The sequence below is a fragment of the Nilaparvata lugens genome, chromosome 8, assembly GCF_014356525.2.
Source record: "Nilaparvata lugens isolate BPH chromosome 8, ASM1435652v1, whole genome shotgun sequence".
Taxonomy (NCBI): Eukaryota; Metazoa; Arthropoda; class Insecta; order Hemiptera; family Delphacidae; genus Nilaparvata; species Nilaparvata lugens.
The window spans coordinates 16,233,775-16,377,953 of record NC_052511.1 but is presented as its reverse complement, the minus strand read 5'-3'; the positions used below and the strand labels follow the sequence as shown (position 1 = coordinate 16,377,953).

General features: G+C 34.9%; 1 protein-coding gene across 1 annotated transcript; it reads left to right on the top strand.

Moving 5' to 3' along the window:
- The first annotated feature begins 42,587 nt into the window (after positions 1-42,587).
- Positions 42,588-132,153, top strand: LOC111044646 (homeotic protein proboscipedia). The gene is made up of 4 exons (XM_039434110.1): positions 42,588-42,960; positions 53,782-54,888; positions 125,288-125,430; positions 128,550-132,153. The coding sequence occupies exons 2-4, from the start codon at positions 54,450-54,452 to the stop codon at positions 130,125-130,127; spliced, it is 2,160 nt and encodes a 719-aa protein (XP_039290044.1). The 5' UTR covers positions 42,588-42,960; positions 53,782-54,449; the 3' UTR covers positions 130,128-132,153.
- Positions 132,154-144,179: the final 12,026 nt, after the last annotated feature.

The window sequence follows — 144,179 nt, the reverse complement described above, 5'->3', positions numbered from 1 at the left end:
CTATTTTCCACATTTCAACTTGAAAATGACTTAAGTTATGGTCGAAACTAGTCGTTGTAATATTTTTAAGTTTTTAATAATTAAGGGTAATTCAAGTTTTCATATTGTTTTTATTAATTTGTGAAATGGAATGTATTGCGTACGTTTTATAACAATATAATAGAGCAATTGAAATACCCACCCGTTGGGCAATCGGAGTAAAGGTATATCTGACTGTTCTACCTGCAGGCACAGTATACATACAGTATGGAAACTCGGCTAGTACCCCGGCGCAAAAATCCGTCATCTTCTTAGGAAGTTCCGCATCACTTCACTGATTCGGATCCATTGATTTCGTTCACTGCCGCGAGCCAATCAGAAGACCAGGGATGGAACTTCCTAAGGTCACGTGACGTGTCTAGTATTTGTGCCATGTAAAACGCATTGTATTGTATTTGGTAATTCATATTCATATTCATTGGTTAGATACGCGTTTGATTGACAGTTTCCATTCTGTACCTATTCTGTGCTGCAGGGTTCCAGAATAAGAGAATTATATTATTATATTATTATATGGCGGTAAAGAGAATAAGCGTAGAATTGTTTTCCCGTTGAGACTGTATTCACAACTACTGTAGTATTGACAGGAAGAATCGAAGTACCTCAACGGTAGTTATAAAATAAAATAACTCATCTTCCCTGCCTGTTTGATAAGCCTTTGTTGCTGGCCTCCTCACACCACTTGAAAAATATCCGAGTTGTGGATTCAGTATTCTTTCACAATAATGGGGCGAGTGACAAATACGGAGTCTTAGTTCACTAGAGATTGATAATGGTAACAACCAAAACTAGTATCTCAATTTTTTTAAATAAATTAGTTGTTTCAACAATACCAAATCGTTTTTATCCAATATGCATATCTACCATAACATCGGCTCCACAATAACACATGAAAAATTATGGATGTATACACATGTATTTACTGCAGGGTGGGTTGCCAAAAAGGTCCATTATCTCCGATGACTATTTAAAGGATTCCAGCTAGATTTCTTCCACAGAAATCCTTTCAGAAACACGCTGACTGTTTTCAGTTTTACTCTAGCCTTGAGATCACAAACCCTAAAAGCGTACTGCTTTTAAGAACCTGGAAAACAAAGAGTTCATCTTCCTACTGTTTTATTCATACTCCCATACATAATAGCCATGTATTATGGGTTTTGCCTTGAATCATTCTCAGCAAAGGAAGAACAAAGCTGCACCTTTGTACAGTACAACACTTTTAACACGCCTATTGTCTTCATAATGCCTCAGACCCTGAAGAAACAATCAAAAGGTGAGAAAGAATGCTCTCAAATTGAAGGGGGCAATTATTCTTAATCATTCATGGACTATACATTATGTGGGCCTCCCGCTATTCCCTGCACGCTAGAATAGAATAATCAGTTACAGTTCGGGAAAGAGTTTCTGACTCTATTATGGTACAACGGTCTCCTTCTCAAATAATCCTATTTGATACAAAGTAAACAGATCATATACTACTGTAGCACGAAAATTCAGAGTACACTAGAGTCCCGATTAACCGAGTTAATCGGGACCGCTACAACCTCGGATAGTCAAATACTCGGTTAACACGGAAGGCCTAATCTAAATAAGGGGTTAAGGAAATCAAATAAAAATACGTACCATGTGATGTACACCAACATGAACTATATTCAAAACCACACAACTAGATAATAGTAGTACATACTTTAAAGTATTAAAAAGTTACAAAGGTTTGAAAAAATCTTTGACAGTTCTTTGTGTAATCGAACTGCTTCGCTTCTTAGCTGCCAAACTGACCTTGACCTTGGCCGATCCGAGGCTCGGTTAACACGGAACCTCGGTTGACCGAGACTCGGTTAATCGAGACTCTAGTGTACCATTCGCGATTTTTTGAATGTGTATCACTCTTAAGACAATGTTCGAGAATAATGTCCTCACATAAGAAATTACATGTAAAAAATTTCAATTTGTATTATCTAAATGGATTATGAACAACAAATAATGCTGAATAAACGGTCCCTTGTTGGTTTCTACTACTGTATGTGCTTTCGAAACCGTACTTTAACATTAATAAATACAAATGATTGTTGCAAGCGCTAGTAAACTATGAAAAACAATCAACAATCACCCATTGATTGAATTTAAAATGATAATCTTATAGAAAATGTAAAGTGGTAGATTGTAAATCCTTTATAGAGGATGCGATGTTCTTGATATTTTAAGAGCAGTTGCTAAAGTCCCTATTTTGCGAATAAATTCACAAATAGTTAAGGCCGTCCTGCTCGCAAAATTTCTGGGTTCAAACCGCAGCTCTAGCTCAGTGGTAGATACATGAATTTTCCAAATATATTTAATCACCACAGGGTTCAATGACTGGTGATTAATAATTCTTACCGCTGCCTCTGTGAAGTTCTTGAAGGATACCAATAAGGAAATCAAAAAGATAGTTGATGACTGATTATCAGTAACCATGTATACAATAGAGAATAATGAAGACCAACTATGGTTTTTTCTAGTTGATCCTTAAAACGCTTGTCATGAATACAGGTGTTCACCAATTTATCCTTCTGAAATTCATTAGAACTTACAACGCCAGTTCTTGAAGCTCTCTGGATTCTTATATGAAATAACTGGATCCTTTTTAATATAGTTATCAATATGTTTTTTCTGGCAGACTAGTATGACTATCATCAACGGATGATAAGTACTGAATGCTCTTAATAAGATCGATATTAATTAATTCAATAATTTTATATGCTGCTGAATATTTTTTCTTGGTACCAAGACAGCTCAAACTGTATATCACAAGATGAATCAGGATAAAATAAACTTCTATGATTTTGTATGCTGACATAAAACACAAAATATATTCCCATAAAACAATATATATAGAATTTTCTTAAATCTATAATTTTCTTTAAATAAATTCTTCAAATAGTTAAACCTTTATTACAGGGTTTACTAGCATTCACAGTTGTGAGCTTTAAAGATTATAAATATATTATATTTAATACTGATACTTGGACTTCAAGTCAATTCATAATTCTACAATTTAAAACCTGTTCAGTCTGTAGATTTAATAAGACATGCTTTGATCAATTAGCGAATACTAACTATTAAATTAATATTCAAAAAATAAAATCTCAGGGTTTTATGCGTTCATGCTGTGCATGGAAGTAAGCTTCCTACATAAATCAAATAAATTTCATAAAATGTTCTTATAGAATATATGATAGTATTCAACACGTTGCGAATTTCATAAATTTGAATTAATTTGTATAGCGCTTTTATCAATTCCCCAACTCTTATTAAAAAGGCCTTTATAAAACGAGCTCGTTAGAACTAACACTCACATTAATGATGGTCTCGGATGTCTTGTAGACATAAATTAATTATTTCCAATAATTAATTATGCAGGTCCTTTCGTCTCGGCTGGGTTCGCGCGTGGTCCAGATTTCTTAATGGATTTCTTTCAGTACATTTCTTTCGATACATTTATGGGAATTGATTACAATTACGAACTCTTCAACAACACTGAGTTCACAGATAAATGGACATTAATTACAAATAGTTCACATTTAAAAAAGGAATTGGCTTGATAATTTTTACAATTTAAAAGGAAGAAAGAACCCTAATTTCCATGTGCATCCTTTCAGAATGAGATCACAAGCCAGAAGAAGATGGTTTACAGAAAAATTTTATCTCTTCCTTGAACGATTTGTAAGCTTCTTTCTGATTGGCTTTTAATTTAACAAACTCAATACAATTGGTTGCTTCAGATTCAGGGTTTCTTCAACTTTATAATGGAAAAAATAAATAAAAGTTTTTATATAAATATATGGAGTGATTGTCTTAAACTATTCTGATAAATAAATCACGATATACGATGCTATCATGTAACATATATTTAATTTTTTATACGAGTTTTGTATACTCTTGATTTTTGTACTTTTTTAGATTGTAATAAATATTTGTGCAGCAATAATAGTTGTCCCTATTTATTTACATAAATCTTCCTCAGTATATATAATACATCTTTTGTGAGTAAACTTTATAATTCAACTTGTACTGGTTGATCAAACAATCAGCTGATTCGTTAGGTATTGATTCAAATAACTATCGATTTATCCTATATCGATTGATTCATTTAAAAGTGTAAACAAATAATTCTCACCTCAAATGTACATGCAGACTTTTATTTTTTATGATCTGCCAATAATAAATAAGCCGCTTTATAATTTTTAATTCCGCCAATGGATCCTCATTATTGTTGAATCACAATTATGCATGTTTTTTCTTATCATTTTAGATAATATGATTACTCTTTTACCACTAACAACATTCGATTTTACTTGAGTGGTTCTTTGACTAGGTTATCTTTCTTTTCCATTTTATAATTCTATTAAAGTTCAATAGTTCATTTCAAAAATATTTTGTGGTGCTAAAATACCACGTGACAAAAAATGATACAACTATTATCTATTATTGATATTGTGTATGAAATATCATAAAAGGACATGGAAAACATATTGTATACATTTGTTGAAATTTATATTTCTACCTCTAGCTCAATTTTGTCAGGAAGGAAATTATTCATAATGGTCCACTTATGAACAATAAATAGATAATATTCGCACATCTAAATCTTTGACATCTTTTCACAAACTAAAATTATCAAATATAATTAAAAAATAATTGAGGATTTGCCTTCAATGAGAAATATCCTCTAGTCTAGAGATTCATGACTTTTGGAAAATGATAAGTAGGAACAGACTCATGAAAGATACCTGATATTTCGCAGCAGTATTTCCTGCCAACATCTCATCCTCGTAGTGTATATTGTACTGTGGGATTCAGTTCAGTTTCATTAAGAGGAAATATCTTGAAAGAAAAGAAAAAAGGGGAAAATATTATTTCCTCTGTGAAACACTGTAACACTGCACAGTATACATCTACAGTTATAACATTAGGATTCTCCAGTAAGGTATAGGGTAAACCAGCCCACGTTGGGACACTTCAAGTTGTGGGAAATTAGTGAGTGTTGGGTTGGCAACAACTGCTATGTTTTCAGCTGTTTATAGCCTTAAGTACAGACATAATAATTTCAGATGTAGCTCCAGCCGTTATTAAGAAAAAATTGAAAAAATGTTTTTGTAACCTCAAAGTTTTTTTTGAGAGAAGGAATTTTAATTTTCACTTTAAACATTTAGCATTTGAAGTCTCTCCGCTAATATGCATTATGTGTTTTTATATTGATATTTTGACATATAGACATTATTGAACTCTTATTTTTAATCTAGTTATTCTGTCTGAAACAAAGCCATGACCATCTGCCCACCTTGGGACAGCCCACATTGAGACACATAATTCTATGCTCATATTATAAGGATGAGCATTGCTTCTGCATCTTATTCTACTCAATGTAGGCTATAGCCTGTAATGTAGCTTCAGAGGTAGCCATTTCAAACACACTTTGTGCAAATGACTTCTGGCCATAGTTTTTACTAAAAAAAATTAAAAAAAATGTATTTATACTATCAGTGATTATAATTAAATGTTATAAATTAACAAAAATAATGAATTGCTCATTTTTAATCCAATATCCCAACCTGGGCAAGAGATGTCCCATCGTGGGCCGATCTTAAGCCCACGTCGGTACACTCCCCAAAAAATTGTTTTTGCAATAAAAAAATCAATTGATAATCAATGCAGTTGCCATCCTCGAGGATAATAGTGTAAGCAAATACAATAAATATAAAAATGAAAAATGTAGATTTTTTCCATTTTTGTCCAAGTTATAGCTGTTTGAATTTTGGTGTCCCAACATGGGCTGGTTTACCTGTACAGTGAGATCCAGTACAGTTTCATGGAGTGGAAATATCTTAAATGGAAAGAAAAAAATGGAAATAATGTTTTTTTTCTCTGTGATACACTGTAGCACAGTATACATCTACAGTTTTAACAGAAGGGTTCTCTAGTAACATTCACTTACATTTACCCGCACATCATTGCTCACCATATTACTGTGTGAACGTGCTTGTAATGAAACATTCGCGTATCTCTATTATCACTTGTCACCAGCGGTCGCTACTCATCTTGTCGCCTACTTTTCCGGCGGAGAAAATGCGAGACTTGAGGGAGATTGAGGATGAGGAGGAGGAGGAGTAGGAGGAGAAGGAGGAGGAGAAGGAGTAGGAATAGGAGGAGGTGGAGGAGTAAGAGTAGGAGGAGGAGGAGGAGCAGCTGGAGGAGGAGTAGGAGGAGGATGTGGAGGAAGTGATGGAGGAGGTTGAGGGGAAGTAGCGTGGAAAGCAAAGCAACGTGATACGGGAAAGACTCGTTTACACGGTGCGATTCCGTTCCGTTCCGTTCCGTTATCGCCGCTGTGGAGGAGCCGACTCTTTTAGCCCTTGCTGATAAGGATTCCTTCTGTTTCCGCTATCAGTAGGGTTTCCTGGCCCGCGGTCCTACAAAGGGCTTGCCTTTCTTTGGTTGTGCTGCGCTCCCTTCTGGAGACCTTCGCCAGCATTGGATCCCACAACACCTCCGTCACGACACCAACAACACACAATTGTCAACTTCTTCAAATCTAATTCATCCTTTCTCTCAGTTTCCCACACAACTCATCACTTTGTCTCTCTCCACAAACATTTTTCTCAATTTCTCCCAATCCACATACATAACAGTGAGGCGCACCTTCTTCATCTTTCTCTTACCATTCCCTTTTCCACTCCTCTTATACTCCATCGCATTTCTCTCTCTCTCTCTCTCTCTCTCTCTTCAAAAGTCTACCTTGAACAAAGAAAGCGTATACAGAGACAAGCTGAGATTGTTTACTCTATTCCTTAAAGTATAGACTTCTCAATTTCATTTTCCACTCATGCCTTGAAGATATACTTCTCCTCAATTCCATCTTCCACTCATACCTTTTTCTCGGTCGCTCTCCCTTTCAAACACACCTCAACTCCATCTTTCCTCTTTCTTATAACCCTATATTACTTTCCTCTTCTTTCCTCCAGCGCATCACATCCAGTATCACTTGGTTTTGCGTTGCGTCGACTGTCTGACTTGACGCTATCTCCAAACAACTTTTCCCCTCTCAACAGAAAAATATTCACTACTATCTTGTCTCTTGCCACACAATTGTCACTGTATTTGAAAGCAGCATTTTTATCGACAGAATGGGAAAGATGTCAAAAACTATGCATGTTTGATTCCTTCGATACGGCTTCTCTTGGGAGGTAGAAAGGGATTTGGAGGTTTGGACTCAGGAGTAAAGAGGGAAAATAGAGAATATAACTGACGGAATAATATTCTCAGCGTAGAATAAGGATAGTTTTATAGGAGACCCCGGAGATCAACAGTACGAGGTCAATCATTCTTTAATTTGGATGATCTATTGTCAAATATTGTAAATACCGTATTATGATAGTAACAATATATTCCCGAAACAATATTTTATAGATATGGCCTATGATATTTAATGGATAAATTGGAAAATTTTTAAATAAATGAGAAAAAATTGAAATTTTGTAATTTCCACAATAAATGTACGTACTTTACCAATTATATAGTAACAAAGTAAAGAGAGTAACAAAGTTCATGCAGTGGATTTTTTCAACATTCATGAAGAAACTCTTGATCAGGATCACATAACAATTAGGTCTGATGGTAGATGGTTTTTTCATATACCTTGTAAAATATCGGAATTTGGGTAGATAAAAATCCCTAACCGAAATATTAATAGGTCTGAAATAAAGTAACTGGCTAATATCGCCAAATAGATAACAATTAAGATTAGATAGCATCAGCTTGTTCTGGCTAAACGGTACAAAAAACCTAAAAAGGATTTGAAAGAATTTGTTGCTAATAAATATATTATTATATAAAATATTTTGAAGATTGAGGTTAGGTATATGCATTCAGGGATCGGCGACCTAAAGATGGATCAAATCGAGCAACGTAGAATCTGACCAAAACCCCTTGGCAGAGCTCTATTGCAACAAAACAGTATGCAATGTGAAAGAACACATGATCACGTGGCTAACTATTAGGTGGCATGAAACAAATATTAGTATATAGAATATTAGCTAGCATGTAGAGAGCATAAGTAAAATACCAAATAAAAATAATTAAGTGTATTCAGGAAATAGGAGGTACCAGGCGCATGAATACGGAATCAAATTTGCATGCACCAATAGCACAATAGCAGTTAATAGGCGGCAATTGTAGGCCAATTCAAAAATATTTATATATATTCCTATAAATGTTCGGAATCTATGTTAAATTGTTGTATAGTCTATGTTATAGATATGGCCCGAAGGCAAAGAAATTATTAAACGCACAACCTAAGTAATAATTTGATATTTTTTGTACGATCTATTTGAACCTAAATGGCGGAGGACTAAGATATTCAAATTTTATGTTAATTTGAAAGTCGGAAATAAGATTTGTAAAATTGAGAAAGGAGAATCCAACACTCGCCAGCCAAATGCCACCATGAGAGGACCCTAAATATTTTAGAGCGTAATACCTTGCTAATAAATTGTAAAAGTTAAAGTTAGATCAAATTATTAAATTTCTTAAAAGACTTTGTGATGCTCTTGTAAAGCAGAAGTCATTTTCAATTTCAAATATTTTTGTAACCCCTTGGAAGAGACGATTCCGGCTAACATATTCCAGGACCACCAGGAGTTGGATCAACATCGGCGGCTTATAAGAAGATTTCGACACGTGAGTGATAAATATTGATTTAGTGATGGGCGCCCTAGTGCTTCGAATCTATCTAATGATCAAAGCTAGCTCGTCGAAAGGGTTTTTATTATAACTTGAGAATTTAGTAAGAGAAGTACTTGCGCGAGTAAAATTAGTATTAGAGGTATTTTATTGAAGGAAAAAATGAACCAATACATTTCAGAAAATTCTATTGAACCAAAGAAGTATAAAATCTAGGCTATTAAAACATATTCATATGATCTTTAATTTTTGCAATATAATTTGCGATAGTTTGTTATAGCTCTAATTCACTAGATGAATTGCTCTACCTATTCCATCAGGTGCCGAATCTTGCACCCTGAGATAAAATATATATTCAATACAAAGAAATCTACTAAGTACTAGAGAATTTAATATATATATATTTGGATTATTAGTTGCCAATTTATCAAGTTGATCTTAAAGAACCTATTTTTAATTGAATTGTCCAAGTCGACAAGTATTGGCAAGCGCATATCGCAACCACATGCAAAAGGATGCATATGATTTTAAGATAAAGGCACATGGTAATGATTCGTGCCATAAATCTAGAGTATAAAGTTTAGCCTGTGATATTTTTACTGATTTCAATTATTGCTCTATTTTTTTTATTTATATTATATTTTTATCGCTCTTTATATATTTTTGCCTCGATCTATTTTTTGCATTATTTGTTTAATATATGTATCAAATTGTTTATGGTGTGCAATTTATTTTAATTCCTCAACACTATAGTATAAGTATCATATTTATATATATTTATTTTTCAATGAATTACAAGAGTTATAGGGGAAGCTCATATCTGGGCCTATAAAGATTTCATGAGACTGAATCCTATTAAAAAAAACCACGACCTAATTATATAATTATATCAAATATTTCATGCTCTACCGACTGATGCCAAGCAGGAGGCTAATCGTTATTTAAATAAAGAATAACGTCACAACCTTTGCAGAAATCAGAATTCAACATTGATCTTCTGCACTTACGTTCCGTCTTCCATTCCCTATTTTGGCGGTAGACATACATTTCACTAGGTTATCACTACGGGCACTATCATTACTACCCCAGGGGCCTGTTTCATAGAAGTTACAAGTCCTGTAATACAGGAGAATCACCATTCCAATTACATGCTCAATATAGCCGATAAAATCAGCTGGTCCTGTATTACAGGACATGTAAGTTTTTATGAAACAGGGGCCAGATTGATTGATACTATAATACTGTTCAACTAAGCTTTCACAGTTCGTAACATACTTTGAGAATAGATAAAGGAAATCAAAATGAGCCCACTGGCATACACTAACATTTTCTGTTGACTTTTGTGTACTTAAGAATGTTCAAGAAAGAATGTTCACAGTAAGTGGGCTTTTAATTGTTTATTATAGCTTCCAAACTACATCAAAAATAGGTGAAGAGAATTGAATTGTGGTGTAATACCATTGTTATTATAATTGTGTTGTGGTGCAGCTGTGCTGTGGTGTTTGCTCATGGATCCATTGTTGTGTAATAGTGTGATATTGAGTGGGTATTATTGTAGTTGTTTTTGTGTATCTTATTTTATTTTTCAGGTTTTTGAACTGAAATGAACTTTGATTCTAACTGTATGTTGAACCCTGCGTTTTTAGTGTGAGAATTGACTCTGTCTTGTTTGAATTTGATAACTTGTTGCTTAGTTGTCAAAATTAAAGCAATTTTCGTGCATTTTCCAAGTGCAGTTTCAATTTCATGTCGAAAAAGCCACTGTATTTGAAAATTGTACGAGCATTGACCTTTTTGCAGATTTGGCTTTTCCACTGGAAGCTGTGCTCAACGCTCGTGGAGGGGGAATAATTTTCAGTGAAAAGGCCACAGTTGGAATTGAGACGTAACTGGGAAAACATGTAACGGTGTGCGAGCCTCGGTCCTCTGATTGGGCCCATTTCCCTGTCAAAGGGACAAATTGTTAAGTTCCCAGCTATCAGTAATTTTTACCTAGATGAATAGGAAACCAAATTTTATATAGTTAGTAGGAGTAGAATCAGAAAATTATTTGTGCGTGTGAGTTCAAGTATAGTGAGTTTTATTAAAGCGTATGTGAGTGTTTCTGAAGAGTCCAAGTTTGAATATTGTTAAAATGGTGAGTGCCGAACTTTTGTTGTTTTTGTTATTCAGCTCAAAATTTAGTTTCATAGAATGACCGAGGCCCAAATTCAAATGCAGCAAGTTAGCAGGTTCCCAAAATGTGTAGATTGAAATTGAATATTCCTTCTTTTTCTGAGTAACTCTGTTTGAAAATTTGACATGATTTCTATTGATTCGTTAATGAGTTCAATAAACCTGAGGTTAAATTTTAAAAGTATTTCTCATTGAAGTTCCTGGCTCGTAGTTACTATAGTTGCTAGAATAGGTTACAATGATGATAATCTGTGCATTTGAATGAACGAGTCCACTAAGAGCTCCCAACCAATCAAGGATTCAAATACCGGTAGATGATTTGATAGCAGTAAACTTTAGCATAATATTGGTAAATATTATAGAGAAGAAGAAACACCTCCCCTCCGTTTACATTGGTGCGCAGCGGTGGTATAGTCTGCAAGAATGACTATCGAATCACATGTATTCTTATATATTTTATGTTTTGGAAGATTAATCAAATAGAGAAAAAGATATCTCAGGTTACAGAAATGATGTCAGGTGTGGTGTAGGGTTAAAAATACCTCCACCGGTTACAGCTGTTTAAGTAATGTGTGGATTGTAGTGTGTAGTATAAGTTTTATCTGTGATAGTTGAGTTCTTCAACTCGTATTTTCATGTTTTTATTAATAGCGACGATTGTCTCAACATATTGTATGTTTTATGGCAATAAACGATGATTTGATTTGATCTGATTTGAAATGCTATACATTGGAATGGAATGATAATTTTATTTATAATATTGTATAATTGCTCAATACCTGAACTTTCTCGGATTCTTGAACATTCAACAGTTTCCCACAAAGCAACACAATCGCCGGTCAACAGTTGGAAGACAATATTGTTTGGAAAAATGCAGTGTGAGTTGGCGTGATCCATCGTGGAAAGTGGAAAAGTGGTATCTGAACATGGCACGTATTAAGATGTACTGGATATGTGGAGAAATCCCCAGTTGACAAAGCACCATGATGTCTTCAGGGATTGAATAGGGGGCTGTTAAGGGAAAGTAAGCGTGGGGTTGTGAAATTTAGATAGTGGCTGGAGGGGTATATATTAATTCGGCTATAAACTAAAAAGCCTGCGTGATGGTATAAGCTGTAGGATGGTTGGTGAGGGACGGTTGGGTGGGGTGAAGTGAGTTTTGTCGCGGGGGGGGGGGTTAGAAAACAGAACGACTCAACTGACAAAACAAGCAGATTCTCTTTTTTCCTCCTTTTCAGGCCGGGAAAAAGAATAATGAGACCAGATTTTTTAAAACCGCGATTCTTTTTTCCCTCCACTATTGCTTCCATCTAGAACCTCTTCCTTTCCTTTTCTCCACCACCACGAAGACGACATGGCAATAAAATTATTCACTTACTTTATCCCGTCCCATGGAGCATTAGCCCGGCCTGCTAATAATCCATGCAAGTCGACTCCACTTCTATTCCACAAAACTAAGTCGACGTGTTTCTGCAATCTTCATCCACTTCCGCTCAAAAATCTTTCCCTTTTCGCTTCTCTCTTATCTAGCGAAGCGTTCGCTGTATTTTTCACCTTCATCTGACTACTTCAAGCGTGGAAAGTATGAACGTTATTCATTTATCAAGAAAGATACTGAGACATTCAGAGTTAGAAGAAGGAGGATGTCAAGTCTATTATACAGACATAAAATGGTTTGAAAATTCACTGCCTCACTCACACACATTATACTGTTTGATTATACCTATTCCTACTACCAAAGATGAAGATGTATCTTAATTCCATAGACTTTCGCCATGAATGATGCATTCTAATATAATAAATCCAATATCAACTTATTATAAATGGGAAATTGTACCCTCACATCATCAACTATGCTTGACAATAAATGGACTTCTCTCTACAGCCTATGTATAAACATAATCCATCATCATGGGTTTAGTTTCTAAACATCAAGGATCTTTGGTATCACAAACTGGGTCCGAAGCACTATGAGGAAAAGTCCATGAATGTTGTGTTTTGAGAAATCTTGATAGTTACTAATCAATTATAGTTTGATAATCTCCCATTATTTATATTATGAAGATCATGATAGATGAAAGTATAAATAGTCATTGAATCTATGAAATTGTCCATCAGCATCGTGATACATGGAGAAAGATCTGCAAGAATTACCGTACTCGGTATTCCAAAAAAATTTGTTTGATATCCAAGATTTGTGCAAAAATAAATTGTTTTCATTCGAGTGTAGACGTAAAATTTTGTTCGTACATTTAAAACCTTTCAATTCTTTTTCGAATTTGATTGGTAATGGCGGGTAATGACTGTATTGTAATGACTATAATTTGACTATTTGACTAATTTGACTACTAATTTGATTGGTAATGACTATACCTCCTTTCTTTCCACTTGACTTATCCATGAAAATTTTCGATTGATCAGATTGGCATACTTCTGATCGAGGTAAAACGTAACCTACTAAACTTGCAGCCTATCAACATTTCTATAACATTATTTAAACTGTTCCAAGTCAACAATTTCATTGAGCTCGATTGATCCTCAATGACTTGGTTCTGATTTTATTTAAAAATCCAGCTGTCCCCAACTTCCTTTATGCTGCTCTTTCCCAATTCAAACAGCCACACATTATTACAGGCAAGTACATCTTTCATGTGTGACGCTCTCTCTCTCACTGCTTGTCTACAATGAAGTTTGTGAAGAGTGCGTGTTGATAATTAGCAGTTGAAATGTAATAATTTGACAGGCGCTAGGCACGGCAATAACAATCCACCTGACAAGGAAGTCTGCAGGTTTAGAGAGTCTCTCTTTCTTGATAGGAGATGATGGAGGTGGAAGTAGGGTTACTCTATTCGGTAACGGTAATTAGTCTTCATCGTGCATTGTTATTATATTATTGGGCTAATTAGGTCAAGGTCTTGACAGAAATGCATCACTGTCTCGACTGCCATATGTTATCTGGATAATAGTCGACGCTGGACCAGAGAGCTCCTCATTTTAGTAACGTAAGTTCAATTCAGGAAGAATTGAATGAGCTTCGAATGTTTATCTTGTTGAGAATTTTTTTCATTATGGTAATAATTTCTATACAAATGTAAATTCGAATCATACAGACTACTTTACAACTACATAGGATACTAAGAAATTCTCAAAGATCGAATGAATCAAGTTCATTTGCTATTTGCTTGTACAGTAGAACTCCAATTATCCGAATTGATGGGGACCGGGACTTATTCGGATAATCGGAGTTTTTTTTTTAATTACCATTGGAGAGAAAAAAGCTACGTTTTGATATTGCACTATTTTCTTATTGGATTAAATGAAAGAAACATGATATTTTCACATGTTTTATATATAAATAAAATGTACTTATGTACAAGGGAAGGACAATAGTGAGCGAACGCGCAAAAACTGGCATCGCAGGGGGAAGAATTATAGCTCACTTGGACTTTTTTTGGACATTTTTTTTTCTGAAAGTGATTCGGATAGTCGGCGATTCGGATAGTCGGAGTTCGGATAATTGGAGTTCGGATAATTGGAGTTCGGATAATTGGAGTTGGGATAATTGGAGTTCTACTGTAGTTGCATAATAAGATGTTGAATAATAACTTTGTTATTTTTATGCTCTTCATCATGCATTGTGAGATCAACAATATGCTATGAAATCAACACTCTTCATTTGGATAATCTATATAAATAAAAATCGAGCCTCAAATTTTGATATTCAATAACTTTTTATGTGTGCATCGAATATGATGATTTTTTTAGTTGTGTTCGTTATGTTCAGGACCAGGTTTATGGACTATCAAATTCATTATCCGACTTCAGAACTCTTTCCTATAGTCCTTGAAAGTTTACATGTTGTAATCCTTATGGGAGAAGCCCATACACAGAAATAAAAATCAGCTGTTATAATCATTGCGTCATCCAACAGCCATCGGTAGATAGTAGACAAGAGTGTGTGCTGCTTCATAACCACCCATGTATTTTTTCTAAACGACCCGATTAAAAACAAAATGACTATCCTGTGTGTACCATCCAGCAGTGCGGTCGCAGGTTAAAGACTTACATGCGCTAAAGACATTGCTTTGTTTCGAATAATTGTGATGGCTTCGGTGTTTAGAATTAATTGATTTTTAGTAAATTATTTATTTTGCAGTTGGAAAATTATCATATAAATAAAGTCAATTGAAATTGATAACTGGAATAATATGAATAATAGCATCTGATTATTCAAAGCCAATAAGCAAGAAGTACCTGGATGCAAAATGCCGCATCGCGCCTCCTCAGGTGTGCATCCAGCTAAAGAAGTTTGTCATGAGATGCATTAACTATTTGGCGGAACGAAGTTTGCAGGACCAGCTAGTTCACAATATATTTTCTGAACGAGGGAAGTCCGATGGGATCAGTTGTTATAGAAATTCATCAATAAAACCACAGCAAGCAGCAACAGCAACAACTGCTGGATTGAAACCTATCTGAACGACACACAGGTGTATAGTCTTTATAGGGATGTTCCATACATTTCTATTACAATTATTGTAATTGTATTTATTATTGTATGAACGCATTTTTTGGAATATTTATTGTATTATCAGACTTAAAATAGAATTACAATGGATAAATTGTATTATAAATCATGTTATGTAATTGATAAACGAGTATTATTTTGTGATTGATACAAATAATGATGATAAGAATGTTTCCTCTGGAACTGGAAGTAGAATATCAGAGGATCTAATTTTTAATAGGTCTGAACAGTTTAAGGAAAAATCAATCAATCAGCATTTAGGCCCACCTACAACGAAATTGAACTAGTGTGAGACAAAGTTCTCCAGACAATAATTATTCTAGTTCATTCATCTCTGTTGTATGATGAAGAGGCGACTCTTGAGAAAAAAGTTCGCAATCAGTCACTGCACAAGATGAATGAATTTCGGCTCAATAAATTATTTTCGAGCAACGCCCTCGTAAGTTTTCGTTTTTTATGTAGAGTCAAGGCCTGGCTAGGGTTCTCTGAGGGCGGAGAGTTTTGAAGTTTTGTATTACTCAGTCCCAGATGAATCTACTGTCTTACTTCAGTCTACTCAAGTGGGATTGCTCTTGAAAAAAGTTTAACTTGATCTTTATTCTCTGAAAAAAAACTTGAGTCGAGTAATTCAAGGTATTATTTGTATGATTTTGGATTCTACAATCTACATCAGAAGAGGGTTCAATCAGATTCACAACTCTGACTCCATGTGAAAGAAGTGCAACATACCAGTTAGTTATTATTTCTTGTCTAAGACTTAACAAGCTTAATACTCAAAAGTATCTTCTGCAGCTTTCACCAGTGTTTCTCATTCAGTGCTTTTGACTGGATGAAATGTGATGATCATGCATTTTCACCAAAACAAAATAAAAAATACTGCATGTCATTCAAGTTCCAGAATGAGGAAAATATAAATAATTTTGAAATGGAGAGTGGAAACTGAGGAAAAAATTAAAAATCAATAATCAATATAATATTATTGAATTCATTCATCTATTCTTATAATATGTTTAATATTATTTATATCAATGTTCAATAGCTATCTATACATATAGTACTTGTTCATTGCTCTGTTATTGATTTGCAAGCCATTTATTGAGAAAGCATTTGATATTCTCTATCATAAAAATAAGTGAGTGTTATAAATTATTATTATTTTGTTATTTGGAACATAGCGAATTTGGATTCAAAAGAATGATTTGTATGGATATTTTTGGACTGAAAATATTGTGGAAATCTAGAAGACATAACCTCATTTCGGACTTTTCAATGTTACCTAAATTTGGGAGGGAAATTTTTTTTTTTTTTTTTTTTTTTTTTGTTATTTATATTAAAACTAGTCTGGGAGGGAAATAGTACAAGGTATTCTTAGTTTTTCTCTCCCGATCTGTGCTTCATTGTGAAAAAGAATAAATAGAAGTAAATAAATGGATATATATGATAATAATCAACACTTTTTCCCAAAACTTCAGTAATGTGAAAGACAATGAATGAATAAAGATTTTTTTTTTAATTCAGTTCAAAAGAAACATAAATGAGCAAAGCATATTTTTCCTCTCAAGGGCTATTTCTGAATATGAATAAAAATATAAATCTGAGTACCCTTTTCAAATTATTTCGTCAGGATATAATAGCCGAAACATGTCGTGACGAAATAATTCAAAAATGGTACTCAGATTTATATTTTTATTTATGAACAAAGAATTTATTTAGGATGCATTTTCATGATAAATTAAAACTTCTTCAAAAACATCAGTGATATCAAAGACAATGAATAATCTATGAATCTTGACAGAATTATTAGAAATCATTGTTTTTCTTCATAATGAAACCTTGAAAATCGGAAGTAGGGTGAGGAAAGAATATTTATCAGAATGTGTGAACCACACACGCTACCAAGAATTCAGCAACCCTTTGTTGTCCAGGAAACAAGTGTAAGATATTGCGAAAGGGTTTGAAATTGAAAAAGAAAGAACAAAGGGTCAGCTTTGTCTGTATCACATGTAGTTGTACAGGGTTCGTTTCCATTTATCTTGGTTTGCCAAGACCTTTCAGCACTTGCTTGTGGCCTACCGAGAAAAACTAATTGCTGATGCTAAGGATGCTAAATGACCCTTCTGTATTGTCTGTGCTCCCTCTTACTTGACTTGCGATAGCCCTTGCTTCATCCTTCCCCTGTGAGGAAATTGCGATTAGAAAAACCTTTTTGCAATATCTGTAATGATAAGCGAAATCAAAATTTTATTATAACGCTGAGGGAGAAGAGATGCTTTTAAGCTAATCAATAAAAATAACTCTTATAAGAATAAGACAATGAGAGTTGATATATTTACCAGTTATTATAGCTCAGTCATCAATATAATTAATAATTATGAATATCGATTTTTAGATTTGCGTAGAACATTAATTCAAAGAGAACCTATTACACTAATGAGATCACAAAGTTGGAACAAGCCTAAACCTGAGAAAAAGAAGATGACTGGTTCAAAGAAGATTTTACGAAAAAAATGGAGACTAATAAGATTTGAACTTTGTCAAAAATTTAGATCAAATTAAAACCACTAACATAGAATGACAATGATATAAATAAAAATATGAATCTGAGTACCCTCAGAATTATCCGAGCTCCGACTATCCGAATCACTTTCAGAAAAAAATTTGTCCAAAAAAGTCAAAGTGCGCTATTCATTCTTCACCGCGCGAAGCCGGTGTTTGCGAGCTCGTTCACTATTCTCCTTTCCTCCGCGAAGTCAGTGTAGTAAAACATGTGAAAATATCATGTTTTTTTCATTTAATTCAATAAAAAAATAGTGCAATATCAAAACATAGTTTTTTCTCTCCAATGGCAATTTAAAAAAAAAACTCCGAATATTTGATTATCCGAATGGGTCCCGGTCTCCATCAACTCGGATAATTGGAGTTCTACTGTATTTTATCACACCATGTTTCGGACATTAATGCCATTTTCGAGGACTTGATCAAGACGGAAATTCTCCAATTTAATATTCCCTCTATACCGGAAAACAATTTGTAAAAAACAGTCTCAGTAGCATTAAAAATATCCTTGTCATTGTCTTTTTTCTTTAGGGCTACTTTTTATATGAAAAAATACAATGACAAGGATATTTTCATGCTACTGTGGCTGTTTTTTCCACCTTTTTCTTCGGTATAGAGGAAATATTAAATTGAAGAATCTCCGTCTTGATCATTTTGTGTGATTTTAACATTTCAATCTCTATTCTCATGTAATTGTTCAGTACTGCAAAGCAATAATGTCATAACAAAACCATGCATTGGAATGACAGACTAATCTTAAGAGAAGTGAAATCGACATCGAAGTGAATTTTCAAAATGACTAGGACTTTATACTGAATATAGTATACTGAGTTTATGATTAAACAATATTCGGAACGTCATGCAAGCAATCTGATTCCCGGGATATTCAAAAAAAGAATAGATGAGAATAATATATATTGTTTTCTGAAATAATTATAAATAATATTGATGGAAATTACTGAGATATTGCAATCATTCAAATGCTAATTAATTAATAATTATTTTCAAATAGAAATAAAAATCAAATATTATAATTCACCCAGCAGAAGTTTTCGAGGTGAACTACCGTATTTAATTTGGATTTTCGTTCAATAATAATTATAAATGAATAATATTATATTATCTATGCTCCTCTATTGAATGAGACAACTCTACAGTAGATCGTACCCCACCACAGATAACAATATCAATCATATCGATCTGACTGGGAGAATTATTAGTGATGGGAACGGCTGTTGAGAGAAGATCGCAGGGGAAGAGAGAGAAAGAGAGAGCAAGACATCAGGGTCGAATCTACTCGTATTATTGGAAGGATTTAATCCCTGATTCTGGGGCAACAAATAGCCGCCGCCAACTCGGTTCATTCGGTTGAGATTGCCCGGCCTTATTACACAGATAGATCGCAGCCCGAATAATAAGGGTAAGTTATATAAGCTTGTCTTGGGGGTGGATTTTAATTAAGCATTTCTCGGGCAGGAAGTTGCCTTTAAGCTCTGGTTTGGGGCTTCTTCATACTTCATCTCGACCAGATGCTAGCTCAACTTCTTTGGAAGTCATTAGCATACTAAATTAGGCCGTGGGGTCCGTTTTACACATCCCCCCCCCCACCAGTCTCCCACCAACAAACCAAGATACAACACTGTCCTATTCTCCCCCCCCCTCACAGTCAACAACATCATCACTGTCCCTCTCATCCATCCACCAGAATCCATGCCACAATGTTTCGGCTAATAATATTCTATTCATTCAAATTAATTCAATGGTCCACTCCGGCCTCCAGTATTTTTTCGAACTTTAGCCTAGTTTATGATGGCAGCACAAGAAGTACTTGAATTTTGATATAATGTGGTCGAGTAGTCGAAGCCCACGCTGATTTTGCGAATGTTTTAAACATAATTTCTTGGAAGAAAGCCTAATTTTATATTATGGAGAACATGATTTTTAAAAAGAAGGAATAATAATTTTAAGAATACCCCCACAGAGAAGCTATAATTCAGCCGTAATTTTGTGTCTACAACCTGAGCCCAGAAAGAGTGCACTATCTCATATAATTCCAGGCACACCTGATAATAATGCTCCTTGTATTTTGAAAAACACCTAATTTTCAACTTCAACCATCATCACCAACTTCACTGTCCTCACATTGAGATTTCGCACAATGATATAAGTTCATAAGATCATGTTATGTGAGAATAACCCGTTAGATGCACTATATTTCGGTATTTCCTAATAGAGAGGCGCACATACAGACACCTCAAGGATCAAAATTTCAAACACTTATAACTCTTGACACAATGAAAAGATCTCCTTTTACTACAGCTTTTTCTTTTCGGCTCGTCAAGGCGGTCCTATAAAGACCAAGTTCGTTCAAGGCCCTATGATTAAGGAAAAGTTATTAAGGTTGACTTAATTCCAAAAATTGTCAACCTTCCTTCACAAATCTATATTCAGCATGTGGATGAAAATAATATTAGTACAGATAGAGTTTTAGATGTGAAAGGGTTGTTGAAGCATGGAAGCATGCAGCACTTGCAACATAGTGCTGCGGTTATTAGGAAGTCGGCTAACAAAGACATTGAACATTAAATGGGATTTTTGTGGGGCAAGGTGTTAGCTGCTGATGTGGTTTGGCAATTAGCTATGTTTACTTGGCCACAGGGTGCTTGTCGACCGCAACGCGCATGCACCAGCGACATGTGAATATTCACTGCAACCATGTGCCACCCTCAACATTCTAGTTTTGTTGCTCTTTATTACACTTTGGAATGAGGCATGCTGTTAGTATCTGAATTTGGAGATAATCGTGAATTTCTTTTAAAATTGATGAGAAATTCTTCACATGTTGTAAATAATATTGTTAACGGATGAAATTGCAAATAAATAATTTGAATTTGAGTTGTTCCATCAATTTACTATCTACTGTGCACAATTTTGTGTACATGCAATATTATTGTTTTCTGATCCTTGAAATCTGAAATAAAAAAATATTTTCTATTATAAAAATTGTATTTTTTGAATTTTAATTGAAAATTTTCTATTGAAGACTTTTAATCCTGAACTTCTTATGAAAATAATGAGTTGTTACTTCAATATTCAACATTTTTCTATTCACTGTACATTGAATTGGATCATTGCCATTAAGAATCTTCTCATAAAAAATTATCGTTTTTCAATGAACTGAATTTTGCCATTTGCATTTTTTTTCAATACCAAACATGAAAATAGAAATACTCTCAAATGTTTTTCTTTTGCTAGTCAATGGTAAGAATAAAATTCAAGTAAAGTGAAGCAGAACCTACAGAACTAGTTCACTGATTTTTGTACTCTTAGAATAAACAGATTTTTGTGTACATGCAATTATTGATTTCTGATTCTTGAAATCGTATATGAAAAAATATTTCATATTATGAACATTGTTGAACATTGTCTTTTTTTAATGCCCATCAATGTTGATTATTTGATTGAGAGCTGTTATAGATTGAAGAAATGACTTATATACTGTACAGTATATACTCTATGAGCTGTACATTCTCTGTATATGGAGATTTATTTATTGATTAATAATTGATTTATTTATTCATTAATTTACAGGAATGGTATCAGAGAATGAGTTCAGACATTCTTCGAAAAAATGGTAATTATGGCTTCGAGAAGAGATTGAGGAGTAAGTTTTCTTCATTGTTACCATAATTTCAATTACTGTATATGAATTAAATATTTACGTGATTGATAATATTTTCCCCCATTCATAACGGAGGCTGATATTTACAATCACAGCATCAAAAATGTTTTTGAAAGCAACATTTTTGGGATTTGAAACCAAATATCCCACCAAACATAACTATTCTTATTTCTGCTCAATTCTACTCAATTTCCACTCTATCTCCAAGACTCAACTATTTCGAAGTTAAGACCTCACAGCTGAAACAACCATCCTCGTCACAATACCTCCAAGCTCTGTGCACTTGTCTCAAATGCAATAAATTCGTGGATCTTCCGTTACAAATAAAGTGTTGAGGCGAAGGGCGCCGACATGATGCTATGATAATCGCAATAATAAGTTGTGAGAAGGAGTGCCAACTATAGCGCTGCTATTAAAAATTGGGGGAAACTTGGGGCAAACTTGCTTCAACAGTAACCGGTGAAATGCATACAGGAACTGAGAGTGGAGCAAAAATGAGATCTGTCAGTATTTCTCGAATATAATACCGATGCTCCCCTTTCAACCAAATGCTGACAGTTTATGTGAATCTTAGGGTAGACCACAGTAGCACCGTTGTTTATGACTGGCCGTAAAAGAACGCGAGGGCTGTTGTAAGCCTTCAGACTACCCCTGAGCCCACACTCCGACCCCTGCAATTGTTATTTTATAGTTTTCAAGGCTGCTTGCTATGCACTGTGTACACTCTTGTTTAACAAGGTCAACAACAGCAGTGAAAACAATACAGCACGAGTGTGAACTGGCTGGAAATTCGATGAAAATTTCATGACTTTAAAAACAAGATTTTACTCCATAAATTTAGTGGGCCTACTTTGCGGTGGTGCTGGATGAGCTGTTTGAAATTCAATGAAGAGGATTATGAATGGTTTTTCTCGGCTAAAAGTGAATATTTCAAAAATCGATGTTCTTTTCTATTTTAAAACTTCTTCCTTTTGAAGTTTCTTCCTATATTAAAAATTATTAAATTATAATTCAATTGAGCTCTCAATTCCATAACATTTACAGATTCTCCTAATTACATAACTCCCTTATTATATTACATGCATTATATTTCATATCGAAAAATCAATGTTCCCTCCCATTTCAAAACACTATTCTTCCCATAGTAATTAATATATTCCAATTCAATTGAGCTCTCAATTGGATTACATTCACAGATTCTCCTAAACAACTCTCTTATTATACATGCACCTGAATCAGCATGAAAAAATAGAAAACTTTCTTCGAAAAAAATAATTGAAAATGGAAACTATGACAGAATATTAGCCAAAATATGATATTAATACATTTTACAATGATGAATAGTGTAATCCAGGAATAAAGCACAGATTATCATAACGAACAGCCGAAGAAATACGAAATTGATTAAAATTGGAAGTAAAAAAAGGACATAACTTCGTTCAGCTTAGTTCAACAATCTAAACCCCAAAGGTCTGTTGTCGGCACCTTTTTTCAACAATATAATATTAACTACCCTTGGATCTCCCCACCATTCAAAGCCATACGCTAATAATAATAATAATTCAACAATATTCATAACCATTTTCAATTGATTAAAATTGAAGCATGTATTCAGTCCATAGAAATATAGATATAATTCACCTAGATACAATCACACCCTCAAGCTCAATATTCTAGATATACTAATTCATGAAGAAAATATGTAGGAATCTACAATAACCTATTATTCATCACAGCTTTTCCTGGTGATAATAATATTGTATTAATTTCAATAAAATAATAAGCACAATAGCATATAAGAGAGTAATTAAAAGCTATGTAGAAAGCGTACTGTATGAATAGAATTTATGTTTTCCTTATTGGAATTGATGAATTCTTATTCGTGAATAAAATTAATTTAGTCCATATTGTAAGATTATTTAATTTTCAAAACGGTACAACATTCTTACGACCAAAACTGTTTTTTTTTCAATATTGATTTGATACAACGGAAATGAAACTTGATGAAACTTGAAATGAAACTTATATATTAATATTATATATTCCTCAAGCAATAAAGAGTAATGTACGAGTGTACGACATTAAACTGTTATCATTTTATTTATCCTATTTGCGAACCTAAATGGTGAGCTATGATAAAAATACTGTACTATACTGTGTCATTGAAAATGTAAATAAAACGTATACTCGATGTGGCTTGATTAGACTTGAAAACCGGATTCTTGAAATGCAATAGTCTCCATCGATAAAAATGTCAATAAATAAATTTTGTAGCATAATATGAGTATATTCTTGATGTTGTTAGGCCAGTTTCACACGGCAGAATCCTGCCTCCTGAAGATCATATGATATACTATCGTGAATCATTACATCATTTCTTTTTTCATTGAATTTTCCACATAACACGAAGATAACAAATTAAGGAGAGAGATTGTGAGACATAAACTTGAGAGTTAGTAGTAAATTGGTGTGGAAGAACATGGGGTTTGGCTTTGGGTTGCTTGGAACATTAATATGTGGTCGAAGGGTCAGCTGTGAAGCGGTTGGACTTAACTGCACTTGCTTACGACAATTAAACCCTTCTCGAGTGACCCTTACCATTCTGAGACCCTTTTCGACCCACTCGTGCACTCAACTTTACTCAAATCACTTTTTGGTTATGATCTATACGAGCTAACGGTTTTTTGTGCAGTCTTGTCCCTGGCTCACAGGGTGCTGTGCTGGTTCGCTTGTTTCCAGTCAACAGACTTGAGTCATCCACTTGTGACTACATTAAATCAATATTCTATCAAACAATTACACTCTCACATGATCTTCTCAATTGTATTAGAGTGATAGTGTAGAAAGCACATTCGAGTTATTCACCTTCTACTTCATTTATCACTTGGGGGACATTTCTCCAAAGTTGGTTCAACTATTAAACCCATTTAATGAATGTGATTGCAGTTATTAAAATGAGATTATTTGATTATTTTTATGAGATACCTAGATGAATTGATTCTAGATTATTGTAAATTTATTTGCATCTTTCGGAGAATAATCGAGATATAGGAACCTCCGGGTTACTATTATGATGATTCCCATTTAATTTACTTGGGTTGACTGATCTCAAGGAAACTCTTCTCTTTGACTTTTTGTGTAGTTGAGAAGTTGATATTGTGGTAATTATTACCCACTGTGGTAATTCAAGGGGTAGGAGTGGATTAAAGGTACCATTTTTTGGTTTCTCGCTTATCTATGTATCTTAAGGACTTGACTGACATATAACAAATTACATAGTCTTTTAGTTTTATGTGAGAAACCAAAAAAAATGGTACTTCTAAACCAACCCCACCCCCTTAGCACAGGTGTTAGGGGTGGGGACTTTTGATATGTTTACCTCCTTACTACTCTAAATAGAACTGTGAAGTCAAAAATCGTCTTCCCAACTTTTCCCTCTATAACCTTTCCTTGACTGGACTAATAATGTTATTCTTTCACGGTTTAAAACTGAAACCTCAGAATAAAATTGAAGAATGTGCATGATGCGATCATGCAATAAACAAATGAACAAGATTCAATGAATGTATGTAGCTTCGTGAGAAAATATGGCAAACGCTTCATTCTGAAAGAAATTTGTTACAAAAAAATGTTGATTGATGATCTTCTTCAAGCGTTTTTTCACTTATTCATCGACACATGATCTTATAATGAATTGGAATGAAATCGATTTGATAGGATTATCGCAATTTCTGATGTAATACATCCTGTTACAGCTTGGTCACTTCAACAATCTGATCCAGAGATTGCCAAACTGGAGAGAGTTCAATCACTCATATTCTTCATTTTTTGCTGAGAGTGATGTGTTAACTACTTGAGCTCTAGGCTCCTGCGTGTTTAATGAGAAATGAGTGTTTTCCCTTTTTTTCGTAGTTGAGGAGTTGATAAAATGGTAATTATTCATATTGAATGAAAAAGACTGAGAAATTGTCAAAAAACCACCGATTTATTGATAATTAGAAGAACCGGTTTCGGTTATTACACCATTGTCAATCTTTATAAAGCCGAAACCGGTTTTTCTAATTATCAATAAATCGGTGGTTTTTTGACAATTTCTCAGTATTTTTCATTCAAAGAAATGAGTGTACCTACTAGCATAGATGAAGGATAAGCGTAAGCCTATATTTCTTGTCTCTGCTACTAGGTTATGGTGAGCTTCGAACCGTACACCGAATACCGATCAATGTGAATTGATCGGTATTTCGAATATTTCTGAATTGATCGGTATAATTCCTAATAGCCATCATCTACATCATTCCTTAGTGTCTCAAAGGATTCGTAGTTCTGATTCTGACCTAGCCAACTAAATTCAAATTACTTTAGGTTTGGAACTCGCTTAGTGAGTTTAGCTATAATCAGTGGCATAGGAAAGGGGGGTTTCCAAGTTATATTCATTCCCCCCCCCCACCATGGGCTCATTGGATGAATCAAAGATTCAAGATGCACGATGTGAAATGCCCATTCCAATATTCTGGCTACGCCACCGGCCAAAGTTATAGTATTTACAGAAATCTATTGAAACCCACTCCAACAAACCTGATCCGATTGGAAAACTCAATCACAGAAACACAGGTCTCGGATAACAGACTTGCCATTATTGCTGCTGCGAGTGACCGGTGCAGTGTGAACCGGGCCGTGACTGCGCGTTGCGATCCGGGAGACAAAGGCGCAAATCCAGCAGTTAGGGGAGACAGCGTCACTTGTCTTGATTAATCGCTGTTCTGCCGAATAGAATGCCTTGTTTGACCAAACATTGGCTGGCACTTGTTAGTCATTTCAGCATTCGTACTCCGCCGCCGACACCGCAATAACAGTCCATTTCAAGTTCCCCCCATTCGGCGGCCAGTCACTCATAAAGATGGGTGAGACATGGGCGACTTGTTGAGTTTGGGAGTCGCTCATAATTCAGATGTTCTGTCTACAGAGAATTAATAAATGGTTTATTTAATTGGGTAATAATAAATGTGGGGATGTGATAATCAAGCAAGATCTCTTCATTTATGGCATTTGACTGTACGTGATACACTGGGTTTGTCTCATTGATCCAAAATCTCCTTTTTACTACCATTTCTTTGTCACTATTATCATAATTACTACTAAACTTATTATTAGCAACTTTCGTATGTATATTATAAAAATTATGTATATGTTTTGTCAATAAACTCCTCTGGTTGCAATTCATTGGCAATCAGATAAATTATTATTTGTGATACCAGAGCATAAGTAGTTCAATTGGAGTTCAAGAGGATAGAACAACTTCAAGAGGGTATAATTCCACCTTTTAGTTCAATCTGCTAAAACTATAGAGAAACAAATACTAGTACTAGTTGATAGTATAGTACTAGTTGATCTCTGGTGATGCCTGAATAGTACATATATAGTATTATTACGTATAGTATGTATTTATCTAATTTCTAATAATTCTTCACTCTTTTCTGTCTTTGCGCCGTAGTCTCCATCGAACTTCCTGTCAACATGAGTTTTATCTTTTCTTATTTGTTGTGATTTGATTTTTTTCTAGTTCAAAGGCGATAATGGGTATAATATAAGCAAATGCATGCAGAAAAATTCAATTACTCACATGCAAAACATTACACAAATGACAGATTACTATTTATCCAAAACATTTTTTTAAGTGTTTGTCTCCAGCACATTCTCCACCTAAATTCCTGCTAAGCGTTCTTCATCCAATCATTCACTCGATAATAGAAACATTGCGGACTTTCTATTGCCCTATTTTTCATTTTTCTTCATGTCACTCTGCAGAAAGTAACTTTCCACTGGAAACTACTAAAACATTGAAATTATTAGAGTAACTGAGTTCAGGAGATGTCAAGATAACACTACTGAACTCTTGAAACTTCAGAGTGTCAGCCAGCATTCTGGGTTTTTTCCCTTATTTAAAAGTTGAGCAAAATTTTTGATTTGTTTTCAATTTTTCAAATTGAAGCACATCTAGTTATCGCTACAATCAAGATTCAAGATTCAAGAAAATTAAGATTCACATTATCTGTGTACAGTAACATTCAAAACAGCTAATCTTTCTCAATGAGTATTTGCTTAGGGCTTATCTGCTCCAATCAATGATCAAGAAATCCATGAAAACGTGTTGTCGGCTGTGGAGCATCACATCTCCACCATTCGCCCACTAAACACTGAATTAAACGAAGGTGCTCCTGTATTGTATGGGGTTATTTATACAAGGATCTGTGAAATATGGCTTCCAGTGCCAATCTCTTGGCAAGTCCTCATGTTGAATAATATCTGTCTGAGTTATTCACCATGCCCTTCTTCATGCAATGTTCGACACCCTTCCATCCATCCTGAGCCCTGAGCCCTTTCTTATGGAAATCTCACCCTCTAGTGCAGCGATATCCAACGGGGCCCTATCCTCTTCTGGCTTACAACTTACCCGCTCCCTTGAGTTATTCTCTCTTCTGATCCGCCGTCATCCAACAGTTTTCTTCTTCGTCTTCTTCTATCACTTCCTATTCTTCTTCTCTATTCCAAGTCTCTATCCTACGACTTATCGCGCATCGATACCAGACTTTATTTATACTCTTCTCTCCATCCTCAATATATCCATCCGAGAGAGGCCAACAAAATCCTACGATGAAGGGAACATATGGCGTGAAATTGAACTATTCGTATGAAAGAGTTTGTAAAGTTTCTCAATTTTTTGCATTGAATTTTTGCAAAACCCATTTGTAAGCTTCATCATAATTTCATACTTCAGATATTCATAAATGTTTCAATTTTTTGACACAATTTCACATTTTCAATAATCTGATGATTTTTTCCACATACGAATTTCATCCAATAAGATTAAAGTTCTTCTCTAATAACAATCGTTGTAAATTATCTGACTCCCCTTAACAACTGTAGATAAAGAGGATGTGGGCCAATGGATGCGATTGCTAGTGATTAATGAATCATTGAATGATGTCCTCATTTCAAAAAATTGATAATATGTTTTAAGGAGTTATCTATCAATTGTAACTGAGAATACGTTTGAGATTGAGAATGAACTCAATTCAAGTAATATCTTGAAACTAAGATGGATGGTATCAATCACAATGCATTCATGCAGAAATGCAAGATACAATGCGGAGAAAAAAAATGATATGTATCATAGATAGAAAATAGAACTTATTCTCAAGATGTGGTATGTGATTATAATCTACGTAGGAGGCTAATTAGATCCACCTCATATACTCCAGAACATTCTTTAATCAATATTAGTCCAGGCGCTGGCTTACATTGAGCATACATGAGAGAGGCAGAGAATTTGACTTCGGATTATTGTTAGGGGGTCTTTAGTATATATGAAACTCGATGTCGTCACGTCCCAGGGTGGTCGACAGCTTGGGGGGGAGGGGGGTAAGTTGTAAAAAACGCGCGTTTATAAAATCGCATGTCCTGCAGTTACTATTCATAGTACAGCTTTTTATTTTTTCTCAATATTATGTACACATAACTGGCTTTCAATGTGGTTCTATACATTTTTGCGATAAACCGCATAGTTTTTCCGTAAAAAAATAAAATATCTCGAAAAATGTATTTTTTTATTATGGACTTTTTGTTATTTCTCGAATATTCAAGTAATTAGCCGACTTAGAGGAAAAGGCTCCCAATAAACGTTGTAGGTTGTTTCTTGCTGAATCCAATGATATATATAGTTTGGAGGTTACGATCATAGATGCGTGGTGGGAGGGGGATAAGTAGCACTGTTACGCTGCGGCGCGGTCCTCCCCCATGATTAATGCGCGAAATGGCCTGTCTATCGCATCGCTCCTACTAGTCTATGCATTCAAATTATGTATTTCAGGAGCGCTATCTTAAGTATTTTTGGTCGCTGAACACGATTTTTCAACTCTCAAGCCTTAATAATTGATAATTCTCATCATAATATACTAATTATGGTCAAAATTACAAACTTCATCTCATTCTGCAAGGAAACTAAGAAATGACTGTTTGAAATAAACGAAACTCGGGTTTCAAGAAATATATCAGAAATATATCTTATAGAATAAAGATAATATTTATATATGTTTATGTTCTATTGTTTTATCTCAAATTTATTTATTGTGATGCGCTGCAGGCTAAATTATATTATTAATTGCACACTGGCCACGCTTACTTGATATAGTGGTCAGTTAATTTCCAAGAAATATTTGTGCAATTTCTTAGTTCTTCATGGTGGAAATGGAATTCATCATTCATTCATTATCATAATGATTATGTTTAGTATGAAAATGTTAATCTTTCGTGAATCTTCAGTTTGTGAACTTTTGAGAAATTATATCCAATATAATAATAGATATGTGTCAAATCAAAATGAAATTAAAATTTAAACATTCATTCATATTATTTCTAACAGTATTATTATTATGATATTTTACTAACTTTTGATTGATTCATCCATTATGGTATTCCCGTTCAGACTGTTTTGAAATGGTAATAAGTTATTCAGTATCAAAATTTGGGATTCGAATAGTTTTGGGCCATGCCTGTTATTCTTTCCCAAACCTATTTATATGATTGTAATTTTATCCACAAATGAATGAATGAATGAATGTATGTATTCCTGCACGTAGCTAACGTATGGATTATTCCTTTATAGATTCTTGCATGTCACATTAATAAATCTCTGCCACAGATTTATAAATCAAGTCTCGATGGTTTGGAGAGCATATTATTGGAGTGATTCTTTTACTCTGCTGCTTCTAATATGTTCACTACCTTTGTTTGATTTTAGACCATAGACATGAAAAATCCATCTGTATCACTCCATCTTTATTGAGAATTTTCATAACTCTTCTCATCACAAAGTTTCCATAATCTTGCAGCGTATTGAAGTTTTGAAAAGTGAAGTAGGAGTTGAATTCAGGAGAGCCATGTCATCATTATGCGAATTTGTCAACGATATTTAGGGATTGAGTCAAATCCACAACTAGTTTCACTTACAATTTCATGGGCCAAGTGAGATTAAGAGTTTTTTTTTCAAATATTCATCAGATGTTAACAGAGATTGCGGTTATTGTAGAAATGCATACTGCACTAAAACTTCAATGCTGAATTATCTTTAAACAGCTACCTAGTAAAAATACAGAGATAAGATCTTTTTGTTCTAGAATTAACTAAGACTAGGATTTTTGTTTGATTGCATCGTGGAGAATGAAAGAACTCTGTTTCATTTTATAAGTGAGAATACACTTTTACAATTTGCCACAACTATGTTCATATAAAAATCGTTGGAGACCGAATAACTATTTCTTTCTATACGTTCAATAGAGAATCACACACTTCTTCACTTGCTTCCAGACCATTGATAACATCATGCAGATTCTGTTGTCCATCAGAGTCTTGAAGAAAAATGTTATGTTCTCTTGAGAAGATTATGCTTCTGGAAATCATTCTCATCTCTCATTATTCTTGTTTTACTTCATTAGATGACTTTCTTCACAATCTCCAGTGATATCCATAATGATGTCAACATACTTGAACAGAATATCTTTGATGGAGTTTTGGATGATCGAATGAGGGTTTGCTCCAAAGCATGATCGGTTGTCATATTTATTACATTTTCAAGGTTTCATTTGACAGAGAGTCAATGTATTGACTGCATGGAGTTAATTTTTCCTTATTGGTAATTATTTTCTACTTCTATGGGTATTTTTTATATTTTCTAGATATAACACAGACTTTATAACATAGTTTGTGTGATTGAATGAAAAAAGTATGGTATCTTTTCTCGTACAGTTTCTATGTGCAATACCAGAGTCCTTCCTTATGAGCATGAATAAAATTTAAGATAATTTAAACTATGTTACAATAATCAGTCATAAATTTCAAGTAGTCATTGATTTTGCATTGAGATTCTAAAAAAACTCCACAAATAGCTCCTGACTTCTTTCAAATATACTTCGACAATCTCTCATATTTGAACCGTTCATGAGTCCTTGTAGTTGTTCCATTGAATTGATTGCTCGCTCTCACACCTTAATTATACTGATCTCCCCTCAATAGATTTCCAACAGTATTCTCTCCAAATATTTCAAATTCAACAAAGATATCTCTCATTCCACTTCCATTCAAGTACCACCCCAAGACAATCAGTCAAACTCAGCCAGATGATATCTATTCGTAGATATAAGTTACAGAAATCTGTTGATAAAGCTGCGTTTACTGCGTTTACAAAATGTTAATAACTTAATCTTTATAGATTCTATTGGATTGAACGGAACTTGGCAAACACATATGTCCATCATATGTATGATAAGTTATGTTCAATCTAATAGAATCTATAAAGATTAAGTTATATTAACATCTCCTTGATAACTGTTGTGTAAACGCAGCTTTAGAGTTGTATTTCCTTTGTAATCAAATATTTAGTCATATCACACGGGAGTAATTGGCATTATTTGTGCTTCAACTGTAAATTTATATTAAGAAAATATTTTACTTCTGTTACACGGTGCTCTTTAAGGGGTAGCCTATATTATTTGTTTAACTTACTCCATTACTTGACTTTCGAGATTCCAAAGTGATCATTGAACTAAATCGAATAATTATTCTCTCTTAATGGAATATCAGTTTTTTATCGACTGAGAAACACACATAGGATTCCTAACAAGAAACAAGATGGTTTATCATTACAATGTAATCATAAATAATGATAATGAGATGAAGTTTGTAATTTTGACCATAATTAGTATATTATGATGAGAATTATCAATTATTAAGGCTTGAGAGTTGAAAAATCGTGTTCAGCGACCAAAAATACTTAAGATAGCGCTCCTGAAATACATAATTTGAATGCATAGACTAGTAGGAGCGATGCGATAGACAGGCCATTTCGCGCATTAATCATGGGGGAGGACCGCGCCGCAGCGTAACAGTGCTACTTATCCCCCTCCCACCACCGCATCTATGATCGTAACCTCCAAACTATATATATCATTGGATTCAGCAAGAAACAACCTACAACGTTTATTGGGAGCCTTTTCCTCTAAGTCGGCTAATTACTTGAATATTCGAGAAATAACAAAAAGTCCATAATAAAAAAATACATTTTTCGAGATATTTTATTTTTTTACGGAAAAACTATGCGGTTTATCGCAAAAATGTATAGAACCACATTGAAAGCCAGTTATGTGTACATAATATTGAGAAAAAATAAAAAGCTGTACTATGAATAGTAACTGCAGGACATGCGATTTTATAAACGCGCGTTTTTTACAACTTACCCCCCTCCCCCCCAAGCTGTCGACCACCCTGGGACGTGACGACATCGAGTTTCATATACACTAGAGACCCCCTAACAATAATCCGAAGTCAAATTCTCTGCCTCTCTCATGTATGCTCAATGTAAGCCAGCGCCTGGACTATATCCTATTTGACTAAATGATTTAATTTCATTTGATTTCAATTGAATAAATTAATTTTTTTGAACTTTCTAGTCAACTTTTTGTGTAGTTGAGAAGTTGATATTGTGGTAGTTATTCATATTGAATGGAAAAGACTAAGAAATTGTCAAAAACCACAGATTTATTGATACTTAGGAAGACCGGTTTCGGTTATTACACCATTGTCAATCTCTGATAAGTTCATATTGATACTTTCTAAGAGTATCAATAAATCTGTGGTTTTTGACAATTTCTTAGTATTTTTCATTCTTTCTAGTTAAATTCACCTCAATATTTTTTTTAATCTTAATATTTTTAAGAGACCATTTAAATGTGGCCTTTGGATTCCAAATCGTTTACTCCCGGATCCTCCTTTCGAGGATAATATCACAGCTATCATTCACAATATTCAGGTGATTAGCTTGGACGATCTCCATTCCAAGAGTTGAAATACAGCTAAGAATCAATATTTCTGAGAGGCTGTAAACGGTGACCCACTAAGAATTCCAAGTTTTCTGCTCTAATATCTTAATCTCAACAGTCATTCACACTCATTCACAATATTCAGGTTATTTACGTTGACGATCGCCATCCAAGAGTTTTTTACCATACAGCTACAAATCAATATTTTCGAAATTCGCTCAAGTTGTCTGTGAACGGTGGCACACTGAAAATTCTATTTTTTCGCACTTTTACTCTCAACTAGTGTCAGTCACACTCTGTCAGTTCACAATGTTCAGTTAATTTACTTGGACGTCGTCCGTTCTAAGGTACGCGACGAGCAAAGATAGCTGTTAAGATGACAGCTACTGTCTGGGCTATTATTCTAGACGGGCTTCAAGTATTCTCACCTTTGTTTCTCGGGAAGGCATTTTTGTCGGGATGCTTGCCAGCGCTTACCACATAACCCGCGGCATCTGGGCAAGAGCTCCCCCAATGCCACTTGGATCGTAGCCACGAACTGCGTCATCCCTTGGCGCGAACTGCTCTCAAAATTCGTCCTCAAAGAACGGAGAAACGCTCCTCAAAATCCGTCCTCAAAGAATCGCTGCTAACCGTTAAGACGACTCCCACGCTTTGCCGAAAGGCTTGCTCGTTCTTGTCTGAGCTTCGCTTATTGTTTTCCAGATTCACGTTATTTTATCGAATTTTTCGCCGCATTGATCGAGAATTTCTGCCATATTCGATTTGAGTTTGAATTAACAGGATTCAAATATCATAGACTAATTCAATATATAAAACATTGTGAAAAATACGTCTCTCCTACAGTCCTACGGTTCAAAGTGTGTCTACCCTGGATCCTCCTCACTAGAATTAGTTATACTAGGCCTTCTGGTGATAATATACAGAGTGAGTCATATATATGGGAAACCTACAATAAGTTATAGACTGTTATAGATATATAATACTGTAACTTTCAGGATAATATATTGATCAATTACTCTACCTTTTGACGTACAACTGAATTTCAAACACTCATAAGTGGGTGAATTAGGGGTTGTAACTCGAATATTTTACATTATTATTATTTAACACCCATGTATAGTACATCATTTTGAAGGTCTTTTTAAAATAAGGAAGATGGCATAGATAGAAATGTTCTATGATACTTGTATCCAAAATGGCGGATGATTGAAGTTTTATTTTTTGAAGAAATGAGGGGTTGAAACTCAAATATTTTGAATGTAAACACCCATTGTGTGATAAATCATTTTGAAGGCCTTCTCGAATCGAGAAAGATGACATCAATGAAAATTTTCTATGATACTTTCATCCAAAATGGCGGCTGCTTGAACTTTATCAATTATTATTCGTTTGAAAACTAAAACTTCAATCAGCCGCCATTTTGGATAATAGTATCATAGAACATTTTTATTGATGTCAACTTTCTTGTTTTAGAAAGGCCTTGAAAATGATGTACGACACAATTGGTGTTAACATTAAAAATTTTTGTGTTACAACTCCTCATTTCCTTAAAAACTAAAAGTTCAATCAGCCGCCATTTTGGATACAACTATCATAGAAAAGGTGGCTATAAAATATGAATTAAAGATGAATAACTTATTCAATGATTATTTCAATTTTAGATTACCGTACTGTAATAGATAGATATACAATTATACTGTTGTGAGTCGGAAAAGGCAGGAGCCTAAACTTTGAATGAAGGAAGAAGAAGAAGAAGAAGACTATTATAGAACATTTTAATTGATGTTATCTTTCTTGTTTTAAAAAGGCCATTAAAAATTATTTGCTACACAATGTGTGTTTACATTTGAAATATTCGAGTTACAACCTCTAAGTCACCCCCTTATGAGGGGTTGAAATTCAGTTGTACGTCAAAAGCTAGAGTATTTAACCAATAACCTTTCCTGAAAGTTACAGTATTATATACACAACAGTCTCCAATTTATTGAAGGGTTCCCATATATATGACTCACTCTGTATATTTCAGACTTAAGAAGTCTGAAGTAGGACTTATGTGGTTCAAGGTATAATATTTTGCATATTTTATTCATAATATTCACGAATCCATCAATGTAAAATGTGCAAGCGATTAAAATACACTACAACAGTCATCTAGAGAGACTAGAATATGGAGAACACTTAATGAAGTGGAAGGAATAACAAAATAATAGAAAGCCTTAGTGAATCACAAAATTGAAACAATATTGTCTCTTCCAAAAGTTGTGATCAACTACCACAGTTGTAAGCTTTGTCCTAGCCTTACTAAAATCAATAACTTATTAGCAATCTACGAGAGAGAAGATATTCATTACAAGAATCTCAATTCAACCTCCATAGGATAATACACGTTTTGAAACATTCTGTAAAATATGTATGGTATTAAAATCACTTTACTTGTATAGGCTACTTTATTCAAATTAATAAATACAATATAAAACATGTAATAGCCTACCCTTTTTATTTAAAACATTTCAACGACTTCAATGATTTAAACTTTCAAATTAAACTTCAAAATGGCCAAAGTAGGTCAAAACTAGTCGTTGAAATAATTTTAAATGTGTTAAATATAAATTAAATATAAAGGGTACTACATGTTTTACATTGTTTTTATTAATGGTATTTAGTAGTTTAACCTTTGAAAGAATAAGATGTTGATATTGTCAATACCACTTTAATTTATTAGAAAAATAATTCATATTACAGAACCAGGTTTCATGGTAACACCTACCACATCTTCAGCTGAACTAATGTGTTGAACACATATTAATATTGTACAGAACTATTCCTAGTAATATATTATAGTAATCCCAAACTCGCGGTTATCGAGTAAACATCAATCTATTGAAAACGTACCGGTCTCAGTTACCGGATCTTTCGGATAACTTTCATTTTTTACCGCGGTCTAGAATACCGGATGTTTCGACTAATAGATATTTTGAGCGTTCAATTTTCTTTCTAATTGTGACGTACCGGACAGTAAGCTTTTACAATTGCATTACGTTAAAAGAGAACAATTTATTAATATGTATCACCATTTGTAACCAAGTTATAATTTTTTGTAAATATTGGGGGCTCCACCACTTCCCAGATGGGAAGAAGAGTACAAAGGAGATACATAGCTGAAGATGGTAGAGCAGATATTTTAAAGAAATAAGAAGAAGAAATCATTCTAAGAAATACAAAATTTATTGATTTACAATATTTTGAAAAGAAATAATTTGAAATGTATAAGTTGAAAGTTATATAATTTAGGCTATGGAGAAAAGGAAAACAGATTATTATCGAACAAGTCTCAATAATTATCTTATTTAAAAATGAGTTTCTATTTATTTCAATTTGATTAATTTTTGAAAACTATTTAGGTACGTACAGTATTTCATACTTTGAGGATTTTCCTCTTGGTTTGAATTCTCTACATTTTATTTATTATTTTTAAATTCCTATAAAAAAGAAAAACAACATGACATTATAACTAATAAAATTATGAATAATTGATTGAGTACGATACCAATCCCCTTTAAGATGACCATCTCGTTAGCTTGGCTGGAAGGTGAGGTCTAGAGGAAGGTCCAGGTCCTGGCCAGTCAGAGTCTTTTAGTGTTCAGAGGAGCAGCACAAAAAAGACTGTCTCGAAAAAGTGGAAAAAGTGGGAAAATCTAATATGAAAATGCCGGCTGGTGGGGAGACTGGAAAGTTCCACCACTCTGAAGCTCTGCGATTTTTCATTCAGTCAGCGCAATTTGGCTTTCTAGTGATCCTGATTTTACTATTGAAAATTAAAAAAGGGAAATAAATTAAAAAAATTTAATGTGCTTGAGGAGCTGTCAAAACCCATGGTTTATGACATAATGTTTTTCTCTTTATTATTTCGGTATTTTATTGACATGTTTTATTTAGAAAACTAATTTTTGTAATTTAGAAAACGTTGGTTTAGGAAAATTGATGACAATGGATGAGTTATCAACCATACAAGCCCCAGCCTTTGGAACTTGTATCAATGGGATGCTCCACAATGAAGTGTCACAAAATAAATATTCACTTGACGAAATAGATGATTCCGACCAGTATATAGTTATTTATGAACTTTTCTTGCTAATAAAATAACTGGAGGCTGAAAACGTTTGCTCAAACAAGTTTCTTGGTAACAATGAAAAACATTATTATTCTCAATGATTACCTTTCATTTTTGCTATAAAGCCTATATTGATAAAATATTTCTCCATGATTATTGTTCTGAGTAGTAACTGATAGTATATCTTACACGGATTTTTGTATTGTGTGTGTTCTTACATCCAACATCATACATTTATCACATATCAATGTTTCCTATTCTTCCATCACTTGATTTGCAACTGAAATCTATATTATACTTTATTATAATTGAAATTTACCAATGGAAAATATTCAAATTATAATAGAAAATATATCAAATATAACACTTTAAGCAAGACCCGGTCTGTGAGACCGGATGTTTCGGTTTAGGTCAGTTCTGACCATGTTTCGGTTAGAGTGTTAATAATAAGGACATACCAGAACATGATTCTCCAGGAAACAGGAAGAACTAGTGAAGTATTCATGATTTTTTAAAAATTATTTTTGAGGAACTGACACAAGAGCCATGCCCACGATATATCTACGCAACATTGACATCACTCAACACCAAATCCAGTAGCTACTATTTGAATGACAATAAAAATTCCGCCACCAAAAATCCAAAAAGGGCATTTTCTGGTGTGACTAGCTGTGAAAGTCCGTTACATTGTGTGGCCGCGAGCGCGAATCCCCAAAACAAAACGCTTTTAACGAAAGCGGCAGCGATCGATCAAAATCTGTCTGCTTTGCTGTCAGCCACCTATGTGTCGTGTCGTGTCGCACCGTATACTCATACGTGTCCACAATAGCCGTTATCTATTGTAGCATTCAATTTTTTCAACCGTTTACAACTTTACTGTACCCCAATTCCTCCTCTTTATTCCCACCTCCTCTCGGCTCCACACACACCTTGTTCGTCGAGGCGGATGCAAACTGTATTAATTCCAGATCTGACGTAGGAAAAGTGATGAGTCGTTCCTTGCATTTTTCACAAAATGATGAAGCGGTTATTGTGTCACTGCCGGTGACAGCACTTTTATTCGCACATCATGTATCTGATAAAAGTGTAGATTCATCTTGATTGCTTTAAGGCTGTTTTTTCGTATTAGATCACTCATGAACTCAGAGTTGAAGGGAATTTTAGGAGTAAAATCAAACTTTGATGTATTGTAGAGCAATCAAATTCATTATGTTTCTCGTGTGAGCAGAAACATCCAGCTACATCCAGACTCTCATTCATATACTGTAGATTGCTTTGTGACTGTTTTTTAAGACCAGATCGCTCATGCAGTCAGGTACGTATTTGACGTTGAAGGGAATATATTATTTATAGGATAGAGTGAACAATTCAGTAGTCGGAGAAGAAAAAAACAGGCTATTGCCCAAAACCTCTTCAATTTCCTAATTTTGTCTTAAATTGTCCAAATATTATGTAGGTTATGTCCATTTCAATTTATACACTAAATCATCAATCTGAATATACAAATCAGAATGAAACAAATAATTTTAAATTTAGATAGATTAATAATAAAACTTCCGTAAAAACATAAAACAAATTTCAAATTCACAAAATGATTCTATAAAAACACATAAATTTTGAGCTCGAAAATATCACGTTCACCAAGACGTGAGAAGAATATATTAAAATATTGGGAGAAGAATAAAGTTCTAGTATATTGTAGAGGAATCAGAATTGTATTGATCATGTTTCTTAGATTGAGCCACATCCAAAATATCGTGCGTCAAAAAATGATGGCATACTTAAAAGCTCTGATGAATTTTATGAAGAATCTACGAAAATCTTATTCTCTTCTAGTAAGTTCATGAGTGAACCTTCCAATAATCTTAATATTAACATCAGCTTTCTGAAGAGACATTTCTCTACCGTATAATAATGCAATTGACAAGTTTATTAACTACAAGTACTTCTCATGAGAATTAAACTGATAGTGTAATTATATTATAATTCATAGTGGTCACTTAACCTCCAAATCTAAAAACATTTCTGTTAAAAAATTAGCTGTGGTAGAATTCAACATTCATTCCGAATTAATCTGCAACTTTACATAAGCTACAATATTTACATAATTTTTCACAATAAACAATTCAGATAACATTCTTGTTCATCCACTCACACGGAAAATTTAAGAATACGAATCATAGCTCCATATAACATATTAAGGTTGAAAAATCCCTGATAAAAATGAGAAATAGCCTCCGTATGGAAATATTCAACATGAGGTTATATTATATTCTCATCCGATTCCCTCTCTTAAAAGGTCACAAAACCCCCAAAAACGCTGTAGGAAAAGAATAGCTCACACATAATACTCAGTAAGACAAATGTTGATAAAGGATTATGCGCGTGAAATTCAGAGTGAGCCAGGAGGGTCGAAAGTGGTCCCAAGGGTGAGGAGGAAGACTGGGCGACGGGAGGGGGATGAAGAGTCAAGACTACCGAGGGAAGAACGATTTATAGTGTTGTAATAGACCGCTGAGTGGCTTTCTAGCCCGTAAATCCAACCATGTTGACACTTGTAATTCTGAGTCTACACAGACAATTTGTTAGACTAAAGACCGAACACTTCTGCCGCCGTAACATAGGTGACCTGACCGTTTATCCTGGAGGAGACTTCTCAGGTGCTTAAACCGCACACTGAAAAACTACATATACATGATTAAACCTATACATGTTGGTACAAATAATAAGATTCTCCCTAGTCTCAGATCATTGTTCCGTTTTCTTATTCACCCCTTCTCTCCAAAGGTGTTAATAAAATAATACAATTCTTTCATTGATGTTTGGCTAGACTGTCATTACTCGAGATGATTAATAACTAAATCTAGTACATCGGTTGCCGTTTCACACCCCTTGCATTATATTTAAGTCATTAATTTGGTTTTACTGCTTGCTTTATACACTTTTATGAACTGCGTTAGCTGTAGTAATGTGTGTGAAAGTGGCTGTTAAACGGTCACCTGGTGAGTATTAAGATGCTGTAGAGAGAAGCATCAAATTTGAAGTCAGAGGTCAGAGCTGTTCATAGCTTGTATTGCATGAATTGTTGAAAGAGAAAGAGAGAGTGAGAGAGAGAGAGGTGAGAACTATATAGAAAGACCCCTTATCAGATAAAATACCATTCATCGGGGCAGTATGATATAAACGCTTCGAAATAATTGATGATTTTTGTAATTTTCTCTCCAAAAGTTTTGGAACAATACCTGATAATTCTGCATTATTTTTTCTCTTCTCGTCCATTTAGAATATGGTAGTGTTAGTAAAATTTTTTTTTAAATATCAGATGCAATCAGTAGCCTAGCTAACCTGGGATAACGAGTACCGTAAGTTATCAATAGTTCAAGATTGAATTCGTTGGAGACTTGAAATTAATATGAGACAATAATGAATGCAGTCTCATTTATATTACAAGAAGAACACTTTACATTTAGCTAGAGCATTCTAGTTGATTCAAATTCATTTAATGAGCATTCATTGATTTAAAACTGATTCTTCAACCTTTTTTAATCACAGTAAACATACCCAAATTGACCATCCAAATGTAAGTAAAAAAGGATCCTATTTTTCTCATCAATTTTGGTTGTATTATTCTTCTATTTTCGAAAATGCAGTTGCTTTCTCAAACCAGGCCTAGAAGCATGCTACCTAACCGTAGAAGGAAAAGGAGCGATTGTTTAGATTGTCAACGAGCTAATTCGCTGCTAACAAAATATTCCACCTGTATAAGTTACCTGATTCTACAAACTATTACCACTAGGAACGATGATGGAAATATCAAGAGTAGACGATATACTTCCAATGCTTATGATCTCATGTTGATATCTCACTGTTACCATTTGTAGATCGGACCACGAAATTAGTTTATAAAATTTTACTCTTTATTCTTTATTGATTGATACTATTCCTCTCCCAAATTTAGATAAGGTTACACATAGTCCGAAATAGGTTGTCTTGTTTACTTCACAAGATGTTTAGACCTTAATTATTTCCACAACGTAGATTTTTACATTCAGATGCTTCAAAACCAAACATAGAAGACATATTTCACATTATTATCACTAAAATAGGAAATATTCACATATTTAGCTGTGTTTACACCAACTTTATTAACAATAATAACTAATAGACTATGTATAACCTCTAATATAATAATAACCTCTACACTATGGAAAATAGAATAAAAAATCTAGACCACTCACTTTGGAACCACATATGATTAGAAACAATGAAAGAGCAATCTTGTTTTTTGGTTGTGGTGGAGCTGTCTATGACTCTTGACTATAACTTCTTATCTAATGTACACGAGAGACCATCAGAGTCAAGTTTTACCGATTCTCTTTGTCTACCTTCAATAGCAGATACAACCCATCAAAAAGCAGTTTCACCGATTTGGATTTCAATTCAATATACCCTCAATATTGGAGCACAGTGACTTCTTTGTCTCAGCCCACGTCATCGTCTCGCCTAAACACAAGCTCAAGAACACACTCACACACGCACACCCACGAAACAATAATAAAAATCGAAATCCACCACCCTTATTTTATATGCACGTTCCTTTTCATCAAAACGGAAGCTCGATCGCTCAGTGGAAGTTGGTCGATGGTGGAGGAGGGTAGGACTAGGAGGAGGAGGTTGTAGAGGAGGTGGAGGAGGAGTAGTAGATGATGAGGAGGAGTGGAAGAGAAGATCTTCGACAGTTCGCCGAAAGGGGAGGGCTTCCAACATTGGTGAAGAGGGTAGGAGGGGATTTTTGGTGTTGTGGAGGGGTAGAGAGGGTTCCTTGTGTGGGGAGGAGGGGTGGATTGTGCGCGCGCGTGCTATCACGTGTTCAAGCAGCAGTAATACATGCCGAAGTCTTCGCTCCAGAACCAACTTCCATCCACAATCGTCAGCATCTGATTCGAATCTCCGCGGTAGTCCCTTGTCACCTTCGTAATCGGATTACTCAAAAATATTTATCTTTCCGCCAAAAACCAAACCGTGATGTGAGTTGAAACAATGCGCGCATATTTTACCGGTCCGCCGACTGTACACACGTAACTTCAACGCCGAAGAGTTGTGTAGATTTGCCGGATTTTCACGGAGACTTCGCAGTTTTCCTCATCACGTGTGCAAAACAGTGTTTTCTTCGAACCTTTTGTTAACCCTCCTGGAGTCTCTTGCGTGAAACAAATGAATCTGTTCGTACATGGAAACTTTGCTGAAGAACTGGACATCGGAGGGCAGAATTGAACAGGTACTGAAAGGATAGGCTAGTGATGTTTATTTGTTGAGATAGGTACATAGCTTGGGGTAAAATTAGTATTGAAATATTCCCCGTTATCAAATATAGTTTATGCAAACTCAATCTCAACTTAGAAATTACATAGCGTTATGGTTTGCTATGATTTCTAGGACACGACACACTCTTTCTTTTTCTTCTGATTTTCACGGTAAAGGCATGATTGCCTGTTCTAGTTTTTGAGATAGCCTTTTGCAAATTAAAGTTTATTTTTCCATTGGTCCCCCAACGGTCTCCCACTCAATATTTGTTCACGATAACAAAGCTTTAATGGTAAAAGTCAATAACAATAAAAAACTTATTCCCCATATCAAGTAGCACATAGTAATGAATCTGCTAATCTTGAGTGTTAAATTGCATAGCTTCTATAAGTAGTGAATTCCAACTACAGCAGTAATTTCCAAGTTTCATTGCATGTAAGGAGTTAATCCGCTTTCAACTCATATTTTCTGAATTATAATGATTGTGGTCGAACAGTTTATTCTGCTTGTACCTTTACAATATACAGAGATTTTCAGTTTTTCTTTTAGTGAATCATCATCTACTCTGAGAATGTGCTTTGAGTTATCCTTGAACGTGGTCAGTTTTGAGCTGGTTCTAATTTGCATTACTATAAATTTCGGTTGTCATTCTCTTCTTAAAATCTATTGCTAAAGAAATAAGTTTGAACTATTGTGGAATATCTGTATTGAAAGGGCTGTAGAAGTAATGAAAAGATATCAAAAGCAAGCTGTCATAAGTAACAGGCAAGTTCAGACTTGGACTAATAGAACAAGTATGGTTATTCAATATGGTGGAATTATATTATATTATATTATGGTTAAGTTATATACCGTGAAATTCTATCATCAAGACATAAACATAACAACTGCATCTTTATGTACAATTCGTTATCAAATAATAAATTTTATTTATTATCAGGGTCTCCCAATCATTGATACAGGCTGTAATCAGTTAAGTTACTTTTATATCACAATAAGCTATCCGTCTATAGTATACTCTCATGGACTTTATCACGTTGAACTCAATCAAGGAATTTAAGCCGGAGCCGAAGGCTAGGCTGAAGCGCGTTATAATTGCTTACAATGATCCAAGCATTGTCCAAAATCAACCATGAAAGCACATCATAATACAGTATCACTTTCAGTAACAATACTGAAACGTTCTCCTGAAAGTAGATTTGAACATCTTTCCATGAAAATGAACTGAGTTTGAAGACTATGGATCCGAAACCTTCATGAATTGCACATTTCACTCTTGTTTATGGAGTTTTATTTTTTATCCATGATGAGATTTCATCATGAAATCTTTGGAAAAACTATTTTCAAAAGTGAGTTCCACTAGATCAGTGCAAACGAACGTGGGTTGAAAAGTGAAAGAGAATTGCAAAAGCCGGATGTCATTTTTGAGCTGAAATTGTGAATTCTTGAGAAATAGTTTGAAAATGAGAGAATAGTAACACAACCGATCCATAAAACGAATGGGATATCCATGAGGAACAGCTCAAAAAAGGAATTATAGAGAAGTAGAGAGGAGCTATGATGAAATAAAATAATATCCAATCAGGACTGTACTGGATAAATTCAAGCTGGGAATGATTTTGAAAATGTTAATATCTATGAGAGAGTCATTAATATCTATTATATCATTAATATCAATAATATCTATATCTATAAGGAAGTTATTGAATAGTTACCGCCTCTAATAAAAGAATGAGTTCTATATCCTGTGACTGCATGGAAATAATTCGCGTTTTGTAGGAGAACAATAGGGAGAGTTTAATTCCACTAAGAAAAATGCCCTTAAAATACATGTCTTTCAATAATGCCTTCAATGTACAACATGTAGACAACATTTCATTTTTGGTTCATCCCACAAACTAAAAAATCGTGTAGAAGATTCGCCACAATTCCCTTGATCACTCACTTGTTAAGTCACTTGGTTGGGGAACCTTCATGAGATTCTCTGTTGAATGTTAAAAACCTTAATGGAACAGTAAGACAACAATAATACTATGACAACGATATAGTGTGATATACTACAATAGACAATAATATGATAGACAACAATATACTATGATATCTATACCAGAGCTTGGAATGTTTTCCAAAAAGTTAGGATGAACTGTTACAGCATGAAAACTGATCTAGAAAGTAAACTGCGTTGATAAATTGATGATCTCGAGCATGCATTACAAACATAGCCTACATGTAATGTGGTTATAACATGGCTGAGTGTTATAAATTATTATTCTGGTATTTGGAACATCCAAATCCAAAAGAATGGTTTGTTTAAACACTTTTGGGCTGAGAATTTTGTGGAAATCTGGAAGATATAACCTCATTTCGGACTTTTTATGTTACTCTAATTTGGGAGAGAAATAGTAGGCCTACAAGGTATTCTTAGTTTTTCTCTCCCGATCTGTGCTTCATTGTAAAGAAGAATGAATAAAGAGTAGTGTGAGTTCACTCGTAGGCAACTTCAATTCAACTTATTTCATAAGTAAAAAGCTTCCTCGTCTCAAATGTAGGCTACTCAGTCTCACGGTAGACTGGGAAATCTTATGAATTTTTCAATTGAAATCTATGATACATCTGAACTTTTGAACTACTCTACACTCCTGGAAATTGATCAAATTAATTGTACGCACAAGTGGAGCTTAGATGCTGAAACTCACATGGGACTATCAGTTTTTTACCAAACCCGAGAAGGCATTTCCTTGTAGGCTAAAGATTACAGCAAAAGCTGTTTATTGCTCGACTCGCAATATCAGTAAGGCCAATAAAGCTAATGTGCAAAAAACCTTAGGGTAACGATAGTCTTGGTTATTCTATGCTAAATCTCAACTCAAACCTATGATTACGGAACTCAGATGATTATTTCCTCAAATTGTTGATACATTACTAGTAGTTCTGTGAACAGTAGACCTCACGCAGTATTCTCATCCACAAGTACCAGATGTCAACTGTTTTAAATGTTAACAAACTCAGTTCACGTTTGAATTTGTATTCCATATTATGATATAATTCATCCAATTCTGTGATGATCTTTCTATCTGATGAAAATTTTTAGAATCAAAAATATTATAATTTCTCCAGCATTATTTAGTTAATTTGTTTATTTTTATTCACCTATTAAATTAGTTTTTTCGAATGTGAGAATATTGATACTGATGGGCACGCATAATAATACCATGACTGCAAAACAAAATATTGAAACCAAAGACAAAATTTAGACCAAAAATGCTGTGATTAGACCAAATTTATTAAAAAGATGTTAATAACTCAATCCTTTTAGATTATATTAGATTGAACATAACTTATCATACACATGATGAACATATGTGTTTGTCAACTTCCGTTCAATCTAATAGAATCTATAAGGATTAAGTTATAACCATTTTGTTAATAACTTTGGTGTAAACCCAACTTAAAGATGCATACCTCTTTATACCTATTAATGTCTTTGATTGAAACTATAGACCTTATACAAATACAGTAATAGACTGGCTTCTCCACACATCTGTGTAATCACTTGTCAGCTGATGTATGATGAATAATTCTATAGTCTGACTATTTTGCGTTGCCATGTTGCAAATCTGGAGTACAGAAAAAAATTTTTCGCCACACTGCACAGAAAGCAGCTGTTTTCCAGTCCCTACGTAGATCTGAAAGACATTGTTTGCAGACGACTCTCGTCTGACGTCAGAACAGGTTTCTTTCCGGCTAAGACCGGAAAGAGTATCCTTTCCGGCCGCTAAATTTCAAGTGTGCTGAAATAACTGATCAAAAAACTTCATTATTTGAGTTTACTATTCAATAATTAAAACATTCATGATAATATCATCTTATTGTCATTTGAAAGAATAAAAAAGTATAAACTCAACCTCCAACATAATTGAACATAATCTTTTAGGTTATTTAGACAAATCAGAATAAAAAATAAAAATACTTGGACAATTTCCTGATATTCAGAATACCTCAGAGTTGCTAGAGCTATGACCTTCCACTTTTACTTTCGGAAGTGCTTAATAAAAAATTATTCTTATATACTGTATATATATTGTTTATTTTTCTGTGTGGCGAAAAATAACGTTCGCACCACGGGCAAAAATGTTTTTCCGGCTCTCAATCTCTTCTAGTCCTCGGCCTACGGCCTCGGACTTGAAAACCGATTTCAAGCCGGAAAAATCTCATTTTCTGCTCTAGGTGCGAAATATACTATTCCCGCACTAGAGCGGAAAAGTGATTCTTTGCGTTCTGTAATCAGTGCAGCAATGGCTACTTTCCAAGGTAACTGTAGGAAAAAAAATATTTTCGCAGTTATTTGTAACTCTCATTTGAACTGGTGATACATATTTGTTATCAACTATATTTCAAACAGATTCCGTCAAGATCCCGACATAATAGTTGATTAACGATTCAAAGCTGAATTCCATAATGATTTATCTGAAATCCCTCAATAGAAATGGAAACAATACAAAAATATGATCGTCCATCTAATAAAATAGTCAATAACCGAGAGAGCTTTTGGGTACCCATTCTCGATATTTTTGGATAGACCACTCATTGTTTCCCACGAAATCAATTTCGCTCATTAATTCACCAGAGGCGACAGTTTTTATTGTTCTGTTCCACTATCACGTGACAAAGAGCCATCCTATAAACAGTGCACAACATTAATTTCAAATGGAACTGGGAAGTATCCACCAAAGCCCAGCTAAAAAACGCTAATCAATATCAAATATTCAATGAAAAACCCGGCGTGGTTCCCAATCTAGACCACCAATAGCACTCATTCGATGAAAATCAATTTGTACTTTGAATATTTTGAACTGTTTGGCTAAGTAATTGAATTATCTTGTTCAGTACGATAGTGATTAATGTGCTTAGACGAGCAATCTGATAAACAAATAAAATTCGATAGTTTATTGGGAAACTTTTTTCTTATTTCGTTATTCTTCAATGAAGATAAATTATTTCTTTCTGAATAAGTTGATTTTGTTGAACACTACTTTTCTGAATAACATATACTAAAATGCTTTGAAATTTGAAATATTACATCATGTAGTTGCGAAAATCTGTCATTTTTTTCGTGGATTCAAATTCAAATTCAAACAAAACTCAGATATCAATAGCAGCATTAAGTCAGGGAGAAACTGATTAATTGATTGGGAGAATTTACTATGATTTTTTGAAATTTACAAATCAATGAAATTTATAGCGATTGATATATATTTAATGTAAAACTAAGTACTCTTCCAGTATCATTGTCTATTGTATACTCTATATATTGATCAAATTCAATAAAACTTCAAATTGAAACAGCTAGAAGCGTACTAATACAAAAATACACTCTGTTCAAATACAAAATGTTCATTCAGTTTTGAAGTTGAGTTTCATTCGATTTATCTTGGTTTCATAGTTTGATATAGTTTCTTGGCTAGTATATTGCAGCCTAGAGTCAACTTAACACTGTATTGCCATAGTAATCTTAGATATTATTATGTGGATAGAAACATATAAGGATATTTATAAAGAGCGATGACTGTTTCATAGAAAGATTGATAAAATTTGTAACCTAACCTAACCTAACCTTCATAAGAGGCCTCAAGTCGATTTCAAATGACTCCATCAAAGGTTCATAGTTTTTTATAAAGAGCGATGACTGTTTCATAGAAAGATTGATAAAATTTGTAACCTAACCTAACCTTCATAAGAGGCCTCAAGTCGATTTCAAATGACACCATCAAAGGTTCATAGTTTTTATCGTAGAATATAGCAATTGATTGCATGAAACTGTGTAAACACTTATTATGAATTCTGACTCCTTCGAACTCTGCCCCTTCAAAGTGAACTGAAATAAGAAAAAATAATGTTTAAATCTAATATAATTGGAGTTGTATACAGGTGAAAACTTGATAAAATATTCTAGGTGTTCAAAGTTTTGTGGAAAGCCAATTATTTGTCATAACCCACGGTTTTTCCAGTTGCAAGAAAGATCCATTTTTGTTGAATAATTGGTTAATAGGGAATTCAGACACTTGTCAGTGACGGAGAGCTTCATTGGTGCTCCATAATTAATTTGAAACTTGGTTCAAATGAAACTTGCAAGGCGTTTTTGACATGCAATGGGAACAGACGATGGGCGGTACCTATCAGAAGCGCACAGTTGACATAGAAGACAGTGCAAAAGTTTCATGAGGCTATCTTTGTTCCAAACCTGGAAAGAAAAGCCTATGTTTACAACGGTGGAGTTTGTTATTACAATATTTACAAGCTGAATTTGGTCTCCCAATTCTAGAGTTTCATAGAGTCGAAATACTATTTTGAGTTTATTGGAATTAGTGGAATATTTGAAATGATAAAATTAACGATATTAGATTAAGGACAAGGATTGTACCAACCCGCGTAACCGGTGATCTGTATCTTGTTATTTTCATTCCAAACATAAGACATTATCTCTACTCCAAACATAACTACTTATTCTACCATATTCAAACATAATATTTGAAACATAAACTTCCGATGATAGCAATAATTCAATTAAGAATGGGAAAAGGAAAGATTCTAATCACAAAATCATCAAACATGGATCTCGGGTACCAGTCTTTACGAGGCATGTTGTAATTTCTTGTAACGCAACTCTAGATATATATCCTGAATTTCTTATTCATTTTTTATTTCTTATTTATTTTTTAATTTATTATTTATGGTTCATACCAGCTAATTTATCACAATTGGGAGAAATAGAACCTTTACACGGTATTCAGTGCATTCTGATGTCGAGAGATTCGACCGTTGAGTAGAGAACGTTTTAGTTTATAGTGCTGAGTTGATACAAATGATTAGCTGTTGTAATGTATTTTGTTTTTATACGGTAATATTATTGAATACAGTAATTATTTTATAAATATTACAATTGTAGTCTGTGTTCAAAGTAACCCATATTTCGATTAGAAGTGTTTCTGTAGGAGACTGGAATGTGAGATATCATTGACATTCACTGAGAACTAAGTATAATTCAATTGCATCTTGAATTATACGCTTTTTAGTTTAGATTAAAATATAAGTTGAAATAGCCTCAATGGCTTACTCAGATTGAATGAAGGGAGAAGAAGATGGTAACATTGTAGGGCAATTGATTCCTTATCTGTTTGTATATTCTCATTTAGATAGTGAGAAAATAGTCTCCCATCATATCTCTTTATATCAGATTCAACTAGTACCAAAAATAAAAGATAGCATACCTCACGCTATATTATATGTTATTTTATTCGATCTTATCTCTATGGTAGTACTGAACCTTTTAAATTTCATTCTGAAATCAATATTATTCTCAACTGTAATTCTTCTTTCAATTTCTGTATACTCTCCAATATTATTTACAAGATATGTTGCAGATTCAATCATCATAATAATGGATGGAACTAATACGTTAGTGCCGTATTATTAAACGAATATGGACAAAAACATTTTGGTTCCTAGCAAACTATCATAACAATTTTGTAAGCTGGTGCCTAGACAGTCTATCCTAATTTTGTTAAGAACAAATTTTTGGAAGTTCTCTGTCTGCACTATTCTGATAACTATTATTTGCTATGATACTTGTGTAATCTCACAGTTCCAAAGATAGACTCTTCCCTTTAATTCAGAATTTCAAATGATTTGAATCCTTTGTGTATAACCGATAACCACATTCACAAGTCATTCCTACAGAATCAGGTAACGTTCATGTTGGATTCAAGTTTTCGTTTCACGTTGTTTTATTTCCAAATAATCTCCGACCGGTGGAATAAGACGCTTGAGAGAACGATGCCCACCCAAGCTTGGCCTTGCTTTCTGATTGGTCGAGAGCCCCATCACGTGACTACCAGCCTACCCAGGTTGCCGCCGGTCATCCGTTCTCTACTTCTCTCTTTTTCTCTTATTTCTCACTTTTTTCTTATCTAATACCTGCACGTTGCGTAGCCACAAAAACAACAAAGTAAAACTCGTGTCTGGAGAAATCGAAACAAGAATTGCTGGCGGCTGCGTGAGTCAGTTCGTGAGTTTTCTATGGTTTCTGACGTGACTGTACGTTCGTTGTGAAAGTCCTGACCAGAGAGTATCAAATGTAATATAGAATTACATTCAATACTCTCTGGTCCTGACATATAGGCCGGCCGTGAGCTATGAAATGTCACGTCTCAGATGCAGGCACTCGATTTTTCAATGTACAGTACTTGAAATAGAACAACGTTTCTACAGTCAAGTTAATCATCTACATCCATGAAACAATCAGCGTTTATAATTCAATGTGATTCAATTGATAGCGTAATCCACTATTCTTCAGAATAATCACCATTTTTGGTAATAGCAGTAAAGGCAGGCACTCCTTTTCAACGCTTCACAATAGATCTATCAATTCAAAAAGACATTCATTCTGAATTATATCCAATCCTTCCATTATTGATAAGGAAGTTATTGAAATTCAAATCCTCTAAATTTTTCCATATATCTATTAAACCCATTGTGATTCGTGATGAGGTTTGTAATTTTCATTTTCGCATTATCAATCTGAAATCTGAATAAAACGATTACAATTTTCAGATGGAAATTACTGAGATATTGCAATTATTCAAATGCTAATGAATTAATTATTATTATTAGACGAAAAACTATAGATAATTATATTATTCTTCTGGGTGAATTATGGCATTTGATTTGGGTTTTCGTTTAATAATAATAATAATAATAAAACAATTTTCAATTTAATCACTTCCAAACTAACATGACATCGAATCATGTGAACCTCTTGCATTATATAATATTCGAAATTGTGATTTGGGATTCTATGTGATCTATGTGTTTCAATGTGATTTGAGACATTGATTGAATAAACATAGAAAATCCTCTGATTTCATTATTGTAACAGAATAATCATGATCATTCTAGATACCTGGAGTGCGGATTAAGAGCTGTAGTCAGCTTCATTCCTACTGGATTTAATATCATCGAGAAACCATAGGCTGTTATACTGTAAATATGAAACTGTTCTTCTATGATAATATATACAATACCTAATGAAAAGTTTCTTTATCACGGGATATCATTATTCTGCTACATCTGAATTCGAAGAACTCATATGTCTCCTCGATAATGTCTAGCATCAGTAACACTCATTTCAACTCTTCTTTCTCGAACCTTCATTGAATTATGAAAATATCAGAAAAACTAAGGGGGAACGAAACGAGTCATGTGTAGCAAAATATCTGATGTCACACAAAACACAAAAACCTAATACAAGGTCACATACTACTCAATAGATCAGTACTGTACATCCTTTGCGTCCTTCTTTGTCTAGATTTGTGACGTTATAATCAATTCAAAGACAGAAAATGATTGATATTTCTGAATTAAATAATTCGCAACCTAAAAAATGAATATTTCGTCCTTCATTTTTCTTCATACCTTTTCAACTTGCAACTACTACTAACAATCTGTTCCAGTCGTTGAAATAATGTTCCAAGGATAGTCACGTCTGAAATAAAAACTTGATCAAAGCATTATTCACGATTGCTCAATGCTAGATTCGAAATTATTACACAGGCGGTAGATATTAATAGTGTTGTCCGATTTTATATGCTGACTAGATTCTTTTCTGACGTCATTCCTTATGAATAACATCAATGCTACCCATACGACTATTGCTGAAAATTTACAGTGAATCTCAGTATAGAAAGTCGAATCCTGCAGGTCGGTTACTCCAGTAATGGATGTAGTTCTGAGTCCTGAGGCCACCGATCTCCCACCAGTCTACAATATTTCATCGAAACTGTTTGACATTTCAAAGTGAGAGGTTCGTTTGGCAACCTTGCTCGCATTCTCCATCATTTTTTACGCCACAAACGAAATTCACGATGTTGTGTAATTTGTTGTCAGATTGAGTAACAACATCACTCCAATAGTGCAGCCGAGTGTAGTGCACTGCTTTATGGGGAGTTGGGAAAAAGTAAAATTGGATTGGTCTATTATGATTTTGTTTTTTTGAGAAGGACGGGGAATAAATTGATTTTTGTCTCGATGACATCATAATTTGCTCACCTGCAATATTGATTACACTTTTTGTTTAGTTTTACATCGAAACAGGTTGCCTTATGTAAGACGAGTTTTCTTAGACTCAAATTATTACGTCATAAGAAAACCCACGAGTACATAGACTAAATAACCTGGGTTATTTACATAGTAGTCTATGGGCCTACTTTTTGTGGAAAATATTGCGCCTAGGAATCTAAGTTTCTGAAAATCCGGTCAACTGTGAAATAATTATACAGGTTGAGTTTGAATTTCGTTTTAAATCTCGGCTTCTTAAACGATCATAATATTTACAAAGAGAATGCATTTATATCGCATGTTATGGGATTTCACAAATAATGATTGAAAATTTGACAGAAAAATATTTGAGGATAACAATTTCACTAATATTAAATAGCAGGAAAGCTTCAAGATTGAAATCAAGTTGATAAAATTGTTGCTTTTTGGTGGAAAGAAGTGTTTGTGATTATAATATCAAAGTTACATAGTATTACAAAAAAAAAACAGAAAAATTGAATTTTATTCCGCTTCGATATTACATACTCAATCCTATTGCTCGAAAACTTGAAAGAGTGTAGGCTAATTGAACAAATTCTCTACTCCAACAAATTTTCTTTCGATGAGTTGAAATTTACAATTTCTGTTATAAAAATGTAAACCAGAAAAACTGTAAATAATAGAGAATATTCTTCTTTTTCAGATTCATGCCGAACACTGCTGTAAAGTGACATCTCTCATGGACATTCCGAAGTAAGAGTACCTCAAATACATTTGGATTCTTATTCCATCAACGTAGAACTACCAATGCGTCAGCAACAAACCTCGAGTAACAAGATCACATCATAAATGGATTCAAAGTGCAATATTAGATGTGAATCGATATATTTTATTTAGTGCTGGGAAACTAACAAGTCTACCTATGATGTGATGTGATCAGTGACAAATCCGGGTGGAACAGTGCAATAATATACAACTAAGTGACATTTTCGAAGATATTCAGGTATAAATAGTGTTCAATAATGTGTATAATTATGATACTAAATAACTGCAGTGAAAACGAATCGTTAAGTATGCATGAGAAAAAATGTGAATTCTTCAGGGTCTGAGCTTATCGATGTACAATAATTAATTCAAGATTCAAATTGATCTGAATAGGAAATATATGAGAAAGTTGTTTGGTGAATGGTAGGTGCCAATTAAAATTGAATCATTGAGGATTGAATTGATTTGAAATGAGAAGTGTTTTTCGCCTACTGTAGACACAAAAATGAGAGTAAATGTTATTGTGACTTTGAGTGATCTGGAGCGAAGAGATGGAAAGTGTTTTCTCGTGTACTGTGGACACTAGTTGTGGTTAGAAGAGGAAAGATGCGTGGAAAACTTCAACAACCAGGCAATCCGCACCTGGTGGAGGACGAGGATGAAGAAGAGGAGGAAGAGGGGGAGGAGGAGGATGAGTTTTTGGGACTGAAGCCGCCTCGACCGAGTCCGCCTGTCTTGGAGTCGAGCGGCGGGTTTTGGATGGCGGCAGTTACGGCCGCCTCCGGGGGCGGTCCGGGAATTGACGGGGTGCCCCCGGGGCCCCTGGGTCCGATGGGCGGCGAGACAGGATTCATCAGCAGTCAGCCGTCAATGGCCGAGTTCATCCTGCCGCATCACCTGCAGGACATGCCACCCGGACCCCCCATGAGCCCCTCTGGACAGGGGTATCCCCCGGGGCTCGTCGATCAGCCTCCGCCCGGTGTCAACGTTCAGGAGTATCCCTGGATGAAGGAGAAGAAGACCACTCGCAAAAGCAGTCAGCAAGGTAGGGCGCTTTTCTTTTTTCTACTAAAACAATGCAACTCCATCTATCTTTTTCATTTCATGATCCAGAACATTTTGGATCAATATATATTGTTTCTATTGATACAGAATTACCGCATACTCTTGATGAAAAGAATTATATTTGTAGAAAACTTCTCTTCTTCCTAGTAGAATGCTACTAATTCATCTACCTTCTCTATTTTATGATCCTGTATACTACAGATCAGATATATTTTTATTGATTCATATTTATACTCTTGACGTAATGAGTTTTGGTGCCCCAAAATCTCTTGAGCTGCGTTTACACCAAAGCTATTAACAAAATGTTAATAGCTTATAATCTTTATAGGAAATAGATTGAACTTAACTTATCATACACATCATGAAAATATCCGTTCATAAAGTTCCGTTCAATCTAATAGAATCTATAAGGCGGGATGCACACCGGAGAAACGCATTTCGTGAAGCCCTCTTTCATGAAACTTGTTTCATGCAATCCGTTTCACTCGCGCATGCATACAAAACAAAACTTCCCTGCTTAATCTTATCAGTCAATTGCGAGCAACTTTCGTTTCACGTTTCCTAAAACTCTTTTCACTTTTTTCCTGAAACGCGTTTCTCCGGTGTGCATCCCGCCTAAGGATTATAAGTTATTAACATTTTGTTAATAACTTTGGTGTAAACGCAGCTTTACTAACCGTTTTTAGCGATTGGAGACATAAATAAGCTCCTTCTGACGACTGTGCAACGAATTCATGTGTCTAATCGGGCGTTTTTAGTAGTATGTGAACTATAGCTTTTTACTTTGACGGAAAGTGGTGTTATGGCTTCGTAAACCTTCCTGTTTTTAACTTAATGTGACGACTCTGTAACCGGGAGTAGGTCTACTAAATCAGTCTAGTTCAGTCGAATCCAAGCGAATTACAATTTTAAAAAAAAACGTGTCATATTTCTGGAAGAATAGTGTGTAGAAGGTGATTTAGATTGTCTATATTAAGAGCATTCGATCGTGTTCATTGGAACATATCGATCAAAAACTCTTTTTAGGACTCTACAATTTGAGAACTCTACAAAATCTGTATTGTATAATTGTAATAGTTTGAATTGTTGGATGAGCATAATTTATTTTAAATCTATCGAGCGTAAGACTCAGTACAAGTCTTGCAAATGATGAGTACTCGCTTGATATTAATCCTATGCGGACTATAATTACTGCTTGCTATTAGGACCAGTAGCGTTACTGAACTGAATTGTCTTCTAAAAGGCAGTTTTTCACTACACTAGACCTCAAGAGGGTGCATGAAGGATGTAAATCTAAAATAGTCATTGATAATGGGAGAGGGGGAATAAGAATAGGATGAAGAAGGAAAAAAAGAACAAATGTTAAGAAAGAAACAAAGGCTATCTGTAACAAAAAAAACAACCTGTAGTGATCCCATTTATACATTCACCTCTTCTCCACATCTAATCTTCTAAGTAAACATCCCATTCAAGAACCCAACTTCCACTTCTTTAGTCGATCACTGGATATAACAAACAAGATCAGGTTCACGACTAAAGAACCTCACAGCAGCTATCCTTTTTTCGTCGAGTAGAACAGTGTCTCAACGTTTGTCTGGCAAATCAGCTGACTGTCGGTTGGTTTGTAGACTAATGGGACATAATGTATCGACGCCTATTGACGGCCCATGATAGATGGCGGCCCATGAATGGATTGTGCCGTGTTGCGGGGAGGGGGGACTCGAGAAACCCGCCAAAACCCGCGACTGTGCCCTCTGGCGAATCAATCAATCCACCAGTCACATCATGTCTCATGTCAGAGGTGCTTACATCTTGTTCGCAGGACCCATTCAACATAAATCTTTGTGCGCGCTCAAGCATGCTGCAACAAATGAATAACTTGGCTGACGTGTGCTTGCTTGCTGCTCTGCGAATGCTCTGCGAATTCTCTGCCAATGCTCTGCTTGTTGTGTTTGACACCACACTGTTGACAGCTCGAACTGAAATGTTACAGCACACAAACTGATCAACATAATAAACTGTGTTGGTTTCATTGATTACGATCACAGTTGAATAATGGAGGCATAGACAGTCATGGAGGAATAAAGTATGTAATGCTCTAGTGAAAATTGAAAAGCAGATTGAAAGAAATCGAAAAGCTGGTACTGAGGCTCATTGTATTGAAAGTTGTTTGTGGACACGCTTCCAAGGTTGTATTTGTCCAAAACAGTTCTATTGATGGATACAGATTATGAATTCTTGATGGTGGAATTCAACATTTTCAAAATAAATGAGCTCATAATAATATGACAAGAAACTTATTAAAGGAAAGTGCAAGTGTAAGTTCTAAAGGATGTAAATTTCACTACAGAGAGAATAAAGCTTAATGCTATATCTCATCCCTATGATTCCACACATCCGTTGATCGATATAGAAAATCTAATGGAATCAATATTTCACAAAGACTAGTAAATAATCAGAAAAGAAGGTTCAACCAATTAGATAAAAGGATGTGAGCATTGGTTGTCATTCTTGTTTGTCATTGGACAAAGCAGCTGGCTCTATCATAATACTATTATAATATTAATTGGGTGTCTCTTTGGAGTAAGTGATAATCAAGAGAACCCGAGTTCGAATCTCGACCGAGGCAAAAGTTATCAACCAAGTACAATCACATATTTAGAATCCAGCGCTGGCTTTCTTCTACTATACTATAAATGAGCATTACTTTAATACTATTTGAGTAATACAAGCTCAAGCAATCAAATAATAATAATACAAAATTAAGCAATAGCGGGACTTTTTTTATTGGATAATTCAACGAAATATTCATTTTTTAAATAGCTTTCTTGTTTCCTTTGAATAGTTGGTAAATTGGTTATTCTAGAAAGCTTTTTGAATAGTTGACCAGTTCCAGACAGGAAGTAATCAAATTATCAATTTTGATGTTGTATCATTTCCAAATTACTAAGGAAAAGTAGCCTGTTGTTTGCAATTTTCATATCACTGTATGAGGAATCCTTGATCCATCATTTGGTTTTAAAGTTCGAGCTTGGCCTGATTTTATAGCCTATAATGTACAGAGGTCATGGGGATCACAGTTCAGATCATAGAGAATTTGAAGGATTACACATAATACAATACAGGATTTTGTCTGTAGCAGAAATCTAAATAATTTAGATACAATTTCAATACTTATTATTGAAGATTTTCAAAATTAATATTTTGTGAAATCTATTGGGCTCCCTTAGACATTTCCCTCATTACATTACATTTCTTATGAAAATTACTGACATGAATGTTTGATTAGACCTTATAACAGATCAGGGTCCTTGATCAACTAGTTGAAGATTCAAATTGATCATAATTATAGACTGATGTCTCTTTACACCAGTCAATAATAACGCTACTTTTCTCCAACCGTAACATGAAGAACTAGCTAACAAATTCAATTCCTTTAAAGGAACAAAACTCTCAACTTGTATAATAATTGATACTTTGAGAGCTGTTTTTGTAGTGCTGTTCTGAATAACAAAGACAAAATTACAGAGGGGATCAGAAAACTAACTTTGTGCCATTGAATATTCAGTGGTTGAAGCGTTGACGTTAATAAGGCTATTGAACCACAGAAATTCAAAGTATTCGACAATAATTGTCTTTATCAATAAGGTAACTTAGGAATGAGACACATAATACGCAATTGGGTATTCGATGGCATCGAATTCTAATTGTAGCTGTATTATTGTCAAAGTTTTCATTGATATGTCACTTCAACCCGGGAATTATTTGATAGCTTTTTTGAAATTTGAGTCAATAACTGTACATATGTTTTTGATACTCTGGTAGAGAGAAAAGCAATTAAACTTTGAAATTTCAATAATACCAAGTGAGAAAGAGGATCTGTTCAGCCTTCAGACAACTTGTAATTAACTCTCGAAAATGAAGTTGAATAGAAACCTGAAACACCAGTTCTTTGAACGTGTGTTGAGACAGAAAATAAAGGATGGAAGAGCCCACACAATGTTTCAATAGAGGGCTGGATCAAGGATTATTGACTGTATTTATCAACTGGATGGCATATCTTTATTCAATTTTGTGGAGGCATGGGGCAGGGGAAAGCTCACGAATAGCTCGAATATGTATTTCGATTTTGTTCACTGATTATGCATCCGTAGCATGAGCTGCATTAGCATCATTTGATATTACATAATTTAAACATAATCGTATTACAAATTTTAAGCGACCGATTTTGTGTACTCTACTTGCATTTATGTTACCCACCTGGAAAAAACAAATAGAAGCAGAATAGGTCAACACCAATATTAAGAAATAAAAATAGTACAGTTTTTCCCAGAAAACACAAGATTGAATATCAAGAGCCATCCAGTACGGTAGATAGTTTGAGCTCATTCTTTATTATTTTCTTTATTATTTCTGCCCCATCAGAACATAATGATGACTCGCTCTATTATCTTTTTTCGTTAGGGCTACTCTTGAATAGAAATACAAAATGAAAATCCAAGTAGCCTCTATTTAAAATTGTTTATTTACGACATCTTTCGGCCATTATGCCATTATCAAGTAATTTAATAAAATAAAAGGAATAGAAATAACATTAAGTTGTGTTTCTTTACTGGCTCAAAATTTTGTAAAATTACTGAAAAATTTTCAATTTGTAGAGATTTGAGTGAAATATTTTTGTTGTTAATTAGTTTTAATATATCAAAATTCAAAATTTTTAGTTTAGTCATTAGTTTTGAAGTGTAAATTGGACTTTTTGAAGTGAAAAGTGAATCTAACCTCATTCTTTTTTGAAACTTTTAGTTGTAAAAATTTGGGAGAAGACAGTTTTGGGCTATGCCTGTTGTCTTCTCCCAATCATATTTCAATTATGATTTGTGATTGTGAATAAAATAGATAAATAAATAAATAAGTAGATACTAAATAATAAATAGTATTCATTCAATGTTATATTTATTCACTTGAAATTATTCAATTAGTTGATATTGGCATCATGACCAAAAAATGTCGTAAATAAACAAACGAATTTAGAATAAAAGGGTGCTTAGAATTTCATTTTTTATGACTAGCTCTGTATATTGTAACTCATAATCGCATAAGTATGGATACTGTATAGTAGTTATACTGTAATAGATATTTGATTGTAATCCTCAATAAGAACTCTTTATTATCTAATTCTGATATACCTATGGTAGATTCATCTGTGGAGAGTGCTTCAACTAACTTATACTTCAAGTCAAGCTCTACATTTGGTTTTCTTGAAGGCAAACATCAAAGGTTCAAATCACACAATTTCTGACATGATTTCTGTCTAGTGGTATTTTTGTATTATAATAAAATATCATCACTGAGTTACGAAAATCAAATATGAAGCTTCTTGTTACTCAGAGATAATAGTCTATACAAATTAATAAAAACAATATAAAAAACTTGAAGTACCCTTTATTTTTAAAAACATTAAAATAGTTCAACAACTAGTTTCGACCCTAACTTAGGTCATTTTCAAGTTGAAATGTCAATACAAATATTAGTCTATACAAATATCAAAGACGCATAACACTGTTGGATATTAACTCCTCAATTTTGCATTGCAACACTCAAGCGCTTCCAATTTTTCGACCCAGTCAAATAAAAATTTCTCCTGTAGAGAGCATTTTGCCTTGGCAACTTGTATAAAAACTACATGCCTAATCTTGCTGAAGAAACCTTATTCGCAACAAATTAGACTCAAGTAAATCCCACGTTAACTTGAGCTTATATAGGTGTGTGTGCGCCTATTTAGCAAGGGGAAATGTAAGATTGAGTGATCTGGTTTGAGGTAGAAGGTTGGGAGGACGAATTGAATGATGCAATTCTCGCCCAAGGGGGAAGTGAGAGGGAGGGAATGAAAGTGAGAGAGAGTAAACAAGTGGGAAGAGTGAGAGTGAATGATCGAGTACAAAGGGGGAAGGTTAAATAAATAGGGCCCGCTTCGGGGTAACCCCAAGGAAATGATCTGTGAATTGAGAACACTCGATAACCGACATCTAAGCTGGTAACGTCATGCGTGTGCATAGTCTTAACCCTTTCCACCTCTTTGCTCACTGCAAACACTTTCCAACCCCGAGTTTACCCGCAGGAGGAAGGAAGGTTTCACACATTGTAAACAAGATTCCATTGCTCAACAGTCAACATTTACTGGAGTTGTTACTTCAGTATTAAGCCTATAACTTCCACTTGTTTCGAAACAATTTTCCCACTATTCTGTTCGCAAGATTTTTCAATTTCTTTTCACAGAAGCATCGTAACGGATTGGGTAGTATTGGGTAGATTGTAGTACAGAGAAGCCTCAATATAATATATCTCGAGGGACTGTTGAAACATTCTAATATTATTGAATGAAAAAGACTAAGAAATTGTCAAAAAACCACTGATTTATTGATAATCAGAAAGACCGGTTTCGGTTATTACACCATTGTCAATCTCTGATAAACTCTAAACCCCGGGATATAGTTTATCAGAGATTGACAATGGTGTAATAACCGAAACCGGTCTTTCTAATTATCAATAAATCAGTGGTTTTTTGACAATTTCTTAGTCTTTTTCATTCAATATGAATAATTACCACAATATCAACTTCTCAACTACACAAAAAGTGATTCTAATATTACGAGTTCTGTTCTAACTCGAAGTGTTCTATCTAAAGGTTGAAATTGGACGTTTTACATGGACGTTTCAGAGGACTGCAGAAGAAATGTACTATAACAGGGGATATACTTTAATGGGGTGTACAGTATCGAGGTTTCACTGAATCATTGAGGGACTCCATGAAACAAATTTTCTCCCATCTTAAGACATGCTATCATTGTACGTGACTGATTCAAGCTCCAATCAAATGTTATTATAAATGTTGAAAGTATTAAAGTTTTCATTATAATCTATCCTCAGTTGAATTAAGAGTGAGCCCTTTTCTTTTACAGGTAATCATGAAAGCATCAAAAGTATTTTATTGACTTACGACATTGACAAGTCCAAATACCCCTTTTATAGGAGGTCAGTGGATGAGATAATAGATAATAGATAGTACTTATTCAGCAATTCTGAAACATCTAGTTTTCTTCCAATGTTTTTTTCCCATTGATTAAATTTGAACCCTACAAAAATTCATATTATGAGAAAATATCCATAAAAAAGAAAAAATCCATATTATTGCAAAACTGCAACTGATACCAAACATGAATTTCGATAGTAAGAATCGTAATCTTCAAACCAACTGTAGCATTCAAGGTTTAATCATAGACTAAATAAACATGGGTCATTTGTTACTTAATCTGTGATTTAATTTGCATGTTAGTGAAATCCCAGAAATCTATTGAGAATCTTGTTGTTCAAAAAAATATTCCGGTACATCCAAGTTTCCTTCTTGGGGAAGGTGACTTTCAACCGGGAGATAAAACGAGCCGCCTTTCTCTTGCTTGACGAAAAAGCTGCCAAAAATGTGTTCAGATTGACACAACGTCAACAATGAAGGCAGCATGTGTGTCAGATACTGTCAGCATTGTATGCATGGGAAGCATTGATGTTTCCCACAAGGAATACTGTCAGTTTTTAGTGAATCCAGTACAGTTGTAGCCCGCAGCGGTCTGATGCGGAGAGGAGAATACCGTACGCTGGCAGAAAAAATAAAAAAAATTACATGCTTGTAGCTTCTGCTGCTGAGGAAGGAGAAGAAAAATAATAGCGAAGAATGTGAAAGAGACATGTCTTGTCACCCGTTCCTAGTATAGCATAGCATGGCACCTCCTGTGTCACCACATCGACTTCAGTTTGATTAATAGCTTGGTTTCCTTCCTACAAGCAGAGTGTGAGTGTGTGAGTGTGTGAGTTTGTCTACCATGCACCAGGCTGACGGTTTATTTTTCTTGGCCATTCTCCCTTACACCTCCTGGTTGCTTTTACCGTTTTTTCTGTCGCTTCCTCTTCTCATTTGTCTTTTCTCTCGCAGTCAACCGCATCGTATTCATGATTGGAATTATTGGATTATGTTATCGAGATGTGTGATTGAATCGTAAACGTAAAATCACTCATCTTGATTTTTGACTCAATTATTTGAGTTTACAATAATTATCTAGTTCTTCATTAATGGATTTTGTTATCGAGGTGTATGATAGGATCGTAAATTTAAAAAATAAATCTCCTTGTCAGTTGACAGACAAGAGATTGTAGACAATATTTTATTGTCCTTCATTGATATCTCATACGGTTTTTAAGTGGCTGGGGCTGTGGTTCCACCCACATTTCTTAACTACGTTTATCTGAGAAAATTACCTTGAAGACTAAAAAGGCAGAAGGCGAATGCCCTCTTGATAGAGAAAGATTCAGATTTTCACTATTCTCCTGAAGAAAACGAGTTTTTTCTCGAAATTAGCTAAATGGATGAAAGAATGAATCTCGAGTGAATCTAGTTAGCTGAGACACAATTCAAATATTCAAAGTATCAAGCAAAAATGAATATGGACAGCTGTATGTTGGCACAATGGTTTCACAAAATTCAAGAATAAGGAAATAACTAGACTTGGCAAGCAAATGAAACAATTATTTATTTATTTAATCATTCAGAATAACACAACTTACAGAAAAGTACCACAGGCTTATAAGCCTAAAACGGTTCCAATTCTAAGTTATACAACAGTCCAAATATAGCTAATTTATACGTGCTCATCAGAATTATTACCTACTTGTAGCAGTAGTTTCATGATATTGGTTCACTAAGGTTCAACTCAGTCTCAGGTATTAGTTTACTCAGAGCAATAGTTTGCAGTTGAGATAGACTATCTTAGTGAAGAAGTTAGTTAGTTTAAGTAGCTTTTCAATGTATTTTTGAAAGTTGTGGAAAATAATGAATGAAGTAGGCCAACAAATGAGCCACACAAGAGACAAGTGTATTACGTAGGCTGGTTTCACAATGATAATTTGGGGCCACCGTGAAGCACACGACAGACTTGTCGTGTAGACGGAGCATAGGAGAGCAGTGTCTCTGTCTCTGATGGATTAATTGCTGAGAGTGACTGATGAGGAGTCGGCGGGCGTCGCCCCAGCGTCAGCGTCAAGACGCCACCACGTTGCTATGCTGGCAAAAAACACGTCACACTCAACCCTTCAACAGCGCACGCACGCACAAGCAACGCCAACAACTATTGGCCATTCAACAGCTGCACGTGGGATCTTGAATAACGCTTGAGACTAACTTGATCTCGATCCTTGAAATATTACTCATAAAAATAATATACTATTCACTATAATGATGTAATAATGAAGTGTTTGATAATGGTGTAGCACGTAAAAATCGAAATCCCTTTTTATTTTTGGTATTTTTTGGTTGGGACAGATTTCACTGTTTTTATTCAATTTGGATATCTATCCACGTAATAATCGAAACCTCTTTTTATTTTTGGTATTTTTTGAACAGATTTGAGTGTTTTATTCAATTTGAATATCTATCACTATAGCACCATAGAGGTACTTATTATTCTATGACCCGAATGATAGACCTATGACCATGAAGTCATAAAATAGCTCTCCTAAATAGCACCTTCAGAGAGATCCTTGTTGCCTCATCATTCAATTCAATTTTATTTTTCATGTTATGCATCGTATATAATACAATATTAACACAAGTCATAAACATCACATCATAAATACATTACAAATGTTACTACAATATTTATATAATATAGTCTAAATCATTGAAAAAATAAGTTAATATCACAGATAAAATTGAAGTTGGATGAACCAAAAAACAGTGGAATCAAAAGTCTCCAATTCTGAAAAGTTACAGATCATAGAATTAAGTGGCATTTTTAGTTTTTAATTAACCATAATTCAATTTATTACTTGTAATGGCTAAACAATGGTAAGCAAAGACAATAGTCACATACATTCAAATTTTAACATTCATTTACACAGTAAGACTAGATAAATTTTTAAAATTGTGAAAATATATATTTGAAAACTTATAAATAATATGTCAGTTATATCATCCTTTTCTGAAGGAAAAGGCAAATGAATTGTTATCTGGAGAGTAGATTATCTCCAAACAATTAGAAAATATGAATGAGAGAAGTATAACTCTTCTATTTCAAAATATTAGTTCAGTTTATCGAATAAGAACAAAAATACTTCTATTTTTGAAGTATGACTGAAAACTACAACTTAAGTTGGTGACTGAGAATAGCACATACCTACTTTGGCCGACGAAAAATAGCTACCATAAGCATTAGAAGTTTCATAGCTGGTTTCATCAAGTTATTCTAATCAACTTTGGGATGGAATGAATAAACTAGGCTAACTATATTCAATAAATTGCCTTATATGTGTAGGCTATACGAGTACGGGTCATTTGTGGCAATGAAACATTCTTGATTCTTAAATCTGGATAAGGCAAATTCAAACTGAACTTGAGTCAAGTGAATAACCAGTATTTAGTGAATCAAAATCTCAACAGTTTCTACCACAAGATCAACTGATTCCGCCTTCTCACATCCATTCAGAAACGTAAGTTCCACCGGGAAATACGGTAAAATAACTGGATATCATTGTTGGGAGTGCTAGCTCACACAGAGGTCTGTGTAACGTGGAGCCTAATAACACACATGTTCTGTCCACATATGGCCCACAGAGGTATTAATTATTCAGGTGAAGGTATAATTACAAAGTGCGCTGTAGCCCATTCAACGCTCTATGTAATATTGAGTCAGGGCGTCTCGCTTTTGTGGCTCAGACATGCAATAGACTTTGCTTTCCAAGTAGCATCATATATGTAGCATAGGTATTCCTATAACACTGTGAGTGATCCAAGATACGGTGTCCTAGTAATACAGTACTTTAAGTGTAACTTTTCCTCTTAAAGGGCTTTGTAACTGTGTCATGTCCTTGAATGAATGTGTATTCAAAGCTTAAAGGCTATAAGAGTTGAGAGATGATGAAAGAATATAATGAAAAGTTGAAACATGAGCTTTGAGGATCGGGAAAACATGACTCTTTTTTTCAAGAGAATGGAGATTTTTGGTGCAGAAGTGTAATAATTTAAATTTTAAAAATCAACTAAAACTAGTAGTTCTGTGAACAGTAACCTCGCGCTCAGTAAGTTACATTGACCTGTTGTTATGTTTTCTCAAAAATTAATAAATAATTTATCAATTTAAAATGTCTAGAAAAAATCCTAGATAAACAAAGAACTTTTTGTTCTATCGTACCGTGACGTGTCGTCCCGGAGTGTGAGTGTGAGCTCTGTTATCAGGTTTGGCTGCAACTGTCTACAACTTTGATGGAAAGATACATTTTCAAGATGTTCGATGTTTTTGAATGGGTAGTAGTCCACTAGACAGCTGATTTATGATGAATAATTCTCAAGTCTGATTTTTACGGTAATATTGGCGTTCAAAAGGAGACTTCTTTTCCTTTTGCATTATCCTTAAAATGCAAAATTTCTAAAAACCGTATGTATACGTCGACGCGAAATTCAAAAAGTAAATTACTTGTCAAATTTCATGAAAATCTATTGCTGCGTTTCGCTGTGAATGCGGAACATAAAAACATGAAGAGAAATGCAAAACCGTCGACTTGAATCTTAGACCTCACTTCGCTCGATCAATAATCATGTTCAGAGAAGTAAATTGGTCAAAATTTCATCATTCTAGACTCTATCATGTTTTCAGAAACCGGACAAAATAAGTTTCATTTTATTAAGCGAATTACACCCTAGAAACGGAAATTAAGCCATTTTCTTGGATTAATTTGCAATTTTTCCTTCCTAGAAACGAAAATCAAATCATTCTCTTGAACAGATTTGATATTTGATGATAGAATTTGCAATTAATTACTGTAACCTAGAGAATAATTCAAAATATTTTTGTTTAGTTGAGAAGTTGATATTGTGGTAATTATCCATATTAAATGAAAAAGACTAAGAAATTGGGCAAGAAAACCTCAGATTTATTGATAAACAGAGAGTTTATCAGAGATTGACAATGGTGTAATAACCGAAACCGGTCTTTCTAAGTATCAATAAATCTGTGGTTTTTTGACAATTTCTTAGTTTTTTCATTTAAAGTCAAATAATTTTCTTGAATATATTGATAGAATTCTTCTGTATGGTATTTATTGTCATGTCAATAGCTGAATAGTAGAAATAACAGATAATATCTTTTCCTTCCCACTCCTGTAGACCGTATTTCACTTCCCCATATCCTGAAGCATGTTTCTCTGTATTTTGACATTTTTGAGCATTATTATCAACCTTTCTTTAGGTCAAAATACCTTCTATTGAACCAGAAATCGTTCATTTAACATCATTGAACGTATTTAGAACATGCACAAAAGCTGGAGCTGAATCTATTCTCACGGATCAGAAGGAGTACAAGCTCGGTAACAGAATAAGGAAGAGATTTTCAGTTGATGGAATAATGGAGATTAGTCAGTGCTTGTATGAAATTTTTCAAAAATAATATTTTATCCGTCTGTGTATTGGGGTATGGTATACTAGAGATATAGTTTCCAGGTTGATCCAATTCCTGAGGAACTGCTTTATCGATTTGTCCTATTACCCAGGGCTTCTTGATTTCGCTAGCTTTTTTCAAGAAGCAGGAGTCTTGGATTAGTTCCAAATTCTGTGAAGGAAGAGCTGGCAGGCAAAAATAATATCGCGTTTATCGCACTTCATTGTTTTTCCTATGCTACCGTCCCAGTACTTGATAATGAGAACCACTATGAGATTTCCAAGTTTTTACAACCCCATTTTTCCGAAATTTATTAAGATTGTGCGATGCCTCATTAACTTTGAAAGAAATGTGAGGAGAAAAACGGTCTGATAACATAGGAAAAATGGGAATGACTCTCTGACTGGAAATTCAGGAAAATGAAAGGTGAACGAATTGGAATATCTGCAAAAAATATAATAGAGGATGCTAGATTACCAATGATCAGGACAGTGAAGCATTAATGAATGAATCTCGATTATGATAACGTACACTTCCATACTCTTATCTAAAATGCTACTTTATGATTTTTCATCTACTATGGTATTCAAGTTTCAAATTTGTGAGTTTGAAATAACAACAATCACAGGAACATGCACTCTTCTGAAAACATGAATTGTTTCTCGAATCTGTCATATTTACCTGTCACAAGAAATATGAATATTTCAGTGGTAATAATTGTCAAATTAACTATTGTGGTGCTCTTCCTGGGGGAGTTACTATCGCCTCCAAGGATAGGTCGACACACGTTTAATGAATCTTGTGTGGAGTACAAATAGCCCCACGTTACTAGCCAAATTGTGTAGTGCTGTATTTTAAATGCCTCACGTTGCGTCGGCAAATTGAGTCGTGCTGCAAATATATAGCTCCACGTATAACGAATCTTGCACTGAGTCACCAGTATTGAGGTTAGAAATTTTGAAAATGCGTGCGTGGACGCTGAGTGAATACCAGACTGATTGAGTCGCTACAAGATTCGATACAATCGTCTGAATCGAGGGAGGCATAAACACTCGCTCACCCTTGATTCTTCTTATGACAGATTGTATAATGATAAAAATTTTTAAAAGTAGTGTAGCGATTGCTAAACACTGAATACAGATGTCTTAAAACTATTACCTGTGATGGAACAGCATACAAAATCATACAGATCGAGCAAAAATCCCGATGTAGATAATTTACGGGACTGCATCTCTAATAAGTTCCGAAGGATTAAGATAGGGTACTAGGACCAAATATCGTTCGGAATATACTTCGAGAACAGAGTCTTGTCGGGTTTTATGCTCTATTGTAGGAAATTATATGATCTCCAGCTGCATCTGCTATACGGTCGACAAGTTCGCTCCTAAGTCGAAGTTGGTAACAGATAAAAGCTGATATATGAGCAGGTAAGGACAGAGAATAGATAATCTCGATCTGACCCCACACACTACATCCACTTAGATCTGTTCCAATATCCAGGTTGATTCAATTATTTCAATGATCGTACTTGATCGGTTCTTGATAATATAGGACGTGTCAGACACAATAATTGACAGGCTCAAGAAATAATCGAACTCAGAAGACAAATTGATAAAGTGGAAATATAATATAATAAAATATATAGTTTGACAGTGCAGATGTAAAGCTTGAATTACAGATTGAGAATAGTTTGACATTAACAAAATGATTAGAAATTTTCTTGTACTCGCATGATACCATGCATGATTCAACAGAATTTATAAATAAACAGATAAATTTAACAGTCTTTTGAAAAAATAGTGAAAACAAATTATAAAAGATTTTAAAAATTACTCGGGTCGTGGTTCTGGCAGCGGAGGATAGTTAATCAACTACAAGTTCTTATAAATTCTATATCAAATAAACTCTAAGATCTAAATAATTATAAGCGCTTGTCGGCGTGGCCATTACTTTAACGAAGAAAAATTTTAGATTTTCTGCACTGTTATTTCTCTCGAAACGTAGATTGGGGCCCCAAAATTTGAAACTCACGTGAATCCTCTTGGCGGTCGTGGCTCCTTTAGATCAAATTTGTTTGATCGGAGGCCGGTCCAGGCTTCGGTCTCAGCATGTGTGGAATTTTAATTGAATATCTCCTTCACCAAATAAATTAGGGAATAATTAAATTTGAATTTCTAGAATTATCGATTGATGAAATAAATTTACAAATAACAAATTAAATAGCCCAAAATATTGGCTCACAGATAAAATATACAAAAATCGAACAAATTTTCACTTATGGTTCTTTGGTAACTTTCAACAAGGTCTTAACTGTGAGGATTTTAAAAGGGAAAAGAAGTGGCTTCTTCTAAGCCTTGGGCTAGAACCTTTTCTTTGAGAATCTCTGTGTAATTAATTTGCATGAAAATTTGCCATTGGTAGAATGATTATGACGTAGGCATGACGTCAGTGGCAAGCAGTAAAATATAATTCCTTTGATTACAATAATAACTCAATCTGTATAATTTTTTAACTGCTTAATTCTCTAGATATAGTTCTCCTATACAGTGTACATGCACTAGCATATTATGATAAGGCAGGTTTGCTGTCTGATAACAGATTAACATATGATGTTTTCAAACGATCATCCCTTTTGGTGCTATTTCTATGACATATGATTGGCTTAGACTTGCCAAAGAGATTCATTCACCATGTGACTCAGTTGAATCAATAATTTATAATTAATTATTTCTACACAATTCTTATTATATTCGAAACTGTTATACTTAGTTTTTGCTGCTCTCATCAGTAATACAATATTCATGCTATGACCTAGTTAGTTACAGTAACGCTCGACATTATAATGCAATTTCATGAATAATAAATAATTTTAACAATAATACATACATTTTATTTTTCTATTTGAAATTCTTAGTCCTTCATCAATAGTTCTCAATTTTAGAAATAATATTATAGCTTGCATGAAAACCTGGCATGACATTTATAGTGTATTGAGTCAGTCAGCTGTGTCTGAGCTGCCACAAAAACATCTGATCAATAGTAAACAAAAGTGTAGCCTCCAAAAGTTCAATGAGCAATTCATAAATGACTTGTACTCAATTTGCAAAATAATTATAATTTTATTAAATAATTCTCTGAAAAAATGCGAAGTACAGAACGGTACTCTTATCTTATACTCAGCTGTTGATAAGGAAGCCTTATCGCTCGGGTGCTAACTATTCGTTTGGCAGATCTCCCATTCTATAAGGGTAATTACAATTCTCTTGCTAATTCTCTCCTTTCATGAGATTTACTCAAAAAATTCATCACACTATCGAAATACGATGATTATGATTGGATGTGCTTGAAGGTTTTCTTCTGAAACAAAAAAATAATGCTACAATAGGTGTTATGTCCCTATTTTATTTTTTACAAAAATCATGAATAAGATAGCAAATAACGTAAAACACCATTGTATGAGCAGAAACAGAACAGCTAATACAGTACTGAACTACCAATTTTGGAATGTATCATTTCTTAAGTGAGAAAACTAAGTTGAAGCTTATTATAATGCAGTTTGAATCTGTCATATTTTTAGGTCCTTACAAACTTCCTCTTCTCAATCCAAGCTCTGAACTTTCCAAATGTTTCCCTTTCCCTTATCAAGGAGAATCATCTGTTCAGCCTACTTTAATTCAGTCTACTTCTATTCTGGAGTCTACGCACAGGCCACAGTGCCCCTGTAGGCTCATTATGAAATATATAATATGAAAACCTAATTCAAGTACTTAAATATTATTGTAATTTATATTATTCATCATTTTTTCTGGCTCTAATTTTTTTAAAATTACGCAACATTTTTCCAATTAATGGTGTTTTGAAAGTAATATTTTTGTTTTTTATTCTCTTTTTAACCGTCAAAATTCAAAATTATTAGTTTTCGTTGTGTATGAGTGAAAATGGACTAAATTTTAGAAAAGTGAAATCATAACCCCATTTTCGGATTTTTAAAATGTTATATGATGTAGATTTGGGAAAGAAATAGTACAAGGAGTATCCTTAGTTTTTCTCTCCCGATCAGTGATCCTTTGTAAAATTTATAAATAAATAAATTTTTTTACTTACTGTATTGTGGAATGCTCTATTCACTAAAGGAAAAGCTATCTCTCAAAATTAGCTCTGTCTTAAGGCATTCATATTTTATACCATCAAAAAAGGTAATCAGCATTGAAATTGCGGCTCGATTAAAAAGTTAGAACAGGCAGAATGTAGACGCACATCACCCACAAGAATGATCAATTTTAAATTTGTTGTACAGTACTTGGCTATCAGTATTGGAATAGAATTTCAATTAAAAAAAATGTAATATAGTGTTAAAAATGTTGCACATTACTCTAAAGTGAGTTTGAACTTTGACTTCTCTGTACTAAAAATTTTTTCTCACTCCACACGAAAGTTATATAATTCGGTGAATACGGAGGCTGCGAATGTTCGAGACACGACTTTAGAGGGAGCATATCAACAAAGACGGTCATCGCAAATACGAGTTGCAAGGATGTTCACTCCTCACTGATACGTGGGCGGAGAATCGAGTGGTGGCGAGGAGAAAGGAGGAGATATCTAGACAGAGATAGTTAGCTGAGTTGGAGAGTTGGTGCTGGAGTTTGAAGTTGAAGTGTTACTAATGACAATCGGCTCCCCGGGAGTGAATAATCGTCTCCAACCAGTGATCTTCTCACCCTTATCTGCTAATGAACCCGAATCTATCTTGTACTTGTAGTTGCTCGTCTTGGAGGAGATGGTCCACATCCACTGCTAGAAACACCACTGGTCCACTGTCGAATTTCCTCCAGTTCCTGATCGCGAAAGAGAGGAAGGAAGAAAAAGATGATGATGATGATGATGGGAATACTGATGATGGAAGAGAACATCCGAGTACAGCTCCCTCGATATCCTTCCTTGCAAACATCGATGCTCATCCACCCTCCCTACCCCTTCATCCTCAAGGGTCATACAGTTAACGATCACCGGCCAGTTCTTCTAATCGGTTCCACTTTCCGGGTTTTTTCTCCGTTGTAGTTCCCTTTCCGTTTCAACACACTTTCTGTGATTCGTCTTCCAACTGGTAACTTGGAACTACCTTTCCCTTTCCACTTTCCACTACTATGAACAGGAATCCCCAGTTAGAAAATTCGGTTGTAAAAGTTTATATTTGGTATTATAAGTGTCAATGATAATAATTTATTCAAATCCTCTTCAAGGAGATGAATTTCAGCTGGAATTAAAACAATCAAGAATTCTCAAGTATTCAAATGAGCATAGGATATCAACAGAGACGAATAATGCAATGGTATTTTTTACGCCCGGTATAATATTAACGGTATCTTTTCTCTCAATCAATTTGAAAATTCTGCATTTTTAAAATCGGGTAATTTGTAAGTAGACTATTGTGATTTATTTCGAAATAGATTCAAATCCAAGTTAACTTCAATTAAAGTATGTTGTCGGTATTTATTTATTTATTTATTTATGTATTCGTGGACAGAATCACAAATCATATAAATATGATAAGGAAGGAACAACAGGCTTGGCCCAGATCTATTCCATTCCCAAATTTTGATAAATTAATAAAATGTTCAAAAAATAGGTTATGTTTCAACTGTAAAACGTTCAAGTTCAATTTTCGTCCAAAAATATATATATATATATATATATATATATATATATATATTATATATATATATATATATATATATATATATATATAAGCTAAACATTTTGAATTTAGAGAAATTAGAACACCAGACTATATTTAAATATAACACTCAATTATCACTTCATATTGAATTAATCAAGTTATTTCATAACATTTTGAACCCAAAAATACGCACAACTTTTCTCACTAACTAGCATTATCAGTATTATCAGGTTCAGATTGATAATGTATAGAGTAGCCTATCACATGTGGTTCTTCAGTTCATTTTTGTCAGTATCTCTATCTCGTTTCTGTCATCCCACCTCTAGTTGTTCATAGTTTATTCATTTCCATGAGTACATAATCAGAACAAAGAGCTATAGTGAGGTCCACGTTATAATGGCAGTGGAGAAAGATCGCAGAACAACGTTGCCGAGTCTCTGTCTGATCAATGCCTTCTATTGACTAATTATACGGTAGCTGATACAGGTTTATTGATGTAATATTAACTGTTCATTCTCGTTTAAAATTACCAATTATATTTTATTAACCAAGAAATTATATTTTTCAATAATTTCATAATAAATCTTCATAATTATAATGAAATATTTTGTCAATCAATTATGAATTCTACATTGTTAAAAGACGATCTGGCAACAGACCAAAGTGAGAAAGAGATAGCCTTATCCGCTTTGTTGAATGATGGACAAAGATAGCAATAGGCTACCATTGCTAATCAAACACTGCCATTATAACGTGGACCTCACTATGGATAATCACGAAATAGATTCAAATTGGAATTACGCCTTCATTATCCCTGGAAGCTCCTGCTACTTTTTCCTGATTCGATGCAATTAATACGGACGTAGTTTCAAATTCTGCCACTAGTTGACGGCAGGTACTGGGTGACGTACAACTGCTCAGATGACAAGACATCAAGCCCCGCCTACTTTCGCCTAATTGGTCAACAGCTTATCATGACTTAGTTCTGAACTCTGCCGGTAAATGTTAGTAGTAACTGGGTAATGAACAATTTCACAAATAACGTCTTCTCTATTCTGATTCGTCAACATTTAATCTAGAATTAGTTTCACATTCGGCCACTAAATGATAGTAGTAGTAAGGAGAGAAAAGGGTTGGCTAATAATTTCTCGATTTTCTTTCTATAGTAGTGGTCACTTTTTTTTCATTTCATTTTTTTTATCCCACTGACCACCCATGAAAGGGGTATAAGGATTTGTCAATTATAATCCAAGTCGTCAATCTTTGCATTCTATAATGCAAAAAGAATTCCTCACTGGAATAAGGACAAACCTGCAACAACTCCTCCCTCACCTTAATTCTGAACTTTTCACCTGTAAAAGCTTTTATGCGCGTTGGCAATGAATTATAAAGCCGAATTCCTGCACTCTTTACCCCCCTCACATACTTACCAGTTCGATGAATGTCGTCTCTGAGGTTTTGTCTATATCTGGTATTGTATGAGTGGAACAACTCTCCTGTATTGAACCTATCTTTATTCCTATCAATAAAACAAAGAGCCTCTAAAATATATACACCTGGTAGTGGGAGAATCTTTAACTCTTTGAAATAATCTCTACAACTTGCTCTAATAGATTCACCCACCATCACTCTAACTGCCCACTTTTGAATCCTAAATATATGTTGTCACGTTATTTTTTTATATTTAAATAACGATTAGCCTCCTGCTTGGCATCAGTCGGTAGAGCATGAAATACTTCAATAATTATAATAATCAAGGTCGTGGTTTTTTATAGGATACAGTCTCATAAATATCTTTATAGGCCCAGATATGAGCTTCCACTATAATTCTGATAATTCATTAAAATATATATATATATATATATATATATATATATATATATATATATATATATATATATATGGTACTTATCCTATAGTATTGAGGAATAAAAAATAAATCACACACCATAAACAATTTTATACATATATTAACAAATATTGCAAAATTAAATCAGAGCCAAAAATATATATAGAGCGATAAAAAATATATAATATAAAATAGAACAATAATCGAAATCAATAAAATATCACAGGCTAAATACTATTCTCTAAATTCTACAGCACGAAACGTTACCATGTGCTTTTATTTTATGATCATATGCATCTATTTGCATGTAGCTGCGATATCAGCTTGCTAATACTTGTCGACTTGGACAATTCCATTAAAAATAGATTTCTCAAAAATCAGCTTGATAAATTGACAACCAATAATCCAAATATATATATATATATATATATATATATATATATATATATATATATATATATATATATATATATATAAAATTCTATGGTAGCTAATAGATTTCTTTGTAATGAATATATATTTTATCTCAGGGTACAAGATTCGGCACCTGACGGAATAAATAGAGCAATTCATCTAGTGAATCAGAGCTACAACAAACTATCGTAAATTATATTGCAAAAATTTAAGATCATATGAATATGTATTAACAGCCTAGATTTTATACTTCTTTGATTTATAGAACTACTGATATGTAGATTGACTCGTTACTTTCCAATAAAATACCTTTAATACTACATTTACTTGCACAAGTATTTTTTACCAAATTCTTAATTTATAAGAAAACCCTTTCGACGAGCTAGCTATGATTCTTATTTAATTTCGAAGCACTGAGGGCGCCCTATCACTATTTCAATATTTTTCACTCACGTGTCGAAATTTTCTTATGAGCTGCTGATGTCGATCCAACTCCTGGTGGTCCTGGATTATTGTAGCCGGAGTCGTCTCTTCCAAGGGGTTACAAAATTATTTAAAAATGACTTTTGCTTTATAAGAGCATCACAAAGTCTTATAAGAAATTTAGTAATTCAATTCAACTTTAAGTTATTACAAGATATAGCAAGGTATTACGCTCTATAATTTTTAGGGACCTCTCATGGTGGCATTTGGCAGGCGAGTGTGGTTCTCCTTTCTCAATTTTACAATTCTCATTTCCGATTTCTAAATTTACATAAAATTTGAATATCCAAGTCCTCCGCCATTCAAGGCTCAAATAGACTGTACTAAAATATTAAATTATTACTTATGTTATATATTTAATAGTTTCTTTGCCTTCGGGCCATATCCAAAACATAGACTATACAACTATTTTATACAAATTCTATTTATTTGTAGAAATATATACAAATATTTTTGAATCGGCTCACTACTGCCGCCTATCAATTGCCATTATGTGATTGGTGCATGCAAATTGTTACAGTATTCATGCGCCTGGTAACCTCCTATTTCCTTAATACATTTAATTATTTTTATTGGGTTTTTAAATATGCTCTCTACATGCTAAGTAATTTTTTATATGTTATTATTTGTTTCATGCATCATAATAATTAGCCACGTGAGACCTTTAGTTCCTCAAATTGCATACCGTTTTGCCACAATAAATTTCTGCCAAGGTGTTTGGTCAGATTCTACGTTGTATGGCTCGGTCGAACGTTAGGTCGCCGATCACTAAATGTTTATGCCTAACCTCAATTTTCAATATTTTATATAATATTATATATTAGCGAAAAATTATTTCAATTCCTCTTAGGCTGTTGTACAGTTTAGCCGGGACGATCTGATATTATCTAATCTTTATGTTATCTCTTGGGCGATATTAGCCAATTACTTCACTTAGACCTATAAATATTTCAGCTAGGGATTTTTATTTATCTATCCAAATTACAATATGTTACAATGTATTGCATGAGTTGAATTGCCCCAAAATATAACACCGTATGAAAGAAGAGAATGGAGCACAGCAAAATAAACACTTCTAAGCGTTCCTGCATCCAGCAATTTCTTCACGGTTCTAAGAGCAAATACTGCTGAGTTTAGTTTGCTTTTTAGCTGGTCTAAATGAGGTCGCCAGGAGAGTTCAGAGTCCAGCACTACTCCAAGTACCTTTGCCTCGTTTGCTGAACCTATGTTTCCATCTCTCGTATCCAATACTGCTTCCCGAGCCGTCCTGAATGGAATCTGCATAGTCTTATTGTAATTTAGTACCAACATATTTGAGGCCAGCCATTCTTCTAGTTTCTGAAGAGCTCTTCCACTTTCAGATTCCATATCATGCTGACTGTTACTTTCCAATACAATACATACATCATCAGCGTATAAAACACAGTGTGCTGGCTCAAGGTGTGGTGGCAAGTCGTTAATATATAAAAGGAAAATCAAAGGACCAAGGACTGATCCCTGAGGGACCCCACTCCTCGCCTGTAACCATTCCGACTGATACACAAAAGAGTGAGACTGTATTCCACCCGCTGATGTCTCTCATCAAAGTATGATACAAACCACTTGAGAACCTTGCCTTCAAAACCATATAATTTCATCTTTTTCAATAAAATTTCAATGTTTACAAGATCGAAAGCTTTGGAAAGATCGGCAATCAGGCCACATACCCTGGATCCTCCATCCACAGAATTCAGCACTTCATTTATAAAAGAAAAAGCGCATCACCTGTAGAAGTACGGGGCCTGAATCCAAACTGTTTAGGGGACAGCAATTTTAACTTGTGCAGGTACTTTCTTAATCTGTGGAGCACTACGTATTCGAATATCTTTGGAAATACATGTGGATTGGCAATCGGTCTGTGATTTTCAGGAAGCTTGTGGTTACCTTTCTTATAAATGGGGACTACCTTAGAATATTTCAACTTTAACGGTACACAACCGGCTTCCATTGATTCATTAAAGATATAAGTCAGAGGTTCAATTATATGTTCGGCTGTTTGCTTTACTAGATAGTTTGGAATATTGTAGTGATCATAGGATTTTTTATTTTTTAATGATTTAATTATCTTTCTGATTTCTGTTCTACTTATTGGATCAAATTCTTTCAAGTGGAAAGTGCGCGACTGTCGATGAACACTGCTAAAGAACTTTAAAAATTCATCTACTTCAGTAAATTTACAGATAGATTGATGTATTTTAAGAGGAGTATTTATAAAATAATTATTTAGTAAATCTGCAGCTTCTTTGCCTCCTTTTATAATTCCAGTTTCATTGGCTATGTTTGTTTCTAATGTTGGAGCGGTACTCTTTCCTGTCTCAGTCTTAACTAGTTTCCATATTCACAACTTCTCAAACAAATTATTTGAACTTATTCGATTCAGGATTCAATATAGGAATTGGAAATTACAGTTTGGAAATTGGGGAATCAGTCAATTCTGGATTTTTTTAGGAGTTTCAGTTCATTTTCAAGGACTAAGCTGTGGCTCACCGGTTGAGAACTGCAGAACGGTATTAGACAGTATACATGTTCCATTATAAACTTATAAGAAGTTTGAGAATGGTATTGTGTAAAAAGAATTGCAGCTGGAATGAATCTTATACTGAATCTAGGAGATTTTAGGCGAGGACTCTATGGGCCCGTTTCCGAGCTCGGGATTCAGCTAACTTCTAGACTTTAAGTGGCTTTAAACTCTGGGGTCAGAAAATTGGCTTTCCGAGTCAGAGCGTTAACGTAGTCGAGGACTTGAATAGATTCTGGAGTTTAGAGATCTCGTTAGACCTTGGAGTTCATAATTTCGCTTTCTAAGTGAAGGGCTTATAAGTCCAGGACTCGAATTAGATTCTCGCCTCTTTCAGAGTCGAGGATTTATCAAAAATCGTTAAGTCCAGAACTTGAAAGAGCGTAATTTTAAACCCTCGACTGGGGTAGGGCTTAAATTTGAGTTCTAGACTTAACTGAGCAAACACAATTCAGTTATTGTTTTGGTGTAGGTAGATGAGAAGCCAAATAGATGTCATGGAATACCTAAATTATATGGATTAGTCCATCTAAATTCATAATTTATAGTTTGCAAGAGTCTATTTTGCAATAGAATTGTATCAGAATTATGCGTAAAAAACCAACCTTATTTCAGGAATGTTACATAACCTAAAAATGTTCAAGAAAAATAATACAAGGATTGGCTTGGAATTTATATTCCAATCTCAATGTTATTAATCAATGTCTTATTCAACATATTAATATAACAATAATAAATTATACTTCCAGTTTTTTTTAAACAAATACGTTTTCAAACTCAATAGCCTAATGAAATTTTTATTCCAAAATCACTGGTTAGGATCAATGATTAATAACGTAAAATAAAATGTTTATTCATTCATCTTTTAAAAGGTTAGGCTTTGCTTTGAATAGGCCTACAAAGAAATAGAAACGTATTTTCACAAAATAGTTTGGAGAGCATGCTCATTTGAATTATCCCGCTGCAATCAGCTGTTTTCGTTTTGCTATAATGCCAAAAATATAACAGCAAAATATTGAGAATTTCCCTCATGTCTACTACATTAAGGTCCTGGACTCAAATAAGTCGAGAACTTTATAGACCCTGGAGTTCAGAAGATGAAATCGTGACTCAGAAAGTCGATTTAGACCCTAGCGTTTATTTCAGTCCTGGGCTCTGAAGTCCAGAACTTATAGATCCCGAACTCGGAAACCGGCCCTATAAAATTTGTCCAGTACAAAGTAGAATTAAACTCTTTTTCTTTGAAATTCTCTTCTGATATAACAATTATTGAAATAGAAATACACAGATGCACTTGGAACTATGGTTATTGGAGTGGAAGTTCTAGATGTAATGAAGATGTAAAAATTACATGTTTGGAAGGAACTGATTCAAATTCAATTTTGAAGGGTGATCCCCTTTTAAAACAGTTCCTACTAATAAAATCGAATACCGGTATATTTGATGTAGGGAACCATTTCAACCGATGTAACGCTAAAGTCTGCTTCAATTCAAAAACCGTTTTGTAAAGTGACGTTCAGTTTCATATTTGTAATGAGTGTCATGTTGGCATGTATGGTGTTGTTGCTATTATTATGGACAATGTCGGCTCACCAGCATTCATCAGTTTAATTCATTCTTGTTGATGTGCTCGTGACCATCAGACGTAGACGTGATGTTTGCAAATTACTTTATAAATACAATGGCATTCTGTGAATCACACTTTCATGTATTTTCATCCAATTTCTCCCCTCTGGTACATGGTAATTCCAACGTATACTGCCTTATTGACAAGCAAAAATATATTTTTTTGTTTTATCACTTATTTCGCCCTAATAATATTTGTTTAATTGATTTCTTCCCATTAAAATCATAAATTCTGTAATAATTATTGTTATTATAATAGTTGTACAGTAGAAGGTTTACTGTAAGAACAGTACTGCAATTCTTCAGTCGGGAAGATCCACTATCAGATCTCAATTCTTCAACCTCTTTTCAATAATTGAACCCTCAGTTTATAGGAGATCAAGGCCTATACAGAGCCTTATTGAGTTCATATAATATGAGACTTAGGGAAATATTCTCTGAGAGAAATTCAGATAGACTAACAGAATATAAATGCAGAAACATTAAAACAAAGGAGACTAACAAACTTGACAGAAATAGACAAAACAAGACTGTTGTGGTTGAAACTTATTTCAACTGGTAGTCTCAGTCGTTGGTGATAATCAATCAATCAATCAGTCAGTATTCAATTCAGTCTTGTTCATATTATAATAATAGAGTGTTATTCAACTCTAGGATAGAAACTGCGTTTTCTGCGTTGGTATTACTGCACTGTGAAAAATATATTAAAAAGTTGGTAGAACACAACATATTGATGTCATGGAGCCCATCCATGTTTATGAATAGAATAGTCGATAAAATTGAATCAATGTTTCATTTTGAAAAGATGATGACTGGAAAAATCAATAATAACATTACAGAGACCGTAATAATGAATATTGTGAATGAATATCACTGATACATTACGCCACAATACCTATCTGGTACATTCTGGTATCGATACCTTTTGGAGAATATATTTTCTCATGAAGTCAGTAAACCTAGCCTTGTGTTAACAAGGGACAAAGTGAAGATGTAGGATGAGAAATCGGTAGCACACACGAGGACTTAGCACTTCACTTGGAAACGGCAAGGCCTCTCCCCCATTTATTGGTTTCGCGAGAGGAGATAAAAATGAAGTAGGCGACCGTAGTGGAAGTGAGGGAGATGGGAGATTATCCTAAAGGATTATCTGGGCTGAAGCCACTCCTAATTTGCGACTGGATTTACGACTAGCCGCGCTGACAAAGGAGGGAGAAATTGTTTAAATAGAGGCAGTTGACGCTCCACGCGAGATGCTTCCCTTTTCTTTTTATGTCGCGATAATGCAGATGAGAGAGCCAAGGCATCAACACCGATCCCTTCTATCCCTTGGATTCATGCCTCCTTATCCCCATTTAGCTCCCTTCTTTCCACTCTTCAAGCCGTTCACTTCTGTGTCTCCGCTTTTGTTTTTCCATCGAGAGCCCTCAAAGGAGGTCTCAAAAAATATTTGACACCATTTAAGTAATTTCCCAAGACTACCAAATAATTCCATGACTGACTGTAAGAAATGGTAGGTAAACATGAGATTAAAATCATATTTCTTATAGTGAGCCTGGTATTCACGATTCACGGTACCATAAGACGTTACTGAAGGTAAGTTACCGTATGCATGTAACTTGAACCGTGTGGAAACGTACTTCTATTATATTGTGGACACTTCAAAATCTTGTAGTAATTATTTCGTTAACCTTCTTCGAGTAGCAGGAACGTGGCCATTTGCATTCGTGGAATCTGATCATGAGAGTATTCACAATTTGAAAGCTTATCGAGTCCATCATTGAAAACATATCCACAAACTCACAAACTCATAAACCCACAATCAGACTGCGACTCGAACCTCAAGTCTAGTAAGTAAGAACTTACTACGCTTGCTCAATCATGGATTTAATGACCTCGAGTGATATATCCTAGAACTGATCATCTGGAATATTCCATCATTTGGTAAATATTGATGAATTTAGAAATTGTATATTTCAAATTTACAAACTACATAGTATTATGAGCCTATATTCATCTCAATCATCAACTATGCTATAGGCTATGAGCAACAAAGCCTATTCAAAGTAACAACATTACTGGCTTTTTTATATTCTAGAACTTTGCTTATTGTAAAAAGCTCATAGAAATCTTTGAATGTCAAACAATAATTCGGAAGTTATTCCACGACTCGGAAAATCACACAACTAAACTGAATTCATATGAATTGTTCAAAAACTGTGGAACTTTTCAAACTGCAAATTATCCAATATCTGTGAAGCTGTTCTAAGAAAAGTACGGCGTCTGTCTTCGTGGCAAGCTCAACTTGCCACAACTTGAAGCAACTCTGATGCTATTGCAACGTTCGATAGCCATTTCACGTCACCGGCAGACGTGATAAGCTGTCACTAGCCGTCAAACGCCAGCAATATTGACAGCCCAGCCAATGTGCGAGAGAGACAGAGATATAGTCGGCAATGGACGCTTCTCAAAGACGACATTGGACACATGAAATATTGTTCTTATGATACAATTTACATCCTACTGTCAGCATTAGTTAAATGGGAAGCATTGATATAATTCATAGGGAATGCTGACAGTTGAAAATGAATCTGTATTAATAGATGAGAGCCTAGGCTTAATTAGAAGTGGACCTTGTCGAATCGTACCTGTACATTTTCCCACTGGCCGGATGTATTTTGTTATGTTTTTTAGAAGTTTTGTTTTTCCATTTTGGACGTGGATCAATCGTGTCTGGCGTATTCCTGATCCACCCACTGTCCGTCTCAGACTCCGATCCGAGCTGGAAAATACTAATTCCAGAAGAGGCGTTTCTGATTGAGTGAAATTCATCACTCATCTGAAGCGGACGCTCCAGCTCGGCTATAATGTCGATATCTCTTTGTCTCTCATTCTCTTTCTCTCTCCTCCACTTCTCTTTACTCTTTCATTCTCTCTTATTCTTCTTTCCACACCCTCTTTCTCTTACTCTCTCTCTTTTTCACTCACTCCCTCTCTCACTTACACTCTCTCTTTCTCACTCACTCTCTCACTCTCTCACTTCTCCCTCTTTCTCACTCACTTTTTCTCTCTTTCTTCTGTCTCTTCCGATCTTCTGTTGATTGTAAGGATATTATTTTATATCATTTTGAGAGATTCGACAATAATTATTCTAGAACACCGCCGATTCATGTAGTAGCATCACAATATTATACTATCGGTATTCAAATTCAAATTACATTCAACTGTCATTGTGATTGATAATTTTCCATTATTTGTAATCAACTTTGTTCATCACAGGTTTTCTCACCTTTGATATTATTATTCAAAAACTTAAATATTGTTCACCATTAACAGATTGTGAATATCTAGTAGTGAATAATATATAGCAAGAGGGTTAGGTTATATGGTATAGGGAAGTTTATCTATTGTAAGAGTGTATCTCAAGATAACTACATTGACAATTTATTATTGTTTTGTATTGTTTTTGAAATGATAATGAATTTTATTTGCTTTCAATTGAGTTCGTTGAATAATTCGCTATACTATCATTTATTGTAGATAAATCTATGACAGAATAAATTGTAATTTTCATGAATAAAGAAAACTCTTTTAATTATAATCTCATCACACTGTTCGATGAGCTTCCAATCTTTTATATATTTTTTTATTCATACTCTATCACTTTCTCACTTTTTCCTCCTCTCTCATCCTCTCATCATACTCATTCGCTCTCTCTCACTCCCTCTCATTTTCAAACACTCTATCCTCTCTCACTTCCCCTACCCATATAACCATCCCTTACATCTTTATCTGCCTTCTCACTACCTCACTCGATCTCTCGCCCTACTCTTTTTTGTTCCCCATCACTCCATCTCTGTCCAGTGAAACCTCGCTTTCTCAGCGATGAACTTTGAGTACATGAAGCAGCGGCTGATAAGCGATCAATACTTAATTTGAATGCCGTTGAAGGCAGCTGAACTCTGCGTAACAGACTTCATTTTAATGGCAACTTTGTAGTGGTCGCTGTAGTGCACTTTTCAGTCATTCCCGGCTGTTTAGGAATATCGTTGAAAGAGTACTTGACACCTGAAACAATTAATAACACTGCGTTGTAGGACATTGGGCATAGTGTTCTGGTAATTGACGGATATTATTATATGGAATAATTGAATTCTAGCTTCTAAGAGATATCTGAGCATCAACACAATTTTTGTACAAGTTAGTGAATGCATTCAAAGATTTCTCCAATTTTTTTTTTTTAATATGAAATTGGAATAACATGGATTTGAACTACACTCCCTTTCTTTATACAGCAGTCCTAAACTTATTATATTAAATGAGCAATTTCTGTATTTATATATCTGGTAATTTTTATATCTGGCTATTTTTATATCAGGTTATTTATGTTTAACGGATCTCGAAAACGGTTCTAACGATTTTCACGAAATTTGAAACGTAGTAGGTTTATGATGTAAAGATTCGATTGTACTAGGTCTCATTCCTGAGAAAACTCGCTGAACGACATTAAAAGGATAATTCATTCTTGGCTGAAACAGCTGTGGATAGTAAAAAAGTGAGAATGTGAAAAATAAAAATATCGCATCCCCGAAATTCATAAGATGACTTATAGCCAGCTGTGAAATATAAACACGATCATTTTAGAGAATTGTGTTCTGTTTATCAATAAATAAAAATTACGAGCGAAGCTCGGTACCCCGATATTCTATTAATTAACCGTGAAATTTCTTTTCATAGTAACCCATGTTTGAGAAAAATAAATTCAATAAATAATTAATTGCATTAGTTCAAATGATAATTTCAGAGTATCTCCAAATAGAATAACTTCCATTCCTTGACAGAAGTACCGCTACTGTGGAAAATTAACACTACATTTGCCATACATCTATTGGAAGTTCATTCATTAACAGGATTGTTATATTTTGTTGTTGTTACATTTTCCAATGCAGGAGTATGTTTTAAACAAGAAAAACCTTCTCGATTTTGCTGTATTTCCAGCGATAATACTTTTCATGTTGCCGCGGAGTCATTGAATTCCAGCATGCATCAAGATACGACTCTAAAAATGAAATTAATGGTAAACTTTTGATTCGTAGAGTAGGCTACTCATACACCCAAGAATTTGACAGCTGCAATTCACTCTTATTGAATTCAGGATTATCTCTGATTTAAATAATTTGAGAAGACAATCTCTTTGAAGAAGGTGGTCAGTTCTATTTTCCAGCTATAGCAGTACTTCGTTAATGAAATACACCAAAATGTTCCGGTTATTTGAAAATTTGACAACTGCCACTCTTAATAATTCAGGATTGTCATTTCTGATTTCTAATAATATTCAGGAAGAGAACCTGTGCGGTGGAGAAGATAGTGAGCTATTATTCAGTAGCTACTGTACTAGCATAAAGGAAGTATATAAGTAAAGTATTACTTATTTAATCTGTGCTACTAGATAAGCTATATATGAGCCTCCAGAAGTTAGTAGCTCTCATCTTTCAAGTGTATTTGACAGTATTTTGGTGTTGAAATGATCTCACTTTGCTTTGTAGTAAACATGTCATATTTAATACCAGTTACTTGAAAAAATATTATTTCTTCTCTAATCGATAGCGTTGTAGTGTAATCTACTCTTTCTCGCCGTAATAAGGAAACTTGACATGTTATTTCTGTACTAGATTTTCTCTTCATAATATACTAACACTCGAGTTTGACTGGACTCAGGTCAACTACACAACATGAAGGTTGAAGTTATGATGGTGGGGGGGGGGTTTAGGGGGCGCTGTATGATCCGGACTGAGCCGGGTTCAGAGCAAGGGGGACTTAGGGGGTGGTGTGGAGGGGCTTGTGTAACAGGCAGGGTTGGCTGTTATTATGGGATTATTCCGGGTCAGGACAGGAGAGGCACTGTACGCTCCGACACAGGGACCTAACGACATAATAACAACGACTGCCACTATAATCTTGGGCGATTTGTCAGAGCGACTCTGTCATTGGTTATCCGAAAATCTGCTTTCTCTCACTCTGTGGCTGCGGGCCCGCTCTGCTCTGCTCTGCATACCTCCGGCAATCATGGAACTTTATTCGGCCGCCGACACACCATGCATGAAACTGTATTTTGGTGGCTGCAACCTGACAGACTGGCAACCTTCCGTCGGCTGCAAAATCGATCCTCAGATTAAATCGCAATCGGATAAACTCTTTCGTGTTTAGAATCGACACAGAGGTCGCTCGATTGCCGTCCACTATTTAATGTGGTCGAGGTGAAGGCTAGTTTATTATTACTTTGAGCACTAGACTTTGATCAACATGGAAGCGAACGGAATATGAGTTACAATTTCGGTTGAACCAATCATAGAAGTCGATTTCAATAAAGCTATACAGATTTTCTCAGAGATTTAGTAACACACGCATTGATTATTTTTATGCAGGCTGTGATCTTAAGCAATAGGGTTGAACCTATTTTAAATGTTCAATTTGTTCATTATAGGGCTACCCATTCAATTGAAATGAAAAACACATCAACTTACAGTTGAAATTTGAATATCGAAGTGATGATTCTTTGAGGGTTTTAGTTTTTGAGACGAACTTCCAAAGACATTAATTGGAAAAAGAACTCTGATCTGTAGTTCATTCCAGGACAAGATTCTAGCCCACTCAATATAGTACTCTCATGTATTATGTGTTCAAGAAAGAACTCAGTAGCGTTGATCTGATGTTGAATCATCGAATGTGAGAAAAATAATTGAATTACCAAATTCATCTTGAGATAGTGATTTCAGTAATGACCAATGATTCCTTATTGATTGCTGGAAGCTGCAGAGCTGATTTGGAAACAGGAGACGTTTCCAGGCTGTAAATCACCCTTACAATCATATGACTCATTCACCGATTCAATCATCGAATAATTTGAAAATGTTTTTTTAGAAAGTCCAAAATAAAGTAACGAATCAACAAAGAATATAGCTAATTCAATTTCCCAGGATTTTGAATTCACTGAGGATTCTTGAGCAAAAAACCCACTTTTATTTCATTGGATTTCTCTAGCTAAATAGAATTGACATTCTCCTTTTTCTTGAGATGAATTTTATCAAATTTTATTTTTTTTTATAATTCACCATTATAAGAGGCTACTACTGATTTTCTCTCATACAAGATAGGCCTACAAGAACACATCTCTTGAAATCTTACAAACAAAAATATTTTCCGAGTTTGCCACATTTGTTGACGGTGCGGCATCTCGCAATCTCTACCGCTCAAACCAATGTAGTCATCATCAGTGACGTCATCATTCGACGTCATTGTTGTAGTCAACCGACAACCCTCGCTATCTCAGCCAGCACCCTTCTCCCATCTCCGTCGGCCTCATCATCCATTCTTCTTCCGCCTCATTTTGCAAGCTAAAAAATGAAGCGTACTGAAAGAGAAGGAGGAGGAGGAAAAAAATGACGAGAGAATGTCAACGAAAAGATAAGATTCACTTGCGACGTCGTCGTCGTCCAAAAGAACGGTGGCTGCTACACAGCATTTTGATAAATCGGCCAACATAAAACCCCCCGTGACAAACTTGAAGACCCCGTTCTACCCCACCCCCACTCACAACTCGCTACTCTTTCATAGTCAACGTCTGGTCAGATCTGAATTTCTAATTTAGCGACGTCTTCAGCAACATTTCAAGCAAATGCCTCCCCACCCACCCCAACTAGGTAATGTCTCTTTCTCAACCACCAGCCAGTGATACGTTCACCCATTTAGACGCCGCTTCGAACCCATTTTTTCGCCCTCTTTCCTCCGCGAGAGTCGGTGACACCAAGCCATTACCTCTGGCGAAATATTATTATTAAGATACATGGAAAAGAATACATGAGCGGTGAGTCAGCGCCACGGATTACAAATGGCCGACAATGCGCCGCTGCAGATTTTTCAAATTAATGTACCACCACAGCCAACGACACACTAATGTCTATTTAGCTACGGATGCCTTGCGCTCTCCCATGCACCACTTTGTTACGACGCTTCAGCATAAATGAATACCATGTCAAATGTCATTGATCTTTTCAGATGCATTTCCCAACGTTTAGAATAGTTATCTTTGCACACTTCAGAAAGTTCACAGAAAGGAAAAATGAGGGAATTTTTAAGAGAAAAGTCCCTCAACAAGTCACTTCTATCAATTTGAAAATATCCGAGGTGGTATAGATAATGTAAAAATATTGTACTGCAGATAGAATACAATAGAACATATGTTATACTGTGAACGCATAGAATATGAGGGTATTTTAATATTAATTGAAGTATTAATTATTATTCAAATATGTACTACAATAATATCATCCTGGAGATGCTGGAGAAGCTCAATCTGTGGGGTACTCCAATCATGAATATTGAAATTCATGAATATGACAATGAATTTACAATAATAATGTTTATACGGGGGCGCGGCAGCCGAGACCGCCGACAGTCGAGGCCTGCGACCGTGGAGGACTGTTTTCCAGTTCTCTACGGTTGTAGGCCTTGACTGACGGGCCTGTACAGAAATTAAAGAGTCCTCTTCTGTCGCCTGACGCAGGCGACATTTGAGGACTCTTTTTTAGGAGTCCTCTGCGTTCGCAGGTCTCAACTGTCGGAGCTGTTCGAAAATTAAAGAGGCTTCAAATTCAAATTTCATTGATTGCCCAAGACACATTATATAAAATATTGTACAGGCACTGTCAATATACATAGAAATCATACAACTTAACACTAAACATAAAAAAGTATCACATCACTCTATGCTGTCAACCTAATGCTAAACTACTATTCTGAACTATAAAAACATTTCTTCAATAGGAACTTTTTAATTTTCTGTATGTATTCTTTCACTGGTAGTTCTCTTATATCTATTGTAGGTGATTATAAAATCTGATTGCCCAGGCCTTAAAACTAGTATGACTAGATCTATAATAGTGAAATTCATTTCGGATGCTTAATCTTCACAAACAACAAGCATTGGTATATAAAAATAACTCGCCTGACACAGGCGACATTTGAGGACTCTTTTTCAGGAGTCCTCTACGGTCGCTGGCCTCATATGTCGCAGGTCTCTACCGTCGCTGGCCTCGACTGTCGCAGGCCTCTTCTGTCGTTTGCCTCGTTTGACATCGACCCGTTTATACAGTTAGCAGTGACACATTCATATTGTGGAAACTTTTGAACACGATTAAAATTTAACCTCTATTTATCTTCAACAGTACCATCTATCCGTTCTAGAAACTGAATTCAAGTCTCATATTATAGTGAATCTCAATATTAGTGGTGATTGACAATACATTATGTATCACAAATAACACTCTATATGAATACAGTGATAGATGATATTGTGAAATCTCCTCTTAGGTTGAATAGCAGTTTTCGTGTATTCTTAAAGCTTGCTTGGTTCAAACCTAGAAGTTACAGAAATTATAAAAATAATAACAGTTCTTCTTCTTCTATATAATAAGAGAGAGTAGGGTTGTGTTTGTTCGTGTGTTCGTTTGTTCGTTTGTTCGCATCAAAGCATTTCAACTTGTGGATTGCATACCGGAAAAACGGGAATGATTTAGATCTCCACATTTTGCACATAGATTCTAAAAATATCAATCTCGTGCACCTGGAAGCCCAAATTTTAATTTTCCTTCTAGATTTTTCAGAATTAATGTTTGAATTTCATTAATGGTACATTCGATTTCATTAAAAAATCACCAAATCATATGGTTGAAATTAAAAAAGGAACATCTGTTTCTATATTGCTTTCTACCTGAAAAACATAGTTTTGAAACTTCGTTTTCCTGATGAAATGTTTAGGCCTACACGTGGCATGGATTATTAATTTTTCAGCTAGAACAATTTTTGAGACAAAGTGCTAAATAAACGTCTACAGTTTTATCAATGCTGTATCGGCAATATGAAAACGCATGCAGTTAATATGTCTTTCTATGAAGGTGTTGTTATTTACATAAAGAAACTATTATTTTTTTCCATTTTTATTTAATTGAAATTTCAAAATTATTCGAGCCCTGATAGAATGACTGACTCACTGTACATAGGCCTTAAGAGTACATAGTTTTAAGAAAGTATGCTAAAAGTACCTTAACTGTACATAGTTTTATGAAAGACCCTTGCAAAGCACGGGTTACCTGCTAGTTAAAAATATTCAGTTCTTGAAAATATACTAAAAAAACCTCATAGTGTTGCTGAAGAAAATATGATATTTCTTATTGCCAGGATAAGCAGCGTTGCTATGATTTGACGATGATGGGCTGTTTAGGTGAATGATATAAAAAGTCTGTAAATCTTAATTCATTACCCATGATAAGGTTTTCACTGAGAAATACTCAGTTCATACGCCTTGGTTGAATTACGTGATGAGGTTAATAATAATAATCTCTTTAGTGATAAAATAATTCAAAAAGGGTACTGAGATTTTTCTTTTTCTTCCTATTTATATTACAAGTAGCCCTATACAGGAAATATATAATAATCTTTTTATTTCTGCATGTTAATAACTGAGTATGTTTAACAGTTTACAATGAAAGGCTCCAAGGTTCCATTCTATTTTTAGCATTTATGAGTCATATCATGTACCAAGTACAGTCCCGTACAAAAGCAGACTACAGGGTACAGGCAGTAATTGAATAATAGATTCCGTGTTCGGATAACATATTCGCTGATCACCACCACATCAATCCAACGACACACAATCGATAATAGTTGGGTTTTTCTTCATTTTTTTGGAGGCGGTGGATGAAAGAAAACGTTGAACTTGTTGAAACGTGGCAGCAGATATCGTGCAATAGAGAAGGGAATAAGGGAGTGGCCAGCAAGGGACAGATAGCTGGATAAAAAAGGAATTGTTGAAAAAATGCGTTACCGATGAGATTATCCACGTTCTTTGAGCTGATTGGCCGATGGGAATGGGACTTTCGCGTGATACAAAGCTATTAGGATAGCAACTTTGTATTTTGATATCCACGCTAGTAAACAGCCAATGCCAGCCTCGGAACCAGAATTCCCTCTGGCATAAATTCTCTACCTTTTTTATCCTTCACATCAATCCATCCCCCTTTATTCCTCTCCCCATCATAATATCTCTTTCTGTTTCTATTTTTCTTATCAAGCGTCTCCGACAATAATTCTTCTTCATTCTCCTTCTTATTCTAATATTTCTTTATTTTCACAATCACCTAGCGATTGCTCTTCATTTTTCTCCAACAATATTATTTGGCTCTATTTCTACCTATTAATATTTTCCCACATATTTTATCGATAATGAATATTTTCCCTTCTTTTCATCGCCGTATTCTTTTTTTCATCCTCTTTCATATTCTCTTCCTCTATTTGAAGAATTATTTCAAACTGAAATTTTCAAGCTTCCATGGTAGTAAAGCATCCTCGTTGTAATGAATGGATGTTCGATTTTTCAATATTTTTTTCAATTGTGCTTGATAGGCTAACCATTCTCCAAAATAGAAACGAACTGAATTCATAAAGCTGATTTTGTCGAGAAGTTCTATAGTAGACATAATATCGACCAATTTTAGTCAGAAAATAATATAAGTTCTCATATTCCTCCTTTCTTTCTTTTCAACACACCCCACCATGAAGCCTGTTTTTGTATTTTATAAGAAATTTATTTTTGATTGTGATTTTCTTTTATTTTGATGTATATTGTGTTGGATTGAATAAAATTATTGATTATCGTTTAATTTTTACTCCTTCATGGAATAAATGACTCAAGAGTCAGACTTGAGAGGTCATACTTCAAGATTTCATTTAACGTTATTCTAGTCACTTTAGGCTATTCCCCGTCAAATATTCTTATTCCACATAATTATGATTAAAACTTACGCAAAAATCTGTGTGAATACATTCTGATAGAATAAGCTTGAGTGAAGACCTAAAATTGATAAACATTCCGGAAGAGAGAATGGATTATCCTATGGAGACAATCTAAAACCTATTAATTATCTCCAATGATGATCCATTCCAATTCCTATGCGAATTAAATATCGAATTAGATCTTCAAAATCAAGTAGACTTGTAGACCTTCCATTTTTCATATGTATTTCATGTGGAAGTACGTCTTGCATTCCTCACTCGTCTACTTTGTCAACTTCCGACAGCTATAAATTGATTAGTTAGTTAGTTAGTTTATCAGTTGATTCTTCATCACAAATTACAATGGTCTTGCAAGACTACATTTTTAAAACAAGTAAGAAATTCCAAAAAGGTCATCAATACTGCTCCATGATGATTTATGGAGACAAGTCTCTTTAGAACATTGTTGTATTATTAAATAAAAATACTAAGAAATTGTTAAAAACCACGGATTTATTGATAGTTAGAAAGACCGGTTTCGGTTGTTACACCATTGTCAAACTCTGATAAACTAAACCCCGGGATTTAGTTTATCAGAGATTGAAAATGGTGTAACAACCGAAACCGGTTTTTCTAATTATTAATAAATCTGTGGTTTTTGACAATTTCTTAGTATTTTCATTCAATATGAATAGCTACCACAATATCAACTTCTCAACTACACAAAAAGTGAAAAAAAAATTTTTGTATTACAGAGCATCATGATGTTCTGTAGCTCGTAGCCTACCTGTGATCGAGACTACGGTACGGGAGGATGACATGGCCAACTACAACAACGAATAAAATGAAGAGTAGAGAATATTATTAATGATTCGGATTTCCACCTGAAGAGATTAACGAACAGGTCGTACAAGCCACGATGACGTTCACGATAAAAAATGAAAAATAAAATGTGATCTGAGTCATTGAATGGGTGCCTTCAAAGCAGAAGAATTGTCGGATTCACCATTGAATGGCACTTTGATGTGCCGAAAGAATGAATGATTTAATTGCCATAAATGATCAATGGGGATTTTCGGTGCAGTGAGCATGTTGGGACTCGACTCATGGCATCCTGTGCGAAGCCACAGAGTGAGTGGTAGGCCTAACCACTACACGCAATGTCAGTTAACTATCATCTCTCATTGTAGCGCTGCCACTTAGGCTACTTCGATAATGGTGGTTGTTGCTTCTGTAGATAACGCAATGGGTGGTCTGCATAATTTTCAACACCAACTTTGTAATTGGAATTTTAATTTCAATTGTTGTCGAATGCATGGCTAATTGAATGAGCATAATTTTCAACACCAATTTTGTAGGCTAATTTGAATTTGTAATTGTTAAGGTGCGTACAGATATACGCGCCGCGAACATGATCAATTCACTTTTAATCAGCTGATTGATTATATCTGTATTTTTACAGAAACGGTAAGATACAGATATGAAAAGCTTGGCATCAGCTGATTAAAAGTGAATTGCTCATGTTCGCGGCGCGTAAGTCTGTACGCACCTTTATGGAATGCATAGCGAATCAATTGAGCATAATTTTCAAGACAAATTGAAAATGAAGTTTACTAGATTAAGCGAAATTGTAGTTGCAATATTATGTACGATATTTATTTATTTATTTAACAGCAATGACAAAACAACTCAATCGTAAAATGATTGGAAACGCATAATTCTGATACAATTTTATTGCAAAATGAACTTGCAAACTATAAATTATGAATTTAGATTGACTAATCCAAATAATTCAGGTATTCCATGACATCTATTTGGCTTTTTATCTACTCTAAAACAATAACTGAATTGTGTTTGCTCAGTTAAGTCTAGAACTTGAACTAAAACCCTACCCCAGTCGAGGGTTTAAAATCACGCTGTTTCAAGTCCTGGAATTAACGATTTTTGATAAATCCTTGACTCGGAAAGAGACGAGAATCTAATTGAAGTCCTGGACTTATAAGGCCTTCACTCAGAAAGCGAAATTAAACTCCAGGATCTAACATGATCTCTAAACTCCAGAGTCTATTTAAGTCCTCAACTACGTTAACGCTCTGACTCGGAAAGCCAATTTTCTGACTCCAGAGTTTAAAGCCAGTTAAAGTCTAGAACTTAGCTAAATCCCGAGCTCGGAAACCGGCCCTTAGTGTGTATTGGATAATTATTGACAATAATATCAATGTGATATTTCAATGCCAATGTATGGAATGCGGGTGAAAAACTGAAACTTTGGGTGTTGAAGTTGTATTTCTCTAGAACAAGAAATCGGAGGCCATTACAATGTTTACCCAATGTTTTAGTTTAGTTGTTTAGTTTATCCAATGTTTTCATTACTCCAATTCCCGATGATAATATCCTCATTCATTACAAATTGTCAATCATGGAGGAAGCTTTTTGGGTTCAGCATCTTTGCACCTCTCAAGATCACATATAATGTCTCCATTCCATCACACTCTTCTAGCCAACTCACAAATTCAATTCACCTGAGAACCAGTGATGAGGCACATTCACAATGTTCAGATAATGGAGAAAAATGCGCGCGGAGGAAATAATAGAAAATGCTGCCGCGCTATGGAAAAGTGTTGCCGTCAATCTTGGCTCGGCCATCAGTGATAGGGAGCGGGATAGTCACGGTCCAGCCGGCAGGGCAAGAATCTGGAATTTAGGCGAAGTTAAAAACGAATATGGCTGTACGCTTGGCTTCAGCTTTGGCCAACCACTGTGAGAATTGCATTGTTTTCTTATCGGCCGAGAGCATCAACAGAACAATCTCCAGGTGGTTTCCTTTGGCAGTGTAATTGAAATAATTCCAACGGAAGCTGCGAAACGTTTGTTTCTCTGAGAAACGAAGACGGAAATAACGTTTGTTTCACTTAGAAACGAAGAGGGAAGGAACGAAGACGGTGTTTTCTATTAGTCGAGGTCGACAATAATTTGCTCTGATGATGTGGTTGGTTCAGAAATGAATCATGGTGGGACTTATGCACCTATTTTTGACTCTCTGGGACCTATTGTGGCAGAGATGGATTCTGAAAGGAAATGATTGTCTCTCACAACACGCTATGAATCACATTGCTGGGAAACAATATTCAATTCAGTGTCAAAATATTATAATTAAGTAGAAGCAGAGAATAGCAATAAGCTACATAGATAGATTGGTTATTATATATGGTAGAGGACTTTTTAGTGTGTATAGTGGGCACAAGGCATAAGATAACTCCCAGTTAACGCTTGAGATTTTGATCTTTAAAATTTTCTCATTTCCAATGAGAGGTGAAAGATTTCCTGGCAGTCTTATTGCACTGATTAAAACTTGTGCTATCTGTTCACTCCCCTGTTGGAACAGTATCTCTTCGACATCAAATTACAAACTGTTTTGAGCTCCAAAATTACTTCTTAGTAGTTCGGAACCCACCTAAAACTGTAGATACATTCATCCCTCAGTTTCACAAGACAAAGCAGATAGAAATATAAGACTGTGATAGCTCTATTACTTTCGAGCTTCACGCCGTTGCCAAATTGTTCGTGGAGGAGTATATAGAAATATGATGAAGTGCCAAAATATTCCATGTCAATTATGAAAATGTATTAATGTATATTAAGATATAATGAAAATGTATATCATGAAGATATCATTACCAAAAAATGCAATATACTCATTGGGAATAGAATTGACAAAAATCAATAATAAAATATCAATATCATATCAGATTTACCGGGATAGCATGAATCACAGAAATCTACTACCTATAGATAGGTACAGTATTCCTATTCCTATTAGAGTTCTATGTATTCCCATTTAGTCCAGTCAATATAGACATAAAAAAGGGGGTGTGCTTGCAATTTATATTGTAGTAGTTGAGATTTTTTAATATATTATTTGGATACATGAGAGAAGTCCAGAGGCAAAATTTCCTTGTGCTAAATTCAGGGTGGCCCGAAATCCTCGTATTTTCGGTTCATTTTCCAGTTTTCAGCTGTTCTTGAAAAAGACAAGAGCAAATTTTTCTGTCCGATCATTGGATTTGGCGGTAATAGCTGAAAAATGAACCGAAAATACGAGGATTTCGGGTCACTCTGTATATAGCACAAGGAAATGTTGCATGAAGAAATTGGTTCTGGACTTCTCTCATGTATCCAAATGATTTATTAAAAAATCAGAACAACAATATAATTTGCAAGCACCAATGTATAATTATAGTGACTGGATTAATTATCAACTACAGAAGGCTGTGGAAGAGAAAACACAGGCTGTGGCAACACAGCCGTCATCATTTCCACTGACTTTATCAAGTCAATCTCACTATAGCAACTATGTGGAACAGTATACAAATAATTGTACGTACGAGTGTTCAATGAGAGTGGTATTTTTAATTTTCATCCATCAGATTAGCAGAGAATGCCGGTGGAGTAGTTACAAGCATAGGAGTGAACGTACATGAGCGAATCGTGGGATCGCGTCGGCACAGAATGAAACAAATCTTGAAAAGTTTTCTGTGGTCGCGGTCAGTGACGCGTGATTGTCGGCCGGCCGGTGCCTACGTCCCATTAGGCATTGTCGCGTCGATCTAAACGCGCCACAAAAGATGTAACCTCGGTGGATCAATGGCTCCTTTCATACAAGGCGGATAATATTAATAATACGGGCGGCCCGGTACAGAATAAAATAAAAGAAGCAAGACCGGTAGCAGGTCTGTTGGTTTGGTTGGCTTGGTGGCTGCGTTTGGGCGGCTTTACAAGTCCGCAGAGGACTTTGATGCGCGGCGATCATTAATCACGTGACGCCTAGTCATGCTGACTCGGGAACTCGCTGACTCGCATCGCGCGCCGACGCTCACACAGTCAGCCCTTCTTATTATTCCACCCACTCCTCTCCTTCCACTGCTCCCAGTTCTCCAGCAATTCTTGGCTACACTTGTGCGCGTCTTCAAAGTTCGGCACTGAAATTTCAAATTCAGCTTTGTTTAACGAAGAAAATGCGTTGAAGATAATCAATACACCTTTTCATTCGAACCGTCACTGATATTTTATCCTGATTCCACTGCACTTCGATGGTTATATGTTCAAATTGATCTAGAAACGATAATTCTAGTTTTGTCAATACTAACTTGTGCTGGAGGCTCCAACCAAAGTTATTAGTATTATATAAATAAATTTTGATTCTTGAATCGAATTCAATATTATTATCAAGTTTGTTCTATTTCCAATTTGAAATTTCCTCACTGATCCGATATTAGAACATAACTCAAATCTCATTTTTTCAAAATATCTACCTCAAAGAGTTGATATAGACATCCTTTTCACGAGTTTATCAATTCAAGTAGCCCTCCTAAAATACTTTATTAGAGTTTATCAATATTGAGCCTTCTTTTAGCTTCCATGATTCTTGCTTGAGAATTCAGCAAACCATATAAAAATTATGTTGTGGCATAAGGAAATCATACGCCAGATGGGAAGAATTCCTGTATGCTTATTCTATGTTTTTTGTCAAGGACCTACACATACCAGAACAATGAGCAAGAATAGTTCAAATTCTAGTTCATAATTCATGATACGATTAAAGTTTCCACGTGGAAGTGAAGAACTCCTTAATATTTTCATATGATGTTTATTCGAATCAAACTCGAATTATTCACCTTAAAAATCCTCGTAATAGATGAGGTATGTGTAGTTGTGTACAGAGTACATAATAGAAAGAGAAGATTATCTATTCAAATGAATAAATGGGTAAAAATATCTGATAATTTTCCATGATGATTTGTCAGTGTTCGAATGACAAATAGACAAATGCATCTTGCAGGTCAGTAACGTAGAAATATGAGACAGAAGAAGAGACAAGCAGAACGTTGCAGACTGTCTGAAAAGGAGGGAATTGTGGCAGATAAAACAGAAGGAACTGGGGAAACTAGGGGCTGAAAGTGGCCAAGCAGGGATAAGACCCTAGAGAACACCCCGGGCGAGTTGCGTCACACTTATGACACTAATTTTTCTCCCCATCAACTTGGTGCGAAGGTGGAGCGGAAATAAATCGAGGGAAAACGAGAAAGACAGAGTGCCAGAGATCTGTTGTTGCTACAAGCTGAGTCATGAACGACGAAAACTTGCATTTAAACTTTTACTGCCAGCTAGATCCTCTATCTATAAACTCATTCATTGCACTTCTTCAACTTATTCTCTTGTTCTCTTGGGGAAGAAATTTGTTTTTTGGAATCGTCTTTTAAGAATTCGTGGAACTTACTTCACCCTCAATTGTAAGAAATGAAAGTTGTAATAAAAATATTAAACTACGGTAATGGAGGAGTTGGAAGAGGAATACTTGGCTGTAGAAATAGAAATATCTATAATTAATTTACTATGAGATCTGAAATGTAAACTAAAGTTACTGGTGGTAGAAGGATACTATGTCATCCGATGTGTTATATAGATCATGATAATAACAGGATCCATCCCCGATTCGAATCAGCAAGTTATGGAATTATATTCAAAATATCATCTCTCAATATAAGATTATGTAGTATTGAAGATGGAGTATGAAGATGAATTCATGCACTTTCAGTATCATTATACTGATTAATTGAAATTATGATGATGGATTCGTGCGCTTTCAGCATTATTTGACAAGTCACTTGAAGTTAGTCAAGTTACTATTTCACGAGAAAAATTCAGATAAAAAAACTTATCAATAATAAATCATCGGTTCCCTATTCACTACATATTCTTCTACATAATTCACTATACAAGTTGTAATGTATTTAAATTTGGATGGATAAATAAAAATCCCTAGTTGAAAGATTTATAGGTCTAAGTGAAGTAATAGGCTAATATCGCCAAAGATGATAACGTTAAAGATTAGATAATATCAGACATCCTGGCTAAATTGTACAACAGCCTAATAGAAATGGAAATAATTTTTGCTACCGGTATAATATTATATAAAATATTGAAAATTTGAGGTTAGGCATAAAACATCTACTGATCGGCGACCTAATGATTGACCGAGTCACACAACGTAGAATCTGACCAAACACCTTGGCAGAAGTTTATTGTGGCAAAACAGTATGCAACTTGAGGAACTAAACGTTACACGTGGCTAATTGTTGTAATTTAGGAATCAATCTATAACCTTTATAAAATTACTTGGCATGTAAAAGGCATATTAAAAAACCCCAACAAAAATAATTAAATGTATTAAGGAAGTAGGAGGTACTGGGCGCATGAATACTGTAATAATTTGCATGCACCAATCAAATAGTGGCAATTGATAGGCGGCAATAGTGAGCCATTTTGTATACGGCCCGAAGGCAAAGAAATTATGAAAGATGTAACATAAGTAATAATTTAATAGTTTGGTACGATCTATTTGAGCCTTGAATGGCGGAGGAACAGAATATTTAAATTTTATGTAAATTTGGAAATCGGAAATGAAAATTGTAAAAATGAAAAAGGAGAACCACCACTCGCCTGCCAACTACCACCGTGAGAGGTCACCAAAAATTATAGAGCGCAATACCTTACTGTACTTTTTAATAATTTAAAGTTAAATTGAATTACTAAATTTTCTCATAAGACTTTGTGATGCTAATGTAAAGCAAAAGTCATTTTTGAATAATTTTATAACTCCTTGGAAGAGACGACTCCGGCTACAATAATCCAGGACCACCAGGAGTTTGGGTCGACACCAGCAGCTCATAGAAAATTCCGGCACGTGAGTGAAAAATATTGAAATAGTGATAGGGCGCCCTCAGTGCTTCGAAATTAAATAAGAATCAAAGCTAGCTCGTCGAAAGGGTTTTTATTAAATTAAGAATTTGGTAAAAATACTTGCGCTAGTAAAGATAGTATAAAAGGTATTTTATTAGATAGTAACGAATCAGTCCATATATGAAATGATCCATCAATCAAAGAATACTAAGATCTAGGCTGTTAATTCATTATTTATATGATCATTAATTTCTACAATATAGTTTGCGATAATTTAATGTAGCTCTGATTCACTAGATGAATTGATCTATCTATTCCATCAGGTGCCGAATCTCTTACCCTGAGATAAAAAATATATTATTACAAAGAAATCTATCAGAAACTATAGAATTTAATATATATATATATATATATTTGAATTACTAGTTTGTCAATTTATCATGCTGACTTAAGAAATTTAGATTCTAAATAGAATCGTCCATGTTGACAAGTATCAGCAAGCTGATATCGAAGCTGCATGCAAATAAATGCATATGATCATAAAATGAAAGCACATGGTAGCGTTTCGTGCTATAGAACTTAAATATAGTATTGGCCTGTGATATTTTATTGATTTCGATTATTGTTTTGTCTTATATTATATATTTCTGTCGCTCTATATATTTTTGCTCTGATTTATTTTTGAGATATTTGTTAATATATGTATCAAATTTTTTATGGTGTATGATTTATTTTTTATTCCTCTATACTGTAGGCTAGAGGCTTTATATATATATATATATATATTTTTTTTTTTAATTATCAGTATTGTTGTGGAAGCTCATATCTGGGCCTATAAAGATTTCTATGAGACTATATCCTAGTAAAAACCACGACCTGATTTTTATAATTATTAAAATATTTTCATGCTCTACCGATTGATGCCAAGCAGGAGGCTAATCGTTATTCAATTATAAAAAATAAAGTGACAAAGTGTGATTTGAATGGATTTAAGTGTTGTTTCTTTTATTGTAATTTTTTGTACAGTGATACTATTTGTATTGTTCTTTGTGAATCCAGTGAATTTATCAAGAGCATTTTGTTGACTTTGATAATTTTGGTCTGATCCTGTTGACCCTTCAGCAATGATGCATGAGTTATTAGTGTGTATTTTTAATGTAAATGAATATAAAAGCTAGCAGCTCTAGCAGCAAACATTGTTAATATGTAGCAATGAAAATCTAGAAACAGTTAAGTTGATAGTCAAAGTTTAATGAATTGATCAAAATTATGAGCTAGTTCAGTTTGAAGGTGATTTGCAAATCATCCAAACCACAGTTGCTATAGGACTTTATTGCTCAATTCACTACTAGTTCTGATGTTAGGAATTGTCGGATAATGTAGACATAAAACAATGATTGATGAATTTAACGGTTCCTAGCTAAGAACTATCAGTCACATTGGATAGTCATTACTCAATAGGTGATGAGTATTCAGCCTATTGTTTTGCCTATAGTTCCCAACTTCTTGCACTGAAAACTGACAAAGATACAAACTGTTTGTGGACATCGATGATATTCAAACGAAACTGTTTCCAGAACGCACCATATTCATGCAAATTATGCATTCTGGAACCATTCTGTGAAATGACTAATTAGCTGTTTTACTCCCCGCTTGGTTTCTCTCTCTCACACACACAAATACACAAACACACTCTCTCTTCCTGAAGCATCACATATTGGAGCTTCATTCCATTTTTGCATATTTTAATTTCCAATATTTGTTTTAATTGCGTTTTCATAATGAAACACGCCTATATTATCGTTGTCAATGATCTTCGTAACATCGGAAACTGTGGCATTATTTTCTGGGTCGAATTTTTAATTAATGGTAAGTAAATATTAATCGAGCTGCGGCCGAATCGCTTGTAGTGTGGATGGATGTTTGTCATGTCTGGAGCCGGCTTAAGGTTTAGATGAAACCCTACACTTGGGCATTAGATATTGAACAACGAAGGTTGAGATTTACGTCATTGGCTGAGGCGAGATACTACCAAGTATTCGTCCTGGCTTGTCTCGGCCAATGACAGTAGCGCTCAACGTTGATTGGTTACAACTAATTGCCAATCGTACGGCTTCATCCGAACTGTATTCTGCTGCTTAATATTTAAGCTTAACGTTCGCTAGATATTGATATTGGAGTAATAAACAAAACTAGTATCTCAAATTGTTAAAATGAATTAGTGGTTTTGACAATATCGCGTCGCTCTAATTCAATATGGATATCCACCTTCACAACAACACAGAAAGTTAATTGATGTTTTTTTGAGAAGTGTATATTTTTTATGAGGTTCTTCTGTGTAATTGATAAGGTTATTTATAGTAATAACTTGTTGATCTGTGTATCTTTTGAGCAATCCCACCAAAATCATTTCATATTGTAATAATTATTTGTGATTGTCAATGAAATAAATAAATAGAATGGACGTAGTTGGAGAAGTACATGTATTGAAAAATAATTTTATATTCAAGAAGAATTCTTATTACTCTATTCCAGCACCTTCCATTATTCTAAGAGAAATAAACAATTTGTTTAATCTTAAGGATCAATCTTACAATAATAAAAAAACAGTCGTCAGATCATGTCAGAGGCCCTGAAATTGATTAGTTGCGACCTGAAAACTCCTGAAGACACCATACCTGAGCCAGCCAGGTCACTCGATATTATTATTATTAATCTTACAATATAAGTTCAGAAACACACTCGACAACCTTCAATAACCTTGAAAATAAACAGGTTGAGATAACTCTGATGTTATTTTGCACTCTCACTAAACACTGAGTGGGGTGCTCAAGATGGCATCAGGTAATAGGTCACTGGAGAGGGTGACACTTGATTTGCTACGGGCTCCAAGTGAGAAAATAGATGGGTGAAGGAAATAAGACAAAAATGAGAGGGAGAATGAGGATCAGATTGGAAAGAATAAGAAGCAAGGTTATCAAGGAAGGTAGAGGAATTGAGGAGAGCAAGAAAGAGGGAAGGAGAGTTAAAGGAGAGAGGAGTTGTAATTAGCAGAGCCTGAGATCAGGACTGGGATCTTAGTTGAAAAATGTCAGGGAGGCAATAAAAATAGCTCGGCCCATCAAGCAGAGCAGGCGGCCCTTATTAAAAACAGCGCAATTATCAGTGTTTTTAGTCCTGTCCTTTGCCACGACAAAAAAGGTTAAGATTGCTCTCAAAGGAGACATTTATTAAATATTCCATAGGGTGGCCAGGCCGCCGCTTTCTAGCTCACTTGATCTTTTCTCCTCTGCTTGCTGTTTCTTCTGCCTGCACTGCACACACCGGCGAGGAATAAGCGATCTTATCCGCTTCACTGACTAGATTCGGCACCCTTCACTTTTTCCTGGGCTTCCCTCTTTGCAAAATATTGCCGTGAGTTTTTGTCGAGAGCCTCTTGGCACCTTGGGAGATGTTATTAGCTTATCATTTATTGGAGAGCATGATTTTTTTCAGAGGTGGATTGGAGAAAGAGAGAGCTAATTGCATTAAGAGATTTCAAAATACAATTTATTCTAATTTTTTGTTTCAGAATAAAATTCTGATGGAAACAGTTTACATATTTCCTAATCCCTCTAGCTATTAGCTATTTGAGTTTCAGTTTGAAATGAATACTGCCAATATTAATGGCTGCCGAAATTATTTGTGAATTATTATAGCAGCTCTGGATAATTTTACTTCTTGTGTAGTTAAGAAGTTGATATTGTGGTAATTATTCATATTGAATAGAAAAGACCAAGAAATTGTCAATAACCACAGATCTATTGATACTTAGAAAGACCGGTTTCGGTTTACACCATTGTCAATCTCTGATAAACTCTGAATAAGCACTGAATAATGTTTTGTATAGTAAAGTCATTCTTTTATAGTAGTTTTGTGTGTTTCAAAGTCATGTAAAGTAATGTGAAGTATCGTATGTACTCGTAATATGATTTATGCATAAAAAATGTATTTTGATATTCTCATAATAATTCATGAATGGCGAAATTTCAGGAGGTTCGAATTGAAAGCATTGATAGATGATTTTCAATTCATTGAAGGCCATACTTATTAATGAAACGTTCTTATTAATAATTATAGGTTCTTATAATAGGTTTTCATATGTTGATATTATTTTCATTTATAGTAATGTATATTTCAATTTAGTTCATTATTGGTGCACTATCTACCGAAATGATACTCATATCATTAATATCGACTCTTTCTAAAGTATTGTCTTAAAGACTGATTCGAACCTGACCATCCTAGTGTACCCGTCCATACGTTCTCCACCCATGATGTTATCAACCTCAGCTGAATCTCGAGCAGCATTGAGAAATTCAATAACTTTTGGCTATTGCTTCTCAGGATAGCTAAAATGACTCTATGGATCTGTTCAAGATGATTAATGATCATTTCTGATTCAAACTATGAGAATCAATACGCAAAACATAAAAATATTGCTTCTATATTGCTCCAATGTTGCTATTTAAAAACTGTTTCACTGTTATGTAGATCTTTTCCCTAGAATAGGTTGAATCAGGATCTTGTTTCTCTCTGAAAATCTGAGGACGAATGCTTCAAACAAAATTCATCGAGATTTTGAGTAAGAAGTGGGTTATTTGAAAGTTATGAAAACAGATGAAATTGCTTGGTTTCTTTAGTATCTTTCCCATACAACCCCATTTGATGAAATGTAACACAGTCGTAATCGATTCGAAGTTATGGAGGTTTGGAAAGACTCTGGTCTTTTATCTAAAAATGCATTGGTATATATTATGACTGAGTCAATGACTATTACAGAGATTCATACCTCATATTCTCACAAAGTAACTCGTACTATGAGGCCATAAGCAATAATTATTACAGCAATAAATCAACGCCAAACCTGGTAAACTGCTGTGTTTTCAGTCGAGTATCAAATATTCAGCTTATCTACAAGGGAGACGTTTTAATTTTGTGGCTTGAAAGAACGGTTATGGGGCGAACGTAATGGTTTATTCTGAGAAATGGACCGTTTCACTCTGAAACATATTCCGTTCTTCTTCTAGGTTTCTTCACTCGTGCTCACTCTATTGTAGCTCTTCTTCTTATTCGTCCCTCTTAGCAGCAACCTACAAGAGAATATTAAAAATTACTTCTGCCGGGATAAGAACAACAAAAATATTAAAAGCAGGGTGGATGTGCAGTGGGCTGTGAGAGGAAAGGAAAGAAAGAAAGAAATATCTTGGGTTGAATTTCTTGATAGTAGGTGTGGGAATGAGTGGGAGCGATTTTCGGGGGTTAAGGGGGGGAAGTAGAAATCCGGGACCAAGTTCTTCCTCGGGGTAATGAAGAAAATGTTTTATAAAAAGGAAGCAGTGTTTATAGTGTACGGAGTTTTTAACATTGTGTGAGGGGTGGCTAGTGGATTAAATATGGTGTGGAGGGGGTGGGGGTGATCGTGATCTACAAAATTTACCGCCCCACAATCTTCTAACCCCAGCGCAGCCGCATCCTGAGGAAGTTGCATTTTACATTGGGGAGGAATTATTTTAATTCTATATTTGTTGGGTTTATCGTGAACTTTAATTTATGATAAGCTCGTTTTTTCTCGCCACTCTTTCCTCCTACAATCGCCGTTCTTTCGTTTTTTTCTTCCAGGAATACCTCTTTATTCATTCGAGACAAGCGTTCAAACCAGCTAGCAAAAGCTGTACCTCACCGGCGTTTTTCTTAGATCACAATTTCACAAGAATTGTCGGGATTTATCTCGTCTGAGTTTTTAATTTTCTCCGCCAACCTACAAATTGTTGTTGCTCCATGCAGATTTTCTAGTTTATTCATTCATTCTGAGATATTTTGGAATATGAATCTTGTTCATCTTATACAAGATTCTCAATTTCATATCCATCTCCTCAACAACAAATATAATACTGTACTATTACTTGAAAAATATTTTCCACTACGATCAGTCTCTGACTGACTATTCATTCGATAGGGTAGTTTGGTTAATAGTATATTGGTAAGACTGGTATTGGTTAAATGGTCAAACCGTATTACATTTCACAAATTTGAAACTGTATTACCAATATTCATGAATTCATGAGTTTCCTATCCAACTCTTTGGATAGCTTTTCATAGCAATGCTTGATATGAACTTGATAGCTTTACAATGTATGGTTCTTGTTACCAGCATTCCGTTTGTGAACTCTGCTCGAGGACTTGAGAAGCAATTCCAGTTTAGGATCTTGAGAATAATCATTCTTATCAGTATGATGTTTATTTGAACACAATTGCACTCCTGAATCAATAAGAATTTATTATCTGAAATTGCAACCTATATTTCCTTTATTACGTGTGAGAGCTTGAGATTGATAAAACGAAAACTTGAAGAAATAGAAACTACAATGTTAATTGTAACAACTGAATAAACTGGGTTTCTTTGAAATTAACAATGCTGATAGAATAAAATGAAGAATTCTTTCAAGATTCTTTTATCCTTACTGGTATTTGAATAAATTATAAGAGTTTTAAAAAGTATCAGATGAAAGAACCCGTGACTAAGAACAGAAATGATAGTGGGAACAAAATATATCTTACATATTAAACCTTGAAACTTCTAGATAAAATATTTGTACCTCTACAGCACAAAGGAGTACAATATCGTTACTATTTGTCGTGTGCAGACAACTTTGAAATTGGTGCGAATGCTGAGAAAGGAACTGAAAAGTTAAAAATATCACCAGTTCAAGTTCACGATATCGCCCCGAATGGAGGAGACCCGGGAATATACTGTAGTAGTTGTTTCTCGTGATAACGTAACGGCTGAGGTGTGGTGAGGGAGGAGGAGGAAGCCAAAAGTTTTATGCAGTCTGTTGCTGAACTCTGGAACTGGAAAAAACGGTTCCAGCTTGAAACTGAGCGAGAGCGCTGTGGAAAATTCGAAGAAAAGAGGAAATAAAATATTCTGCCTGATTATTCCACAATCAGAAAAAAGCCCGGAAAACCGTTGCCTGTTCGGTCCTTTTTCTTCCCCTTCAATTTTCCCTTCATTTTCTTCTTCTTCTTCCTCTTCTTCTTCTTCTTCTTCTTCTTCTTCTTCTTCTCTTCTTCTTCTTCTTCTTCTTCTTCCTCTTCTTCTTCTTTTCTTCTTCTTCTTCTTCTTCTTCTTCTTCTTCTTCTTCTTCTTCTTCTTCTTCTTCTTCTTCTTCCTCCTCTTCCTCTTCTTCTCCTTCTTCTTCTCCTACTTTGCCACAGATTTCCTTACCATTCACCCATCATGAGGATCATACCTCTCGTTTATTCATGCATACCCACTTCTATCTTCTATCTGTGTCCTCTTTTTACATTATTTATACTGTTTCCACTTCTGCACCAAGTATTATTCTCTTATTCACTCACTTTTTCCATTCCTGAACTTATTCCAAATTCTTCATTTTTTCATAACCTGCAAGCGCTTAGTGCTATCTACGCTCTGGGACGTTTAAACGAATGATATTTTTCGTATTATCAAGAAATTAGATTCACCAACGTTGTCCTTAGCTAATTTTCTCTGTGGAATATACAGTTCATATTTCCTTCAGTCTCTCGGATTTACAGGTTATTTCCACGAGGAATTTGTTCAACTACCCACATGCATACTATGAGCAAGGACCGATGTAACTCGAAGTCCAATATTGGTACTCGTAGAGTATGGTCCTGAACTGCAAGACTTAGTAGTATTTACTGAGTATTTACTTCGTATGTACAATTACAATGTTATTGTTAAACTGTAATAATAAAATGATATTGGTGTCAAGAAATCTGATTTCAGATTGGAAATAATAATTAAATCACAAGAATTGTAAGTGTCGTTCTAAAATCGTCACTAATCACTGCATCATTGTAGTCAAAAAAATTCTCCAATAAGGTTGAAAATAACATAGACCACAAATCGAATGTGAGAAATTGGTTGAATTCTTGTTCAAATTATGTCTTATAATTATAATTTATATTTTATGTGATGAGAATCCAATCTATTTATCTATTCATTTTCACAATACATAATATTCACAATAGAATAACATGAGTTATAGTTATTCGATTGATGACTTGTCACTTGCTTTAACTAGCTTCTAAAATTGTTAATCCGAAAAATATACTAGTATTACAGTTAGTAAGTATGAATTTGTTCTAATCTAAAACGACATTCAAAGCTCAATATTCATATGATCTCAATCTATGGCTCTCCTGAAAATTCTACGAAGTGAATAATATCCTTAAGATTCTTCTTCCTTCAAGACAAACTTCTGTCCAAATGAATGTATATCGATTAAACTTGTAATACTATCGCAAGAGAAAACTTTTAACACTATAGTTTGAGTTATGAAGTAGAATTAGTTATAACTTTGTATGTGACCTTTCACTTGAAAATTTGTTCATGGAATATCATAATTAAGAAAGTGTCTATCTTGTTGTATTGATTGAACTGTGAATTGTAGCCTATGCTAAGACAAGAATGTAACTTCACAATAAACTTTGTCTATTGGTGGTCCTCGTACATTGTGGCTGAATTATTCGTGTGTTTTGAAGCGTCACGCCAGACTTGGTCTCGAGAAACAGTTCTTGACAGAAGACGACTACGTACGTACTAGAAGTACGAGCAACACCTCTCCATGGAAACTTGTGAGTAATGAACGTCGACTGTTTTGCAGCAGTTTCTGGCGTTTGAACTCCTTCCTCTCTTGAAGCGTGAAGGTTGAGTAGTCCCTCTCTCGCTCCCACCATGTCGTGTAGTGTACCCTTTCAAGAGTCCCTTACTCTCTTGCACACTCTCTCTCTTTGTCGTGTATCCTTTCAACACTTTCAGAGTTTGCTTGTCTCCTGTCTCCGGGCCGACAGTAACTGGTTATTGTTCTTGGAAGTGCCTGAACTGAGGTTGAGTGTAGACTCAATTCTGCACGTGGGAGCCGGAGCGGGAGGCTTTCGCTTGTCATCGTCTGACACGCCACTTTTCGCTTGACAAGTTCGCTGCTCGCTCCGGGCCAAAGTTTTGTTTTCAACCGGACTCGCCAGCACTTTGTTTCGCCTTCGTCTCGGTCCATTCAACGGAGTAACGGTGTTTCCAAAGGGCGGCCGTGAAGATCGGATACGAACTTCTTGTTTTGAACCGAACTTTACCAGTGAAAATTTTCAAGAATTTATATTTCAAGTAGTACAGTATAATATGAGAATTCCCTATTTTAGTTATAATAATGTGAAATATTTCTTCTATGTTTAGTTTTGAAGCATCTAAATTTGAAAATCTATTTTGTGAAAATACTTGAGAACTGAAAATTCTGTTAATTGAAGAACTACAAGACTTGACGGGAGAGATAAGAAAAAGGATTGAGATGGCCAGATCGACATTTGTAAAAATGAAAAAATTGTTCACGAGCCGGGACATAAATATAGAATTGAAAATGAGGATGTTACGCTGTTACGTGTTTTCCACTCTCTTGTATGAGATGGAATCATGGACCCTCAAAAAGAGCCATATGGATAAGTTGGAAGCCTTTGAGATGTGGTGCTACCGCAGGATGTGGCGGATACCGTGGACGGATAGATTCACCAACATGGAAGTCCTAGGGAAAATGAATAAACAATGTGAAATTGTTTACACCATAAAAAAGAGAAAACTCCTGTATCTTGGACATCTAATGAGAAGCCACAAATATATAACTCTGCAGAATATAGTTCAAGGAAAAATCAGCGGAAAAAGGAGCGTTGGAAGGCGACGTGTTTCCTGGCTTAAAAATTCGAGGGATTGGTTTGACTGCAGCAGCAAGGACTTGTTTCGAGCGGCAGTGGATAAGATCCGGATTGCTGTGCTGATAGCGAACCTCCGATTGATTGATTGATTGAGTACTTTATTTATGTAGATTACAATATATACTGGCTTATACACTTGTATACAATAGTTTACAATACAGCAAAGTTATAGATGAATTTACATAATATAGACTAAGAAAATAACTATTGAACTGTATATTATATGAAAAAGCAATTTGTAATATGATAACTATAGATAATAATCATATTGTTATGCATCTACATAAATTGGCGGAGCTTTGGACATATCAATGTCCATTCTTTGGGAAGAATATTAAAAATATCCTCCCCACTAACTCTCTACCAAATCACCAAATCTACCAAATCCGATAGGAGACGCACTAGAAGAAGAAGAAGACTTAACCGATTTCGGACTATGTGTTATCTAAATTTGGGATTAGAATAGCACAGAGTTATCTTATTTTCCCACTCCGTATCATTTTGATAATGTACTTATTGTATAGATAAATGAAGAATAAAGAATGAATATTTAAATCTGAGTGCATGAGTCTATGTTGACTTGAATATGTAATCCCACCATGTTTTTCGTTTGTCAGGTTCCATTTAACCCTAGAGAAGACATAGGTACAAATCTTATTCTATGACTCAACGGAGTAATCGTGTTTCCATCAAGCTGGCAGGACAGTCAACAATTTGTTTTGAACCTAACTTCACTAGTGATAATTTAGAAGAATATATCTCAACTCAATTTGATTAATCCAACCCATATTTAAAACCTAGTTCATAAATTATATTCTTGCTTAGGTATAGATCGAATCCAAACAAGAGTTGAAGATCCTTGTTTTGAATAATAACTCCACAAGGACAACGTTTGAAGATAATATTCCAAGATTAATTTAGGATCGTTTAAGCTCTATGGTGGATTGAATAGCAAATCTCACTCTGTTTTTCCTTAGTTTTTGGTCCATACAAGTGACTTATGGTGGTTCCACCATACGGGTTAAACCAGTCTGGAATTGGAGTTCCTTTGTCTGAATTAAAGCTGACCAGGACAAATTTGAAAGGTATATTTTCTAAATACAGTATATAAGGGAAAATAATTAATTAATAATAATCCATTTTGCCAGCTGACTACCAATCAAGCAAATTCATGCATGGGGAAAAGTTGAAAGCTGTGATGTATGTTGTTTATTTTAAATAATTGTGGGAAAATATGTAAATCATATTCCGTCCTTATTTTCTCATTTTAGTACGGTTGAAAATGTGTCTGGTGAATCCACAGAACTACAGACAAGTGTCTCAATATCTCAATAACAAATTGGTTTTGACAATATCTACCAAAAAAATACTAGAACGAATATGGAACGAATCATATAACAAACTCCAAATTCTCAAGGAACTTGGAGGTACTTCAATAGCTTTTCTCATTCTGCAGAAGTTTTACTGAATTGAATTCAACCATAGAGAAACAATAGCGTAGGTAGATATCCCATGGTATAGGACGTTTATGTCGCAGCTTTTTTATGTCTCAAGCCGATTACTATTGATTATTGTCGACTCTTACTGTTTTGTTGGGGTGAGAGTGTATGAACGGCACAATATGAGAGACTACCAGTGTCACACAGCTTCACGGGAAAGAATTACAGGAACTATCGGCTTGTGATAAAAGTTGCGACATAAACGCCCTATACCATGGGATATCTACTTACGCTATTGTTTCTCTATGATTCAACTCACAACTTGAGAAAAAAGTGGAAGCGGTTCTTCTTACCTCATAATCTATGAAATCAATGGATTTCCCACCTCTTCAGTGTGGCATTCTCAAGAAGGCTGGTTATTCAGCAAGGATGCAATATGATGTGCCGCCCTATAAGCAGCATACTCAGCCTGCAACTCGTAAAACGCATTATTAAAATATGGTAATACCGGCAGTTGAGCACAGACATGTCGACGTTTTGAGTGACAGTTTGACATAAGCCGCTGGCAGAACATGGTTTGAGAGAGTGAAGTGTTGAACTTGAAAACTTGGGAGACTGTGTGATTTTGGCTTCGGATTGGATGGATGTCGGCGTCTTTGGAACTTCAAGCACACCGCCATCAAGGCAAGCAATATTAGTGGTCAGCCTATTATCGCTTCAGGCTTGTTTCGATGTTGTTTTCCTTTTCCTTTCCGGTGAATTGTTGTGAGGTGCTGTTTTTCGTTGTCAGAGTTTGTTAGGCCACACACCGCTGTTTCAAACTTCTGCTTTCTCTCTCCCTGCGCACTGTCATAGCCTTTCCTTCCCACACTATATCTTCTCTCTCTCTCTCCTTGATCTTAAGGAAAAGTGACAAATATCATACAATAACAGTACTACCTCTACTCTATCATGAAATTGTCATGGATAATTACAATACTACATCACCTCTTTTTTCGGTATTCTGTATTTTATTTTATCCTCTTCAATCTTATTTTTGTAGTTCTATGAGTACGTGGCCATTATTTCTTCAATCGCTTACAATTTTTGATAAATCATACTTTTATCTCTATTTCAAGTTAAATTGAGAAAAAATTTAAGCAATTTTGATTCAGTGATTTCATGTATGATTTCTGAGTCAAGTCGTCATATAAAGCAAATCGTATTCAATTCTTTGGAGGTGGAATCTGTGATGATTCGTGAATTGGGACATATTTTTGAAGAAATAATCTTGATAAGGATAAGAAGTTAGATTTCAAGTTGTTGTTTCCACGTTTCAGTCTAATTTGGATGCTTGGTTAAATAAATACTTTTCAAATAGAAAATTCGCCTACCCTAGGTTTAATGGGCTCCATATCGATACATCAGCAACAGTGAATAATAATTCAGACAGAAGTTTCGATCTCAGTACTCAAATATGTCTGCAACTTTCAATTACGGTAATTCAAAAGAAGTATATTATTATTATTAGCGTATGGCATATATAGACGCACACAAATACATAGGTAGTCGAAGAAAAAATCGGGCAATGAGACCATTGTCAGGTTAATATAATATTGTGAATATATAATGAATTTTGATGTCGAGGTTGTCAATGTAGTGTAGTGATTGTGGAGAAGCCGAGATAAAATCAAGTATATCGCTTCAAAAGAAGTGATGACAAGGCTTTTGAATGAGAATAATTATAATTATGGTATTCTGGTACACCTTGTATGATTTATTCTCAATCAATAACAATCAATTTAACATTCCAATAATCCTTCTAGTTGAATAACTTGAATGATCACTCGAATAATCATTATTTTATTTACAACAATATTACAACTAGTAGTTCTGTGAACAGTAGACCTCACGCAGTTTTCTCATCCACAAGTACCTGATAGAAACTAAATACCTTATGGAAATACAGCAATAGACTGGCTTCTCCACACATCTGTGTAATCACTTGTCAGCTGATTTATGATGAATAATTCTACAGTCTGATTTTACTCTAATATTGGCGTATATAATATGAAGGAGGCTCCTTTTTCCTTTTATAATTATTATCCTTGAAATGCAAAATTCCCAAAAACCTTGTATATATACGTCGACGCGCAATTAAAAAATGAACATACAATTGATATATTACAACATGCCAAAAATTCCAAATTGGAAATTTCCACTTCAAAACCTATCTTCGCATATGGGAGTACCGAGTACATAACATGAATTGTATTTTACACATGGTACTTAATAAACAATACAGAGCCCTGCATATTATAACAAATCTAATAAAAAACATGTTTAATGTTTCCTCAATACACCTCCTCATGTCAAATTTCATGAAAATCTATTACCGCGTTTCGCCGTAAATGCACAACATTCAAACATTCAAACATTCAAACATTCAAACATTCAAACATTCAAACATTCAAACATTCAAACATTCAAACATTCAAACATTCAAACATTCAAACATTCAAACATTCAAACATTCAAACATTTAAACATTAAGAGAAATGCCAAACCGTCGACTTGAATCTTGGACCTCACTTCGCTCGGTCAATAAGTAACATTACTCATATGGAAGCTCTTTCGAGCATGACCGCATATGTGAGTACCGAATACATAACATGAATAATTGTATTTTACACTTGGTAGTTAATAAACAATACAGAACCCTGCATATTATAACAAATCAAATGAAAAACATGTTTAATGTTTCCTCAATACACCTCCACATCCTATCAGCGTGACAACTAGCATAACTGAGAATTAATTTGAAAACTCTTATCCATCGAGTTGAATAAAGTACTGGACTCTATTCGTGTCAATGACGTTTTGTTAGCAGAGGCTGCTACTGAGTGACGGGATCCGGTCATGGTTGAGTTTCGGGAAAGGGTGACGATGTCTGCTTTGGACAGGCTGAGAGAGACAGAAAGTGTGAGAGAACGAGGGTGCTAGAGTGAGAGAAGATGAGAGGATTGAAGAGAGAGCAGTGTGGTAGTGGTGGGAGCTTGATTGACAGGTCTGGCTCATCCGTATTCCTGTCCTGTGATTGGTTGCTCGCCACCTGTCAATCAATTCCAAGAACCCTCCCACTAGTTTTTTGCCTCTGCTGACTCGTCTCTTCCATTTCTATTTCATTCCCGTGCCTTTTTTACGTACTTTCGACGACTACAGTACTACGTTTCCGTTCTGGGCATTCATGCTTGTTCGTTCCCACTGTACGGATGCTTAACTTCAAAAATGTTCTCCCTATCTCTCTGTTCTCTCACACTGTCTCTCTCCCCACACTCCCACTCACACACATACTCTTTCACTCTATCTCTCTCACGCTTTATATTTCTCTCCTCTCTCTCTCTTTATTGTAATAGACATAAATAAAAACCTCCAATCTAATTTAATCTCTCAGTTAAAACTCTCTCTCTCTCTCTCTATCTATCTATCTATCTATCTATCTATCTCTTACACACACCTTCTCTCTCGCTTTTCCTCTCTCTCACTTTTACATTATCACTGCCTCTCACTCACCCTCTTTCACAAACACAGTCGGTTGCGGGAACATTGAAAGTCTGTTGATCTCCAGTGAACTGTTAGATTTGTAGGCCTGATGGTTAATCAAAAATCAAACTTTGTTTGATTGCACTCTTCAAACAATTTTTGTCTCCTGTACACCTGATAGTTGATCAAAAAATATTTTTTATCAATTTTCCCCCTTCTTTTCTTCTTTATCACTGTTTACAAGCGTTTTTATATATCATTCGCTGCCTGTATGCGAATACATTTCAATCATTGTTTGTTTATTCTTCTAGAGTCTAGAGCAACTAATATCATAGGTTCACACTAGAGCTCCAGGGCTCCTAAAAATCTCAATCATTGAAAAATCTTGTACCGAAAATCTAAAAAAAGATCTAGAATGCTTCCTCATTGATTGATTCATACAATAAATACAGCATCAAAATGATAGGAAGGGAAAAAATAAGGTAACCTTGTGCTATTTCTCTCCTAAACTTAGATAAGGTTACAAATAGTGCGAAATAGGTTAAGCCTTGTAGTTGTTCAATTCACAAAATTTCTAGTCCTTAATCATTTTTACATGATAGATTTTTAAATTTAGATTCTTCAAACCAAACATAGAAGGAATACTTCATATCATTATCACTATAATAAGGAATATTCACATAAATTAAAGAAAAAACTAAATGCAAAGTGAAAGTATTCTATTTGAATTGATATAATTATTATTATACAATTAATGATGCGCCCTCTCCGCATATCAATATTACTCTACATAATACAACAGTGTCACACAAATAATATTCTGAAACATTTTTCCCTTCAGATTTGGGACAGTCTATTAGCCCTACTCTGCACACATGAGACAGCTCTCTTATTGAATGTAGCGAAAACTCGCGACCCACAAGCAAGGCGTTGAAAACATCTCAGCCATTCACCTCTTGTGAATATAAACGACCGCATGATGTATTTATCGTGTGAGGTATATAGATATAGTAGCTGTGTGCCAAAGTGAGTGATGCGCTGAGGTCTGGGGGTGAGAGGCTGAGAGCTCACCACTAAGGGGGTTAGTCAACCCTTATGAGCAAGCTCGTTTTAATCCTCACTTTCAACCCTCATCTTTCTCCACTCCAAGCACTCTCTTATCCGTTCTTCCTTGTATCTTTTCTTTGTCTCCTATTTTTATCTTCATTGATTCCTCATTCTACTTCTCCTTGTTCTCCTTCTTTCCCTCTCTTCCCTCTTCTCCTTCACCATATATTCTCCTTTCTCTTATCCTTTTTTGGTAGAGAGTTAGTGGGAAGGATACTTCGAGTATTCTTTCCAAAGAATGGACATTGATATGTCCAAGGGTCCGCCAATTTATGTAGATGAATAACAATATTATCTATTGTATCTATAGTTATTACAAATTGTAACAAATATTACAAATATATACAGCTCAATAATTATTTTCTTAATTTATATTTTGTAAATTCATCCATAATTTTGCTGTATTGTAAGCTATTGTATATAAGTGTATAAGCCAGTATATATTGTAATCTACATAAATAAAGTACTCAATCAATCAATCCTTCCTTGTTATTTGTTTTCATCTTCTCATTTTTTATCTTTCTCTCTTCTATTCTCTTCTTCTGCTTTTACTTTTTCTCTTTTTTCCTTCTTCACTTCTTCAACATACACTGTTTCTTCCATATCCCTCCATTCGTCTCCACAGCTTTGATATTTTCATACAAAGTAGCACGTAGCCTAATCCTTTTCCCTATATTTTTGCATCTCTTCAACCCTTTTTCTCTTATCTGTTTTTATTAATCCATTGACCTTTATTTCTGTTACAGATGGAATTAGATAGGGTTATTCAAATACTAATTAATATATAATTATTATTTAACGAGAATCCTAAATAGTTCTCATCGAGATTTCTTTGGATAGTAGTTCTCATCGAATTTCGCTCTAGCTGTTAACCCTGTTATCAATGTCTGCAGTAGCAGAAGTCTTCGGGGTGATTTACAGCATTTATTTAGGATTTTCGTTAAATAATAATGACCTTTATTTCTTTTTTTACTCTTTTTGCTTTTCTCTTCGTCAAATGACTGATTTATATCTTTTCTCACATTTTGTATACGCTCTTTTGGTCGGTTCCCTTCTATTCTAGTTCTTTTCAGCTATTCCCGCCTTCATATTTTTAAGCTCTTTTCCTCCCATATTCGTGTCTCATTCTGTCACTCATATCCATTTCCTTGTTCTTTCTCTCACCAACTTCTACCGTAATTTATCTATCTGTACCACCGTAACACTGTACCAGCAGATCATTCAGTGCTTCAAGTCTTTTGGGGTCTCAACAATGCTGATTCGGCTTCTGACCTGATCAATGACAAAGGAAAACTCTAATAGAAAAATGTGGCTTTTGATAGATATATCAAGAAAGCATCAATCTCTTCTTGATGCACTTATGACGCATGTGCTGACTCTTCTTCATGGAGCTGTTTGCTTATAGCATGCTGTATGGTTATACTTGGAACATTCTTATCTTATTTTGTACATCACGTTAAATTATCTAGTTATCAAAATCTAAAATCCATGCAGAACTATCAAACTGTTTTGTACCACTTGTTAGACTCAATGGAAATTGTCATATTGTATAAATAAATAAATGAATAAATAAATAAACTCTTTCTTTGAAATTGAATTTGAATTGTTATAATAACAAATGACCATTTTTTTAGATTTGTATTCTTATTATTCGAATTGGGACCCTTTTCATAACATAGGAGTTCTGCTCCACCAATCACTGACAGATCAATAGCTTGATCATTAACAGCTCTGTGGGAGGAATTAATAATACAAATTTGAATATAGCAATCCAATAATACAAAATCTAAATCCTGTAGTTTGAATTTAAATCGACATCAATTTCACGAGAACCAATCACAGATGATACTACTATTGCTACTCGTGAAATTAATAAAAGTTTGTGTTTCTTCAATGGTTCCAATTTTTTTTAAATAACTCGATAGTATTAGTTTCAAGTGGTAATTGAGTGGAATATAACTTATCAATTTATTAATTCAAGTCACTTTGACCGACTTTTGTGCAACTGGCAAATGGAGTATATTTACTAATTCCAATCCGTAAGTGGGATTCTCATGCGCATATAAGAGAAGACAGGAGAAAGTGACATTAAACAAGGAGAGCCTTTGCATGTGAGTGACTTATGCGAGGCACGAGACGGGAGACGCCGGCTCAAAGTTGAGTGTTGAGAAGGGATCTGGGAGGGATCTGACACTCCAAACTTCAGGCATTACTTACATCCGTCCACTCATAAAGAGCACCTTACGCGAAAATACTTGCCAGACTGTTCAAACTCCCAGCATAAGTAGCTGTGCATAAACACAGGCGAAATTATCGTGCATTTTTACAGCTTTCACATTCCTGAGACGAGTTGTCAATGTTTGTTAAGCCTTGTGAATCGAGTTGTTATGTGGAAAAGAACCTTCACCATAAGATATCAATTATTATTCATTATGAAAATGGAAAAATGTTTTGCTTTCTTCTAAAACCTGTGAATATGGAAAGCCTCCTGTAAATAACGTTCAATATCAATATTGTGGAGAGGGGAGGTATGACTTTGATAGTTTTATTTGTATAGAATCTCTATCAAGGTTTTCTTTCAATGAATCGTGTGAAAATTTTCTCAGAAAGTGAAAGTGCAAATTTTTAGTGAGAAAAATGAAGAACCCAAGACATAACCTATAAACTTGAGTGTTGATAGGAAATGACATTGGGTAATACGGCAAGGCAGAACATCCGAAAGGATCTCTCTGCTGATTAAAGCCATAAGAGTAAATAAATGAATCGTGTTTTATCAAAAGTACGTTATAGTTAGTTTTTCAGATAACTAATATTCTATCGAATTTGTTCAACGTTCAAGTATTCACATTCATAATTTAATGTTCACTAGATAGTGCTATTTCTTAGTGTTTTAAATTTATAACTGGGAGAATATAATTCTTATTTGTTGGGGGAGGGGATGAGCATTCTTGGCTCACTTACTTCCCTCGCTTAGGGAGTTAAATTTTCATTTTTAAACATTAATCTGTATGACGAAATTCATTATCATTGGATTGAATCACAATTAAGTGAGTATTACAACTTCAAAATCAATTAATAACAGACTGTACTCAAAACTGCGGTTAACTATCCATCTTATTCTCATACTTTTGGCTGAATCTACTGTCAAGTTCACCATGAAACTCCCAGTCCAAGAATACTTTGCTAGAAATTTCTAATAACAAAATGTGTAGATGAAATAATCAACCAAATCGCAAATGTAGGTCTATGTATCTTTGTTAACTGATTGATAGATCAAACCCACTTGAGTATTCTCTAGTAATGAGTGCGGTTGTAGGAGTTAATTTCAATATGGCTGCTGTTGAAGAATGTTACCACCCTCTCCACATTGGAGTTGGGGGCTAACCAATGAGTGTTGATATTCGGGGGGCGGTTGGAAAAATCTATATTTCGTTATTGAAAACACGATTTCGGTACACAGAGCAATATCAAATTCCCCTTCAGCTCCCCGATGCGATATCACCCCTCTGCTGTCAGCGGCGACGATATTGAGAAGGCTGTGGCTGGGGCTAGATGAAAAAACCATCTCCTGTTTACAAGAGCCCAATTTATAACGTCCCCTCCGTTGGTTATTAATTTTTTAATTGGAAAAATATTAATTGCTTGTTGCTGTATCTTCCTGGTTTACCAGAATGGGTATTGGGAAGGAATGGGTTATAAATGTTTGTAATGGAAATTGAATAATAGAATTGGATTGAACAATTACCTTTATTAAGGGCGGACTTAGGACCTCAAAGTCCTCTCTGCCACACAACCCTATGATATGGATAATGGAGATAAATAATAAAATAGCCTTGTGGAGTTTTCCTCGTAACAAAGTGTTAAAATAACATTTCAAGAGTTAGAAGTTTTTATTATGATGGGTTACAAAGGGTACAGTTTATCTCTCAAGTAGTCTGAGAGGAGTTCATTGTCCATATTCATATCTGGGTCTATCTAGTTGGCAAGTCCGTTCATGCTCTATCATGGAGTGTGAATAGCCTTTCTTGCAATCTCATAACTGTATTATCTGAGCATCACCCTCGCATTAATAGGGAGCAACCGAGCAAGCATCGTTGAATCTGACCGTCTTATGCGCGAATTTCAGACGCCACTTCTTGTCAGTGTGTTGGAGGGACTCCACTAACGGCCACTCTCCCACATACACCGACTTCCTGGATATGTACTGTAAATATTCAAATCAGTCCCTTTGGGGTGAACACTTGCAAAGTATATAATAGGAGGTGTAATATAATAAAATAATGAATTCGAGGGCACATATATATGGGTGCTGTACAAAAACAGGAAACGAAGGTGGGAAATGAACTGTTTTTATCTGTGCTGGCGAGTTTCACGAGAGGAGCTAATTTATTTAGCGTGACCAGTGTATTGTGGCCAGAGATAGTGGCGACCGTAGGCAGCTATTAGGGACAAGAAACCTCGCAGGGAGCTCGCATTAGGGAAGTCCTTCCAAATCAATAGACCCTGGTCCCACAACCCGTTTTAAATTCCCCCACCGGCAAAAAACATCTTATCAGCTCGTTCGTTATCTGTGTGACCCGAGCTTCCGAACGGATCAGGAAGTTGCTTGTAATTGAACATGATATAAATCGCAATAATTTTTATTGTCCGTATGTTGAGGATGCTCAGCTTACAATCAATGATATTTAATAAACTGGAAATGTCATAACTGTGTTGCTTTTATTAAAAATCGTCCCGATTCTGAAAAGAGTTATATAACTTGATTTTTATCAACTAGGTTATCGGAGTTGATCAGAACAAATCCGGAACTGCCATACCATTGTTACAACTTGGAAATTTCACCCACAGAGGAATTTGTGATGCTGTAGTGGCAAAAAAGCTCCATATAATGCTTCAATGTTGGGAAAGAATTGTGCAGCCTGGAGCAATTACTGTAATGTGAAAACAGAATACTAGATCTATTATAGTGTGGTCCACCTTATAATGGCAGTGAATAAAGATAGAAGAATAGCGATGCCCATTGTCTGCATTAATTAATTATATTTCTACACTGTCAAAAACATAATTGTCTTCGTTGTGGACCTTTGTCGAATGATAGACAAGTATAGCAAAACCAAAGTTGATCAAATACTGTCATTATAACGTGGACCTCACTATAGAATTCAATTCCAGAAAAATCTGATGATTATATTGGAAAATGAAATTATTCACCTATTGAATTTTTATTATCTATTTTTTTTTATAAATCTAATATGAGTTATCTATTATTATCTCATAAATAAAATGACATACACATTGATAAACAATTCATTGAATGACCATCAATTTTTCATCTGTTCAAATCAGTAAATCACTGTAAATATGCATCAAAAGATATATTTCTTTCTCGAGCCACTCCAGTGTTTTGGACGGAACGGACAAGTTAATTTTTTGGTCCCGGCTGCCTAGAAACAGTCATTAGGTCATATCAGAAGCTCTGAAATTGATCAGGTCCGACCTGAAAACTCTGACACCAGACCTGAGCCAGCCAAGTCACATGGTAGCATTATTTTTGACCGAGCGAAGTGAGGTCTACGTTTCAAGTCGACGGTTTGGCATTTCTCTTAATGTTTAAATGCTTATATGTCTATATGTTGCGCATTCACGGCGAAACACGGTAATAGATTTTCATGAAATTTGACAGGTATGTTCCTTTTTCAATTGCGCGTCGACGTATATACAAGGTTTTTGGAAATTTTGCATTTCAAGGATAATATAAAAGGAAAAAGGAGCCTCCTTCATACGCCAATATTGGAGTAGAAACCATACTATAGAATCATTCATCATGAATCAGCTGACAAGTGATTACACAGATGTGTGGAGAAGCCAGTCTATTGCTGTATTTCCATAAGTTCTACAGTTTCAATCAGGTACTTGTGAATGAGAATACTGCGTGAGGTCTACTATTTACAGAACTACTAGTATTATCATGCATGAGGCCTATCAATGAGGGAAGAAGAAAAATGTGTCTGTGAGGCCTATCAATGTGTCGAATTGAAGGAGACTCAAAAAACTGAAATATATATTTTGTTGTGGATATAACTATAACTATGATGAATTTTACCAATTAATTGTTCAATTTCAGTACTCTCACAGTATACAAATAAGAGCTGCAATAAATAATCTATTATTCAAATGATTTACCTCCCACATTTAGTAATTTTATGATTATCAAGATTTGTTATGCCAACAAAGTTAATTTATTCTCCAAGCATCTTTTGAACGAAGTTACGTAGTATACCAAGAACAGAACCAAACATGGCTTCAAGATGTTCATCACCCAATACCGGCTATACTCATAGGTTATTCTGGTTTCGAATTTCATTATGTTGTCTGGTTGTTGATGCCTAATGAAAAATGTCGCTGGCCACAAGGCGTAGGATTAGTCTGACAGAAGACAATGACTGTTAATTAATACCACTCGAGTGATTGATAAATCTAATTATTGATCCCTGTTATTACGTTCGGGAAATTTGAAGCGGGCTGAGCATTGATGGCTAGATGAAGGACCTTCAGCTCTGAGGTGGACAGGGGGTAATGCGGGGTGATGTAGGAGGGCGGAGTCCATTTCTCGCTGTCGCATCTTTCCTCTTTTTTATATTTCTTTTCGTCTTTTTTCATCATCCTCTTCCAGCAATCTTCTCCGGGTAGTTGTTATTTTCCTTTTTAGTGCAGAATTCAAAATTGTTCACGATTGCTGTAGGAAATAATTTAATGATAGGTTGCCGGTTAGAAAAATTAGCCTGCAGTCATTCAATGATGGTTTGTATCTTGAATGGAAATTGGTGCCTTACACACGATGAAAAATTGCGTATATATCTCCACATTTGAACAGATATTTTCATGTGATCTAACCAACAGAAAATTGGTGCTTTATAGACAATGAAAAATGATGTTTTTCTACATTCAACCAGATGTTATTTGTGATGCTTCAGAACAGAAAAAAATCATGTAATGGAATATCGGTGTTGAAAAAGTAGGAGGAAAAAATCTATACAATGAAAAATAACAAAGATGTATTGAACTAGTCTAGATTAGCTACTTTCAGAGGCATTTTATTGCCAGGACCAGTCAAATCACCAAACTTTTACGGTTATTAGAGCAATGGAATTGGCCAGGAGTACAGTAAATATTGTTGAAATAATGCAAATATTATCACTTTACAGTGATTCAATCTTTCTCTTCTAAATGGATAAAGTGATTGTACAATTAATATTTTTAATTGTCCAGAAGTTGAATAAGTTCAACTGAATATAACCGCTTTATTCTGTGAAAGTATAATCACTTTCAACCTAATTATTACCCTGCAGTATCACATCAGTGTAGCAAGCAGGGTTGCATTCAAATTAATTTATAGACGTGACGACAAAATCCGTCTCATTATTTGTTTGTCGCATATGTTTTCCACCTCTCATCAGGACTTCCATACTTACTTCCTGGTGCAATATGACTTTCCAGTAAGCTGTGTGTTTCAAGTTGCCTCTCGAAGGAAGACTTGACAGAGGTTGAGAGGCAATAGGAAGGAGAAGAAGAAGAGAAAGAACAAGAATAAAGAGAAGAACAAGGATAAGAAGAAGGTTGAGGCAGTGGAGGAGGGGTAGGAGGAGGAGGAGGAAGAATAAGAACAAGAAGTTGGTGAGTGAAGAGGGGGTTGCTGCTGAAGTTATTGGATAAGTTTGAGGCAGACAAAATCTGTCTCTCAAACACCCTCTCTCCTCCCTCTGCCTGCCATCATCATGACTCTACCCATCGAATAAGACTGTCAAAATATGATTTCATCTGTCATCCCGTGTCGCATATGACAAAGTATCATTGCCAAGCCAACTGACGCCAGCAGGTGATTCTAATATCGGCAGAAGAAGCGCCTACTTCTACATGCGACATAGGGCCTACTATATCCAGACGAGATATCTATTCGATTTTCATTTCTCTATACTTTGTTGTACCTACTTCATCATCTCTTCTTCCTGAAGAAAAAATGTGGAAACAACTTTCTGCCTTCTGTTGTTTTCAATATATATACCCTCATTTCTCTTACTCTACCCCCCTTTCACCCACCACCAACACATTTCAAAATCTGGAACATAGGTCGACGTTCTTCTTTACTTCGAGTTGCGATTTAAAAAAACGCCATTCCACCCTTGACTTCTACCCTTCACTTTTGACACAATTTGACAAATGGAGTCACGCGATTTTTTCCTCCCCTTTCATTTTGCATCCTCCTTTCCCTTTACAATCACTTCTCTTTTTCATACAACTTCACCTTCTTTTTCTCCGTGACCCTCGTATTCTTTCTTCATTTCTGCAGTCAAACCTCTTTCTACACAGTAAATGCCAGTTGATATGCAGATCTGTCTTTTGATAAATGATATTGTTTTATCGTGAAATCTTTTCTTTCTTCTTGGCGCTGCATTTCTCAAAAGAAAGTAGTTACATCGTACTGACTTGATGTCTGCAGAACAGACTGTTTAGAGAAATGATTTTTTGCTTTTCTTAATTAAAAATATTCACGAAAATTAGGATTGGACTCATGCCAAGATTAGCAGGATATTCAACCTCTTAATTCTACGATCAAGTCAGTTATTGATAGGTAGCACGTATGGGTACCCTCCAAGTTTTACTTGTATGCCGAATCAGCTTACTAGTTAATTCTCAGTACAAAGTATTGATTTGTTGGTAAAAACGGTTTTCGACCCCTTAAGTTGTAAATACTGGTTACAGAGTATCAACTTGATAATAATTTTATATCCGATAGATGTCGTGATTGATCAATTTCAAAAGGGTACTTAGATTTCTATTTTTTATTTATACTGGTTGTATAGAGTTTCATAAGCACATTCAAACCGCATGAAAAATGCAATCAATTCATTATTATCACAAGTTGTAAGCTTATGTAAATTTCGACTAAGCAAAACTGCCTCATTTTAGATTATTATTTTTCAAATTATTCTAATCGCATTACTCTCAGTGATTATTTTCGTGATCATTCTAAAAAATCTGATCTGATTATTGTAAATAATCAATAATAATTGTAAATTATTGAGTCTCTATCCAGCCATTGGGAGTCTTGTTTAGCGGTTTGGGAAGTGGATTTTTACATCCACTTAGATACAATATTATACTTATCAATCCAAAAACCATGTTTACCTCCATTCATTAAATATACTATTCATGAACATTTCTTTCCGCTTCTCACTCTTTTCTCGTTGAACGCTAACACTGTTCATGTATGAAACGGCTTTACTCTGTCTCATGCTCTTGACTATTTCGTTTGCTATTTACTAACGTAATCCCCACTAAAGATTTATTGAAATTTATTATTGATTGTCTCTCATCAGTATCCATCTCTCTTCTATTTTTATATTATATTGATATGAGGAAAAATAAGTTGTTTGAACCTTTGAAGTATACAGGCTCAGCTTATGAAGAAAACATACTATTCCAGAATTTAAGCTAATGGTTTTATCATTAGTGTCTTGTTTAGTTTTTTACCAACACTCAATCAATTCCATCTACTATTATTATCAAGCTTCACTTGCATCTGAAATTATAAGGAAGAGTTCTCTCAAAATACAAGTCTAGCAAGCCTAGTATTCCTGGAGCTATTTGACATTGTTGAGAAATAGTACTGTGTACATTAGTTGGGGCATCCTGTTTATCAGCCTTATTAAGACGTTGACTGGCTGAAACAAGGAAATCACAGCGGAAAAATCTTGTACTGCAATTAACTACAAGAAATTGTCATGCTCCATGTGATGGAAATGACTGTAAAAAATTGTGACTTGGCCTTCAAAGAACTGTATTTTCAAGAGATGTTTTTCTTGTGTTTCAGAGAATGGCCTGCCGAGGAGATTGCGCACTGCTTACACGAATACTCAACTTCTGGAGCTGGAAAAAGAGTTCCACTTCAATAAGTACCTGTGCAGGCCTCGTAGAATTGAAATTGCTGCTTCATTAGATCTCACTGAAAGACAGGTGAGTTAAAACTGATTAATATTCCTGAATAATCAATTATTTGAATGATCATTGGTTTATCTAGCTTAAATAGCTGCTGTCGCTTCGATGATGATCGACAAATATGTAGTCTGGTAAAATTTATCGGGCATATAGGTGATTTTACTCAGCAAATCTTATATGATTAATGCTCAATATTAATTTCTCAACAAATTTTGCCGAATCGTTCCTTGAAACACAGAATTCAATCTTTTACATAATATTGATTGTATTTCTTTCATTCATCAATTGAACTACAATTAAATTGTCAAACTATTCATCTATGATAATTTGATTTTTAAACAATTTTCATTCAAAATCTCTTGTTTCTAAGATTTTACCCTGAAAATTGGACCCAAATTCAAAAGTGAATAGAACCTAACCTACTTTTTGGACTAATGTATGAATCGAAGTTCGGGGAAGGAGCCGTTTTGGGCTGTGCCTTTTGGTACTTCCTCAATCCTTCCGATCAATCGTATTCTGTGTATCATTGTAATGAATACATTCCAAGGATGAGATTCTCCCATTCACATAGATCTAAGAGTTCTGAAAATTCACAAACTCGAAAATAATGAATCTATATGGAGGGGAATGAAATTGATTTTTCTGTGGGCTCATGATAAATCGATCTTCCAAATAACAAATACAGTATAACATATTTAGATTATTATGAATATTCGAAATCTTGGTATTTATAGCAGACCAGGGATTGAATTTTACAGGAAGATCAGTTTTATATTGATTTTCTTTTTATTTGTTCTATATTTTCCTGAAACGGAATATTCCCATTCCTTTATACAGTAGTTTGAAATAAGTTTATTTTTAATTCGTTGTATTTGATATAATATTCACAGCTCCACAAGTGAGGTGAGGCATCACAATAGATTGCGATACAAGTTTTCATGTTCCAGTATCTTTGTAACAAATTATCACGATGCAGTATCATGCTAGTTATCTAGGACAGAAATGAGTTAATGCAGTGAAGATGGCATAAGTGCATCTTTGTTATGGCACTGAACATAATTTGCACAACAAGGAACATTATACATGGCATATAAGAAAGACTTAATGCAGTCTTTTCTGTATCGTTAAGGTGATACTTGACACTTACTGTGATATATTAAAATCACAGGCCATGATGCTACGAGTATTACTCTGCTATACACTAAAAACTGCCTGATTCTCGTAGTATTCGTATTCCATTGTTATTATCCGAATCATTCCTGATTCCATCATTTTATCAGTGATTCAAACTGACAGGCCAGCTACATTGTTCCTCCATGTTTTTATTTTCAGTGGACCAAACGTGTAATTTGGCTCTGATAGCAGGAAAACAATGATAAATAATTGTGTGATTCTCCCATGAAATGAACAATCCCGTGACTAGTGAGTTTGTCCTGTTATCTGGTGAGACTCTTTCTGTGTCTCAGTGAACTCGGACAGTTATTGTGTTCAAAGTCATAAATTCTCCCTCTAACTAGTCTTATTTTGTTCTATTGTAGATTCTCGTTTATCCTGAGTGAAGATAGAGAATGCACTGTAGGTTGGCTACCTGAACTAGCTTACAACTCAGAACTATTACAAAGTATTTATTCATTTTGTAATATATCTTAAATTCTCATGGAAGATGAATTCTATGCTCTCAATGATGTCTAATTCCCTCACAGATTCTAGGCAATACAAATTATTCATTCTTGACTTAGAATTGATGATCATCCATAACTGAACAAGCATTCTTCCTTACATCTGAAAATGTGAGTTCATTCCCAATCAATCAATAAATTGATTATCAGTTTCTTCTAGATGAATACCAGAGCTTGCACCGTACTTTTCAGTTGATCATTATTCTTATTAATGGATTAAGAAAAACAAACTCGAATTCAATTTTTTTCAAATTCAAATTTATTTATTTGCCATAAAATACTTTACAAATTATAAAAAAATATAAAATTGATAAAATAATTATTCTCAATAACAAAATAGCACTAAGGACAAAGAACAGCTCGTGCGCCAGCAGTGAGTTCCAGCAACTAGTCTATGTATGGTAAACATTAAACAGAAAAAGCAAAAATCTATCATTGACTGAAAAATACCTGATATTTTCAAAGCCACTAATTCATTTAAATAATTTGAGTTACTAGTATCGTTTGATATACAGTACCCAATGCAGCCTAGTAAACAGTATCAAGTATTTTTTATTCAATAAGGATATTTACCACAACGTCATCTCCACAACACAGATAGGAAATTCATCAGTTGACACAAAAACGATTTCTCATTGAAATAACCAAATGACCTACATTGAATTACATCAAGTCAAAACTTGTCATCCCTGAGAACATTTCCTCAGAGTTAAGACACACTAAGCGTTTTTTGTTCAGACGAGTCAGCAGGGCAGGAATCTCTCCGATTGGCTTGGCGTTCGGGAATCAGCTAAAAACCAGTCTTTCTGATAGCTTCCTGTACTGTCGACTCGTCTGGAAACGCCTTAAGAAACGCTTCGTGTGGCTTACCCTTAGACACCATCACTCTCGTATTTTCAATGGGCTGATTCAAACGAATCAATAGAATTTCATAGGATTAGAATGAAATTATCCATATGTTCTAATAAGGTAATATAGGTAACCAGGTAATAGGATCTATTCATTTATCCATTCATCTACTACATCAAGTATTGATGCAAAGCATCTCTTTTCAAATGGGGCTTTATAGACTCTCCAGGATGCGATCGTGGAGCTCCATTGCAGACAAACACATTGTCTATGAATGTGACAGACTTGCCTACCTGGGTGACAGTAATGACTTTACTGTGGCAAGCCCTCAGACGATCCAGTACATTTTAAAAATTTGGACGTGCACTTGTAATCAGTGCGAAATTACAAGGACTTACGAATAAGAAAATGCCATACACTATATAATATATAGTATATATACATCATATAATATATAGTAATATAATATACATATAATATATTATATATACATCAAGTATTGACAATATTGTGGTGATTGTTATCATATATACAACGATTTTCATCTTTGAAATAATATTTTTTATTCTGGCCTTAGGCCATCTATTGACCACCGATTTTTGGTTGCAGGTGAAGGTGTGGTTCCAAAACAGGCGGATGAAGCACAAAAGGCAGACACTCAGCAAGCAGTCAGAGGATGGCGACGACAAGGACTCGCAGAGTTCGGGTGGCAAGGGCGGCAAGGGGAGTGACAAGAGCCTCCTGCTCTCAGACGAAGCCGCCAAGAAAAGCTGTCAAAACTGTGAACTTCCTGGTGGTGTGCTCGGTGATCATATAGGGCGTGGACCTCTTAGCAATAACAACAATAATAATAACACAAACAATAACAATACAGCCAATAGTAATAGTAATAGTGGGGCAAGCAGTGTGACTAGCACCAGTTCGAGTCTGGAGAAGCTGGAAGAGGACTCAAGGTCAAACACTTCACCAGGTCCGGGCATGTTGCCTGGGAAGGTAGTTGTGAAAGTTGAGGGGAATTCCATGTGTTCAGCGTCTCCAGGCAGTGGAACGGGCGCTAAGAAGGGTAATGCTCTTGTGAAAACACCTTGCACCACACCGGACCTATCGGCCGGGGCTACGAACTTGTATCAGGGTCCTCAAAATCGGCCAAGGAGTTCTCCAACCGCCGCCACTGCGATTGCAACGGTGACCGCCTCTGTGACAAGTGCCCTCCAGCAGCCTCCCATGATGGCGCCTTCCTCCTTGGTGCAAATCGTTCGTTGCACCGCTCCCACAGGATTCCCCTCCCCTCCACAGCAAGCCAGAGCTGTGGGAGATTACAGTACAAGGATGACTGCTGCCCAATCCTACTCAGCAAGACAACAAAACCCTGTGTCCTACACAAGAGATGCCTACCAGCAAAGACTATCCTACAACTCACCTGAAACCCCTCCCACACCTTACCGCGCCCAAGGCCCCACTCCTAGACAAAATGGTCTCAACAATCTAGTTCCTCGCAATGTCAACCAACTACCAACACACCATCCCAGCTCAAGAACCTATCCTCAAAACCAAACCTCCACCCAGATACAACAGCAGCAACAGTATTGTGGGCCTATGTACAATGGGTACACGCAGACTGATTCCTATGCAAGTCAAGGATACCATAGGTATCAAGGTAGTGGGTACCAGGATCATGAGCCATACTTATCGTCCCCTGGTAGTACTAACTATGGAAGTGCTGGATACCAGGGGAATTTGGCTGCCTACAACACTGAATTACATAGTCATCAGATACAACAACATCATGCTCAACAGCACCAGGATGCTTCAAACTATTACTACCAGTCTCAACAGCATCAAGGACAAACACAGACACAACAACACCTGGATTACACACCACCCAACAGCAACAAGATGCAGCAGGGCTCGTCGTACTACAGTGGTACCACCTCTACAGACACACATCCCCAGTCGCAGACTCAGTTCGCCCAAGATCAGTTCCAGTCAGCGGCTGTGATGACCCCTCCTAGCAGCGTGCGGACTGACTCGTCAGGTGACCACTTCAATTCGTTCCACCACTTCTACAGCGAGCCACCCCCGCACTCGCAGCATCATCCTGGCGAAAACAGCAACAGTTCTTCGGACTTCAACTTTCTCACCAACCTAGCCAACGACTTCGCGCCAGAATACTATCAGCTCAGCTGAGATATGTTAGCCATGTAAAAAGTAGATAGCTCTCTATTCTGCATCCGTTCTTCGATACAGGATGAATGATCTAGGTATTGGCAAACTCTTATTCAAGTTCACTACCCCAGAAAATGAGTTATTCGAGTTAGCTTCCACAGAAAGGTAGTTTATTCAAGTTCGCTTCCACAGAAAGGAGGTGATTGAAAAGCCTAGACAATTTTAGATAAATTTCATGAGATATTATCACATTTAGTAGGCATATATATGGCCAACAGTAGGCCTGCATGAGGCTCAATGTAGACCTTACATTCTGATATTAAAAAGTTTCAGTATTATACTGCTCTAAACAACTATATAGAATAATGTAATTTTACATTATATTTTTCATGATTGTTCTCTGATGCTAAAATTTACTGGTTTGGTTGGTTTCAGATTAACGGTATTTTGGAAATCTTACTTACATTATGCTTGGCGCTAAAGCTATCAGAGCATACATGAACTGGAGTTCAGTTTCATAAATTTGTTAAACCGAGTCGAATCACAAAGTAGCCTATTAGTTCTCTTTGGAAAGTCTATTTGGGAATTGCAAAAAATTTGGTACTCTGAAATCTTCAATAGGAGAACTAATTGAAAACTGTGAGTGTTACATAATATTCACTTTTCTTTATAATTTACTGTAGAACTTTACAAATAATTTCAAACTATAGAGCTATAAGAGAACTATGTAGTACTGAAGCTTGGTTGAATATCTAATTGCTTGATCCCGGTGATTAAGATCATTCATTCTATTTAAGAACGGATGCAGCATAATTCTTGTTCGAATTATGTAAATAAGTGTATAATAAACCTAGAAACGGTAAAATATTTCATATAGGGACCCATTGCTTCTCTGATCAATCCTTAAATATTGTTATGCATAGTTTAATATTACTGTTAAAATAGTAAGAAATAGATGGAAATGCTACCGTAAATATAAATATGATAAAAGACGAGGGTTGAGTCACAGTATTTCCAATAATAATATTGTTTAGTTATTTGTTGATCAATTATCTCAATAGATTATTTTAGACAAGAGGACAAGTGCAATCAATTTCAGTTCTTTGGAGATCTGAATGCTTTCCTATGGGTATTAATAAAACGGTTAAACAAGGGGCTCACTAGTGATTATTATTGAGTGTTAATCAAAAAAAAGGCTTAATTAGCCTCCACCAAAAAATTATTTTCAGAGAAACAAGAGTTAATAATATTATACAAATGAATTTCCCGGTGAAATATTCAAATAAGATCTCCAAAAAAATAGAAACACATTTAAAGATATTAGAAATCGATATCATGAGAAATGCTTGGAATACAAAATAAACTTTGTATGATTTTTTCAAACACTTTGTATACCAAATACAGAACTTCACTTCTACCCGATTTCAAAACATTCTATGAATCTCTAGATCTCAATAGAAAATTTCCAAATAATTATTATAATATACCATTTCATTTTCCATCTGAAAGAAACGTTGTCATAGCTTAATGCTGAATCGCTAGTCGAAGTTTGCTTTTAACCACCCAAAATCAAATAAGAAACTCGACTAACGACTTATTGGAATGAACCTTAGAAGCTCTAGATCGATCCACAATCTTAATATCTCAATTCATATTATTTATTCCATTACCGAATGATTCCTGCTACACAAATTGCTTATGGACTGCAAGCTTTCCAATGCTGCAATCATAATAATTATTATGGAATACGAACTAAATGGCATTAAATTATAGAAGTTCACTTTCCTCTGATCTCCTGTTTCAAAAGGTTTCTTGTGAGAACTAATTAAATTTCTACACATCAATAAAATGTGAGCCTATAGATACTCATGTATGAATCTTCAACAAGGATCTACCATAACTAGCTGACTCGCAAGAGTCACCAGCATTCTATAAAATCTGTGTTTAAACATAATGTTATTTGATACAATGGTTATTTTTAATGTTTTGACACAGCGTACTGTACAGTTTTAAAACACTATTGTAATAATAAACTAAATGGTTCTCAAATATTACATGTGGATTTTCATTTCATACTGATAGCACACCTTAGACTTGTTTTTTTTTCATCTCGCTGCAAACTGTAGTTTGCTCCAGATTCAAGATTCATCAACAATATTGATTCGTGGAGGAATTCTTATTGATGATGAATATAAAATTCAAGCATGTGGACATTAAATCGAGCTGATACCATATTCATATATATATATTTACTTATTTTCAAAAGATAATGCACTGCAATCCACCGTAAGTTTTGAAAATAGCATCCATATCACTGAAGCATCCGTATAAAATATTCGATTCATCTCTTGTTCATTAGAATGCAAATATTCCAAATATTTCTCTGTAATCTAAATTCAAAATATGGAGTTCATAAAATCAAATTGATGACAATGGAACAAGACTTCGTTCCATTGTTACCATGTTACTTTGTTACCATGATAAATATTTGCATGCAATCTCATTGCGGATATTGCTTTTCCTATAGTGAGGTCCACGTTGCTATTATAGCAATATTTGATTAACATAGCTGTTACTATCCTTGTCTATCATTCGACAAATCAGATAGCGCTATCCTTCTCTAGCTCCGCTAATTTGCCAGATCCATTTTTTAACAGTTTAGTGATATAATTAATTAACAAAATATCTTATCTAAATTATAAAAATTTATCATTCAGTCATTGAAAATATATTTTCTTGACGAATGAAATATTATCGATTATTTCAACTTAGGATGAACAGTTAATATTACATCAGATATACCGGTATCAGCTATTATCTATAGAAGGCAGTGACAAGGTAGAGAATCGGCTACGCTGTTCTCTTATCTTTCTTAATGATAATATTCATTTATTTGTTTATTGTACAAACACTATAATCATAATTATGACTTTGGAAGAAAAACTAGGCTAAGCCTGTATTATTTCTCTCCAAAAATAGTCCTCTTCAATATCATTATAATTATCATCTATCATCACTGCCATTTTAAACGTGGACCTTACTTCAATTCCAAATCCTCTCAGTCCAAGTTCATATCTTCCTCAATTTGAATGAGAATTCCAGTGTAGGGATGTTGACACGAAGTGCATTTAAGAGGCAAGAATTAGAAGTGGTTGAGTCGACTGGGGTGTGGACCCTTATCAATCAACTGGACTTTACTTATCCCCTCTAAATTTTTGATACGCTGCTTAACACTGGAATAGGATTATTCTCATTCGAGTGATTAATGATCAAGAGCTGCTGGAAAGACATAGGCGGAGACGTGCCTGATAATAACAAACAAGTCAATATCAAGACTGCATGGGCACAAGTAAAGTTTCAAGCCTAATTCCTATTTGAAGAAGAATATTTTGTGAATTATTAGGAAACAGGCATGATTACAAGAAATGGAAGTGAATTCATGAATAGTATTTTCAAATAATAAGCTATTTACTATCTGTCCATGAATATTAATATTGTTGTGTAGCATTTATTGATTCTTGTTTTATTTCCAATTCTCAAACTGCAGACCCGACTACGAATCATATTCATCAATTTATTTTAAATAAAAACTCCCACATTCATATATTAGACTTTATATGGCAGAATTTAGATAATGGGATGGATCGCAACACTCTTTTAAGGAGTTGAAACCCCAATAAATAATAGAAAACAGAATATTAAAAATCGTATTAAAATAACAAGCTTGATTGAGATTTTACAATTTTATAGAAGTAGATTTTAAACTTATAAAATAGTGATATTTCATGCGAAATTACAAGGTACTGTTTCGATTTGAACTTTGAACACAAGACTTGTATTGTAAATTGATAAAGTTCAGTGGAGATGTTAAAATTCTTGATGATGCTCCTCATTCATAGTACATCCACTCATATACTGGGAATATAAATCATGTGGGTGATGTAGTCTGCTGTGAGTACATCACTCATAGTGAATAGGAATCCATGATGATGCTCATTGAAGCTAATGATATTTCTTCTAATTATGTAGCATAGTGTTTCTTGACATATATAATACACTTTTAAGAGTATATTTTTTCTAATCCATCTGGCTCTGTTATAGAATGAATGATTTTTTCCTTTAGCGTCCGTATAAAGTGTCATGAAGAATTAAGTTTTTGATCATCAAGCATCTACTGTATGAGAAGAGAATTACTCACTATTGAAGCTTACTATTTATCGATAGAGCAAGCTAAGATAAGCCATGAAACAACAAGCCACAAAAGTAGTCTATGTGAGACAGCTAAATAAGATGTTCGTTCGATGTGAGTTCAGGAAAACCTGCCCTCAGGACCACAGGGTGGAGAAAGAGGAGAGAGATATAAAGTGAGAGGGTAGAAGTAGTGATGGCACAAGAAAAAAGTCACGAGGCAAGGGATGAAGAAAGAAATTAGAAAAGTAATCCAGAGATAAGAGAGCGGAGGGGACATGCTGGATGACGGACTAAAAGACAGCCTCACCGGAATAGGGTGGATTCCGGAAGGAGAAGGAACGAAAGAGAGTGAGAGAGAGAAAGGAGTGAGGAGGAAAAGTCTGATCCTGATTTTCCATCGTCCCCGTTGAAGAGAAGAGGCATGTGCAACGATGAGCCTGCAAGTAACGCTTTTCTGTATCATTTTCTCTTAAGAACTTTCTCTCTCCTCCATCCCGTAACTGCTTGCGTTTTGCAAGTGAAGCATGACGAATGGCGTTGGAGACAAGACACTAACAGCAGTGTTATTGGCTGTTTAAAATATGTGGAATTTATGCCTTCAACAGCGTCCTATGTGATGTAGGGGTTACGTTAGTAAGGTAACTCGTGATTTGGAGTCAACTGTGACGGGAAGATGTTGAAGGTTTTCATCAAATCTTCCAAAAACTTATTAGTGTTATGAATAATTGGGATCTGCAATCAATAAGTCTTAAGTTGATAAATTAATAAAAGCAATATAAAAACCTTGTAGTAACCTTTATTAGAAAAAACTTCAAAATATTTCAACGACTAGTTTCGACCATAGCTTAGGTCATCTTCAAGTTGAACCTAAGTTAGGGTCGAAACTAGTCATTGAAATATTTTAAAATGTTTAATGATAAAGGGCACTACAAGGATCCTATATTGTTTTTATTAATTTGTTCAAAAGTGGCCCATGTGAGTAAAGCGTTCTCAACGACCAGTTTCGACCCTAACTTAGGTTCAACTTGAAGATGACCTAAGTTATGGTCGAAACTAGTCGTTGAAATATTTTGAAGTTTTTAATAATAAAGGGTACTACAAGGTTTTTATATTGCTTTTATTAATTTATTATGACAAGAAACGATTTTCACTATAGTCACCCTACCCTATCACAATATAGTCAAGATGATGAAATAAGCCAATTTGAAGTGAATAGTCAGTCAATCGGCCTCTACTTTCCACTAACCAAAGTGGTAGAACGATTTGGGAAATTATCAGATTTGCATTCTCATATTGATTGAAGAAAGTATTTTCAGGGATCCATGATCATCAACCTCACTACAGGAAATAAGTGAACATCAAGCAGTTAAAAATTTGACTTCATATATAAGATAAAAGCATCTCACTAGCTTATGATTTTGACTTACTACTTCTACATTTGATCTTTACCAAACTTGATATTTGATATCTAATGCTGTATTTTGTTATTTATTTATTAGGCTTTCAAGATTTTACGAGACAACTACTGCAGAGATATTTCAGATCTATGAACTCACTGTGATTATTATAATTCTAGAGAATTGAGAATTCCTTTCTTGAGGATTGCAACCAATTTCACTAAATATAAATCACTCTAGTATCTTGTATCTAGTATCTAGTATATTTCTCTCTAAACCCTTGCCAACTAACTCTTCGAGTCAAGGGCCTAACTCTTGCTCTAGATAAAGGGGATTTACCTAAAATTGAAATTTAAGAATTAACCGTAGCTCCGTGAAGCAGAAACCAGGATATTCCGCTTGTTTTATTGAAGTATATTTTGGTGTCCTCTTGTCAAGTATCTTTTGTGAAGAGAAAACCGAAACTTGGCGATCTCATTGGTTAGCAAAAGTTGGTTAAGATGACAACAATGACGCCGACGTCGCCGCCGCCATGTCATATTTCTTGACTAATCAAAAACATTGCGCCCTAATAAAATAAAAACGCCCGCAGCCTGGCAACGAACAACTATGTTGTGACAGGGCTGAGAAAACTGAGAGAGAGAGCTGATTTAAGTTCGCCGTCAACAGAGTTACAAGTTTTCCGTAGCTCCCTTTCCCACCCCCAACCAAGGGGTTCCCTCGCCCCCCTGTCAGACACTCCCTTTCAGGCTGTCAAGACCCATCCACGCTAACAGACGTTTCATGTTACGTTTCACCTGTCTCGCCCTAAATACATCTATGAGGGATTTATGCTGGAGCAGGCAGGCAAGCGTCATCACCGTTCAACTTCAGTCTCGATCGAGGAGCTTTGCGTCTTTGAATTTAAACTTTATTTGGCATTCGACGTGACGATCTTGGCCACCTTGACAATCGGAAACAGTTATTTCCCCTTCTCCGGAAGAATTCCTCTCCAATATGTTGATGACAAAAATTTAAATGTGATTTGGGGTGGATATGAAAATAGTATTGTGGAGAAGATAAGATAGAATGACTGTCTTTGTTTTCCCAGATAGGGGGGAATCATTTCTCCCTTATTCACCATATATTACATGACATTGCAAACTTGATGAGGAAACTTGAAAAAATCAACTGTGATAGAGTGGACAAATCCTTACTATTTCCTGGTGACTAATAATGATAAATAGAAATACGTTATTGTTCAAGGCAAGTTTGGATTATTACAAATATGAGGTCAGAGAAGATGCTAAAATTGAACAAAATTTGAATTAATTCATCCTGCACATGAAAACTAACCTAAACTACATGAGAAAAAGTCCTGATTTACAGTATAGTGGTATTGTAATATTCCAGAGGAGCCTATTCCTTTTATTACATCCTTCCCAAACAGGCTACAAAGAACATAGCAAAGAGAGATACAACAGATGATGACCTGTGCAGCTGCTACAGGTTAGTCAACTTTATAAATAAACAGGTATGATTCATGCAAACAAGAAAAATTAACTATGATAATATTATTGAAAAACTGTGGCTGTTGACAAAATGGAACAGAATCAAGATAAAGTGCTTAATTGGAAATTAAAGCATTCAATAGAACCCTATACACAAACAGAGAAGATTCTTATTCTTAAATGAATTAATTAATAAAATAATTCCTGCGGCACAACTGTACACCACTGCAGAACATACTTATATTATGAGAATAATATGAAATCATTATAATACTCCAATATTGTTGAAGAATATTCAGATTCCAGTGTCAGTGTTTTAAACCTTGTGATCCTCTACTAATTTGTTCATAGTATAAACTTTCAAATTCTCCAACGAATTATCAAACTCTCTATTTTAGTCCACAGTTTCGTATCCCAATCATCATGTAAACGTATATTTGCAGTTTATATAGAGAAATGGTGAAGAAAATAGAGTCCTTGTATAGAGGCTACAAGAAGCCATTGAAGGCACTGTACAGATTTATTCCACTTTTCATATTATTTCGCTTTGACTTTTGAATCACCGTCACAACTTCATTGACTGATCGATGAGAGGCATCCATTATGCAAATGATGAAGAGAAAGAGAAGAGGGAAAAGGACGAAGATTAGGAGAGGAGGAAGCTGAGCTCTCCCCTAAGCGGTGGTTGAAAGGTCGGCAATCTCACACCGTTCTCCGTCTCTCAGAAGCATTCTTCAAAATATAATTCTGAGCGATATTGGCAGCAGCTGCAAAACTAAACAAACTCTTATACCTTAAAAAAAGAGGATGAATCTGGAATGCTCAGGAAATTGACAATCTTGTGATGAAATGGATGGGAATCATATTTATGAACTAAATTTTTTCAGGCTTTCATAATATATCATGTGAGCTTCTAAAAATTTCTCATTGATCTCACATAAGATTGTGATAAATATCTAATTAAAAATTCATAGATGGACATAAATTGGAAGTTGTATTTGTTCAAATCTAGCTTTTTACCCTATTATCAATATTTGCAGTAGCAGAAGTCTTCAGGGTGATTTAAAAAATTTAATTGGAATTTCGTTTGATAATAATTACCTAATTTATATATTTTTTTAAGAACCTTCTGCTCCACATTCAACTCTCCTTTTGAACTACACTTTTGAACCCTGAAAAATTATCAATTTCAAATGAGAAATATCCATATTTTAATTGTATTTCGACAGCAATTTGAAATTGTTATCAATATCAATAGATGTTATAAAATGGTGCTGATTTCATGCTTGCTATCAAATTTTTCATCATATCAAGAAGCTTGTTCTCAGGATAATCGATCTGTTAGAATTATTATTGGACAAATCAAGAAGCCAATAATTTCTGGTAGGATAAAAGCAAGGAGGGGAATTCGTCATATTCCTATGTGACTCTGAAACTTATTCTTATCTGGTTTGATCAGGGAAGTCCTCGAATGATACATAGTGAGTAATAGTCGACTATAAGACATATCCATAGTCGTACATCAAGTATCATTGTAACAACATTGTTTAACAATGTTATAAGTCAGTCTCAATCATAAATATGAATTCATACATATCGTCTCGACAGGACGAACCTGTTCTACACTGCCCAAAACCTATTCTACAAAAATGTCATTGTAACTGTACCGACAAAAGAAGTGATGTGAACACTAAACCGAATTTGTACAAAGCGCACAAAAGCGTTTCCTTTCATGGCCCAGGAAATAGATTTCGCTATAGTTCTGAGTTGCGAGCAAAAAGGCATCTTAAGCGATCCAAAGTTGTGAGTGAGAGGGTAAAAAGTGACTTGAATTCTATTGATATTGTGGTGGGGAAGATATCTAAATAGCGAGCGTTGACTGAGAGAGAAAGCATGCTGACAAATACGAGTGGAGCATGTGAATGTGAGTGAGAGGAGAGGATTGTGGTCATGACTATGATCCGGGGCGGGTGGAGGGGGGAATACGTACACAGTATGATACAGCAAAAGGTCTGGAGACCATGGATGCATGGATGAGTGAGTCACTTGGAGCAATCCATCACTGTCAGCTCGGCAGCAAAGCAGATCTCTGTGCCTACTGTCTGTTCACCCAGGTCCCTGTTCGATTCTTCCCTTACCCCTCATCTTTTTCCCTTCTCAGGCGCCCTTCTTTTCACCCTCTGTTCACCCTCCCTCGCTGATCCTGTAAACAATTCCTATCAGCAAAAATTAAACACTGCATCCACTATTTTCATTAGTCAAGTATCGGGGTAAACACTTGACGGTTATTGTTATTTGGCTCTATTTCCACGAGAATTATTGATGAGTCTAGTTTTTGGTTTCGCTATCGAACAAACATGTATGAATAGAATTTGTTAAAGCTGAACAGAATCAATTAATCTCAACTTAATTCTGATGGAGCACTAGTAGATGATGAAATGGATGTTTTCATGTTACAGTCTAGCAGCATCATTATATATGCCAAGAATAACTTGGAATAACTTTGAAGTACTTCATTAGAATGAAATGAAATGAAAAAATATCTATTTGGCTGAGTTTATTTATTATGAGGAGACCCCGAATAACTCGAAACACCAACTTGGAGCAAATAAAAGTTGTTATAAGAATGGGCTCAAAACGAATATCAAAGTGTACAGTTTCTAAAAAAAAATTGGTGACTTTTGAACTTCTAATAAATTAAATTAAATTTTATTCATTTCAATTTTAAAATGAATTTATTCTTGCTCAATTCATCAAAATACTACCCATGAAAGTATTCAAATTTGTTCAAGAGTGATGTGAACTGTTGTATTTTTGACACAAAGTATTAGTACACTACTCTCTATATTGTTCCTTAAGGCAGGGCACGATTGTTATCTCAAGGCTCTAACCTGATGATACATTTTCCAAGCATGTAGAAGATTGAACTTGTTTTTATAATCGTTTTAATTGATGTAGCCCATGTTTTTTTTAGTATTGAAATTCTAACATCCATGCTGCTCTATAATGTAGGGTTCAATTGGAAACTCAAGGCCTCAACCTGATGATACATTTCCAATTATCTGCAAAATTACTGATGTTTTTACAATTATTGTTTCAACTATTGCAGAACAAATTTATTCTATCCAGCATTAAAACAATATAACATACTGTAGTACAGAGTACAATTAGATACTCGAGGTTTCAACCTGATGATATATTTTCCATCCATCTTGGAGGTGGCCAATGTTTTTACAATCGTTTGATCTGATGTAGCCCACGATTTTCTCATTTTATAATTTATTATGAATATAATATTTTACTAATTTTCTATCCTAACCTGATGATATATTTAACATCCATCTTGAAGGTGGTTTTACAATCGTTTCAACTGTTGTGGACCCACATTTTTCCATAAATATTACAATCCTAACCATTATGCTGCTCCATTATGCAGGGTTCACTTGGAAAGTCAAGTCTTTAACCTGATGATACATTTCCAATTACCTTCAAAATAACTAATGTTTTTACAATTGTTTCAACTATTGCAGAACAATTTTTTTCTATCAAGCATTACGAAAATATTACATACTGTAGTACAGAGTACAATTGGATACTCGAGAGTTCAACCTGATGATATATTTTCCATCCATCTTGGAGGTGGACAATGTTTTTACAATCGTTCCATCTGATGTAGCCCACGATTTTCTTATTTTATATAATAGGAAATTATCAATTAAATTTCCTATATCAAGTGTTACAACCCCAACCTCCACGCTGCTCTATACCGCATGCAATTACATGCAATTGCACCGGGTACAATTGGAGACCAAAGGCTCCAACTTGATGATATACCTTATTCCATCCATATCTCAGGTGACCAATGTTCTCACAATCGTTTCAACTGATCTGGCCCGTTGTATCTTTTCATAACTTTTACAGTGCAACCCTGACCTCCATGCTGCTCTATAGTACAGGGTACTATAAAAGACTCAATGCTTCAACCTGACGATACATTTTCCATTTATCTTGAAGGTGGCCGATGTTTTTACATCTGTTTACAACTGACACATTACACTAACCTGATAGACGCGACGATGACGGTCACCCTTCATGTCCTGTCCCTTCCTGCCTTTAATGATGCTATTACGGTCTGGCCCACAACTAAGCGCCCTTGGTAGACCATCTGTCAAAGTCACTCGCTGCTCCAGACTCCGATGCCTGAGCCCATCATCTACAAATTTAATTTCGGACTTGTACAAATACATTCTTTTCAATTGACTCCAGCCAAATCCAATTAGTCGACTAATTGTGGGAAGTGTTCAATGGTGTGAGCCGAATCTCAACGTTTAACTCCGTTCATTCATTTTCATTTCGGCGGTTTGAATGAAAAAGATGAATGAGATTTGCATGGGTCTCATTCTGAAGCATTCAATTTCAGTTTCATTGATTGTATTCCGCAGTACTAACTGTCAAGTATCGTTGAAAATCAAATCTTTATTGGAATTAAATATGATGTGGACTTGTTGCATTACACACATGTTAAATTATTCTTGAACAATCAAGGATCTGTCATATAAGATGATTTTACATGTTCTTTGACCTTCAAGAGGTTTTGTGAGTATTCACAAAATTGAATATAATTAGTCTATACTGTCAATAATAATGAATGGTGATAAAGTTTTTAATGTAGGTCAAGCGTAGATGTTTGGTTGAAGTATAGAAGTATAGATCTCCAGCTTTTCTTTTCTTCTGATTCCCAAGAAAATAAATGGAGACAATTTTTGCCTCTATGAATTTTATTGGAAGAGTAATCCATCTGATATTTTTCAGTATGGAAAAACTGATTTTTATTTTATATACATAATATTTCACCTGAAACTATTCAAGTTGGAAATTTAAGTAAAGATATAGTAAACATATCGGTCAAGAATGAGTTCTTCCCTGTCCAACTGTTCAACTCAATAAGTCATGCAAGTTGCAATTCATCAACTTTACCAAAAAATATATAGACTTTAAACTCAAAGTATTTCAATTCCTATCACTCTATAAATTCTAATGGATGGATGATCGATGAGACTCAAATACGTCATTGCAAACTTACTTCAACTCAAATGAATCATACAAGTTACATTTAATTTACTCTACCACAAAAAATATGGACATTGGATTTGAACTATTTCAAACCCTATCACTTCTCACCTCCAAGCTAGTCAAACAGTCATGCTAGACATAATAATTCGAATATTCTGATGTACTCTCCATCAAGGTATGTAGAAAGACCTTCTTCAGGGATTGCTCTATATGGCTTACAACAGATGGGAGAGACAGTTAAAAAAATTATATTATTTTAATAATGCAACATGCACGAATGACGGAGCAAAAAAAATAATGAGGGAAACAGAAAACAAGGACGTTGCCTAGGCCAACGGCTAGGGCTGACAGTATCCAAGATTGATTCAGGTATTTGTCAATTGTCATTATTAATCATGACGACAATAAAACTGAAACGGTTAATCAAAATCCAGGTTCGTTGTTGTCTCTATTTTTGTTTTGTTGTGTTGGTAATAGCTGTTATTGGATGTAGAAGACCTTCAAAGGACCGCCTCGCAATGATGGACAGTAGCTTATTTATTATCGGCACCTACTACAGTGTAATTCACTTGAAGCTATCAGCATTGGATGGATTAGATGCGTTGGTGCTATTTAGATGGAATGCTGACAGATAAAGTGAATATGGCTGGTAGCGTAGTTGTGAGACTCACTTGGTAGGTTATTCCTTCCCATCAAAACAATGGCACATCAATAATTTATCTCTTCTTTTCCATGCTCTCTTTTTCGTTCTAGTAATTATGGCTCTCTCTAGGACCGAGTTAATACGAAAGTTCGAATTGTTCAGAAAAACAGGAGAACAGAGCATAGCTCCTTGAAAATAGAGAGGTTTTTCAGGAGCTTTGTATGAAATTGTTTTGAGGACTTGTCAAAAAAAGAAGATTTAAAACTATTGCTACATCCAAATCCATCCTTATCCATTGTTGTATTATATTGAGGGTTAATAAATTATCACTGGTTTTTCATTTGACATAAAGTATTGTATCAAAGTTATTGTGCTACTGCATTTTCATTAATTAAGGGAAGCAGCTTTAATGATTACAGTGGAGAAAGAGTAATAGGATAGAATATTAGGATGAGATTGACGTGAGGAATGAACGAAGATTCAAAGTCCTGATTGTTATGACAGCAGTTCTCAGTGGAAGTTCTCACATGATGATGGATTTATAAATCAATTGATCAGTCACTCCGTTTTTTTCAGAAATCATACATAAACTAAATGTATCATCACATTTTTTTAGAAAAGAAGCAAATAGAATAAATTTATTAAAATACGCTCTCTTTATAATACGTGATAGTACAGACAAGAAAATGTTATGAAGGTTCAACACAGGCTTATATCTGTGATAATAGTCTCTGAATAGATGTATTCATTTTATGTATGTATTTGTCGTTAAATGATATCATTCATTGTATTTTTGAGAAGATTTTTCAGTGAACCACCAGTGATGGTAAACTGGAAGTATGTTCGAATTATTATTTCTACAATAAGAATGTACTGTAGCAAAATGAATCAATTCATTTTCCAACATTTTGCCTATTTCTACTTTTTTTCGTACGTTTTCTTCACTAAACATTGTTCATTAATTAAGCTTTTCCAATTATTCCACTGAACTACATCAGACCGCCTATTATAACAAAGATAGCTGGAATCAGAAATGAACTTTAAACAATACGATGATTTTTTCTAATTCTCAAGTTAAGAATCGTACCATGGAAGAATATTATATGAAAAATATCCTTATGTATCATCTATATCATTAAGATCTAAGTAGGCCTAATGGAAGAACTCTGCTTAGTAAAAAAAATCCCAAAATCTCCTTATAAAATAACCCTCTATCATAATATTCATTTCAGCAGCTATTTCATAGTGCCGATTAGACCGCCTATTAACTAGAATCAGA

Bases quoted from the DNA above. Each gene is read 5' to 3' on its own strand.
- LOC111044646 (XM_039434110.1), top strand. From the start codon at position 54,450: ATGCGTGGAAAACTTCAACAACCAGGCAATCCGCACCTGGTGGAGGAC. The intron at 54,889-125,287 runs GTAGGGCGCTTT...CTTGTGTTTCAG, and splicing joins TCGCAAAAGCAGTCAGCAAG to AGAATGGCCTGCCGAGGAGA. The intron at 125,431-128,549 runs GTGAGTTAAAAC...TTTTGGTTGCAG, and splicing joins TAGATCTCACTGAAAGACAG to GTGAAGGTGTGGTTCCAAAA.